We start from the raw sequence: 121,896 nt of genomic DNA, 5'->3' as shown, positions 1-121,896 counted from the left end.
AAAGTGTCATGGTCTTGTTGTATCGCCGAAGTAGAACACCTCCTACGAGTCGCTGCAGTGACTGGTCCTCCAGGCGCGGGGGCGCTGCAGTGACTGGTCCTCCAGGTGCGGGGATGCTGCAGTGACTGGTCCTCCAGACGCGGGGACGCTGCAGTGACTGGTCCTCCAGGTGCGGGGGCGCTGCAGTGACTGGTCCTCCAGGCGCGGGGACGCTGCAGTGACTGGTCCTCCAGACGCGGGGTCGCTGCAGTGACTGGTCCTCCAGACGCGGGGTCGCTGCAGTTGCCACCGAGCTCTGCGCGCGCCCCCGTGCCCGGCGCTCGTCCCCGCTGACAGACGCCCCGCGCGCCCCCGCGGCCGGAATCCTTCCTTCCTTCCGTCCGTCCGTCCGCGCAAGATGGCGGCGGAGGAGGAGGCGGTGCAGGGCGCGGCGGGTCCCGGCGTCCTGGTCGAGATCTTCAGCAGCCCCCTCAACGTCACCCTGCTGCTCCTCTGCCTCTTCCTGCTCTACAAGATCATGCGCGGCGACCGGCCGAGCACCGACGACTCCGCCGGCCAGGAGCCGTCACTGCCCCGCCTCCGGAGGGACTTCACCCCGGCAGAGCTGCGGCCCTTCAACGGGCAGCTCGACCCCCGCATCCTCATCGCCGTCTGCGGCAAGGTCTTCGATGTCACCAGCGGCCGCAAGTTCTACGGAGAAGGTGGGGAACTCCCTCCCAATCTCCGCCCGACCACCCCCCCCCCTCCTCCTTCCCCCCTCTTCCTCCTCGTCCTCCTCCTCCTCCTCCTTCCCCCACCTCCTCCTCCTCCTCCTCCTCCTCCTTCTCCTCCTTCCCCCACCTCCTCCTCCTCCTCCTTCCCCCCCCTCCTCCTCCCCCCCCTCCTCCTCCCCCCCCTCCTCCTCCTCCTCCTCCTCCTCCTCCTTCCCCCACCTCCTCCTCCTCCTCCTTCCCCCCCCTCCTCCTCCCCCCCCCTCCTCCTCCTCCTCCCCTTCCTCCTAACACTCTCCTCCCCTCGATCCACTCCCCGATCCCTGCTCCTCTCCTCAACCCCCCCCCACCCCTGCTCCTCACCCCTTCATCTCATTCCATCCCTCCTCTCCTCACTCCACCCCTCCTCCTCACTCCATCCACCTCCTCACTCCAACCCACTCTTCTCACTCCATCCCCTTCCAATCCCCTCCCTTGTTTTCCCCCAATTCCCTCTCTCCTCCTTGTTTCTCCAAATCTTCCCCACTCCTTGCCGTCAATCCCCCTTCTTCTCCATGTGCACGCATCCCCTTCTTGCCCTCAATCCCCCTTCCTCTTCATGTGCCCTCCAATCTGCCCTCCTTTCCTCGCCCCCATCCCCTCACCTTCCTTGCCCCGCGATCCCCATCTCCTCACCCCCTTCCCCTCCTCCTCCTCCCACCCCTCCTCCTTCCCACCCTCCTCCTACCCCCCTCCTCCCCCCCTCCTCCTCCTCCCTTCCTCCTCCTCCCCTTCCTCCTAACACTCCCCTCCCCTCGATCCACTCCCCGATCCCTGCTCCTCTCCTCACCCACAACCCCACCCCTGCTCCTCACCCCTTCATCTCATTCCATCCCTCCTCTCCTCACTCCACCCCTCCTCCTCACTCCATCCACCTCCTCACTCCAACCCACTCTTCTCACTCCATCCCCTTCCTCTCCTCACTTCATCCCCCTCCTCTCCTCACCCTCAACCCCCCTCCTCGCCTCCCAATCCCCTCCCTTGTTTTCCCCCAATTCTCCCTCTCCTCCTTGTTTCTCCAAATCTACCCCACTCCTTGCCGTCAATCCCCCTTCTTCTCCATGTGCACGCATCCCCTTCTTGCCCTCAATCCCCCTTCCTCTTCATGTGCCCTCCAATCTGCCCTCCTTTCCTCGCCCCACTCCCCTCACCTTCCTTGCCCCGCGATCCCCATCTCCTCACCCCCGATCTTCCGCTTGTCTCCTCGCTACCACGATGCCCCTCTCCTCTTTCCTCCCCCCCCCCCCCCCATACCCTCTCCTTTCCTCAATACCTAATCCTTCCCGCCCCATTGCTCACACTGTGCCCGTGGCTAGTTCACACATGGACAGTGTGTTCCCCTGCATCCAGTGCTCCAAAGTAATTCTGCTCAGGACAATAAGTTTTATTTGTAACATTGCCCTGTGACCTTGAAGTTCTGAAAGATTGGCAGGTTTTTCTCCTGTTTTTTGTTGAGTTCAAAGTGCTACCCTCGGGATGTTAATAAACAGCTGCCGTGACTAAAATGAGTACTGACCTGTTTATTGCATAATACTGCAAAAAAATCATTTTTCCAGGAATCTTCTGTCCTAGAATCTATTTTCCGATATCTTCATGGTAATGAAGCATTTTGAACAATTGGTAACTGAAATATCTTCAAATGGGAATGCTCCTTTGAATCAGTTATGCTGATATAGCAAAACTTGTAAAATATAGAGGAATTAATAGAATTAACTAAGCTGTTTTATCATCCAGTTTAACAAACCACTGTATGGTCATTACCAGACCAAAATGTACTTCAAATGTTTTTGGATTTTAAGGGGATCAATGAGTACAGAGGCTAGTGTAGGTCAGTGGCACTGATGGAGAAGATCAGTCGTCGTCTTAGTGAGTGCTCCCATTCTCCATTATGAGCTTCTCCCATTCCTCTGTCATGCTCTTTACCTGTGCTCCTTATCCTCTGTCTGCAGCAAAATAAGATTACAAAAAACCCCCAAAACTACAGGGCAGGCAGCATTTATTTTTCTGTGCAGATCCAAAAATACTGAAGAACAGTGGTCTTTGGAAGTGGCTGATATAATTCCACCTAGTTGTCAGTCTTATACCTTGGTTGATTTCTCTCAGAAATCCATTTAAACTAGCAAAAGAAAAATAATCAGTGCTGTTTCCAGTTAAAGTGATTATACTGACAGTGTAGGAAGGGTATACTCACTTACTGCTAAGTTATTATTTTTATTCGAATGCATTGTTATTTCATCTGCTGCATTAGTTTTATAGAGAGCAAAATATCCCTTGAAGGAGAAGATTGCACTAACAAATTGCACTTGTTTTGGTTAGGTGCTCCTTACGGCGTGTTTGCTGGAAGAGATGCATCAAGGGGCCTTGCTACATTCTGTCTGGAGAAAGAGGCACTAAGGGATGAATATGATGAATTGTCCGATCTCAATGCCATGCAGCTGGAAAGTCTTCATGAGTGGGAAATGCAGTTCAATCGTAAGTCTTATGGATTGACAAAGGTCTTCCAGTTGTGTATGGTGGCCCAGGAGGTCTGTCAAATGCAATTCAGGGCTATTAGCGGGCATGGGCCACAACACAGAATTAGTTTGTGTTGTGTGGAACAACCCTGCCAATTGTAAGATTCTTCTCCATAATGTTTGTGTTCACACACCATTATATGGAATCTCTGTAAACATCTGCTGAATTCTGATGTTTCATTTAAATGTTGATGTTTCAACGGCAAATGTTGCACTCTGAGATCTTACTAGGTGTGGCTCACTGCCGTTTTGCATAGCTAGCAGATCTTCTTTGTAATGGATAATTTATTGTGAGTTAACATTATGGAGGAGAGAAACATATAAACAAATATAAATCCACGCAGAACAGAAATGTACTTAAAAATAGATGCAGGAGTAAGCCATTCGGCCTTTCGAACCTGCACCGCCATTCAATATGATAATGGCTGATCATCCAAAATCAGTACTACGTTCCTGCTTTCACCCAATATCCCTTGATTCCATCAGCCCCAAGAGCTACATCTAACTCTCTTGACTACATCCAGTGAATTAGCCTCCACTGTCGCCAGTGGCAGAGAATTCCACCGGGGATGTACAGCAGCAACTATACCACTGCGCCATCGTGCCACCCTGTTTTAACAAATAAACTAAAGGTGCGGAGAGCAGGGATTGGATTCTCCCTCTCTTCCCAGGGAGAAAATTGAAGAATTTATAAAACCTTTATGAATTCCAGATTTGTACCAATCCACAAAACTATACTTAAGTGTAAATAAAGATGTAATTGCTATTAGTAATCTTTAACGATACACAACATGGAAATAAAACTGCTTTATTACAAGTTAGGGAACTACGATTATTGTTTGTTTTTTTGTCCCTGCATCCAAAATGCATCCTTTTTGGCACAAGCCATAGGATTGTTAGTTAATTCTACCAAACGCCTCTTTGCAGTCTCAATTTTATGAATGTGTTTCAGAGAGGTACAACTACGTTGGAAAACTCCTGAAGCCCGGAGAAGAACCCACAGAATACACTGATGAAGAAGATACAAAGGAAGCTAAAGAATTGAAGAAGGACTGAAGTTCTGCAGCTGGGAGAGATCTATTTTTGTAGAATCGATCACACAAGAACATTGAATTTTTGAAGTAAATTTCTTGGAGCCTGGGGAGGGCACGATTTTCACAACAGTTAAGAACTCATCACTGCTGTGGATGTTTTATGTCGGGAGTATCGAGTGAAACGTTGGAGAAAAAGCGTTGTATGTAGGAGGTTTGCCATTCCAAATAACATTGAACAAGAAATACTGTAAAACTATAACATTCTTCTTCCCAAGGCAATCCAGTCCATAATTAAGATGTTTAAGAAGGAACTGCAGATGCGGGAAAATCGAAGGTAGTCAAAAATGCTGGAGAAACTCAGCGGGCGAGGTAGCATCTATGGAGTGAAGGAAATAGGCAACGTTTCGGGTCGAAGAAGGGTTTCTATTTCCTTCGCTCCATAGATGCGGCCTCACCCGCTGAGATTCTCCAGCATTTTTGTCTACCCGTAATTAAGATGCTCAGCTCATTCAAGTTAATCTGAAATGTCTGTGAAAATTTTGCCTCGTTTCTTTAATATTAGATAGAGGACTAAAGGCCTTTGCCACAGTTTGTTCATTCAGTTCATGGAAGTTACCACATAGTTCATCCAATTGATGTCAACATTTACCTTTCACAAGAGCATTTTGTATTAATCACATTGCTGAGACTGAGCTTGTGTGTTGCCAGAGAATTGAGCAACACACGGCCATTTTACTGTTGTGTGGAGCTACCCTAAAGTCAGCTGTTAATTTTGTCCAGTGGTGTAATTTTTCTACTGCTTATGCAACATTCTAATCAGGTGTAATGCCTCAGTGGCAGTGTGTGATAACAATCAGATCATTTCTAAGGGTTGATTTTGAAGGAAGTGTCACGGAAAGTCTCAAAACCACATTCTCTTTAAAATAATGAGCTTTTGAACCAAATCATTTTAATATGCACACAAAATTATTCCAGCGGGATGTTAAGTTTGAGTATCTATTTTCTAATTGAGGAATAACATGAACTTTAATCTGTGTTCTTGTCTCATCTTATACATTAGTCATCAAGTGTAGAAGGGTGAAAGGTGATTTCTTTAAAAAACTTTCAAAAAATGATAAGCACCCATGTATCTACTAACAGGATATTATTGAATCTGTTTAAAAAATATACCAGGTAATACTGGTAGCCTGTTTATCTTTTTGTTGAAATAAAAAAATGTCACTACTTGGAATTTAAAAAGTAGCGTGATTTAACTGTGTAAAAATGGGCACAGAGTACATTTACAAAAAGTCCTATCTTTCAGGACTTTGGCACAGTTCGTCAATAATGTTAATATAGTAGGACCCCATGGTTAGAGAGTTCATATTCCACTAAGCAGCTGAAGAAATGAGCTGCAGTAACTTATGCACTATGGATAGTGAATGTCTTTCATACCCACACTAATACTCACTCATCTCTCCATCCATATCACCTTGCAAGCAAAAGCTAAGGATGTTCAAATTGACTTTATTGCTGATTGCAAAACTAGTAATGTCTGCCTAAATGCATGTTTAAGTTTTAGAGATATAGCGTGGAAATAGGCCCTTCATCCCACCGAGTCCACACCGATCAGCAATCACCCATACATACGTTCAATCATACACACTAAGGGCAATTTACAGAAGCCAATTAACCTGCAAACCTGCACGTCTTTGGAACGTGGGAAGAAACCTGAGCACCCGGAGAAAAACCCATATGGTCACAGGGAGAACGTACAGACAGAGCTGTAGTCAGGATCGAACCCAGGTCTCTGGCGCTGTGAGGCAGCAACTCTACCACTGCGCCACGGTGTGTGCTTATATCAGTAAACTTTAATTAGGGAATATGATTTCAATCTTTCATATCCTCAAAATTAATTTAAAATTATATCTGCTAAATATTTTCGGAAGCAAAATATTGCCAGACTTTTAATTCCATGTATTTCAATAGTTGTGATATATGTTGATCACCAACATAAATCAGCACATTTTCATTTCATTTGCAATAATTTAAACATCTAAGTCAAACCTGATATCAATTAATTGTACAATAAGTAATGTGAGAACCGCATTGGTATTGTTGAATACGGTGTATTCATTTTGTTAAAGGCTTCAGTTACTGAACGTTTTCGTATTGTAAGCTTTCATTGCATGCTCTTTGAGCCTCTTCACAATTTCATTCACTGCCATTGTAAGCACCAAGTCCCCACAATTTGCTTACTTGGATGCTGATATAGTGATGTATGGGTGCCTGACGATTAGTGCTCTGTTCACCATGCAAGCGTCATGGAGCATTGACTCTGAATATCACTTTAGTTTTCTTTTGGTCACCATCGGTCAGATATAAAAGCTTGTAACAGTCTTTAACCTCAAGTATGCTTAAAGAGTTTGCCGTGAATAACTTCAATTACAGGTGGTGTTCTGGGATGCTATCTCGCTGTAGGTGAAGTTGCATAAGTGGGTTATTATAGCATTCAATAAAAGATACAGTTGAACATAGTTTAAGCAGCCCTACCAGCTGCACAGTGGCACAGTCTGGAGCTGTTGCCTCACAGCACCAGAGACCGGGGTTTGATCTTGACCTCGGTAACTGTCTGAAATGTGCACGTTCTCTGACCTAGAGGTGTTCCCATTTGATCCCACATCCCAAAGATGTAGAAACATAGAAAAATAGGTGCAGGAGTAGACCATTCGGCCCTTCGAGCCCGCCCCACCAATCAATATGATCATGGCTGATCATCTAAAATCAGTACCCCGTTCCTGCTTTTTTTTCCCCATATCCCTTGATTCCTTTAGCTCTAAGAGTGAAATCTAACTCTTGAAAACATCCAGTGAATTGGACCCCACTGCCTTCTGTGGCAGAGAATTCCACTGATTCACAACTCTGGGTGAATAAGTTTTTCCTCGTTTCAGTCCTAAATGGCCTACCCCTTATTCTTAAACTGTGACCCCTGGTTCTGGACTCCCCCAACATCGGGAACATTTTTCCTGCACCTAGCCTGTCCAATCCTTTAAGAATTTTATATATTTCTTTAAGATCCCCTCTCATCCTTCTAAATTCCAGTGAATACAAGCCCAGTAGACCCATTCTTTCATCATATGTCAGTCCCGCCATCCTGGGAATTAACCTGGTGAACCTACGCTGCACTCCCTCAATAGCAATAATGTTCTTCCTTAAATTAGGAGACCAAAATTGACCACAATACTCCAGGTGCGGTCTCACCAGGGCCCCGTACAACTGCAGTAGGACCTCCATGCTCCTAAACTCAAATCCTCTCGCAATGAAGGCCAACATTAGCTTTCTTCACTGCCTGCTGTACCTGCATGCTTACTTTCAGTGACTAATGTACAAGCAGACCCAGGTCTCGTTGCACCTCCTCTTTTCCTAATCTGACACCATTCAGATAATAATCAGCATGACTGTTCATGCCACCAAAGTGGATAACCTAACATTTATCCACATTATACCGCATCTGCCATGCATTTGCCCACTCACCCAACCTATCCAAGTCACCCTGCAGCCTCATAGCATCCTCATCGTAGCTCACTGCCACCCAGCTTTGTGTCATCCGCAAACTTGGAGATGTCACATTTAATTCCCTTGTCTAAATCGTTAATATATATTGTAAATAACTGGGATCCCAGCACAGAGCCTTATGACACCCCACTAGTCACTGCCTGCCATTCTGAAAAGGACCCGTTAATTCCTACTCTTTGCTTTCTGTCTGCCAGCCAGTTCTCTATCCATGTCAATACCCTATCCCCAATACCATGTGTTCTAATTTTGCACACTAATCTCTTGTGTGGGATCTTGTCAAAGGCTTTTTGAAAGTCCAGATACACCACATCCACTGGCTCTCCCTTATCCATTCTACTTGTTACATCCTCAAAAAATTCCAGAAGATTAGTCAAGCATGATTTCCCTTCATAAATCCATGCTGACTTTGATCGATCCCGTCACTGCTTTCAAAATGCCCTGCTATAACATCTTTAATAATCGACTCAAGCATCTTCCCCACTAACGATGTAAGACTAATTGGTCTATAAGTCCCTGTTTTCTCTCTCCTTCCGTTCTTAAAAAGTGGGGTTACATTGGCTATCCTCCAGTCCACAGGAACTGATCCAGAGTCGACAGAACATTGGAAGATGATCACCAATGCATCCATGATTTCTAGGGCCACCTCCTTGAGTATTCTGGGATGCAGACCATCAGGCCCTGGGGATTTATCTGCCTTCAGTCCCAACTGTTTCCTGAATAATGTTGATTCCCTTCAGTTCTTCCCTCCCAGTAGATCCTCGGTCCCCTACTATTTCTGGTAGTTTGTCTTACTTAGTGAAGATAGAGCCAAAGTATTTGCTTAACTGTTCTGCTATTTCTTTGTTTCCCATTACAAATTCACCTGTCTCTGATTGAAAGGGACCTACATTTATCTTCACTAATATTTTCCTTTTTACACATCTAAAGAAGCTTTTAGAGTCAGTTTATATATTCCCCGCAAACTTTCTTTCCCCTCTTAAGGGCCTGTCCCACTTGGCGAATTTTTTTCCGGCAACTGCCGGCGTCGTATATTTCAAAATCCAGCGGCGACAAAAAAATGTTGCGACACTTGAAAAAACACCGTGCATCATACGTCATCACGCCGCAAATATTTCGGTGACCTGATACGCAGTCAATGATGCCGGCCAGTGGCGGACTGGGTCTAAAAATATTGGTTGCCAGGAGACAAAGGGGGCCCACTTCATCAGTGGCGGCGCCGGGAATGGCTGCGGCTCGCCTGCAGTCCGTTTGTCTTTTACTTTTTTGTGTTATATTTTTTCGTTTTGTCTAGTTACGTTTTTGGTTTTTAGGTCGTGTTTATTTGATTTGATTTGATTTGATTGATTATTCCTTTAATAATCCTTTTCAGGAAATTACAGTGCCACGACAGCTTCAAGACAAACATAACACCACGCTTTCATACATAACAAGTTAAAATACGTTAAAATACAAGTTAAAATACAATTAATTAAAAAAAAAAGTGCAGTTATTTATGCTCATTATAAAGTCTTATGGCAGCTGGTAAACAGGACTTCCTGTATCTCTCCGTTTTGCACATTGGTGCAATCAGCCTCTGACTGAAGATGCTGCTCTTGATCACCTTCAGGGCATGGAGTGGGTGAGTGGGGTTTGTCATTATAGAACCTAGTTTATTTAGAGTTCTGGCCACCTGCTGGACCGTTCGTTGCTCAGCCCCGACCACTGAGCCGGCCTTCCTGATTAGTTTGTCCAGTCTGTTTTTATCCGCTATACGGGCGCCATCTCCCCAACAGGCCACAGCAAAAAACAGAGCACTGGCCACCACTGAATGGTAGACACTGCACAGTAGGGGTTGGCAGATATTAAATGACCTCAGCCTCCTTAAAAAATACAGTCGGCTTTGTCCCTTCCTGTACACCGCCTCCATATGACACTTCCAGTTCAGCTCACTGTCAAGCTGCACCCCAAGGTACCTGTGATTAGCGACCACCTCCACCTCAGTGCCCTTAATGGTGATCGGCGTTGCTTGAGTCCTCCTCCTCCCCCTCCTGAAGTCCACCACTATCTCCTTTGTTTTTTTGGTGTTAAGATGGAGGTTATTGTGTGCGCTCCACTCCACAAAGTTACTTATAATGTCTCTGTATTCCTCCTCATTGCCCCCTTTAATGAGGCCGACAACAGCTGTATCATCCGAAAACTTCTGCAAAAAGCAGCTGTTGGTGTTCCATTGGAGATCCGCTGTGTAGATGGTAAACAGGAACGGAGCCAGCACAGTTCCTTGTGGAGCCCCTGTGCTGCTCAAGATGGTGCCCGAGACACTGTTCTGTAGGCGCACGTACTGTGGTCTGAGGGAAAGGTAATCCAAACACCACAGTACCAGTGATGGATCCACTTTCATCTTCTCCATCTTCTCCCCTAGCAGTCGGGGCTGAATAGTGTTGAAGGCGCTTGAAAAGTCAAAAAAAGTAATCCTTACAGATGCATCAGTAGTGTCCAAATGTGTGTACACCCTCTGCAGCATGTAAATGAGGGCATCATCGACACTGATGTTAGGCTGATATGCAAACTGTAAAGGATCCATGTGATTTGACACACTAGTCCTGATGTAGGAAAGGACAAGTCTCTCAAATGTCTTCATTATGTGTGAAGTGAGCGCTACTGGTCTGTAGTCATTGTAGAGAGTGGGATGGGTCTTCTTTGGAACAGGTACCAGGCAAGATGTTTTCCACAGCCTTGGAACCCTCTGTAGACGCAAGCTCAGGTTGAACAGGTGTGTTAGAATACCACACAGCTCTGAAGAGCAAGTCTTCAGTAGCCTTGGGCTGGTGTCATCAGGCCCCACTGCCTTCCCTGGCTTCAGTCTGTCCAGCATCACCTTGACCTGAGCAGTATGAAGAGTCGTGGGTGGGGCTGCCGGTGGAGTGGGAGGTGGAAAGAGGGGACTCCGTACAGGTGACATCTCAGGAGTGATGGAGAGAGGGATGGGAGGTGGAGAGGAAGCAGCAATGGTCAGCAGACCAGGTGGGGGAGGCTGGGGTGGTGTGGAGCCATCGAATCTGTTGAAGAATCTGTTCAGATCATCAGCCAGACTCTGTTCACCATCAGGCAGTGTACCACCGTTCTGCTTCATGCCCGTGATCTTTCGCATTCCAGCCCATGTGGGGGGGAGGGGGGGGGTGGGGGGTGAAACGGGGCTTGCTGTCTCTCCCTTCGGGGGAATACAACCTTTTTGTCGTATCCCCCTTCTCTGCCTCCGTCTACACTGAGGCCTAATGGCGGAGCTGGCGACCTCGGGACTCTGGAGGCAGCTGACAGGACTCGCCCTGGGCTCGCTCCCGTGAGGGTGGCCCAGCCCGGGGCTGGAACTGCGCTCTCGTGAGAGCGGCCTGGCGAGGGGCTGAGAGACTTTCCCGTGAGGGGCTGTGGCCCGTCGGAGTGGCCCAGCCCGAGGGAGAACGGCACTCCCGTCGGAGTAGCCCAGCCCGAGGGTGGAAAGGCACTCTCGTCGGAGTGGCCCAGCCCGAGGGAGAACGGCACTCCCATCGGAGTGGCCCAGCCCGAGGGAGAAGCGGCACTCCCGTCGGAGTGGCCCAGCCCGAGGGAGAACGGCACTCCCGTCGGAGTGGCCCAGCCCGAGGGAGAACAGCACTCCCGTCGGAGTGGCCCAGCCCGAGGGTGGAACGGCACTCCCGTCGGAGTGGCCCAGCCCGAGGGAGAACGGCACTCCCGTCGGATTGGCCCAGCCCGAGGGAGAAGCGGCACTCCCGTCGGAGTGGCCCAGCCCGAGGGAGAACGGCACTCCCGTCGGAGTGGCCCAGCCCGAGGGAGAACGGCACTCCCGTCGGAGTGGCCCAGCCCGAGGGTGGAACGGCACTCCCGTCGAAGTGGCCCAGCCCGAGGGAGAAGCGGCACTCCCGTCGGAGTGGCCCAGCCCGAGGGAGAACGGCACTCCCGTCGGAGTGGCCCAGCCCGAGGGAGAACGGCACTCCCGTCGGAGGGGCCCAGCCCGAGGGTGGAACGGCACTCCCGTCGAAGTGGCCCAGCCCGAGGGAGAACGGCACTCCCATCGGAGTGGCCCAGCCCGAGGGTGGAACGGCACTCCCGTCGGGGTGGCCCAGCTCGAGGGAGAACGGCACTCCCGCCGGAGTGGCCCAGCCCGAGGGAGAACGGCACTCCTGTCGGAGTGGCCCAGCCCGAGGGAGAACGGCACTCCCGTCGGATTGGCCCAGCCCGAGGGAGAACGGTACTCACGTGAGGGTGATCCGGCTCGGGGCTGGAACGGTGCTCTGGTGGCTGGGACGGCGTTCTGAGGCGGTGACCTGAGTCCTGGGTTGAGCCGCGGGCCAGCGGCTGCGTGTGCTGGACTGGAGGGCGGCAGCTTCGACCACCCCCGGGCCGCGGTGTTTGAACCGGCCCGTTTGCAGGGTTCGGTGAGCCACGGGACTGTTGTGCCATCGCCCGGTGGGGAATCGCCTCAGCGCAGAGGGAGAAGAGGAGGGAAGAGACAGTAACCCTAAGATTTTTGCCTCCACCACAGTGAGGAGGTGCTTGGAGGATACACTGTGGTGGTGTTAATTTGTGTTTATTGTTGTTTATTATTGTATGATTGTATGTATGACTGCAGGCACGAAATTTCGTTCAGACCGTAAGGTCTGAATGACAATAAAGGTATTCAATTCAATTCAATTCAATCAGGGGCCCACTTGATATAGGGGGCCCACTGGCCATCGGGCAAGCTGACACCACTGATGCCGGCAGTCGCCGAAAAACCCCCCAAGTGGGACAGGCTCTTTAATTAACGCCTTTGCCCTCCCAGTCCTCCGATTTGCTGCATCCTCTGGCCAATTTATATGAATTTTCCTTGGATTTAACACTATCCGTGATTTCATTCGTTATCCACGGTTGAGCTGCCTTCCCCGTTTTATTTTTTCGCCAGACGGATGAACCCGCCGGGCAGTCCACAGAGAGTGGTGCAACCTAGCGGGCAGTCCTGTGAGTGGAGTAACCCAGTGGTCAGTCCACAGAGAGTGAAAAGCGATCCAGAGGGAGGGGGGGGAGGGCGCCGAGAGGAAAGAGGGACTCGGCTGGGGGGGCCGTCGGCGGCCATTTGGGGAAGCAGGTCTGGTTCACCGCTGCGAGAAGATAAGACCACTAAGAACTTTTGAAACTTTGCGCTAGAAAGGTGGCAAATCTTTGTGTACTGCCCAAGTGAAGTCTGGTGTATAATTTTACAGTTGTATGCAAAAAAACAAAGAATATCGCTACCTTGGTGCATGTGGCAATAACGTATCGTTACAGTTCAAATCACTGTCATTTAGTTTCAAGTAATCATCAGCTGGGAGTAGCGATTCTGAGCTAAATCTTCAAATTATATTTTCATCTGCTTGTCTCCCTCAGAAATGCGGCAGGTCACATTACAAACATGTTACAGAAACAATTACATTTATTTGACAATCTAAAACTAAACTTTAAATACAAAGATTCAAACAGTGCAGATTAACCATCGAAGACTGAACATTATTTGGAACTTACATTTTTGATATCGCTAAAGGTGACTTCTCTCACAAATTAGATTGTCAAAATAGATTAACAAAAATGTATAATTTTAATCAACAGTTAGAACTGAGCTAGATGACTGGAAAAAAATGAGATGAGCTAAAATAAAGAAGAAAACAGACTGGGGGAACAGTAGTGGTCGTGGCTGCAATTAAAGATAGGTCATTACACCATGTTCATTGAGATTTATGTGGGAGGCAGGAAAATAATGGTGATTTAGGCTCTGATTTCTCTTTCAGCTTGCTGCATCTCTGACATTGTTGCAGAAGGAACAAGATCGCATTTGAGTAGCACTTTGCACTTCTTCACATTGCCATAAAATACGTTGGTCAGTGAATTCGCTTTGAAATGTCACTGAGGTAATTCAGTGAAACATGGCGTGCAACATTTGCACCAACATCAATGAAACAGTGGCCAGGTCTGGATTTCTCCAGTGATACCCATTTGGGAAAGTGACAAGGGAGGAGGCAGTTTACCATTTAATTTTACGGGAACACTTGTGAAATATTTTCTTTTCTCTTCCATTACAATAATCTCTATTAAGCATTCTTGCACTTGTGTGTCGACTCTTTTAAAAGATAGCTTTGTACTCTCAGATCAGTTCACCAGAAAAGTTCATCAGCTGGACAGGTGATACTTTTGCATTTATTCTACCAATATTCATACTTCAGATATGTTTAGTTTGCTACTCTGTTCAAATCAGTTAATTCAAATATTTTGGTTCGGAAAAAAACCCCGACTGCATTTTGTGACAAGATCAGGTGGAAATTTTTATAAAGTTAGGTATTTAGGTAAAAGTCATATTGCTAAAGTGTGGAGGATATAACACTGAGCGATGATCATTCCACTCAGAGATCCGAAATAGTTTGATTCAATGTGATCCACTTTTTTGCTCACTTGTAGTGCAATGTGTTCACACCAACTTTCTACTTGTACATCTTTTGTTCACACACATTATCATCAATAAGGCTGTGGTCACCAGCAAAATGCTTGTGAAAATATGTCTGGGTTCCATTTGCCCCCAATTCAAGCTCAAAATCACTCTCACGAGGCCAATAACCCCCAGGGAAAGCAGGCTCTCTCAGAACTGCTATGGTTATCTACACATTCATCCCACATGTGCTTCCAATGAGCCTGCTGTTGAATCCTGTTAGAATCCAGAGGATTGTGTGTATGTTGATTGCTGTTGGCTTTGGGGATGACTTTGGTCCTTGAGTTCTTTCTTTGCTTTTTGTGCTTTACTTCATGGCTGAAGGCGTCACACAGTTGGTCGGCCAAGAACAACTCTTTGCGAGGAATCTCTCCCGTATCTTCCCCATTCCATAAATCTTTCCTCTGGTGCCCGCGACAAGGCTTGATGGAACTGTCTGATTCTTCTTTGAACTCTCTTTTATTTACTTTCCAGGAATATTTGAGGTCACTCCCACACCCAGCTGGAGAGGGCTTAACGTCATTGTACGTTTCAGACTTTTTATTAGATTTTCGTTTTGAGACATCTTGGTAAATTCCCGGCTTGCAGTGAGACCAATCGGCGTCAACACTGTACTCATGAACGTTGCCTTTGTGCATGCGTTTTATTTTTCTATTCGACCCACTCCGAGCATTCACTGTTTCCTGGCTGGTACAACCAAGTGGAGCCTTGTACTGGGAGTTCAACCAGCTACTGTTGCAGTTACTTGCATTCCTGCACTGATCACTCTCCTGTAGTCTTGGGCGAACCACATCATCCTGAGAGTTTTGAATTGAAATCTTCCAGTTGGTAATGGGTTTCCTCCATGATTCCTTGGACGATATCCTCAGGTCCTTAATTTCTACTCTTGGATTCTCAAGATGACGCGTCAACCTGCCATCTTGGTTCTTGAATGTGCAGCCCGATATAGCACCACCACCTGTGTCTTTCAAGAGCAGTCGGTAGCCACTGGCAAAATCCTCCTCCAAATCCACTCGGCATCCAGAATCCTTCCACTTTACCTGGAACTTTCTGTGGCACTCTCTCACCTGATGCTTGCCGCGACTGCTGAAGTCTCGCCGTGGCTCTCCAGACTCGCTAGCAGCGATTGTCCACGTGTAGTTGCAGCCACCGTCATAATCTGCCCACGTGTTACGCCTTGCACCACTGCTCTTGCTGCAGAGAGGGCTCGACTCGTTCCGCAGGTCTACACGAAGGCCTTTCCCACTGTCCGACACTGACCTACACCAGCCTGGGCCATCTCCAGGATTGGTGGCACCATGGAGGAGATTTGCATGGTTGGAATCCAAAGGGTAAACGAGCTGATGGTAATTGTGCAAACTAGCAAGAAACTCCTCGCACTCGTGCAGGCGATGGCGGCTCAGGTGGTCAACCGAAGTGACTTTCCGTGAAAATCCATTGCACAAACAGTTATCGTAGCTCCTTGCGCCCAAGTGACGTGGGTGTGTGCTGCAGTTTTGCTTCACGGTGATTTGCAACAACTCGGGTTCACAAGGTGTGGAGATGTCTACCTTGGCTGGTTTCAGACTGGACAAACAACGCTCTTGCTTCAACCCAGCTGGAGGTAGTGAGGAGGTGTGTGGGAAGCTGGTGCATTGGGAAGACTTTCTGGACCATGCCCTGTGCACCTTCCCAACAAAGTTCTCATCTGCTCCCTTAACCTGTCGCCATGCACCTGACTTCACCCTTTGTGGGCACTTTCTCCGAGTTGTACCTCCATCCTCTTTCTTCAGTTCGCCAACCCCCGCATCCTCACACCAAACCCTTTTCTGGATGCACTTCACCATGTCTCTCTCGGGAAGATGGCTCCTCTGGACCTTCGTTTCCTTTCGCAAACAAACACAAAGAGTAAATAATTTGTGTGGTTGAAAGATAACAGAGACTAGTCCACCCGCTGCTGAGCTACTTCCCAACCTCAGAATGTAGGCATCTCCAGCACAGCCAGTGCTCTTTGCTGACACCTGACTTCTCTTGAGGAGTGGGGTGGCACGGTGGCACAGTGGTCGAGGTGCTGCCTTACAGCGCCAGAGAACCATGTTCGATCCTAACTAAGGGTGCTTGGCTGTACAGAGTTTACAGACAGCACCTCTGTCGGTAGGTGACAGAGACCCGTGACCTTGGGTTTTCCCCAAATGCACCGATTTCCTCCCACATTCCAAAGACGTACAGGTTTGTAGATTAATTGGCTTGGTAAAAGATTGTAAATTTCCCTAACGTGTAGGATGGTGCTATTGTACAGGGATCACTGGTTGGCACAGACTCAGTGGGCCAAAGGGCCAGTTTCTGCGCTGTCTCCCTAAAAATAAAAATAAATGGCAATTGAGAATTCAAGATCCACTACAGTCTATGTGGTTCCCAGTATTAGACAGGTAGTTGACTGGGGTTTATCCTCATGACCAGGCACCACCCCACCCCCTTCGGTTTGCCAGGACATCCCAGAATATTCAATCTAGATAAATACCGTGCATTCCTCCTCGCTCTGTCTCCGGTAACATGGTTTTAAATGTATTTCAATGTTGTTTACTGTCCCGTTAACATTGGGACACGAGGAACTGCAGATGCTGACCCAAAAAAGACACAATGTGCTGGAGTAACACAGTGGCTCATGCAACAGCTCTGGAGAACATAGACAGGTCATCTCGACCTGACCCGTTGAGTTACTTCAGCGCTTTGAGTCTTTTTCCCATTAATATTGATGGGTATTAATCTTATGTGGACAAACAAAATTAAGCATTGTTTTAGTTTAGAGATACAGTGTGGAAACAGGCCCTTCGGCCCATCGGGAATGTGCTGACCAATGATTCCCCCATACACCAGCACTATTCTGTACACCAAAAACAATTTACAGAAGCCAATTAATCTACAAACATGCACATCTTTGGACCGTGGGAGGAGATCAGAGCACCCGGAGAAAACCCACGCAGTCATGGGGAGAATGTGTGAATTCCGTACAGGCAGCACCCGTGGTCAGGATCGAACCCTGGTCTCTGGCGCTGTAAGACAGCAACTCTACCGCCCTGTGTTGGTGCACACAATAACTAAACATACATGCCACCAGGCTGGAAAATTAAATAATGACGTTCAGGTTTTTAGAGGTGCCGTTCGGCTGCACTGGTGTATAATGTCACAAAAAGAAGCACTGCTCTGAACCCATTTATTAATTCACGCATCTCCATTAAATCTTCTATGTTCAAAAGAAAACAACCCAAACTAGGTATATTTTCCTCATAACTAAAATTGTCCCAATTCAAACAATTTTCATATAATGCTTTTTGCGCCCTCTTTGGTGACATCTTCCTCTACTGGAGTGACCAGAACTGCACACGATACTCCAACTAGAGATAGTCATAAGGTCATACAGCACAGAAATAGGCCCTTCGGCCCAACCCGTCAATGCCTACCAAGATGCCCCATCTATATGGCCCGTGTCCTTCTAAACCTTTCCATACATGCATCTGTCAGAGTAACTTTTTAAATGCTGTTACAGGACCTGCCTCAATTATCTCCTCTGGAAGCTCGTTCTACATCGAGACCACCGTCTGAGGTGATAAAGTTGCCCCTCAGGTTCCCATTAAATCTCTGCTCTCATCTGCAACCTATGTCCTCTGGTTCTTGATTCTCCTACCCTGGATAAATGACTGTGCTCTCACCCTATCTATTCCAAGCACAATCTCCCTGCTTTTATCATCTTGTATTATATTCAATGGCCCGGGTGGTGTCTGCTTTCCTGGGTGATTTCTCAGTGTCACCCATAAGGGAAAGTGTCACAATCCTTTGATGTTGCAGGGCATTAGCGGTGGAGAAATTGGTTATATCATTGAATGTCAAGCTAGCTGCTACGTTGGTTTAGCAGACCATGCCTGAATGTTGAAGGTAGACACAAAATGCTGGAGTAACTCAGCGGAACAGGCTGCATCTCTGGAGAGAAGGAATGGGTGACGTTTCGGGTCGAGACCCTTCTTCAGACTGAATGTTGTCTGGATCTTGCTGCCTGTAGGCATGGACTCTTTCATTTGCTGAGGAGTCGCGGCACGGTGGCGCTGTGGTACAGTTGGTGCCTTATAGCCCCGGGTTCGATCCTAACTATGGGTGCTGTCTGGACGGAGTTTGTACGTTCTCCCTGTGACCGTGGGTTTTCTCCGGGGTCTCCGGTTTTCTCCCACACTCCAAAGACGTACAGGTTTGTAAGTTAATTGGCTTGGTATAAGTGTAAGTTGTCCCTAGTGTGTGTAGGATAGAGTTAATGTGAGGGGATCGCTGGTCAATGCCGACTCGGTGGGCCGAAGGGCCTGTTTCCACGCCGTATCTCTAAACTAAACAGAATTGGTCATTGTTAGGTGGTCTTTTTTCAGAGCATGATGAAGAGCCAATGTATTTCAGCAGATGACTTTGGCAGTTCATCAGACTGGGCTGTTCTCAGTGACGTTCCCTGATGCAGAATGTAAATTAGGAAGCAAGGCTTGGGATTGGGGAGGCTTTATGTGTCCATGTGCACCAGGCTTTCATAACATGGCAACAACTCGAATTCCACAAAGGTGAATCATATGGTATCTGTTCTCATGGTAACTCACGGACAAACATCTCTTGAAGTGGAACCGCATGGTTGCTGAGCAAAGGAAAACAGAAGATTCTTAGAATAGTTCCATTTTTAGATTAGAGATATGGCATGGAAACAGCCCATTCACCCCACCGAGTCCATGCCAACCATCGATAAACTATTGCGCTAGTTCTGTTATCCCACTCCCTACACGCCAGGGGCAATTTTCACAGGCCAATTAATCTCCAAGCCCGCAACTGTTTGGGATGTGGGAGGCACATTCGGAGCACCCACAGGAAACCCATGCGGCCACAGGGAGAACGTACAAACTCCACACAGACAGCACCCGAGGTCAGGATCGAACTTAGGTCTCGACCTGTGAGGCAGCGACTCTCCCAGCTGTGCTATTGTGCTGCTTTCTTTATTCGGTCAATTTTCTTAGAATTTTACTCTGAATCAAGCAAGATACTTATTGCAGACTCTTCACTCTGAATGGTGAGTTACCTTATTTGAAGGTACACACAAAATGCTGGAGAAGCTCAGCGGGACAGGCAGCATCTCTGGAGAGAAGGAATGGGTGACGATTCGGGTCGACACCCTTCTTCAAACCTATCTTTGATCAGGTTCACTCAGGATTTTTGCTATCGCCAAGATATCAACTTCTTCTTCTTGCGTATGGTGTGCACAGCCTAAAGTTGTAGGACAACTTGTTGTATTTATTTGATTGTGCACGCCAGGTTGATTGCATTCGTCGAAACAGGGCGGACCACGTGAAGGTTGCAATCTCCCACCCCAAGATATCAACTACTATGCCTGTAAGGCCAATTTGCACACAAGAGACTGCAGGTGCTGCAATCTGAAGCAAAAGAACAGCCCGCTGGAGGAACTCAGCGAGTCAGGCAGCATCTGTGGAGGCAAAGGGATAGGCAACATGTCTGGTCAAGGCCCTGAATCAGGTGCAACGTCGCGGACCCAGACATCGACCTCCACAGACGCTGCCTGACCTACTGAGCTCCTCCCGAAACGTCACCCATCCTTTCTCTCCGGAGATCATACGATCATAAGTGATAGAAGCAGAATTAGGACATTCCACCCATCAAGTCTACTCCGCCATTCAATCATGGCTGATCTATCTATCCCTCCTAACCCCATTCACCTGCCATCTCCCCAAAACCCCTGACACCCGCACTAATCAGGAATCTATCTATCTCTGCCTTATATCTATCTATGCTGCCTGACCCGCTGAGTCACTCCACCACTTTATGTCTATCTTCGGTATAAACCAGCATGTGTAGTTCCTTTCTCCAGTGGTTTGCTGCTTGTTGCACAAGGCAGTAACAAAGGCCCTGTCAAACTGGACAGGCAGATAAAGGCGTGCTGTTTGTTGCACAAGGCAGTAACAAAGGCCCTGTCACACTGGACAGGCAGATAAAGGCGTGCTGTTTGTTGCACAAGGCAGTAACAAAGGCCCTGTCACACTGGACAGGCAGATAAAGGCGTGCTGTTTGCTTTCAAATGAGGTCAAGCAATAGCCATAACTCTGAGAGAAAATATTGCAAGATATTTCTGGCTCCCTTGTGGGGAACGTGACGGGCAAGGTCAGCTGATGAGTGGACACTTTGATGCTAATTTCAGAGCAGAGGCACAGTGGCAGGAATTCGGCTCCCCTGTCAGTGTGGAGATGTTGCCCGAATGAAGTCACCGACCAGACTCAGGGAGAGAAGCGAAAGTAAACTTTCGAGATATACTGCTGTGAATTGTCCCGAATGTGCAAGGAGTGGATGAGAAAATGGGATAACATAGAAATAGTGATGTGGACTCAGTGGGCCGAAGGGCCTGTTTCTCTGCTATATATTTTAATCAACACCCTACCCCACCCCACCCCACCACCTCATTGTCACCTACATAGGGAAAATGTACAGCTTTTCATTTTTTAGTTTAGTTTATTGTCACGTGTACCGAGGTAAAGTGTATTTGTTGCTCGTTATTGAAAGACTATACATGATTACAATCAAACCGTCCACAGTGTACAGATACAGGATAAAGGGAATAATGTCTAGTGCAAGGTTAAATCCAGTAAAGTCTGATCAAAGATAATCTGAGGGTGTCCAATGAGGTAGATGGTAGATCAGGACTGGACTGTAGTTGGTGAGAGGATGGTTCAGTTGCCTGATAACAGCTGTGAAGAAACTGTCCCTGAATCTGGAGGTGTGCATTTAAATAATAATAATAATGGATGGGATTTATATAGCGCCTTTCTAATACTCAAGGCGCTTTACATCGCCTTATTCATTCACTCCTCAGTCACACTCGGTGGTGGTAAGCTACTTCTGTAGCCACAGCTGCCCTGGGGCAGACTGACGGAAGCGTGGCTGCCATTCTGCGCCTACGGCCCCTCCGACCACCACCAATCACTCACACACATTCACACACAGGCAAAGGTGGGTGAAGTGTCTTGCCCAAGGACACAACGACAGTATGCACTCCAAGCGGGATTCGAACCGGCCACCTTCCGGTCGCCAGCCGAACACTTAGCCCATTGTGCCATCTGTCGTCCCACTGTTTTCACACTTCTGTACCTCTTGCCTGATGGGAGAGGGGAGAGGGGAGAAGAGGGAGTGACCGGGGTGAAACTGGTCCTTGATTATGCTGCTGGCCTTGCCAAGGCAGCCTGAAGTGTAGATGGAGTCAATGGAAGGGAGGTTGGTTTGTGTGATGGTCTGGGCTGTGTCCGCAACTCCCTGCAATTTCTTGTGGTCTTGGATGGAGCTGTTACCAAACCAGGCTGTGATGCATCCCGATAGAATGACAACCAATCTACAAACCCGCATGTCCATGGGATGTGGGAGGAAACTGGAGCACTCAAAGGCACCTTACACGGTCACTGAAGAATGTGTAAACTCCACACAGACAGCATCCAAGGTCTCTGGTGCTGGGAGCGAACATCTATTGGACCATTAAAGGGAGCTATTCAAGGGTCAAGGACTGCAGGAAAGAACATGGAGTCAAGACGGACTACAATGACGGACTACAATGACGGACTACAAAAAACGTCCTGTTCCCATCCCAGACGAGGATCCGGATTTACCGGAAAAACTGAACACTTTTTATGCACGCTTTGACAATGCCACCCCGCCATCCATGCCTCCCCCCCCACCTAACTCAGCACCATTCACCATCCATGAGGAGGTGGTTAGGGCGGCCTTCAAAAATCTTAATAAAAGAAAAGCGGCAGGGCCTGACAACCTCAGCCCCGCTGCTCTCAACCACTGTGCAGCTCAGCTGGCCCCTGTGTTCACCTCCATCTTTAACACCTCCCTCAGCCAATGTAGAGTCCCGCAGTGTTTTAAATCATCCATTATCATCCCTGTGCCCAAGTCCTCCAAGGTGAGCTTCCTGAACGATTATAGACCTGTGGCATTAACATCAGTCGCCATGAAGGCCTTTGAGCACATAGTCCTCACCCATCTGAAAACCCACACTGCCCCCATCATGGACCCTTTCCAATTTGCATATAGGGCCAACCGGTCTGTTGAGGATGCTATCAACTTAGCTCTTCACTATTCCCTTCATCATCTGGAATCACCGAACACCTATGCACGCATCCTGTTTATAGATTTTAGCTCGGCCTTTAATACTATACACCCGATTAAACTCTACAATAAAATGTTGGACATGAGCATCCACCCAGCCATGTGCCATTGGATTCTACACTTTCTAACAAACAGACAGCAAAGAGTCAAGGTGGGTGAAAAACTCTCCAGCCCTTTGACTCTCAACATAGGAGCCCCCCAAGGGTGCGTTCTGTCACCCCAGCTCTTCTCACTTTACACCAACAACCTCACATCCCAATGCAGCTCAGTTAAAATTTTTAAATATGCAGACGACACAACAATAATTGGCCTTATCTCAGACAACAAAGAATCACAATACCATCTAACAGTCGATAGCGCAGTCAAATGGTGTGCAGACAACAACCTCCAGCTTAATACTTCAAAAACCTTAGAAATCATCATAGATTTCAGACGCAATCAAAACCACAAACCCCCGGTCCATGTCAACTCTCACCCCATAACCTCCACGAACTCATTTAAGTTTCTAGGCACCTATATCTCCAATAATCTAAAATGGCACATCAATGCAGACCACGTCATCAAGAAAGGTCAACAACGCCTATATTTCCTCAGACAGCTCAAAAAGTTCAGAGTCGATAAACACCTCCTGGTCCGTTTCTATCAATCAATCATTGAAAGCATCATCACCTCCTCAATCACAGTCTGGTACGGTAACACCGATAGTCACTCACTACACAGAATACAACGCATTGTCTCCAAGGCCTCCAGGATCATCAACTCCCCCCTCCCCACAATCCATTCCAGTTATCTCCAACGTAACTCACAACGGGCAAAAAAGATCATCTCGGACCACTCCCATCCAGCAAATCACCTTTATCAGTCTCTCCCTTCGGGGAGGCGCCTCAGGTCACTTGCTACTAAAACCACCCGCTTTAAAAACAGTTTCTTCCCCTCAGCAATAAGAACTCTCAATTCCGTCCAATAATCAGACAATAATATGACTTTTGATGTATACAGTGTCTTGTCTATGGTCTTTGTTTGTTCTTTTGCACTATGTATTGTTGGTGAGATTTGTGATTTGTGATGTGGTATGGATGCCCTTTATTACGGTGATCTGTGTTATTAGTGGTATGTAACAAAAGCAGTGTACCATCATGTACCGAACCCAAATACCACCAACCCTGGTTGCGTGGCAATTAAAGATTCTATTCTATTCTATTCTATTCTAAAGACCAGCCATGATCCTACTGAATGAGAACAAGCTCTTTTGTTCCTATTTTAGGTGAGATCAAAGGATTTTGAATCACAGCTGAAATGCTCCACCTTGTGGCCAGGTGGGGAACTGTTACAATGCACCGCATTCAGTGGGAAAAACAGACAGACTTGCATTGATGTAGCCACTTTTACAATTTTTTCAGGACCACGCATAGCACTTTACAGGCAATAGGTGTGCGGGGATCGCTGGTCATTGAAACATAGAAAATAGGTGCAGGAGTAGGCCATTCGATCCAGCACCGCCATTCAATATGATCATGGCTAATCATCCCAAATCAGTACCAAGTTCCTGCTTTCTCCCCATATCGAAGATAGACACAAAAAGCTGGAGTAACTCAGCAGGACAGGCACCATCTCTGGAGAGGAGGAATGGCAGATGTTTTGGATCGAGTCCTTTCTTCTTCTCGACCCGAAACGTCACCCATTCCTTCCCTCCTGAGATGCTGCCTGTCCCGCTGAGTTACTCCACCTTTCGGTGTCTATCTTCAGTTTAAACCAGCATCTGCAGTTCCTTCTTACACTTCTCCCCATATCCCTTGATTCTGTTAGCCCTAAGAGCTATATCTAACTCTCTCTTGGATACCTGGTTGGTGTGGATTCGGTGGGCCGAAGGGCCTGTTTTCACTCTGTAAAGGGCCTGTCCCACCAGCATGCGATTGCATGCGTCTAGCGTGACCAAACGTGGTGGCTTGAGGCGTATGGCCTCACGGGGCCGGTCCCACTTCCAACCGTGGAGCCGTCTGGAGTTGTGCGGGGCTGGTCCTGATATCATACTCGCCAATCAGCTGGGCAGGAGGCGGGCCGACTGAATTTGGGCGTCGTATGACGTCGGGCGGTTACGTCATCACGCAACGACACGCCGGGCGGTTATGTCATCACACAATGCCACGAGCTAGGCGTACACCGTCAAGACGCTGCGTACGGCGTTGAAATGCTGCATACGCCCGTCGAGGCGCTGCGTACGGCCTCAATGCGGCTGCGGGCCGACAGGCCGTTGTCGCGCAGAATATTTGGACAGTGTCAGTTTTTCGGAGCCCCGCGCATTGTCGGGACCAGCTCCGCACAACTCCATACGCCTCCGGCGATCGAAGTGGGACCGGCCCCGCGAGGCCGTACGGCTCAAGCGACCACGTTAGTTCGCGCTAGCCGCATGCAGTTGCATGCTGGTGGGACAGGCCCTTAACTCTAAACTAAACAAATAATTTATCCTATTGTTGAGGAGTAAAGTCAGAAACACAGCACCCGATCAGAACACAGGAAGCTCTTGCAAATAGCAAATGTGACATTGAGCAGTCAATGTAATTTAGTAATGCAGGGTAGGAGACACAGTGTAGGTATGGTTCACAACCCTGGCCGTGCCTCCGCTGTCCTTGTTCAGAGAGAATGTCTTTCTTTATATCTCTTTCTGAGGATGTTTAACTCATTTGAAAGATCTTGCAAAAGGACCATCAGTATTTTAAAAAAAAACAAAGTGCTGTAGTAACTTGTTCAAAAGGGAACTGCAGATGCTGGAATATCGAAGGTACACAAAATTGCTGGGGAAACTCAGCGGGTGCAGCAGCATCTATGGAGCGAAGGAAATAGGCAACGTTTCGGGCCGAAACCCTTCTTCAGACTGATGGGGGGTGGGAGAAAGAAGGAAAAGGGGAGGAGGGGGATGAGCCCGAGGGCGGGCGGATGGGAGGGTGGGAGGAGACAGCTAGAGGGTTAAGGAAGGGGAGGAGACAGCAAGGGCTAGCAAAATTGGGAGAATTCAATGTTAATGCCATACGGACGCAAGGTCCCCAGACGGAATATGAGGTGCTGTTCCTCCAATTTCCGCTGTTGCTCACTCTGGCAATGGAGGAGACCCAGGACAGAGAGTTCGGATTGGGAATGGGAGGGGGAGTTGAAGTGCTGAGCCACCGGGAGTTCAGGTAGGTTATTGCGGACTGAGCGGAGGTGTTCGGCGAAACGATCACCCAACCTACGCTTGGTCTCCCCGATGTAAATCAGCTGACATCTAGAGCAGCGGATGCAGTAGATGAGGTTGGAGGAGATACAGGTGAACCTTTGTCGCACCTGGAACGACTGCTTGGGTCCTTGAATGGAGTCGAGGGGGGAGGTGAAGGGACAGGTGTTGCATTTCTTGCGGTTGCAACGGAAAGTGCCCGGGGAGGGGGTGGTGCGGGAGGGAAGGGAAGAATTGACGAGGGAGTTGCGGAGGGAACGGTCTTTGCGGAAGGCAGACATGGGGGGAGATGGGAAGATGTGGCGAGTGGTGGGGTCACGTTGGAGGTGGCGGAAATGGCGGAGGATTATGTGTTGTATTTGGCGGCTAGTGGGGTGAAAGGTGAGGACCAGAGGGACTCTGCCCTTGTTGCGAGTGCGGGGATGGGGAGAGAGAGCAGTGTTACGGGGTATGGATGAGACCCTGGTGTGAGCCTCATCTATGGTGGCGGAGGGAGGTCTCTCTCCCCATCCCCGCACTCGCAACAAGGGCAGAGTCCCTCTGGTCCTCACCTTTCACCCCACTTGCCGCCAAACCCTCCGCCACCTCCAACGTGACCCCACCACTCGCCACATCTTCCCATCTACCCCCATGTCTGCCTTCCGCAAAGACCGCTCCCTCCGCAACTCCCTCGTCAATTCTTCCCTTCCCTCTCGCACCACCCCCTCCCCGGGCACTTTCCGTTGCAACCGCAAGAAATGCAACACCTGTCCCTTCATCTCCCCCCTCGACTCCATTCAAGGACCCAAGCAGTCGTTCCAGGTGCGACAAAGGTTCACCTGTATCTCCTCCAACCTCATCTACTGCATCCGCTGCTCTAGATGTCAGCTGATTTACATTGGGGAGACCAAGCGTAGGTTGGGCGATCGTTTCGCCGAACACCTCCGCTCAGTCCGCAATAACCTACCTGAACTCCCGGTGGCTCAGCACTTCAACTCCCCCTCCCATTCCCAATCCGACCTCTCTGTCCTGGGTCTCCTCCATTGCCAGAGTGAGCAACAGCGGAAATTGGAGGAACAGCACCTCATATTCCGTCTGGGGACCTTGCGTCCGTATGGCATTAACATTGAATTCTCCCAATTTTGCTAGCCCTTGCTGTCTCCTCCCCTTCCTTAACCCTCTAGCTGTCTCCTCCCACCCTCCCATTCGCCCGCCCTCGGGCTCCTCCCCCTCCTCCCCTTTTCCTTCTTTCTCCCACCCCCCACCAGTCTGAAGAAGGGTTTCGGCCCGAAACGTCGCCTATTTCCTTCGCTCCATAGATGCTGCTGCACCCGCTGAGTTTCCCCAGCAATTTTGTGTACCATTGCTGTAGTAACTTAGCGGCTCAGGCAGCATCTCTGGAGGACATGGATAAACAATGTTTCCGATCAGGACCCTTCCTCAATCTGAAGGAGGGGAATCATCTAAAACGTCACCTACCCATGTCGCCCAGAGATGTAGCCTGACCTGCTGAATTACTCCAGCACATTGTTTGTTTTTTGTAAACCAGCATCTACAGTTCTTTGTGTCACCATCAATATTTCACTGTGATGTCAGCAGGGGCGGCACGGTGGTGCAGCGGTCGAGTTGCTGCCTTACTGCGGCAGATACCCGGGTTCGATCCTGACCACGGGCGCTGTCCTGACAGAGTTTGTAAGATCTCCCAGTGACTTGCGTGGGTTTTCTCCAGGTTCTCCGGTTTCCTCCCACAATCCAAAGACGTACAGGTTTGTAGGTTAAATGGCTTTGGTGAAAAAATGTAAATTGTCCCTGGTGCGTTGGATAGTGCTAGTGTACGGGGTTCACACAGACACAGTGGGCCGAAGGGCCTGTTTCCACACTGTATCTCTAAAGTCTGAAGTAAAGTCTAACTATCATCCACTTGAACCGACCCACACACCCCTAATCCTACCTCAACAATGGAACAATACAGTCGATCTCTTGCACTGCCGTGGATTCGTTTTTCTTATTGTGTGTTTATTAATGCCATCTTTCTTCTTTCTGTCTTTTGCTTTATACTGTCTTGCAGAATGTATGTGTGACTTCGGTATAATTGATGTTACTTGTCTGTTGACTGAGCCTATGTGCGTGTGATGTTCCTACAGTGAGGTGCTCATTGTACCCGATCCTCACCATACACATCCATATAGCAATAAACTCCACATGACCTGGCTTGAATGTCTGGGCCCTGACCGCTGTAAGTGGAGGAGCAACTTCCAGAGCAACATTGAGTCCTTGTATCTGGAGAGTGCAGGAGCCCTGGGTGAGTGTCAGTGGGGGAGAGAACCACCTCCCAATCCAGCCGCCCGCTGTCCCGCCAGTCACCTCCTGCCCCATGTGTACAAGACTGTTGTTCCCACATTGGCCTCATCAACCCCCACAGAACTGGAGTGGAAGCGAGTCTCCCTCGATCCGATAGACTGCCGGAGACAAGGTTGTGATTCCCAGTTGTGCATCACAGGGTGTTAACGTTGACATTGCCCCCTCTCCTGACTGCTCGCAGTTTATAGCAACAAGGAACTGCAGATGCTGCTTTACCAAGGAAAGACTCAAAATGCTGGAGTAACTCAGCGCATCAGACAACATCCCTGACGGACATGCCTAAAATAAAAGCTGGCATGGTGGTGCAGCGGTAGAGTTGCTGCCTTACAGCACCAGAGTCGCAGGTTCCATCCTGACTACGGGTGCTGTCTGTATGGCGTTTGTATTTTTTTTCCGCTGTGACCTGTGTGGGTTTTCTCCAGGGGCACCCACAATCCATATGCGTGCAGGTTTGTGGACTAATTGCCTTCTTAAATTGTCCCAAGTGTGTAGGATAGTGTTAGTGCACGATGATCGCTGGTCAACACAGACTCGGTGGGCCGAATGGCCTGCTTCCACTCTGTATCTCTAAAGTCTATAGTAAAGTCTAAAGTCTAAACATGGAGACATGACATTTCAGGACGGGATCCTTTTTCAGTCTGAAGAAAGGTCCCAACCCAGAACGTCACCTATCCGTCTTCTCCAGAAATGCTGCCTGACCCATCGAGTTCCTCCAGCATTTTGTTTCTTTCCTTGCTCTCAACTTATCTTCCTCTCTAAAACAAGCAGGTAAGTCTGGACAGTAGGTACACAAAAGTGCTGGAGAAACTCAGCGGGTGCAGCAGCATCTATGGAGCAAAGGAAATAGGCGACGTTTTGGGATAAAACCCTTCTTCGGGCTGGACAGTAGTTGTGTATCAGAGTCCACACTGTGTACACCAGGAAATGCAGATGCTGGAATGTTGCGTAGAACACAAAAGTGCTGGAGTAACTCAGCGAGTCAGGCAGCATCTCTGGGGATAATGGATAAATGACGATTTGGAATGGGACCCATGTTCAGACTGAAGTGGAGTCTGAGGAAGGGTCGCAGCCCATTATGTCACCTATCCATGTCCTCTAGAGATGCTGCCTGACCAGCGGAGATACTCCATTGTGTGTGGGGAATGGATGGGGACACGTTGTCCACAAGGGGAGTAGAGGACTGGCCAGGGATCAGTACCTTCAGGAGGACAGAAGAACCAAAGGAATGGAGAAGGAGAGAGCATGGTGGTGCAATTCACTGCAAGAAAGACTTACTTTAGCACTCTTTAAGAGAATGGTGATGAGTCTGATGGAATCCAGCCTCCTCTGGGCCAGCACCAGCTTCCTCTCCTCCCACGCACTCGCCTCCCTCTTCTCCTTTTCACTCTCCACTTTTATCCTCCACACTTTATGCAGGTAACGTCTCTCTTCACACTCTTTCTGCCGGTGCTCTCTCCTGCGCAGCTTCTCCTTCCGTCTCCTCTCCCGCTCTTCATCCTTGCGTTTTCTAAAAAGGGTTCAGAAAATTGCTGTGAGCTTACGCCACATCCCGCCCATCTGGGCTCCAGTCTCACTCTCCCCCCGACTCTCAGCCTAAAGAAGGGACTCGACCCAAAACATCACCCATTCCTTTTCTCCAGAGATGCCGCCTGACCCGCTGAGTTACTCCAGAATTTTGTGTCTATCTTTGGTGTAAACCAGCATCTGCAGTTCCTTCCCACACATTTTGTCTCCACTATGTAATCTCCTCAAGGAATGCCTACTTTAAAAAGATTCTCCTCCTCTCTCCAATAAGTTCTTTATATCTCTTCACAGTGAAATGTTAAATCCATTATATTTCTGTAAGCAGTAAAAATATATGTGAATGTTATAGATAACTGTTCCTCAGAACTGTCAATAAGCAGATTGGTGTGGAAGTCAGAGAGGTCCATTTTCTACTGCTATCCATGTTGTATCTAGCCAAATCTTTCAATGTATTGAATATTCGCCCTATCACTGCCCATAGAGTCAAAGCAAGGAAACTGGCCCTTTGGCCCAACTTGCCCACACCAACCAACAAGCCCCATATGCAATAGTCCCACCAGCCTGCATTTGTCCCATGTCCCTTTAAACCTGTCCTCTCCATGGATCTGTCAAAATGATTTTTAAATGTTGTGACAGCACCTGCCTCAACTATCTCCTCTTGCAGTATGTTCCATACATCCACCATCCTTTGTATACAAGTTGTTCCTCAGGTTCCTATTAAATCTTTGCTCACTGACCTTGCGTCCTCTGGCTCTTGATTCCCCTATGCTGGGCGAATGACTGTTTACCCTCGTCTTATACACCTCTAAAAGATCACCCCTCATCCTGCTGCGCTCCAAAGAATAAATCCTAGCCTGCTAAACTTCATCCAACTCAGGTCCTCGAGTCCTGGCAACATCTTCGTTACACTTCTCTGCACCCTTTCCAACTTAACAACATCTTTCTGAAGAAGGGCCCATACCTGAAAAATCACCTATGCATTGTCTCCAGAGATGCTGCCTGACCCACTGAGTTACTCCAATGTTGTGTGTCTATCTTTGATTATAAACCTGCATCTGAAGTTCCTTTTTAAATTACATTTGATAACATTTTTCCTATAACAGGGTGACCAAAACTGAACACAATACTCCAAATGTGGCCTCACCAATGTCTTGCACATGTAATCAATGAATACCATGATAGTAATAATATTATCACTATCTAGAAATGAATACCACAATAGGAATATTATTACTATCTAGAAATAAATACCATGCTAGTAATAATATTATTACCATCTAGAAATGAATACCACAATAGTAATAATATTATTATTATTATCTAGAAAAATGCTTTAAAAATGTATGGGATGATTTGCACAAAGTTGAATTTCCATCAATCAGTTCATCCATATCCAGGGAAACCCATGGATACTGTAGTCAGCTACAGGTGGTGTAATGTTCAAAAATGATTCAGAAATAATCCTCGATATGTCTGTAAAGTGCCAAGCACCAGAAATGTGAATGACATGAATAATTAATAAATACAGATACCATCTGGAGTTTACAGCAATTTGGATTCTGCTTTCTCATTATAATTCAGTATTTAAATCAGTAAAGGACTAAAATCACCATAAGTACGTTGTCATATATTTAAAAAAGGATTCAGTATTACGGTTACCCAGGAGCAGGACTATTAAACTGACGAAGGTCATGAGTGTTAAAGGTACAGAAGTTCACGGCTCTGGCTGCCAACAAGTAGGACATCTGCCCTGGTCACTAACCCAATGCCTTTGACCAGCTCCTTAAAAGAATCGTCCTCTCTCACAACCCAATTTTAACATCCACTTCAATCACCTTCCCTGGGACAGCAAGCTACTCCTACAGATTTCCCTTTGTACTCATTTCCAAACATCTAACCTCGTTTCTCGATTTCATCTAATCTGGATTTGATAAGGGAACTCAAGGTAAAGGAACCACTGGGAGGTAGCGACCACAATATGATATACGTTTTAATCTGCAATTTGAGAGGGAGAAGGTGAAATCGGTATTGCAGCTGAGCAAAGGGGCCGACAGAGGCATGAGGGAGGAGCGGGCCAAAGTTGACTGGAAAGGGACCCCTAGCAGGGATGATGGTGGAACAGCAATGGCAGGAACTTCTGGGACTAATTCGGAAGATGCAGGATCTTTTCATTCCAAAGAGGAAGATAGGTTCTAGGGGGAGAAAGAGGTGACATGGGTGACAAGAAAAGTCAAGGACAGTATAAAACTAAAAGAGAAAGCATAATCATTGCAAAGATTAGTGGGAAGGCAGAGGATTGGGAAGCTTTTAAAGAACTACAGAAGGTAACTAAAAAAACAATACAGGGAGAAAAGATGAAATACAAAGGTAAGCTAGCCAATAATATAAAAGAGGATAGCAAGAGTTTCTTCAGTTCTATAAAGAGTAAGAAAGAGGCAAGAGTGGATGTTGTACCACTAGAGAATGGTGCAGGAGAAGGAATAAAGAAATGGCAGAGTAGTTGAATAACTTTTTTGCATCAGTCTTCACAGTGAAAGACACCAGCAACGTGCCTGAGATTCAAGAGAGTCGGGGTGGAACTTAGTGGAGCGGCTGTTACTAGGGAGAAGGTGTTTGGGAAGCTGAAAGGGCTGAAGGTTGATAAATTACCTGGACCGGATGGACTGCACCCTAGGGTTCTGTAAGAAGTGGCTTTAGAGATTGTGGAGGCATTGATAATGATATTTCAAGAATCACTAGAGTCGGGAGTGGTTCCAGATGATTGAAAAAATGCCAATATTACCCCGCTGCACAAGAAGGGAGCAAAGCAGAATAGTGGGAACTATAGGCCGGTTAGTCTGACTTTGGTGATTTTAGAGTCCATTATAAAGGATGAGGTTACAGAGTACTTTGTAGTTCACGATAAAGTAGGCTGTAGTCAACATGGCTTTGTGAAGGAGAGGTATTGCCTGACAAATTTACTGGAATTCTTTGAAGAAGTAAATAGCAGGACAGACAAAGGAGAGTCAGTAGATGTTGTTTACCTAGATTTTCAAAAAGCCATTAATAAGGTAACACAGGGGAGGCAGCTGAGGAAGATGAGAACCCGCGGTATCAAAGGGGCAGATACTAGCATGGATATCAGGTTGGCTGGATGGCAGAAGGCAAAGAGCGGCAATAAAGGGGGCTATTTCTGGTTGGCTGCCAGTGACTAGCGGCGTTCCGCAAGTCTCGGTACTGGGGCCGCTACTCTTCACGTTGTATATTAATGATTTGGATGAGGGGGATTGAAGTTTGTGGAGTATATGAAAATAGATCAAGGGGCAGGTTGTGTAGAGAAAACATGGACTCTGCAGAAGGACTTTGACAGATTGGGAGAGTGGGCAGAGAAGTGGCAGATGGAATATAGTGTAGCAAAGAGTGGAGTCATGCATTTTGGTAGTAGGAATAAAGGCATAGACTATTTTCTAAATGGGGAGAGAATCCAGAAATCGGAGGTGCAAAAGTACTTGGGAGTGCTGGTGTAGATTTCCCAAAAAGTTAATCTACAAGTCGAATCGGTAGTAAAGAAAGCAAACGCAGTGCTAACATTTATTTCACGAGGGCTTTATTTTAATAAGAGATGATGATGAATTTTGTTAATCAGAGGATGGTGAATCTGTGCCACAGAAGGCTGTGGAGGCCAAGTCAGTGGATATTTTTACAGGAGAGATTGATAGATTCTTGATTAGTACAGGTGTCAGGGGTTATGGGGAGAAGGCAGGAGAATGGGGTTAGGAGGGAGAGATAGATCAGCCATGATTAAATGGTGGAGTTGACTTGATGGGCCGAATGGCCTAATTCTGCTCTTATCACCTCTGATTCAGCAGTTTAATGGCCCAGAATTTCCTGCTGGAAGCAGCAGCCTAAGCTTGCTGTTGGCAAACCCGGTAAGTCCTGACATTACATAAGGATGCATGAAAGTGAAGCAATCCCAAGCCGTTTCCCCTCACTGGCCAGCACGGTGGTGCAGTGGTAGAGTTGCTGCCTTACAGCGCCAGAGACCCGAGTTCAACGGGTGCTGTCTGTACGGAGTTTGTACGTTCTTCCCGTGATCGCGTGGGTTTTCTCCGGGTGCTCCAGTTTCCTCCCACACTACAAAGACGTACTGGTTTGTAGGTTAATTGGTGTAAAAATTGCCACTAGTGTGTAGGATAGAACCAGTATATGGGTGATCGCTAGTTGGCATGGACTGGGAGGGCCAAAGAGCCTGTTTCCACACTGTATCTCTAAACTAAATTAAACTCAACTCAACCCCCCATCAGTCTGAAGAAGGGTTTCGGCCCGAAACGTCGCCCATTTCCTTCGCTCCATAGATGCTGCTGCACCCACTGAGTTTCTCCAGCAATTTTGTGTACCTTCCACACAATAATCATGGCTGGTCTTTTACCTCAGCGCCTGCACTAATCCCATGTCCCTCAAACCTCTGATTTACAACATACAGAAGCCTGAAGTGCCACACCACCAGGTTCAGGAACGGCTACTTTCCTACCACCACCAGCTTCTTGAACTGAACTGCACACTCCTAATTCTATCTCCACACCGTACCACTAATTATGTTATGTGTTTGTGTGTGGTCTGAGTCTGTGTGCCTGTGGTGCTGCTGTAAGCAAGACTCTCCCTGCATCGCACATAGGGTTGCCAACTTTCTCACTCCACACAAGGTCAAAATACGGGACAAATTCCCGACGGCAATTCGTTGCCCGACTTGGCCGTGGCTGGGTGAGTGATGAGTTGGCCCGGGTGCCGGACTGCACACAAAGCCCAGCCGGTGGGCCAGCTGAGGGGGTTTGGCCCGGGCTCCCCATCAAACTCATGAACCGATGATCGGCCATGAGAAGGAGGGGTGGTGGTGTCGGCGGTAAGCGAAGGTCCGAAGGTCGGACAGCCGGCCGGGCTGCCGACCGAGGCGAGGCGCTGTTGCTGCACTCCATGGGCTGCACTACGTTGGTACGGGTGAGGCGGGGCCGGACGCGACGCTCCGACCCGACAGTCCCCTCGACCCGAGTAGCAGCTGTCAAATACGGGACAAGGGGGTCCCGTATGGGACAAACCAATTTAGCCCAATATACGGCTAATACGGGACAGTTGGCAACCCTAATCTCACCATAACAACCACCATTTCACTCTTGAATTTACACATTGGCTGAGCCTCCGTTGCCCCTATAAGGTAAAGAATTTAAGAAATTCAACATGTCTGTGGGTGAATTCTGACTTTGCTGCTGCTCTCCATCTCCTGAATGTTTGACCTCGTACTTTGAGACCGTGATACGCCTGTGGGCCGGATGATTTCGGGTTACGGGCAGCATTAGACCCGGGGGCCGTAGGTTGCCGACCCCCTGATGTAGAGAGATAAAGAACAATGAATGAAAGATATGCAAAAAAGTAACGATGATGAAGGAATCAGGCCATTGTTAGCTGTTTGTTGGGTGAAAACAAGAAGCTAGTGTGACTTGGGTGCAGGAGGGATAGAGAGAGAGAGAGGGAATGCCGGGGCTACCTGAAGTTAGAGAAATTAGTTCGCTCCATTGATTCTGCCTCAGCCACTGAGTTTCTCCAGCATTTTTGTCTACCTTAGAGAAATGAACACCTGCATTGCCATGGCAGCCCTGCTCTCACTGGGCAGGCTCTGATGCCACCACTTGGAGAGTGGGCAGAAAGAGATCACAGTATGATTGATTGGAAGTTACAGCATGGAAACAGGCCTTTCGGCCCACCGAGTCCACGCTGAACGCCGATCACCCGTTGTACTAGTTCTATGTTATACCACTTTCGCTTCCACTCCCTACAGGCTATGGGCACTTTACTGAGATCAATTAACCTGCAAATCTTTGAGATTTGGGAGGAAACCGGAGCACCCAGAGGAAACCCACAAGATCACAGGGAGAACGCACAAACTCCACACGGACAGCACCCGAGGTCAGGATGGAACCCAGGTCTCTGGCTTGGTGAGTCAGCGCCTCTACTAGCTGTGCCTCTGTGCCGCTTGATGAACCTACATGAAATAACCAAAGATTTTTTGACAGCCAGCCAAGCCTTCTCCATTGCAGAAATCTTTCACGTATATGAATAGGTTCAAAACAGGCTGACATTATTTACTTAAATAACCCTTTTCACTGAATCTCAATGCACACGACAATAATCATTGGTATCAATACAGATACCTATTTTGCAGTTATGCAGATCACAAAAATAGCACCTTGCTATAGTTTAGTTTAGTTTAGTGACACATTGCCCTTCGGCCCACGGAGTCTGCGCTAACCAGCGTTCAACCTGTCACTATCACTATCCTACAAACTAGGAACAATTTACAATTTTACCGGAAGCCAATTAATCTACATGGTCCATGCAGACAGTAATTATGCCCCTGTCCCACTTAGGAAACCTGAACGGAAACCTCTGGAGACTTTGCGCCCCACCCAAAGTTTCCGTGCGGTTCCCGGAGGTAGCAGGTGGTTGCCGGAGGTTGCAGGTAGTGGAAGCAGGTAGGGAGACTGACAAAAATCTCCGGGAACCGCACGGAAACCTTGGGTGGGGCGCAAAGTCTCCAGAGTTTTCTGTTCAGGTTTCCTAAGTGGGACAGGGGCATAAGGATCGTACCACAGTCTGTGGCGCTGTGAGGCAGCAACTCTACCGCTGCGCCACTGTGCCACCCTTGTTTACTGACTGATTTTGGTAGAGACGCATTAAGGTACTTGTTTTTCTCAAGTCTATCAGATACACATTAAGTTCAGCCGCTGGTCTTTGAGAAGTGTTCGAGCTGCAGACACACACAATTTCACCGGTGTTGTCAAGCAGTAAATAAAGGGCCTGTCCCACCTTTTACACTTCAACGCACCAAGGCTGAGACACACTGAGGTCAGCCTGACATTGTGCAGCTGCCGAATATATTTCCTTAAAGCACAAACACTACAGTGGGAGATTTATTTATGGCTGTAAGCACCAGTACATTGTTCCAGCACCTTTAGAAAGTTAAAAACTAGATCAAAGCAGCCACCACAAGTGTTTAAGGTGAAGGGGGAAAGATTTAATATGAATCTGAGGGGAAACCGTTTCACAGAAATGGTGGTGGGTGTATGGAACAAGGTAGTTGAGGCAGGTACTATCACAACATTTAAGAAGCAATTAGACAGGTGCATGGATAGGACAGGTTTAGAGGGACATGGGCCAAACGCAGGCAGGTTGGACGAGTGTAAATGGAACATGTTGGTCGATGTGGGCAAGTTGGGCCGGAGGGCCTGTTTCCACGCTGTATATGACTCTATGACTGTTTTATATGTACAGCAACCTTTAGTCTGCAAAGAAGCATTATTGCCTGCAGCGTTTGCATTCTGAGCACCCAATACTGCAGCAAGTAAACACATCACTGTGCACTGGAGTATTAATGTTGGGCTGAATTGCTCTTGTCGAAGAAGTAAACAGATGTTAACTTGAGTCGGGTATATGTTCTTTTTCTCCTCAGTGGTTAATCCTACTGGTTGTGTTTTAAAATTAGTATTTCTATCGCTGACGTATGAAATTTAAAGGGATCCGTGGTGGATCTTCAGTGGCTTCCCGAACCCCAGCCAGGGAACTGGACAAAGAGGGTTCACAGAACATAGGGCGCAGCGGTAGAGTTGCTGCCCTACAGCGCCAGAGACCAGAGTTCAACGGGTGCTGTCTGTGTGGAGTTTGTACGTTCTCCCCGTGATCGCGTGGGTTTTCTCCGGGTACTCCAGTTTCCTCCCACACACCAAAGTTGCTGCCCTACAGCGCCAGAAACTGGGGTTCTATCCTGACTGCAGATGCTGTCTGTACAGAGTTTGTACGCTCTCCCTGTGACCTTGTGGGTTTTCTCCGGGTGCTCCGGTTTCTTCCCCCACACCAAAGACATGCAGGTTTCCAGGTTAATTGGCTTCAGTAAATAATTGCAAATTGTTACTAGTGCTGGTTACAGCGATCACTGGTCGGCACGGACACGGCGGGCTGAAGGGCCTGTTTCCACACTGTATCGCTAAGCTAAATGGTACAGCAAGAACAGGCCCTTTGGTCCGCAATGTCTCTGACAAACATGGTGCCAGGACTGACCCTTATTGTCCTGTGTGAATGTCTCTTAAATGCCACTATTGTATCTGCCTCCTGGGAATACGTTCCAGGCACCCAACACCCCGTGTAAAAAAACGTGCCCCACACTAAAGAGTCATACAGCATGGAAACAGGCCCTTCTGCCCAATATGCCTATACTAACCAAATGCCCCATCTAAACTCGTCCCATCTACACCAGTCCCACCTGCCCACATGTACCTATCCAAATGCCTGGTGACACCTCATTTCATATACTAAAGACCCTCTGTGTGAAGAAGTTGTCCCTCAGGCTCCTATTAAATCTTTCCTCTCTCACTTATGTCCTCTGGTCCTTGATTCCCTACTCTGGATCAAAGATTCAGTACATCTAAGGTTCACTCCTATCTATTCATCTCACGACCTTATACATCTCTATAAGTTCAACCTTTCCTATTAACTCTTTCCTCTCTCACCATCCACCTGATGTATCTCTGGTCTCTGAGAGTGCAGCTCTAGCGGAAAGGTTCTGAGTGTTACCTTTCTGCCTCCTTTGACTGCTCCTCCACCTGGTCCCTGCGCTTCTGCTCCCCCCGCTGCCTCTCCAGCTCCTGCAGCTTCAGCCTCTCCAGGTGCCGCTTCTCAATGGCCGCGTCGCTCAGATGCTTGGTCGTGTCAAAGGTCACCTGGAGGACAAGGAAGGACAGGAGACAACTCGCAAGATCCACTTCACCTTCACAATGTCACACTTTAAGGAGGGTTACAAGCCGAGTTACTCCAGCTTGCTGTGTCTATCTACGGTTTGAACCAGCGACTGCAGTTCCTTCCGACACGTAACCTGATTGAAGATGGACACAAAGTGCTGGAGCAACTCAGCGGGTCAGGCAGCGTCTCTGGAGAAGAGGAATGGGCGACATGTTGGGTCAGCACCCCAATAACATCAGGTACTGAGGCAATGCAGCGTAGGTCTTGCTATTGAGGGAGTGCAGTGTAGGTTCACGAGGTTAATTCCCGGGATGGCGGGACTGTCATATGTAGATAGAATGAAGCGGCCGGGCTTGTATACTCTGGAATTTAGAAGGATGAGAGGAGATCTCATTGAAAGATATAAGATTATTAAGGATTTGGACACGCTAGAGGCAAGGAAACATGTTCCCGATGTTGGGGGAGTCCAGAACCAGGGGACACAGTGTAAGAATAAGGGGTAAGGCATTTAGAATGGAGAGGAGGAAAACCTTTTTCACACAGAGGGTTGTGAATCTGGAATTCTCTGCCCCAGAGGGCGGTGGAGGCCGGTTTTCTGGATACTTTCAAGAGAGAGCTAGATAGGGCTCTTAACGATAGCGGAGTCAGGGGATATGGGGAGAAGGCAGGAACGGGGTACTGGTTGTGGATGATCAGCCATGATCACATTGAATGGCGGTGCTGGTTCAAAGGGCCGAACGGCCTCCTCCTGCACCTATTGTCTATTTATCATTATTAGACTCCAAGACAGCACCCAATTATCCTGGACAAATTGATCATGTCCCTTGATATGCATAAGAAAAAACTAAATAATGTAATCAAACGGAAACTGGCAGGCATTTATAGGGATTACAAATCAGTTTTTACTGATTTTATGTTTTTTTAGGAGTTCCTTTCCTCTGGCTTAATGTTAATCAGCTTTTACTCCGGAGATGATGACAGGAAGATTTTTTTAAAGTCATACCGCATGGACACAGGCCTTTCGGCCTAACATGCCCACACCAACCAAGGTGCCCCATCTACACTAGTCCCACCTGCTCGCATTTAGCCCATATCCCCCTAAAACCTTTCCTTTCCATGTGCTTGTCTCACGTATAATGTTGGAAAAATGGCGGCCAATTTACACAAAATCTGCTCCCCAAACAGCAACATTAACGGGCAAATAATATGTAAATTGTTGATAGAGAGATTGGCGAGGAGATTGAGAAGGTTGCTCTTTTTCAAAGTGGTGCGGTGGAGTGCCTTGCATCTCACTGAGACTGCAGGCATGTCCCACTGAAGTGTCCACTTGAGTTTCTTTTGTCTGGAATGGGAATCGAAACAGCAGTGTTCTGCCTCAGTGTAGCTGGGATAAATTCACGTGGAGTCCAGGGTTTACTTTCCCAACAAACCCTCTTTGTTATAAACTGGCTCACTTGGCAGTCACGAGTCCTGGGGCACGGGGTTTCCAGTCCCCGGGCAGATGCACGCAGATACAAAGCTTCCATCACTTTTTATACTATCCCTTATCTACATTTCACCCAGCTTATACATTTCTTTGGCCCCCATTTCTAAGGAAGGACTCGCTGGCATTGGAGAGGGTCCAGAGGAGGCTTACAAGAATGAACCCAGGAATAATTGGGTTTACATATGATGAGCATTTGACAGCACTGGGCCTGTACTCGCTGGAGTGGGTAAGGATGAGAGGACACCTCATTGAAACTTACCGAATAGTGAAAGGCTTGGATATAGTGGATATGGAGACAATATGACCAGAGGCCATAGCCTCAGAATAAAAGGATGTACCTTCAGGAAGGAGGTAAGGAGGAATTTCTTTAGTCAAACGGTGGTGAATCGAGGAATTTGTTGCTACAGCCAATAGACAATAGGTGCAGGAGTAGGTAATTTGGCCCTTCGAGCCAGCACCGCCATTCACTGCGATCATGGCTGATCATCCACAATCAGTACCCCGTTCCTGCCTTCTCCCCACCACCCTTGACTCTGCTATCTTTAAGAGCTCTATCGAACTCTTTCTTGAAAGCATCCAGAGAATTGACCTCCACTGCCTACTGAGGCAGAGAATTCCACAGATTCACAACTCACTGGGTGAAAACGTTTTTCTTCAATTCCGTTCTAAATGGTTTACCCCTTATTCTTAAACTGCGGCCCCTGGTTCTGGACTGCCCCAACATCAGAACATGTTTCCTGCCTCTAGCATGTCCAATCCCTTAATAATCTTATACGTTCGCCTCTCATCCTTCTAAATTCCAGTGTATACACGCTCAGTCGCTCCATTCTTTCAACATAAGACAGTCCTGCCATCCCGGGAATTAACCTGGTGAACCTACGCTGCACTCCCTCAATAGCAAGAATGTCCTTCCTCAAATTTGGAGACCAAAACTGCACACAATACTCCAGGTATGGTCTCACCCTGTATAACTACAAAAGCACCTCTTTGCTCCTATACTCCTATGGACAGCTGTGGAGGTCGTCATTTGGTATTTTTAAGGTGGAGATTGCCAGATTCTTGATTGGTAAGGGTGTCGGTGCTTATGGGAGAAGGCAGGAGATTGGGGTTGAGAGGCTCCTATGACATGAATTATCTCACATGCTCAGTGAGTGCATAAGGTAAAGCAATTCATGATACCGTGTTGTACTCTAGTGAGCTACGTGCTATAACAGCACTGTTTCACTGTAAAGATGCTCCCCAACTTACGTTAGGGTTATGTCCTGCGGACCCTTGCATTGGTGGGATGTTATAATAGTTGGAAACGGGAGTGCTACAGTGCATGTGTAAATTACTATTCGACGTGGAGACCACGGGACAGGGGGGGGGGGGGGGAGCTCCAACGCGGAGACACAGAGACCACGGGGGGAGCTCCGAGGTGGGGACCACGGGGGAGCTCCGAGGTGGGGACCACGGGGGAGTTCCGAGGTGGGGACCACTGGGGAGCTCCGAGGTGAGGACCACAGGGGAGCTCCGAGGTGGGGACCACGATGACGTCAATGGGCTTAAAGAATTGATTACGCAAGTCGCCTATTGCATACAGTGCATTCAGAAAGTATTCAGACACCTTCACATTTTGTTACGTTACAGCCTATTTTAAAATGGATTCTTTTTTTTTTAATCATCAATCTACACAATACCCCAGAATAAAGAAGCGAAAAACAGGTGTTTAGAAAATTTTGCAAAGTAATTAAATAGAAATCACTGAAATATCACATTTACATAAGTATTCAGACCCTATGCTATGACACTCAAAATTGAGCTTAGGTTCATCCTGTTTCCATTGATTGTCCTTGAGATGTTTCTACAACTTGATTGGAGTCCACCAGTGGTAAATTAAATTGATTGGACATGATATGGAAAGGCACACACCTGTCTATATAAGGTCCCACAGTTGACAGTGCACGTCAGAGCAAAAACCAAGTCATGAAGACGAAGGAATTGTCCGTAGACATCCGAGACAGGATTGTGTCGAGACACAGATCTGGAGAAGGGTATAAAACAATTTTTGCAGCATTGCAGGTCCCGAAGAGCACAGTGGCCTCCGTCATTCTTAAATGGAAGAACTTTGGAACCACCAGGACTCTTTATAGAGCTGGTCACCCAGACAAACTGAACAATTGGGGGAGAAGGGCCTTGGTCAGGGAGGTGACCAAGAACCCGATGGTCACTCTGACAGAGCTCCAGAGTTCCTCTGTGGAGATGGGAGAAACTTCCAGAAGGACAACTATATCAGCAGTACTCCACCCAGGGCCGGCCTTAAGCTGATTGGACCGATTGCTCCTAATTGGGCCCCGCGAGTAAGGGGGCACAGCGCCAGAGTAATCTACTCTTGGCTCGGGTAGATGTACCCCGGGTGGAGGGGGGGGGGGGAGAGAGGGGCGGAGAGAGAGTAGAGGGGTGGAGGGGGAAGAAAGGGGTAGACGGGGAGGGGGGTGTGAGGGGGAATGGAGACGGGGGAGAGGGGAAGGTGGGTAGTTCCCTCGCGGTCCCGGGGCAACGCTCCCGCCCTTCCCGCACACAGCCCCGGCTCCACCCCTCTCTCTCCGACGCGGTGAACAATACAGGGAGGGCCGGGCCGGGGGTTGGAGCAACGTTTACAAACATCGGCCTCAGCTCACACCCGTCCGCCCGGACCCTGGCATCCGCTCCCGCCGACAGACCTCGCCTTCCCTTCTTCCCTCCCTCCCTTCTCTCCTTCCTTCCCTCCCTCCTTCCTCTCTTTTCCCTTCTCTCATTCGCTCCATCCCTTCTTTCTCTCCTTCCCTCCCTCCTTTCCCAACTTCTCTCCCTCCCTCCCTTCTCTCCCTCCCTCCCTTCCCTCTTTCCCTCCCACACACACATCACGCACAGACAACTACCACACACAACTAAGTTGGGATGGGGTAGAAGGCCAAAGGGTAGGATGGGGCTGAAGCCCAAAATTTAATGCCTGGACTGGTTTTTCACCAATAGTTATTGGTTTTCCAGTATCTATTTAATTAAATTACTTTTTTTTTCATTTCAGTCACTAAAACAAGTGGTATTGTAACTATGTACTTTTCAGACGTGATCTACACATTTTGTTTGTTGTAGGCTTACATGTATGCAATTTTATATTAAAATGTAGCTTAGATATGTTTAGTCCATTAACTCGCATGCATGTTTTGCGCACATTTTGATTACATTCCATTCCACCACAGAGATATAAAGTCTATAATAGACTTTAATTATATTTCTATGATTCTACAGACCTTGGCTGGGAACCTGGGGCTCACAAAAATTGTTCCCAATTGGGCCCCGCACCTCCTAAGGCCGGCCCTGACTCCACCAATCAGGCCTTTATGGTAGAGTGGCCAGACGGAAGCCTCTCGTCAGTAAAATGCACACAACAGCCCGCTTGGAGTTTGCCAAAAGGCACCTAAAGGACTCTCAGACCATGAGAAACAAGATTCTCTGGTTTGATGAAACCAAGATTAAATTATTTGACCTGAAGGAAACCAGGCACCGCTCATCACCTGGCCAATACCATACCTATGGTGAAGCATGGTGGTGGCAGCATCATGCTGTGGGGATGTTTTTCAGCGGCAGGAACTGGGAGACTAGTCAGGATCGAGGGAAAGATGAACGGAGCAAAGTATAGAGTGAAGGTACACAAAATTGCTGGAGAAACTCAGCGGGTGCAGCAGCATCTATGGAGCGAAGGAAATAGGCGACGTTTCGGGCCAAAACCCTTCTTCAGACTGATGGGGGGTGGGGGGGGAGAAGGAAGGAAATGGGGAGGAGGAGGAGCCCGAGGGCAGGCGGATGGGAGGGTGGGAGGAGACAGCTAGAGGGTTAAGGAAGGGGAGGAGACAGCAAGGGCTAGCAAAATTGGGAGAATTCAATGTTAATGCCATCCGGACGCAAGGTCCCCAGGCCGAATATGAGGTGCTGTTCCTCCAATTTCCGCTGTTGCTCACTCTGGCAATGGAGGAGACCCAGGACAGAGAGGTCGGATTGGGAATGGGAGGGGGAGTTGAAGTGCTGAGCCACCGGGAGTTCAGGTAGGTTATTGCGGACTGAGCGGAGGTGTTCGGCGAAACGATCGCCCAACCTCCGCTTAGTCTCTCCGGTGTAAATCAGCTGACATCTAGAGCAGCGGATACAGTAGATGAGGTTGGAGGAGATACAAGTGAACCTTTGTCGCACCTGGAACGACTGCTTGGGTCCTTGAATGGAGTCGAGGGGGGAGGTGAAGGGACATGTGTTGCATTTCTTGCGGTTGCAACGGAAAGTGCCCGGGGAGGGGGTGGAGTGGGAGGGAAGGGAAGAATTGACGAGGGAGTTGCGGAGGGAGCGGTCTTTGCGGAAGGCAGACATGGGGGGAGATGGGAAGATGTGGCGAGTGGTGGGGTCACGTTGGAGGTGGCGGAAATGGCGGAGGATTATGTGTTGTATTTGCCGGCTGGTGGGGTGAAAGGTGAGGACCAGAGGGACTCTGCCCTTGTTGCGAGTGCGCGGATGGGGAGAGAGAGCAGTGTTACGGGGTATGGATGAGACCCTGGTGTGAGCTTCATCTATGGTGGCGGAGGGGAATCCCCGTTCCCTGAAGAACGAGGACATTTCCGATGCCCTGGTATGGAATGTCTCATCCTGGGAACAGATGCGGCGTAGGCGGAGGAATTGGGAGTAGGGGATGGAGTCTTTACAGGGGGCAGGGTGGGAAGACGTGTAGTCCAGATAGCCATGTGAGTCAGTGGGTTTGTAATGTATGTCGGTCAGGAGTCTGTCCCCTGCGATGGAGATGGTGAGGTCAAGGAATGGTAGGGAAGTGTTGGAAATGGTCATGGTGTATTGGAGTGCCGGATGGAAGTTGGTGGTGAAGTGGATGAAGTCAGTCAGTTGTGTGCGGATGCAGGAGGTGGCCCCAAAGCAGTCGTCAATGTAACGGAGATAGAGGTCGGGGATGGGGCCCTGGTACGTGTTGAACAATGATTGTTCAACGTACCCGACAAAGAGGCAGGCGTAGCTGGGGCCCATGCGTGTGCCCATAGCTACGCCTTGTGTTTGGAGGAAATGGGAGGAGTCAAATGTAAAGTTGTTGAGGGTGAGGACCAACTCCGCTAAGCGGAGGAGAGTGTCAGTGGCTGGGTATAGGTTGCTCCTCTGGCCGAGGAAGAGCCGGAGGGCTCCGAGGCCATCCTGGTGGGGGATGGAGGTGTAGAGTGACCGGACATCCATGGTGAAGATGAGGGGGTGAGGGCCCAGAGAGTGGAATGCGTGGAGGCGGCGGAGAGTGTCTGAGGTGTCTAGAACATAGGTGGGAAGGGATTTGACCAAGGGGGATAGGATGGAGTCAAGGTATGTGGAGATGAGTTCGGTGGGGCACGAATACGCAGAGACAATGGGTCTGCTGGGAGAGCCGTGTTTGTGGATTTTGGGGAGAAGGTAAAAACGGGCCGTGCGGGGCTGGGGAACGATGAGGTTGGAAGCTTGGTCGGGCAGGGCGTGGGAATTGATGAAGTCGGTGATGGTGCTAGAAATGTTGGCCTGGTGCTCGTCGGTGGGGTCATGGTCCAAGGGTAAGTAGGAGGAGGTGTCCGAGAGTTGGCGCGTGGCCTCAGCTTTGTAGAGATCGACGCGCCAGACTACCACGGCACCTCCCTTGTCGGGATTCCCCTCCGCCACCATAGATGAAGCTCACACCAGGGTCTCATCCATACCCCGTAACACTGCTCTCTCTCCCCATCCCAGCACTCGCAACAAGGGCAGAGTCCCCCTAGTCCTCACCTTTCACCCCACCAGCCGGCAAATACAACACATAATCCTCCGCCATTTCCGCCACCTCCAACGTGACCCCACCACTCGCCACATCTTCCCATCTCCCCCCATGTCTGCCTTTCGCAAAGACTGCTCCCTCCGCAACTCCCTCGTCAATTCTTCCCTTCCCTCCTGCACCACCCCCTCCCCGGGCACTTTCCGTTGCAGCCGCAAGAAATGCAACACCTGTCCCTTCACTTCCCCCCTCGACTCCATTCAAGGACCCAAGCAGTCGTTCCAGGTGCGACAAAGGTTCACCTGTATCTCCTCCAACCTCATCTACTGCATCCGCTGCTCTAGATGTCAGCTGATTTACATCGGGAAGACTAAGCGGAGGTTGGGCGATCGTTTCGCCGAACACCTCCGCTCAGTCCGCAATAACCTACCTGAACTCCCGGTGGCTCAGCACTTCAAATCCCCCTCCCATTCCCAATCCGACCTCTCTGTCCTGGGTCTCCTCCATTGCCAGAGTGAGCAACAGCGGAAATTGGAGGAACAGCACCTCATATTCCGCCTGGGGACCTTGCGTCTGGATGGCATTAACATTGAATTCTCCCAATTTTGCTAGCCCTTGCTGTCTCCTCCCCTTCCTTAACCCTCTAGCTGTCTCCTCCCACCCTCCCATCCGCCCGCCCTCGGGCTCCTCCTCCTCCCCTTTTCCTTCCTTCTCCCCCCCACCCCCCATCAGTCTGAAGAAGGGTTTCGGCCCGAAACGTCGCCTATTTCCTTCGCTCCATAGATGCTGCTGCACCCGCTGAGTTTCTCCAGCAATTTTGTGTACCTTCGATCTTCCAGCATCTGCAGTTCCTTCTTGAACAACAAAGTATAGAGTGATCCTTGATGAAAACCTGCTCCATAGCGTTCTGGACCTCAGATTGGGGCGGAGGTTCACCTTCCAACAGGACAACGACCCTAAGCACACAGCCAAGACAACGCAGGAGTGGCTTTGTGACAAGTTTGTGAATGTCCTTGAGTGGCCCAGCCAGAGCCCGGACTCGAACCCGATCGAACATTTCTGGAGGGACCTGAATCAACGTTCCCCATCCAACCTGACAGAGCTTGAGAGGATCTGTAGAGAAGAATGGGAGAAATTACCCAAATACAGGTGTGCCAAGCTTGTAGCGTCATACCCAAGAAGACTTGAGGCTGTAATCGCTGCCATAGGTGCCTCAACAAAGTACTAAGTAAAGGGTCTGAATACTTATGTAATGAATGAAAACTTTATTGTGATATTTCAGTTGTTTTTTTTAATTACTTTGCAAAAATTTCTAAACACATGTTTTTACTTTTTTATTATAGGGTATTGTGTGTAGATTGTTGATTTAAAAAAAAAAAGAATTTAGTCCATTTTAAAACAAGGCTGTATTGTTACAAAATGTGGACACAAATGAAGGGATCTGAATACTTTCTGAATGCACTGTAAGTCGGGGATTGCCTGTACATGTATAATGATATAGTCAGCTCCCTCTCCCCATCCCCCATGGAGTTGATTGACTGGTTGCTTGGAAGTACTGAGACAAGAGCTCACTTAAGGTCAAACTTTGTTTACAAAGAGTCACTGAGACTGGTAAAATCCAGATTCAACCCGGTTTCTACAAGGCCCCTCACCCAACCTTGAGGATCATCCCCCATATTGAGTTCTGCTCTTCCCTCCCCCTCCCCCAGGCAGAACAATGATAGAGTTCCCAACATTCCGCCCCCCTAAACGTGAACCCACCACCAGTCACATCTTCCCATCCCCACCCTTTTCTGCTTTCTGCAGAGAACGCTCCTTCCACGACTCCATAGTCCACTCAACCCTTCCCACCCAAACCTCCCACTCCCCAGGTAGGGTCCCCCCTGCAGCCGCAGGAGATGTAACACCTGCCCCTAAAACCTCCTCCCTTATATCCATCAGGGAGCTCAGCAGACCACAGGTGAAGCAGAGGTTCGCATGCACCTCCTCTAACCTCATCTACTGCAATTGGTGCTCCCAATGTGGCCTCCTTTTCATTGGCAAGATCAAACGTAGACTCGGCGACCGTTTCACCCACTCGGTCCACCTGGGCCTACACGATCTCCCGGTTGCTAACCATTATAACCCCCCTGCCCATTCCCATACTGACCTTTCTGTCCTGGGCCTCCTCCATTGCCAGAGTGAGGCTACACGCAAACTGGAGGTAGAGCACCTCGTATTCCACTTGGGCAGCTTACAACCCAACAGTATGAACATTCAATTCCCCAATTTTAGCTAACAACCCACACAGCCCCCCCTTTTCCCCCTCCTCTCTTCCTTGTTCCTGTCCTGGATGCGAACCCATTTCCCCCACAATCCTTACCCCTTTCTCCATCCCCTTCCCCATACATCCCTTCCTCTGGTGTTATATGTTACGCCGCTCCTCGCCATACAGCCTTTTATCTTTCAATCTTTGGCCTTTGTCCAACCATATGCCAATTAACCCCCCTCACCTGTATCCACCCATCACTCATTAGATAATAGACAATAGGTGCAGGAGCAGGCCATTCGGCCCTTCGAGCCAGCACCGCCATTCAATGTGATCATGGCTGATCATCCCCAATCAGTACCCCGTTCCTGCCTTCTCCCCATATCCCCTGACTCTGCTATCTTCAAGAGCCCTATCTAGCTCTCTCTTGAAAGTATCCAGAGAAGCGGCCTCCACCGCCCTCCGAGACAGAGCTTTTATCCCACCCCCACCTTTCTGTTCCAGCATTTTCTCCCCTTCCTAGAATCAGTCTGAAGAAAGGTCCTGACCCGAAACGTCGCCTATCCATATTCTCCAGAGATGATGCCTCCGGCACTTTGTGTCTTTCTTTTTTAAATCTTACTTTAGCCTTTAGAGATACAGCGTGGAAACGGGCTCCTCAGCCGACCGAGTCCGCGTCGACCACCGATTACACTAGTACTATCCTACACAATTAGGGTCATTTTACAATTTACAGAAGCCAATTAACCTACGTCTCTGGATTGTGGGAGGAAACCGGAGCACCCGGGGAAAAACCCACCCACAGGGAGAAGGTACAAACTCCACACAGACAGCACCCCAGGTCAGCATTGAACCCTGGTTGATGGCGCTGTAAGGCAGCAACTCTACCTGCGCCACTGTGCTGCCCAGCGGATCAGGCAAATGTTATCTGCCTTTGTCCACTGTCTAACTTGACCCATTGCATCCCTTCACGCTCAGATGCCCTCGCACAATCCGAGGCACCCATGTCCCTACATGTCGAATGTGACCATTTTGGGACCATACCTTTATGTTACACGCCAGAGCCTTCCCGTCCTCCCCTCTGTGCACCAGCTTCATTCCCCGCAAGCGCTCCATCGCCCTCTCAAATCCGGCACGCTCCTGGTACTGGACGTAAGCCTCGAAGGTGGGGAGCCCGCCAGCGCTAAAAATAGTGAACTTCTTCCCAGTCATCTCCTCTCTGTAGGGATCCAACATGGGAATGTCAATGTTTCGGATCCCTCCAAATCGTCCAAACGCCCTCAGTAGGATCTCTTCCACGGGCTTGTCCTTGTTAAGGTGCTTTGGGGAAAACCACTTGCAGGGCAGTCCTTCCATATGGATGGTATCTGCCCTTTCACCGGGCAAAGCCTCATTCATGGACTTGGCGCGGTTGAAAAAGGACTCCCAGTCCGCCGGGCTTGGGAAGTTGACTTGACTCACAGCCGCCAGAACTCTTCCCATCGCATTAATCCCATTCACCCTGATCATTTTGTTATTGAACCTCTCCCACACCGTCCGCACCAGGTTCTTATTCTCCACCTCCGCCTCAAAGCGGATAAACTCCATGGTGTGCCGCGAGACCTTGAGCGACGTGATCTGCTCCGGGTGGGCCATTTTCTTCAGGGTCTCCATCAACTCCCAGTTTGAAATGAGCTTGGGCGAGGCCGTGGACCCGGGGAGCATCACGCTGATCGCCAGCCTTGCAATGGGCTTCAGGAATAGACACTGAGGGGCAAAGAGTTCCACCGCGTCAGAGGTGTCAAACAGCCTGGTGACCGCCATGCCAACCTGACGCTGGTTCTGCAGTGGAAGGAAAACGTTAGAAACAACGTTATAAATCTCTGACATCAATTAGAACTACTAAGATTGCCCAGACCCTGTTGTTCCTTGTGTTGGAAGGATCCACAGATGCTGGTATACAGCAACGATAGACACACAGAGAAGGAATGGGAACTGTAGATGCCAGACAGAAGAACAGTCTGGACCTGAAACATCACTTATTCATTTTCCCCAGTGTGCTGTTCATTGTGCTGTTTAAGTGACAAACTAATTAAGACTTTAGAGATACAATGTGGAAACAGGCCCTTTGACCCACCGAGTAAGGGCTGACTAGCGATCACCCCGTACACTAGCACTATCCTACACACTTACTAGGAACTATTTCCAATTTTGCCATAGCCAAATCAACTACAAACCTGCACGTCTTTGAATTGTGGGAGGAAACCGAAGCACCCGGGGAAAACCCATGAGGTCACGGGGAGAACGTGCAAACTCCGTTGTCAGGATCGGCGCCACAAGGCAGCAACGCTATCTTGAAGAGCCCTGAAACATGAACTATTCCTGGTCCCGTATATGCTGCCTGAACCAATAGACCTAGTGCCTGGGCACAAAATTCTTCTGTAATAGATTCAAACCAGTATTTTGTCTTCTTTCTTGCTTAAAAATGGTCCACCCGGGTGTGTTGGCCTCTCTGCGTTTCAGAAGTTTACAAGAAACATTGTTTCTGAGGTTCCCCCATCCGAAGCAGGCAGTGATGTGTAAAGCATCAAATTGCAAAAGGTTTCCGTCATCCTCGTCCTACAGGAACAATGTCCTACTCGGGACCCCATTTTAATTGGGTCAGCCACAGGGCAGAAGCAAGTCAACCCGTGCATGCCTTCAACATCCAAGAGTGTTACTAGTCTTATGTACTGACAACGGAACAATGAAATTCTTACTTGCAGCAGCACGACTGGCCTGTAAACACAATGCACACAGATGAAATATATTTCAAAAATTCATCAATTTAATAACCATGCTCTTTGATACGAAGATAGGCGGAGGGCCAGGTTGTGTAGAGAAAGCAGGGACTCTGCAAAAGGACTTAGACAGGGTGGGAGGGTGGGCAAAAAGTGTGCGGTCATGCACTTTTGTAGTAGGAATTAAGGAGACTATTTTCTAAATGGAGAGAGGATTCACAAATCAAAGGTGCAAAGGGATTTGGGAGTGCTAATGTAGGATTCACAAACGGTTAATTTGCAGGCTGAATTGGTAGTAGTTCAAGTTCAAGTTCAAGTGAGTTTATTGTCATGTGTCCCTGATAGGACAATGAAATTCTTGCTTTGCTTCAGCACAACAGAACATAGTAGGCATTGACTACAGAACACATGAATAAATAAACTGATAAAGTGCAAATAACAGATAATGGGTTATTAATGTTCAGAGTTTTGTCCGAGCCAGGTTTAATAGCCTGATGACTGTGGGGAAGTAGCTATTCCTGAACCTGGTTGTTGCTGTTGCAGTCTTCAGGCTCCTGTACCTTCTACCTGAAGGTAGCAGGGAGATGAGTGTGTGGCCAGGATGGTGTGGGTCTTTGATGATACTGCCAGCCTCCTTGACAAACCGACTCTCCGTAGTCTTCTCAGGAAGTAGAGGCGCTGATGAGCTTTCTTGATAATTGCATTAGTGTTCTCGGACCAGGAAAGATCTTCAGAGATGTGCACCCCCAGGAATTTGAAGCTCTTGACTCTTTCAACCATCGACCCGTTGATATAAACGGGGCTGTGGGTCCCCATCCTACTCCTTCCAAAGTCCACAATCAGTTCCTTGGTTTTGCTGGTGTTGAGGGCCAGGTTATTGTGCTGGCACCATATGGACAGTTGCTCGAAGGCAAATGCAATTTTAGCATTAATTTCACGAGGACTAGAATATAAAAGCAGAGATGTAATCCTGAGGCTTTACAGGGCACTTGTCAAAGACTGTATTTGGAGTATTGTAAGGGGTTTTGGGCCCCATATCTGAGCAGGGATATGCCGGCGTTGGAGAAGGTCCCAAGGGGGATTACGGGAATGATCCCAGGGATGATTGGGTTAACACATGATGCGTGTTTGACGATGCTGGAGTTTGGAAGGATGAGTGGGGGTGTCATTGAAACTTGATGTGGATGTGGAAAGGATGTTCCCATTAGTGGGAGAGTCTAGGACCACAGGTCATAGCCTCAGAATAAAGACCGAATCTTTATTCGAAAGGAGAGGAGGAATTTCTTTGGCCAGAGGGTGGCGAACCCATGGTGTTCATTGCCACAGACGGCTGTGGAGGCCAAGTGAGTGGGTATTTTTAAGGCAGATTGACAGGTTGATTGGTAAGGGTACCCAATGATATGGGGAGAAGGCGGGAGAATGGGGTTGAGAGGGAAAGATAGATCGCCCATGATTGAATAGCGGTGTAGACCCAATGGGCCAAATGGCCTAATTCTGCTCCGGTGACTTATGAACTTATCTGGATGTCTGCAACAGGACTTGGGATCAGCCTTATTTGGAGTATTGTATGCAGTGTGAGTGCTCCATTACAGCAAAGATGTGGAGGCTTTGGAAAGGAGGTTTTACCAAAACGCTTCCTGGATTAGAGCGTTTCAGCTAGAGGGAGAGGTTGGATAGACTTGAATTGGTTTCTCCAAAACATCAGATGGATGAGGGGAGACTTGAAAGAAATGTATATAATTATGAGAGGAATAGATATGGTAGACCGTCAGAACCTTTTTCCAGGCTGGAAATGTCCAACACACGAGGGCATAGTTATAAGGTGAGAGGGGGATAGTTTAATAGAGATATGTGGAGCAATTTTGGTTTTTTTACCTAGAGAATATTAGGTGCCTGGCATGACACTAACCAAAGGATTCAGTTTGAGAGCAGCTCCTTAGTTTTAGTGGTACACCGTGGAAACAGGCCCTTCGGCCAACTCCGACCAGCGATCACCCTTTATACTAGCTCTATCCTACCCACTCGGGACAATTTGCAGAAGCCAATTAACCTACAAACCCGCACATCTTTGTAGTGTGGGAGGAAACCAGAGCACCTGGAGAAAACCCATGCGGTCACAGGGAGTACGTACATACTCTGTGCAGACATCACTGTAGTCAGGATCGAACGCTGGTCTCTGGCTCTCTAATGCCCCTGTCCCACTTAGGAAACCTGAACGGAAACCTCTGGAGACTTTGCGCCCCACCCAAGGTTTCCGTGTGGTTCCCGGAGTTGCAGGTGGTTGCTGGAGGTTGCAGGTAGTGGAAGCAGATAGGGAGACTGACAAAAACTGGAGTCTTGTGGAACCGCACGGAAACCTTGGGTGGGGCGCAAAGTCTCCAGAGGTTTCCGTTCAGGTTTCCTACGTGGGACAGGGGCATTAGGCAGAAACTCCACTGCCTTGCGACTGTTTACATCACAATCAACATAGAGAACGATTGAAGGAATTTCAAAATAAATACTTGAAACACACAGCTTGTACAGAAGGCTACAGCAGGTTCAAGTTTGGGGTTTGGGTCATTCATCAGAAGGTAACTGGGATTCGCAAAAGCTTTTCACTGTACCTCAGTACAAAGGATAATAACAAACCAATACTGAGACATATGGTGTTCAAGATGGAACTGCAGATGCTGGAAAATCGAAGGTAGACAAAATTGCTGGAGAAACTCAGCGGGTGCGGCAGCATCTATGGAGCGAAGGAAATGGGCAACGTTTCGGGCCAAAGAAGTCTGAAGAAGGGTTTCGACCCGAGACATATGGTCATAGGATACGGTTCAAATCCCGCTTGGAGTGCATACTGTCGTTGTGTCCTTGGGCAAGACACTTCACCCACCTTTGCCTGTGTGTGAATGTGTGTGAGTGATTGGTGGTGGTCGGAGGGGCCGTAGGCGCAGAATGGCAGCCACGCTTCCGTCAGTCTGCCCCAGGGCAGCTGTGGCTACAGAAGTAGCTTACCACCACCGAGTGTGACTGAGGAGTGAATGAATAATGCGATGTAAAGCGCCTTGAGTATTAGAAAGGCGCTATATAAATCCCATCCATTTATAGGAAACAGCTGTCAAGCAAGAATGTGGGGAACTGGGTCAGAATGTACATGTGTGACTGAAGGGGCTTCAAGCACGTACAGTGTCTCCACACTGGGCCAGGTGATCCATGGAAATAGGAACAGCTCGCATTTCAGCTCCGGGGTCCCTTCATCATAACTGGGAAAGGGAAAACAAGTGTGTATGCAGGAAGGAACTGCAGCTGCTGGTTCACACCGAAGATGGACACAAAATGCTGGTGCAACGCAGCGGGTCAGGCAGCATCTCTGGAGAAAAAGAATAGGTGACATTATGGGTCGCGGTCCCCGACAGTCCTTTCAGGTGAGGCAGAGGTTCACTTATCACCTCCTCCAACCTCATCTACTGTGGGTTCCTATACATCGGTGAGATCATGCGTGGATTCGGTGATCGTTTCGCTGGACACTTTTACTGGGTCCGCCCTGGACTATGCGATTTCCCAGTTGCCAAACATTTTAACTCCACCTCCCATTCCCACACTGACCTTTCTGTCCTGGGCCTCCTCCACTGTCAGAGTCAGGCCACACACAAATTGGAGGAACAGCACCTCATATTTAGCTTGGGCAGCTCTCAACCCAGTGGTATGAACATTGATTTATCTCATTTCAAATAATCCCTGCCTCCTCTCCTCCCTCCCTCGCCCTAGTTGGCCTTCCATTGGTGGCATCCTGCTATCCCTCTTGTCATTACACCTTCCCCAGCCAACAATGGACCATTGTGGGCTCCACCCTTCGCGAAGTCATCTGTGGCCGGCCCTGCCTTTTCTCACCTCAAGTAGATTTCCAACTTCTTCTACTTTCCGTCTGAAGAAGAGTTCCGACCCGAAACATCACCTATTCTTTTTCTTTAGAGATGCTGAGTTACTCCAGCAATTTTGTGTCTGTCTGAAGGGAAAACAAGTTAGTTATAGCAAGCAAAGAAGATAGGGATGAGGAGATATCTGTGACAGGGTAAGACCAGGTGACTTAATGTGGCAGGTGAATAGCAGATTACACATGTTGATCTGTGTGATGAGTTGCTGATATTAAGGCTATGGGATGTACTCCACGGGTCCCACCCTTCGCCAAACGGGTCCCACCCGTTACAAATGGCAAAGCGAGTACTCCATTCCCCAATCTCGCATTGTCCAGCCAACCTCAACATTGACCGCTCCTGCAGCTGGTCACCCACGTCAGTATCCCTTTCCCCAAGCAGGGAAGGGTTGGCCTTATTTGCCCAACACCTCCCTCAAGGACCCTGAATGATGCCAGAGTTCAGGAAATACCACCAGACTGGTGCCGAAGATAGGTCCCAAGCCCAAACATCATCCCGACCCGACTCGAAACGTCGTCCATCCATTCACCTCCACAGATGTTGCCTGACTCCTGTAGTTCCTCCAGCACTTTGCTCAAGATTTCAGCATCTGCAGTTCCTTGTGCCTCCTACTTGCATTAAGTGTTTGGCTTATTAGTTATCATCAAACCATTAATCTAAGATCTCAATATTTAATCTTCTTCCAATTTAATCCGCCACGCAGATACAGCTTAATGATTACACATAAATAAATCCATAGTGGAATTGAGGTGGAGTTATGTCTACCAAGGGAGGTAAATTACACTGACACCTTTAGGGGAAATTAGATAACAGAACAATTTGGTGAAGTAATAATGTGATGTGTAATAAGATAATAATGACCCAGCACACTCCAGGTGCTCCCGTTTCCTCCCACACTCCAAAGACATAGAGGTTTGTAGGTTAATTGGCTTTGGTGAAATTGTAAATTGTAAATTGTCCCCAGTGTGTAGATAGCGTTGCTGTGCGGGGATCGCTGGTCGGCACGGACTCGGTGGGCCAAAGGGCCTGTTTCCTCGCTGTAACTATTCTAAAGTACAGGGAAAGTTTATTTTCCCTACTGCTCGTGGCTTGATTGCTACAGTAATCAAAACCACATCACATTGTTTTGTCTCCTTACTGATCTTTTCCGTGAAGCATCAAAAACATTTAGCCTGTTGACATTTTTCTGTGTGAAACATATTTTCCATTTAGATTGTTAGAAGTCTCTGTGCAAAAAGGACATTTACAATTTTGAGCCCAGGTCCCTCATATGAAGAGGACTTCTTGATAGGAAAAATACAGGTTATGCATTAAAGTTCAAGGTACATCGAATTCACCAGGTAGTCAATGCTGTTTTAAAGAGCGCAGAATCTCAAGACAGGAACTACGCATTTCATTTCTTGCGAATGATATATAAAACAAATGGCGCTATGACGCATAGGGCAGCGCAGTGGCGCAGCGGGTTGAGCTAATGCCTCACAGCGCCAGAGACCAGTGTTTGATCCTGACCATGGGTATTATCTGTGTGGAGTTGGCACATTCTTCCTGTGACCATGCGGGTTTCCTCCAGGTGCTCTGGTTTCCTCCCACATCCCAAAGACATGCATGTTTGTAGGACAATTGGTCTCTTTAAAACAATTGCCCCTGGTGTGTACAAAGGAACTGAAGATGCTGGTTTACACCAAAGATAGACACAAAGTGCAGAAATAATTCAGCGCATCAGGCCACATGTCTGGAGGAAAAAGGATGGGGGATGTTTCAGGTCGATCTAAAGTCAGTCTGACCTGAAACGTCGCCCATCCTTTTTCTACAGGGATGCTGCCATTGCCCCTAGTGTGTAGGGAGTGAATGAGAAAATGGGATAACATAGAACTAGTGCGAACGGATGATCGATGGTCGGCATAAACCTGATGGGCCGAAGGGTCTGTTTCCATGCTCCATCTCTAAACTAAACTATAACAGTGTACAAACGAGCAAGATAAAAGAAATATTCTGGGTAACGATTCAGATCAGAATAGGATCAACTCAGAAGTCTGGAACTCCCAGTACCGATATAACAATAAGTTACCAACATTTTATCTTCTATGAGGAAGCAAGTTATCAAAAATCACAGAATGTACAACAGGAAACACAACAGGATGTTGGGCTGCTTTGTAGCACTTTTTAAAATGCTAAGCATTTCAACAATCTGTGCAACAAACCCGACAATGAATCATTTGGCAATATTTGGGGCTAATCCACATGCCATATTGCATAAATATTGCACCCTAAAGGGCCTGTCCCACTGTACGAGGTAATCCAAGAGTTCTCCCGAGTTTTCCCCTGATTCGAACTCGGAGAATGTCCGTAGCGGATCCGTAGGAGTTCGTGGATGTCACGTAGCGGCTCGTACGAGTAAAAAGTAACCATTTTTTTCATCACGAGTATTTTTTTACTCGTGGACATTTTTCTCAGTGTTGAAAAAACGTCACGAGTTTACCGGATTTCCCAAGTACCTACCGTTACTCGTACGAGCCGCTACGTGACATCCATGAACTCCTACGGACCTGCTACGGACATTCTCCGAGTTCGAATCAGGGGAAAACTCGGGAGAACTCTTGAATTACCTCATACAGTGGGACAGGCCCTTAATGTAGGTTGGGGAGTGGATGTACAGACATCTTCCATTGGTAAACTGGGCTGTACCTTATGCTCCCTCCCTTCATTGCAGTTCAATAGTTTCAGCAGTGAATCAATATCCAATTTACAATTTGATAAACCATCAAAGTGGCAATTTGCACTTTGACGGAATCATATGACTTGTCGTTTAAAACACAAAGGTCAGTTTGTTTTTTTTGTGTCTATTTCAGCTTTTAAATGTCAATTTCACGAGAAAAAAAATCCATTGTTTTCCGACACGCCTATTTAATCTGTGTTATTCCAAAGAACCTGAAACATACGAAGTATGTAAGGGCCGGAAGTAGGCCGGGTTCACGGTTGGTGCCGGAGGTCAGTCGAGGATGTGCCACCGGGAACAAAGTGGGACCTGGTGGGGGGGGGCACAAACACAAAGAGGGACCTTGCGAGGGGGGGTGGGCCGCCGAGAACAAAGATGGAAGGATAGAATACTTTATTGTCACATGTGACAAGGCACAGTGAAAGTCTTTGCTTGTATACCCCAAGTAATGGAAATAACAGTCACCTACAGCGCTGACAATGTTACAGAGTACGCCGGCTCCTCCATTGTTCTTCCCCCCCCCCACGGCAGACCATTGGGGACTACATTAAACGCGTGCAACTTTGTCAGCATCCTATACATAGCGACCCTTTGCATACTCTGTGTATGGGATGCAAAACAAAGAAGTTCACTGTGATCATATAGTACAGCAGAGGTGTTCAGGCCACTGAACGTGTACCAGTGTTACTTCTCCAGGTGAACCTATCTCCCGTGTAGTCAAGCACGTTAACCTGTTGCTCTAACTACAATCCTCTCTGGAACAAGAACTTGCAAATTATTGGGAGCCAAACATTGAATAGAAGAGATGTTGGCCGACACAGAGTTAATCCAGCACTTTGTGAATATCATCGATATAAACCAGCATCTGCTGTTCCTTTCAAGACATTTTGTCTACTCCACTGCGAAATCTCCTCAAGGTATGCCTACTTTGAAGAGGTTCTCCTCGCCCTGATGATTCTGTGATTCCTACAGGCTCGACAACCTTGCTGTAACCCGGACTTGCTACCACTGTCAGGTGTGTTTCACCTCTACCCCAGCCAACAATGGGCCATTATGGGCTCCACCCTTCCTTAGTCACCTGTTGCCAGCCCTGTTTTGTTTTGGTTTTTTCAAACCCGACCCAAATTGTCACCCATCTTTTTTCTCCAGAGATGCTGCCTGATCCGCTGAGATACCCCATCACTTTGTGCCTATAATCGGGATTAGACCATTTGGCCTCTCAAGTCTGCGCCCCACCGTTCAATGTAATCAAAGCTGATCCATCCCTATCCTCAACTCCTCTTCTGTGCCAGTTCGCCACTGCCCTCAATATCCTGATCTTACAAAAATCTATCTTATTCCTCTTTAAATGCCTAAAATAGCCCATCCTCAAAACCCCCTCGAGGATTGAGTGGTCCATAGATTCGCCAGCCTCTGTGAGAAGAAATCCCTGAATTGAATTCGGAGTTGAATTCGAGAAAGTAGCCAGTGAATCTGTATAGACATAAATGCTGGAGAAACTCAGCGGGTGAGGCAGCATCTATGGAGCGATGGAAATAGGCAACGTTTCGGGTCAAAACCCTTCTTCAGACCTGATACGTTGCCTATTTCCTTCGCTCCATAGCTGCTGCCTCACCCGCTAAGTTTCTCCAGCATTTTTGTCTACCTTCGATTTTCCAGCATCTGCAGTTCCTTCTTAAACAGTGAATCTGTATAGTTTGTTTAGCATGGAAACAGAGACTTTGGCCCATCAAGTCCCCACCGACCATTGATCACCCTGTACACCAGCACTATCCTACATGCTAGGGACAATTTACAGAAGCAATGTAACTACAAACCTGTATGTTTTTGGAGTGTGGGAGGAAACTGGAGCACCCAGAGAAAACCCACATGGTCATAAGGAGACATATGAGACAGCACCCGTAGTCAGGATCGACCTGGGTCTCTGGCGCTGTGAGGCAGCAACCCTACTGCTGTGCCATTGTGCCACCCTTGTCCTCTTGTAATAAATTCAAACACGTCATTGGCCTTCCTGATCATCTGCGGCACCTACAGTACCTACTTTCTTTTTTACATTCCTGTACAAGATTATCTGGCTATCTCGGTCCTTCACTCATTTGCAATTTCTTTCCATTTAGTTAGAAGTCTGCCTTTCAGACTTCTCTTTCCAAAGTGCCCAACCTCACACTTTCCCACACTGAACCCCATTCGCTAACTTTTAACCCACTCATTCAATGAATCCAGATGATGTTGCAGAGTCCAATGTTTGTCAATGTAACTTCCCCTTCCATCTATTTTACTGCCATCATCTAATGTGGATACCTTCCACTCTGGGCTCTTCTTCAGGTCATTCATGGAAATAGTGAATAAGAATTATGTGATGCCAAACATAATACATGCTTTTTTTAAGCTGTGAAGTAATCTTTTCCTCAGCTACGTTGGTTCACACTCTGAGTAGCCATTTACTCTGCCAGCTACACAGGGTGAGTACAGCCTAACATGAACTTATGAACACAGACTACAAAACAGATGAGACATCTGCACTGTCAATGGGGCACAGTCAGAAAGCACGCAAACAGGCCCAACGTCCATGCTGACCAAGATGCCCCATCTACACTGATCCCACCCGCAGGCATTTTGCCCTTATCTTTTAGACTACACTTTAGAGATCCAGCACGGAACAGTCCCACCGATTGCAACCGCCCAGCGATCACCCCTACACACCGGGGACAATTCACAGTTTACAGAAGCCAATTAACCTGCAAACCTGTGCGTCTTTGAAGCGTGGGAGGAAACCGGAGCTCCCGGAGAAAAACCCACGCGGTCACAGGGAGAACGTGCGAACTCCGTACAGACAGCACCCGTAGTCAGGATCGAAACCGGGTCTCTGGCGCTGTGAGGCAGCAACTCCACTGCTGCACCACTGTGCTGCCCAACCAAACCTTTCCTGTCCATGTACCTGTCCAAAGGTCTTTTAAATGTTGTTATAGTACCTGCCTCAACTACCTCCTCTGGCAGCTTGTTCCATATACCCACCATCCTTTGTGTGGAAAAAAGTTGCCCCTCAAGTTCCTATTAAATCTTTCCTCCCTCACTTGAAAGACAGACACCTTTAGTCACTCTACTAACCCAGCCCAATATTTCCCCATGTCTTCAGTCAGGATCCATGGGGGGCTGAACCTCTGCCCCTTGGTCTGTCCACCTTGTATCTTTGAGTCAGTGCTGTTGCAGGCGAGAGGGATTGAGAGTCGCCCACCTCTCGACACAGTGGCACCACACACACACACTCACCTGAGAGATAGATACTCGGGACGGCAAGTCGGAAGATGCACCTATCTCACCGCTGAGCCAGAGAGACTACTGGCCGGGTGGGATCAGCCACAGTGCCATTTTCTGTCCTGGGGCAATTGTGGTGTCCAGTGCATCCAGCCCCAGCTCACCCGGGCAGACACAGCTTGTTACTGTGCAACTTGTCCCAGCCCCGCAGGCGTGGCGCCGACGCCCAGGATAACAACTGCTGGCTCTGCTCAAAGCCGTTCAGTGTGTCCGGCCCCGGCCCCTACACATGGCCGGGGCGAGGTCAGAGCCGCCGGTTTAAAGGGGGAGAGAGAGAGTCAATGAAAGGTCAGTCGCTGCCTTGCAGACAGAGTCTTGTCAATCTCCAGTGGCAGCGCCGCCCATCCCCGGGACGGCCTCTCTCCACCCCTTCCCTCCCTCCCTCCCTCTATCTATCTCTCTCTCTCTTGCAAATGGCTCCGGTGCCCTCTGGCCAGGTGACAGGCTGGCAGCAGATAGAGCGACAAGAGGAGTGGCAGTGGGGCAGGAAATCGCCAGCCTCCGGCCGTGCCACTGCACACAGTCTGAGCAGGCGCGGCGTTACCTCTTCCTGCTCCATTGGAAAGCTGACGGTGGCCAGACACCTGTCTGTCTGTCTACAACCCCCCCCCCCCCCCCCTCCACTGCCAGACCCCTGTCTGTCTGTCTACACCCCCCCCCCCCCACCACCACCCCTCCACTGCCAGACCCCTGTCTGTCTGTCTACACCCCACCTCTGCCAGACTTCTGTCTGTCTGTCTGTCTACACCCCCACCCCCTCTCCACTGCCAGACCCCTGTCTGTGACTATACCCCCCACTGCCAGAGCCCTGTCTGTCTGTGTCTCCGCCCCCCTCTGCCAGATTTATGTCTGTGTCTACACCCCCCTCTGCCAGACCCCTGTCTGTGTCTACGCCCCCCTCTGCCAGATTTATGTCTGTGTCTACGCCCCCCTCTGCCAGATTTCTGTCTCTGTCTACACCCCCCTCTGCCAGACCCCTGTCTGTCTCTCTGTGTCTACACCCTCTGCCAGACCCCTGTTTGTGTCTACAACCCCTCCCCCCACCACTGCCCGACACTTGTCAGCACAGGGCGAAAGAAAAGTATTTTTAATTGCAACAATTAAGACATGCAAATGTGGCTGTCGATACCATCTGACTGTTTTCTTGTGGTGCAAAGAACATAAGACAGTCCACACAGATAGACACAAAGTGCTGGAGTAACTCAGCGGGTCAGGCAGCATCACTGGAGAAAAAGGAATAGGTGATGTTTCCGGTCAAGACCCTTCTTCATGCTTCACCCGAAACTTCACCAGTTCCTTTTCTCCAGAGATGCTGCCTGACCAGCATGTTGTATCTATCTTCGGTGTAGACCAGCTTCTGCAGTTCCTTTTTACATATAAAACGGGTCCTTCGGCCCACAATGTTTGTGCCGAATATGATGCCGAGTTAAACTGAGCTCATAAGCCCGCGCATGATCCATTTCCCCCTTATTCCCTGCACTTTCATTGCCTACCTCAAAGCCTTTTCATAGATAGACATAGACAAAGAAAATAGGTGCAGGAGTAGGCCATTCAGCCCTTTGAGACAGCACCGTCATTCAATATGATCATGGCTGATCGTACAAAATTGTTCCTGCTTTTTCCCCCGATCCCTTGATTCCATTAGCCCTAAGAGCTAAATCTAACCCTCTCTTGAAAACATCTAGTGAATTGGCCTCCACTACCTTCTGTGGCAGAGAATTCCACAGATTCACAACTCTTTGGGTGACATTTTTTTCCCTCATCTCAGTCCTAAATGGCCTACCCCTTATTCTTAAAATGTGGCCCCTGGTTCTGGACTTCCCCAAAATCAGGAATATTTTTCTTGCATCTAGCCTGTCCAATCCCTTAAGAATTGTATGTGTTTCTATAAGAATCCCTCTCATCCTTCTAAATTCCAGTGAATACAAGCCCAGTCGACCCATTCTTTCATCATATGTCATTCCCCCCATCCCAGGAATTAACCTGATGAACATACGCTGCACTCCCTCAATAGCAAGAATGTCCTTCCTCAAATTAGGAGACCAAAACTGCACACAATATTCCAGGTGTGGTCTCACCAGGGCTCTGTACAACTGTGGTAGGACTTCCTTGCTCCTAAACTCAAATGCTCTCGCAATGAAGGCCAACATGCCGTTAGCTTTCTTCACTTCAACACCACCATAGTACCAGCCTCCACCACCACCGTGGCAATGTGTTCCAGCCCCCACCATTCTGTGAAAAAAACTTGCCCCACACATCTCCATTAAACATTCCCCCTCTCATATAACCATGCCCTCTAGTGTTGGACATGTCCACCCTGGGAGAAAATCGGTTCTGTTATGCCTCTCATGATTTTATATCCACTTTATAATATTTAATATATTTTGTGATCCAGATTAATTTTACTAAATCCATTCAACCACCTCAACAGTCTTTTTATTTGTTAATTGACAGATATTGCATGAAAATAGGCCCTTCGGTCCACCAGGTACATACTAGCCATCGATCACCCAATCACACTAGTTCGAGAGCCAAGAGTGTTTAATACGAACCAAATGGAACAATAAAATTCTCGTTTGCAGATCGTAAACACAATACAATAGGTAACATAATTAAAACAAACAAAATAAATAAAATAGTTATTTTATATTATCTCACTTTCTCATCCACTCCCCACACATGAGGGACAATTTACAGAGGCCAATTGATCTGAAAGTCCACAGGACTTTGAGATGTGGGAGGAAACCAGAGCACCCGGAGGAAACCCATGTGGTTGCTGGGAGTATGCAGACTCCACACAGACAGCACTTGCGGACAATCAGCAATAACAGACAGCACCTACCTTCTCCCAGGTCCATTATTGAGAGGATTTGCTATATTTGATTACAATCAAGCCATCCACAGTGTATAGATACATGATAAAGAATGCAAGGTAGAGTCCAATTAAAGATAGTCCAAAGGTCTACAATGGGGTAGATGGGAGGTTAGGCCAACTCTCCAGTTGGTTATAGGATGGTTCAGTTGCCTGATAACTGCTGCTAGCTGGGAAGAAACTGCCCCTGAATCTGGAGCTATGTATTTTCATACTTCTGTACCTCTTGCCTGATGAGAGAGAGGAAAAGAGGGAGTGACGGGGGTGAGACTGGTCCTTGATTATGCTGGTGTCCTTGCCGAGGCAGCGTGAAGTGTAGATGGATTTGATGAAAGGGAGGTTGGTTTGTATGATGATCTGGACTGTGTCCACAATTCTCTGCAATTCTCTTCTGAACTTGGACGGAGCTGTTCCCAAGCCATGATGTGAGGCATCCTGATAAAATGCTTTCAATGGCGCATCTGTAGAAGTTGGGAAAGGTTGTTAAAAATATGCAAAACCTACCTAAGCCGGTAGATTTGGAGGATTTGGTTGAGCCAGGGTTGTTTCCCCACTGTAGGTTGTCTACATGCCAAAAGCATACTGAAGGACTGGAATTACTGCTGTATGATAAGCCATCATCTTAGAGGCAGATTCAGGTCTTGATTTTATTACGGGCATCCAAAGCTGTGTTGGCACTTTGGAGATGGTGGTAAATTTCATTCTCAAAATCAAGCCCTTGCCCATCCCAATTTTTCGGAATCGGCGACCATTCTGGCACTCGCAATCAAGTCCCCCAGGAAGATCAGATTGTCTCCTTCTGGTACCACAGCCGAGCTTCCACTATGATACCATCCCAGGGACTGCAGGCTTTGGAACTTGTTCACCAATGTTGCTAGCTCGCTGGTTGGGGCAGAAGAGCTGCATTGAGCCTAGCGTTTCTGCCTCACAGTGTCTTCCAAATATGTGCAGGTTGGGAATTTAGTTGGCCACAGTTATTTTGACCATAGAGTGTAGATGAGCGATAGAATCTGCAGGAGTTAATGGCAATGTGGGAGATTAAAATGAGTTAGAATAGGATTAGTGTGAAAATGGGTGGTTGACGGTTGGCGTGGACACGGTGTGCCAAAGGACTTGTTGCTGCCTGTCTTTCTCTGTGAGTTTAGTGAGTCAGACAGTCATGAGATATCACATATCCCACAAGGGAAGTTGCTGAGATGTCAGACTAGCTCATTCTTGATAGCAAGACCCAACACAAGGTGCTCGTCAACTTTACCCTTGGAGCCACGGCCATAGAGCTGCACAGCACAGAAACAGGCCTTTCAGCCCACTTTGACCTTGCTGGCCAAGCTGGTATTTTGGTCCGAGCTAGTCCCATTAGGTCCTCTAAACCCCTCCAATACATGTATCTGAACAAATGTATTTCAAAGGTCACCAGACTAAGTGGGACCCGTTGGGTCCCAGTCACACGGGAGGCCGGGTTCCCCCCCCCCCCCCCCCAACGCAACCCGTTCCCCAATGCAATATTCCACCACTCACCTGTTCCCCCAACGCAACACGTTCTCCCAGGGGGGGTGGGGGAGAGGAGGGGGGTGTGCGGGTGGGTGTGGGGGAGGGGATGTGTGGAGGAGGGGTTGTGAGGGGGTGCTGGAGGGGGTGTGTGGGGGAGGGGGGGGTGGGGTGGGAGGGGGTTGGGGGAGGGGGTGGAGGAAGGGGTGGGGGAGGGGGTGTGTGGGGGAGCGGGGGTGGGGGAGGGGGTGTAGGGGGAGGGGGGTTGTAGGGGAGGGGGGTGGGTGTGGGGGAGGCGGTGTGGGCGGAGTGCATTGTAGGGAAGGGGGTGTGGGAGGGGGGTTGTAGGGGAGGGGTGTGGGGGAGGGGGGTGTGGGAGGGGGTATGGAGGCAGCTGTGTGGGAGGGGGGGGGCTGTAGGGGAGCGGGGAACCTTCAAAACTTTTGTAACTTTTGTACTATTTCACCGATCGGAACAAAACGTATTTGACGCAGCGGAGGAGATGGTGAGTAAGGTGGTGAAAAATCATAGCGCTATGGAGGATCGTTTTTGCGCAAATTTGATTACAACGCAGACAGGAAGTGGTCAAGATGAGTTTTAGTAATATATGTATAGATATATAGATAGAATGAAGATGGATAATAATTGTACCCACTTCCATAATTTCCTCTGGCAGCCCATTTCAACTACAGTGCCTTGTGGATGATATCTTCTCCCTCACAAGCCTATATATACCCTCTAATTTTAGAATCTTCTACCCTGAGGAAAAGACTGTGAGTGTTCACTTTGTCCGTGCCCCTCATGATTTTGGTCACTTAATAAGGTCGCTCCTCAGCCTCCTACTCTCCAAAGACAAAAGTCCCAGCCTATCCAACCTCTCCCTGTAACCCAAACATGGTTATGATCTTTGAGCTGGCTATCTCCTTGCTTGTGTTATTGATTATTGATCTCCTTATTGATGTTATTCTCAGGGAGTCTGTGTCACTGGGCTATGATAGCAGAGTGACATTCATCATGGGAACACAGCAAAAATACACGTACCATAGAGTGTAGATGAGTGCTAGAATCACTTCTCAGGAGCAGATACAAAATCAAAGTTGGCTCCAAATCACAAGTAGAATAATTAGGATATGTGACCAAACCTTTGATCAAACTGGAATGTTTCAAAGAACTTCTTAAAAGAAGAATAATAGACAATAGACAACAGGTGCAGGAGTAGGCCATTCGGCCCTTCGAGCCAGCCCCGCCATTCAATGTGATCATGGCTGATCATCCCCAATCAGTACCCCGTTCCTGCCTTCTCCCCATATCCCCTGACTGCTATTTTTAAGAGCCCTATCTAGCTCTCTTTTGAAAGCATCCAGAGAACCTGCCTCCACCGCCCTCTGAGGCAGTGAATTCCACAGGCTCACCACTCTATGTGAGAAAAAATGTCTCCGTTCTAAATGGCTTACTCCTTATTCTTAAACTGTGGCCCCCGATTCTGGACTCCCACAACATTGGGAACATGTTTCCTGCCTCTAGCGTGTCCAAGCCCTTCACAATCGTATATGTTTCAATGAGATATCCTCTCATCCTTCTAAACTCTAGAGTGTACAAGCCCAGCTGCTACATTCGCTCAGCATATGACAGTCCCGCCATCCCGGGAATTAACCTTGTAATAAGAGGTGGAACGATCTCCAGAGTTTAAAGCTGGCAGTTAAGGCACATGTTTCAAAAGTGGAACAATTAAAATCAGGGGATACTCCAAGAGTATAGAGTCATGGAGTTATACAGCATGGAGACAGGCCCATCAGGCCAACTTCTCTACGCTGACCAAGATGCCCATATACGATAGTTCCATTAGCCCACGTTTGACCCATATCCCTCTCAACCCTTCCTATTACCCCCAGGGTTAACGGGCTGGAGAAAATGTCAGGGGTAGGGAGAGGTGAGAGCAACAAAGAAAGGCCCTGACATGAAACATCATCCGTCCTTTTTCTCCAGAGATGCTGCTTGACCCGCTGAGTTACCCCAGCACTGTGTCTATCTTTTTTTAGATTTGAAAGTATGAATAAATTTTTTTTTAAATACAGGTGTTACTTATCTGGGAAGCAACATAGGTTAGCAACCTCAGAGGTGATGAAAGATAGCATTTGGTAGGTACTGGGACATAAGCTACCATTGTGGGTTTAGAGAACATAGATCAAGGAAGGTCAGCCAGTAGAACACTGAAGTAATGAATTATTTATTAAATTTTTTTTAAAAATTAGAAGCATATACATATAATAGCAAAACACGATTTGTTTGCCAATTACTTACATACAAAGCTTCTATTTTCTATTTAACATTTTTGAAAGATAAAGCTGTAGAGGAAGAAAGAAATAAGAGAAAAAAAAACTATTAACTAATAGAGAGGGAAGGGTAAAAACAAAGGAAATGACCAATAACACGGTTTTGGAGTGAGGTCCGTAGATTATAAGGTCATTATTCATCCAGTCCTGAACTCAAGTTTCAGTCCAGCTTCCGTGTTGAACCTTTTTAGAAAATCAATAAATGGAGACCATATTCTAGCAAATAGTTCTGATTTGTCAATTAAGACAAGTCTAATTTTTTCCAAGTGTAAGGTCTCAGACATTTCCGTAATCCACATTTCAATTGTGGGGGTTGTTGGGTTTTTCAAAATTTTAGTATTCATTTTTTCCCAATTATTATACTATAATCAAGAAAATGTCTGATTTATTGTGAGTTTTATACTTTGTTCCGATATTCCTAATATTATTAGTTTTGGATCAGGATCCAATTGAATGTTTACAACTTCAGAGATAATTAAAAAAATATCCATCCAAATTTTTTTAATTTTTATGCAGTTTACAAAGGTATGAGTTAAGTTAGCTTCTAGGCATTGACATTTATCACAGATAGGAGAGATATTTGGAAAAATTCTGTTTAGTTTTGTTTTGGAGTAGTGTAATCTGTGTAGTACTTTGAATTGTATTAAAGAGTATCTGCCGTTTAACGGACCATGATGTATATGTTGTAAACTTTCATCCCATATATTTTTAGTTATGGGTTGAGCCAATTCATTTTCCCATGCTTGTCTGTGTGATTCCATCAACGGGACCTCAATATCTAAAAGGATATTATAGATGTCCCCTGGTTCTGACCCCTGGTTCTGGTCTCCCCCAACACCGGGAACATTTTTCCTGCATCCACCCTGTCCAATCCTCTTGATATGTTTCCATAATATAGAGACCAAAATTGCACACAATACTCCAGGGTCCTGTACAACTGCAGAAGGACCTCCTTGCTCCTAAACTCAAATCCTTTCACAATGAAGGCCAACATGCCATTGGCTTTCTTCACTGCCTGCTGTACCTGCATGCTTACTTTCAGTGACTGATGTACAAGCACACCCAGGTCTCGCTCTCCTTCTCCTAATCTGACACCATTCAGATAAAAATCTGCCTTCCTGTTCGTGCCATCAAAGTGGATAACCTCACATTTATCCACATTATACTGTATCTGTTATGCATCTGCCCACTCACCTAATCTATCCAAGTCACCCTGCAGCCACATAGCATCCTCATTGCAGCTCACACTGCCACCCAGCTTTATGTGATCCGCAAACTTGGAGATGTCACATTTAATTCCCTCTTCTAAATTGTTAATATATATTGTAAACGACTGTGACCCCAGCACCGAGCCTTGTGGCACCCCACTAATCACTGCCTGCCATTCTGAAAAGGACCCATTAATTCCAACTCTTTGCTTCCTGTCTGCCAACCAGTTCTCTATCCATGTCAATACCCTACCCCCAATACCATGTGCTCTAATTTTGCACACTAATCTCTTGTGTGGGACCTTGTCAAAGGCTTTTTGAAAGTCCAAATACACTACATCCACTGGCTCTCTCTTATCCATTCTACTTGTTACACCCTAAAAAAATTCCAGAAGATTAGTTAAGCATGATTTCCCCTCTATAAATCCATGCTGACGGACCGATCCCATCACAGCTTTCCAAATGCGCTGCTATAACATCTTTAATAATTCCACCTTTAATAATCAACTCATGATACGTCCTTTTATTCTGAGGCTGTCCCTTCTGGACTAGACTTTCCCACTAGTGGAAACATCCTCTGTATCCAGGCCTTTCACTATTCGGTAAGTTTCAATGAGGTCCTCCCTCATTCTTCTAAACTCCAGCGAGTGCAGGCCCAGTGTCATCAAACACTCATCAAATGTTAACCCATTCATTCCTGGGATCATTCTTGTAAACTTCCTCTGGACCCTCTCCAACACCAGCACATCCTTAATCAGATACAGGGTCCAAAACTGCTCACAATACACCAAATGTGGCCTGACCAGTGCCTTATAAAGCCTCAGCATTACTTCCTTGCTTTTATATTGACAATAAAAGTTTTATTCTGGTCCACTCGAATGCTAACACTGCATTTGCCTTCCATACAAGCAACACAACATGCAAATGAACCTTTTGAGAATCCTGCACCAGCACGCCCAAGTTCGTTTGTAACTCCGCAAAGTAAACTAAACCAGACCACCATAAGGGATGTTGACCAAGGAAATTCTCCTGCTCTTTTTGGAATAAAAGTCACTCCCTTCACTGCCTCCTCTCAAACAATGCAGCAGCAAATCATCAGCATAGATTCTGGCACTCCATAGACCTTTGATACTGAGCACTTCACCCTATTCAGAGCTGCAAGTGCTACCAGTTGAACTGTGATTGTATCTTTTAAATGGGGAGGAAATTTTTAACTTCAGTGCGCTGAGAGATGGAAAGGCATGCATTTCTAAGTCACATTACAGTTGTGAATCTCACAGGCATCACATCCTTGCTGGGAGAGTCTAAGACAAGAGGGCACAGCCACAGGATAAAGAATGGAGATGGGAGGAAGGGTGGTGGATCTGTGGAATTCAGTGCCACAGTTGGTGGTGGAGGCCAAGCCATTGGCATTTTTAAAGTGGAAGTTCTTGATTTGTAAGGGTATCCATGGGGAGAAGGCAGAAGAATGGGGTTGAAAATGAAAAATAAATCAGCTATGTTCAAATGGTGGTGGAGACTCAATGGGCCGAATGACCCAATTCTGCTCCTTTATCTTATAGTCTTATGGCATGTGATCATACTATCAGTGATTGTTCACAACAGCTCACTTGTATGTGTTTAGTTTAGTTTAATTTTGTTTGGGGATACACCGTGGAAACAGGCCCTTCAGCCCACTGAGTCTGTGCCGACCAGCAATCACCGTCCTAACACTGTCCTACACACTAGGAACAACATCATCCATCCATCATCTATCTATCTATCTATCTATCTATCTATCTATCTATCTATCTATCTATCTATCTATCTATCTATCTATCTATCTATCTATCTATCTATCTATCTATCTATCTATCTATCTATCTATCTATCTATCTATCTATCTATCTATCTATCCTATTACTAAAACTCTCATCTTGACCACTTCCGGTCTGCGTTGTTTTTAAATTTGCGCAAAAATGGTACCCTATATCGCTCTAGTTTTTTCGCCACCTTACTCACCGTTCTCCTCTGCTCCAAGCCACCAAGTTTTGTTCCAATCGGTGAAATATTAGAAAAGTTATTGGTCTGTTATTCGCCAGGACGGCGATGCCACTTCCGGCACCCGCTATCAATTACTGGCCGCGAGAATAAAGCTATAGGAGCGTAGTGAGCAGCGTGCGAGTGGGGGCTGTGTTCTGTGTTCTGTGAGTGGGGGCTGTGTACTGTGTTCTGCGAGTGGGGGCTGTGTTCTGTGAGTGGGGGCTGTGTTCTGTGTGGGGGCTGTGTTCTGTGAGTGGGGGCTGTGTTCTGTGAGTGGGGGCTGTGTTCTGTGTTCTGCGAGCGGGGGCTGTGTTCTGTGAGTGGGGGCTGTGTTCTGTGAGTGGGGGCTGTGAGTGGGGGCTGTGTTCTGTGTTCTGTGAGTGGGGGCTGTGTTCTGTGAGTGGGGGCTGTGTTCTGTGAGTGGGGGCTGTGTTCTGTGAGTGGGGGCTGTGTTCTGTGAGTGGGGGCTGGGTTCTGTGTTCTGTGAGTGGGTTCTGTGTTCTGTGAGTGGGGGCTGTGTTCTGTGAGTGGGGGCTGTGTTCTGTGAGTGGGGGCTGTGTTCTGTGTTCTGTGAGTGGGGGCTGTGTTCTGTGAGTGGGGGCTGTGTTCTGTGTTCTGTGAGTGGGGTCTGTGTTCTGTGAGTGGGGGCTGTGTTCTGTGAGTGGGGGCTGTGTTCTGTGTTCTGTGAGTGGGGGCTGTGTTCTGTGTTCTGTGAGTGGGGGCTGTGTTCTGTGAGTGGGGGCTGTGTTCTGTGAGTGGGGGCTGTGTTCTGTGAGTGGGGGCTGTGTTCTGTGAGTGGGGGCTGTGTTCTGTGAGTGGGGGCTGTGTTCTGTGTTCTGTGAGTGGGGGCTGTGTTCTGTGTTCTGTGAGTGGGGGCTGTGTTCTGTGAGTGGGGGCTGTGTTCTGTGAGTGGGGGCTGTGTTCTGTGAGTGGGGGCTGTGTTCTGTGAGTGGGGGCTGTGTTCTGTGAGTGGGGGCTGTGTTCTGTGTCCACAGTGTAGAGGTACATGATAAAGGGAATAATGTGAATAACGTTTAGTGCAAGATGAAGTCCAGTAATGTCCATTGAGGTAGATGGTAGCTCAAGACTGCTCTCTAGTTGTTTATACGACGGTTCAGTTGCCTGATAATAGCTGGGAAGAACCTGTCCCTGAATCTGGAGTTTAGTACAACGGAGCAACAGGCTGTTTGACCCACAATATCTGCATTGAACGTAATGCCATGTTTAACTAGTTATTTCTGCCTGCATGTGCTCCATACCCCTCCATTCCCTCCATAGCCACATATCTATCTAAAAGCCTCAAACACCAACCACTGTTTAAACCACCACCCCAGCCAGCAGGTTCCAAACACCTACCTCAACTTGCCCTGCACTTATAGAACACAGAACACTATAGCACAGAACAGGTACTTCAACCCACAATGTCTATGCTAAACATGAAGCCACAATAAACTAATCTCACTGATCACCTTCCTTCCCTCCATTTCCATGTGTTTTCTATGTAAAAGCCTATTAATTACCACTATTATACCTTCCTCCACCGTCACCACCGCCCCATTAAACTTTAAAACCTCTCCCTCGGACCTTAAATCTAGGGCCTATCTCCCTTCTCAAATTGGTGCAAGGAGGTGTTTGGACACAGGACAGGGTGTTGGCACCTGGTGACCATTCTATGCATCCCTCGCGCAACAGTTACCAAAACAAAAACAGGTGATCTGCTGGTTACGACATCGCTGTTTGGCGGATATTGTAGTCGCTGTTACTGTTGTTAAACTGAGTTCTTTTGCCAGTCTAATTCAAGAAAACTTGATTCAAACCATTGCTGCTGTTGAAATCGATTCTTTATTCTGATAGCGCTGGATAATTCTTTAAGCCTTCCAACACAGCTGGAAGCTCTAGGGCAGGTCTAAAGAGCTAGTAATTTTGGTACAAACTTAACGCATTATATAGGTATTAGACAATTATGGTACAGAAGGTGTGGCAAACTATTAGCCAATCATTATGGTTTACCATACATTGGTTTATTTGCATTAACCAATCAACTACAATACAATACAATACAATACAATTTATTGTCATTTGAGCCTCAGTGAGGCTCAAACGAAATTCTGTTTCCACAGCCATACAAACAAAGACAATTTCCTAGACATACACACAATTTAATTCACACAAACATCCATCACAGTGGACCCACTGTGATGGAAGGCAAAGTCTTTTCTCTCCCCTGTTCTCCATGTCTCTCCCGATGTCCAAGCCCCAGGCGGGCGATGATAAGTCCCACGGCCATGAAGCCGCGCCGGGCGATTTACGGCCCCACTCCCGGTCTAAATATCACAAAGTTGGAGCCCCCGGCGGGCGCTGGAATGTCCCACGGCCATGAAGCCGCGCCGGGCGATGTACGACCCCGCTCCAGGTCGTTCCAACCCCGCGACACGGGCTGGAGAAGTCGCGTTGCGGGAGCTCCGGGAAGCGGTCTCTCTCTCCCCCCGGACCCGCGAGCTCCCGATGTCCCTGTCCACCGGACCTGCGGCTGCGGTGCTGGAGCCTCCGAGCCCCAGGAGTCGAGTTGCAGCAGCGAGTCACCACCGCTCCCCACACTCCGAGGCCGGCCAGCCCCACGATGGTGAGTAGTCCGCAGCTCCGCTGTCTCCCGAGCCCCCGGGTCGTTCAGGTTGGAGGCCGCTCCACGGTGCTAGGCCCCAACGACAACGGAGACCCGACAGGGAAAAGGTCGGTTTTCTCCCGGACAGGGAAGAGATTTAAACAGTTCCCCCCCCCCCCCCCCCGCCCCCCACATATACACATTTAAAACTAGTATTAAAAAACACCAACACTACATTTAACTAGACAAAAAATAAAAAAGACAGACAGGCTGTAGGGGCCGCTGCAACGGGTGAGTCGCGCCGCCAACCATAGAACTAATCAACTAAATCCTTTCCAGTGATTGACAACACGTGTAGTCACATGATTTTTCCCTTTCTGGCCTCTTTATAACCCTTGCTTCCTCTGTGGTTTTCTTTACCCTCTTTGCTCAAAATCATTCAACTTTAATGAAGTAAAACCACAGAAATATAAAATCAATTCTCAGAGACCACTTCTCAGAATATAAAATATACATCATACAGCAATCACACAATACATACACACAAAACATATATTTTCACTTTTGGAAAATAAAGTTATTTCTAATACTTACAATCCTAATTAAAACACAATATACTTCACAAATAATTTCCCAACAACTACATAGTTAAAATACAGTCACAAAGATTAAATATGAGTTTTGCCCCATTCTTACAAAGTGATAAAGACTTAAGTTATTTCTAATCACACAATTCCCAACTCCAAGCACACAAAGGCCACATACTTATCGCACTTGATCAATTATAATTGCTTCTTACCAAGCTCGGGTCGAGTTTTATTCTGAATTACAACCTCCCCCTTCTATCTCTGGACGAAAGGAATGTAAGGCCTCTTTATGACCCTCACTAATAACATTCCACACAGCAAATAGAAGATTACTATATGCAGACCCCAAGTTTGGCTTAGATCAAAACAGAGTTACTTTCTCAGTTTTCTATGAACATAAGAAATCACCCTCATACAAAGGTCACACAACCATCACCTATGCCTTATCTCTTATCTCAACATAAGTACATTTAAACAGCACAAACCATATCACAGCCTATTATCTAGCCTTGCTGTCTAAGGCCCATCAGAAACAACCATAAACCCTCTTTATGACACACCCGAGCTCAAAGATGTGTCACAAAGAAAGAACAAATGGTGCCCATGTCCTGGGAAGAGACGCCATTAACACCCTATATTCTAAACACCAAACTAAACCAAATACAACTTCTGACAGCGTTATAGCTGCTACAAAGCAAACAAAGCTATGCCTATTCAGATCAACATTTCCATGTTATGATAAGCCATCTGTTCTGTGTGTGTGTCCTTTGTACTTTATTTCTTTGTGGGGACATGTATTTCTGAAAACTTAAGCTTTTCTTACAACTTAACATAGGGTCTTCACACGAAAGTTGTTATCTGAACAATTCTATTATATAATATTTCCTCACTGTGACAGTGACACTAGTTCAAACCAAAAATCTTAGAGCGGAGCAAGATGGTTCACTCCACGAAAAGGCCGTAGTAGCTGATGGGTAATCTTCAGCGACATTCCCGTAAGCGGCTTCTGTCATGGCGGCGTCATCTACAAGCGGAGCGTACCGCACTGCTATAATCGCAGGGTTCTTCATAAATGCAGCAGCTCCACACTTTAATTCTTTTTTAAAAATGTATAAGCGCTCTAACGATAGTAAGAAAGACTGCGGTAAATAAAACAATCGGAATTACTTTGGTAGCACCTCTGCGATTCATCTCCTGTACATTACACCACCCCCCCTGAACATTTTATCTGGGGTTTTAGACGGAGCTAATCTTGCAGAAGGTTGACGGATTTTCCTTGCTAAAGGATTACCTGCAACCCAAACAAAACCTCAAACCCTCTGTACGCTGGATCAGACATAATTCAGGGCAGTTCTTCGATCTTCACGATTAATGTCAAGGATAGACATGAAAAGCTGGAGTAACTCAGCAGATCAGAAGAAGGCTCTCGACCCGAAACGTCGCCTGTTCCTTTTCTCCAGAGATGCTGTCTGACCCGCTGAGTTGCTCCAGCTTTTTGTGTTTATCTTCGGTTTAAACCAGCATCTGCAGTTCCTTCCTTCACCTTAATGCAAATACGTTTCCGAATTTATTGAGCGCAATGCTATCTATTTCCATTTTTTGGATCAAAGCTTCTCAGCGTGTGATTACCAAATTGCAGACAATTTTGCCAAATTTCAGGCTACCATCGTGTTGTGAACTTATGACTGTACTCTATACCTGTCCGATCCATGTACCTGTCTAAATGTTTCTTAAACATTATGATAGTTACGATAAGCAAAAAAGGTTGCTGACCCCTGGACTAAACCAAACCCTTGATCCTGTCCCACCAGCCTTTGTGTTAATTGATATTTTATTCACAATATTAGGATTTTGTAGAGGGAGAGAGAGAGAGATAGGTTGAATGAATGAATGAAATTCATGAATGAATGATTTGCCTCCGGTTTCCTCCCGTGTTCCAAAGATGTACAGGTTTGTAAATTGTCCCTATTGTGTAGGATAGTGCTGGTGTGCAGGGTGATTGCTGGTCAGAGTGGACTCAGTGGGGCAAAGGGCCTGTTTCCGTACTGTATCTCTAAAGTCTAACATAAAGATTGACAAATACTCTCTTGAAGTAAAGGTGTGTGGTAGAAAAAGTATTATCTGTTGCATCACGGACTGGTTCGGCAATTCCAACACCCAGGAATGAAGATTACAAAAAGTGGTTAACATTGCCCAGTCCATCACGGGTACTCAATTCAAGTCAAGTTTTATAAAGTGCAGAGAAATGAATTTGCCAGCAGCGGAACAATAAAATAAGAACACATATCTATCTATCTATCTATCTATCTATCTATCTATCTATCTATCTATCTATCTATCTATCTATCTATCTATCTATCTATTTATCTATCTATCTATCTATCTATCTATCTATCTATCTATCTATCTATCTATCTATCTATCTATCTATCTATCTATTAATATATAAAACTCTCGCCCAAAATTCCGAAACGGAACTCCGTCCGGCTGCCACATTTCTTCCATTGATTCCCTGCAACTCCGAAACTGGACGCAGAATCGCCGACATCTTTTCCATTTCGGTAGAGATTTCACTTTTCTTTCTAAGTATCCGCTCCTCATTACATTCCGTCGTGTTTAAGTACACGTTTTTAATCAAATCCTTCCCCCCCCCCCCCAATATTTCAAAACTAAACTGGCTTCACACCACAGAACCTTCACCAGCCCCAGCCCCTGCTGAACGTTCCATCGTGTGATGTCACAATGCCCAATCTTCACATATGTCCAATCGGAATGGATCCATTTACATATGCCTATGCAGGAGCCCAAGCCAATGGTGAAGGTTCCATCGTGTGATGTCACAATGCCCAATGCTCAAAGACATCGTTGCCATAGAGAGGGAGTACAGAGAAGGTTCACCAGGCTGATTCCTGTTATGTCAGAACTTTCACCACTTAAAAGTGTAATGCCCCAACGCAAAAGTGTAATGCCTCCTCCCCCCCCCCCCCCCCCCCACAGTTTTTCAAATAAAACTGGCTTCTCACCCATACAAGCAGCCATTTCGGTAGACATTTCACTTTCCCTTCCAGCTGTCCACTCCTCATTACATTTCGTTATGTTTATGTCCATTTTTTCATTAAATCCTTCTCCTCCACCCCCCCCCCCCCCCCTCACTCATTTAAAAACGGCCTTTCGGGAACGGCTCTACTTCGAGGACCACGTCTCCCGTGGGGGCTGCGGGTAGGCAACGGCTGCATTGGGGCATTACACTTTTAAGGCTCTGTGTGTGATAACCGCCCCGCCACCCCCCCCCCCCGCGTTGCCGAGACGGACCCGACTTCGACGACTTCAAGATACGCTATTTTAAGACGGCCGGAACCCGACTTCGACGACCACGTCTCCCCTGGGGGCTACAGGTAGGGAACGGTCTTTATACACTTTTCCAACTCTGTGTGTGGGGGTGGTTAGTGTGTGTGATGCCGCCCCCCCCCCCCCCAGTGGGGGCTACGGGTAGGGTACGGCTGCGTTGGGGGATCAGACCCAACGGGTTTGCCATTGGTCGTCGTGTTTAAGTACACATTTTTAATCAAATCCTTCAACCCCCCCCCCCCAATATTTCAAAAATAAACTGACTTCTCACCCATAGAAGCATCACCAGCCCCAGCCCCTGGTGAACGTTCCATCGTGTGATGTCACAATGCCCGATGCTCACAGATGTCCAATCGGAATGGATCCATTTACATATGCCTTTGCAGGAGCACAAGCACTTGGTGAACGTTCCATTGTGTGATGTCACAATGCCCAATGTTCAAATACATTGTTGCCATAGAGGGAGTACAGAGAAGGTTCACCAGACTGATTCCAGGGATGTCAGGACTTTCATATGACGAAAGACTGGATAGACTCGGCTTGTACATGCTAGAATTTAGAAGATTGAGGGGGTATCTTATAGAAACTTACAAAATTCTTAAGGGGTTGGACAGGCTAGATGCAGGAAGATTGTTCCAGATGTTGGGGAAGTCCACAACAAGGGGTCACAGTTTAAGGATAAGAGGTAAATCTTTTAGGTCCGAGATGAGAAAAACATTTTTCACACAGAGAGTGGCGAATCTCTGGAATTCACTGGCACAGAAGGTAGTTGAGGCCTGTTCATTGGCTGTATTTAAGAGGGAGTTAGATGTGGTCCTTGTGGCTAAAGGGATCAGGGGGTATGGAGAGAAGGCAGGTACAGGATACTGAGTTGGATGATCAGCCACGATCATATTGAATGGTGGTGCAGGCTCGAAGGGCCGAATGGCCTACTCCTGCACTTAATTTCAATGGTTCTATGTTTCCCTCTACGCACCCCTCTCCCACCCATCCCTCTCTCCCCATCCCCCTTCCCTCTCTAACGCCACCCCCTTCCTCCTACCCCTCTGTCCCTCTTCCATCACCTCCCCCTACCCCTCTCCACCTCCCTCCCCACTCTTCCCCCTCTCCCCCTTCCCCCTCCACTCTCCCTCCCCACTCTTTCCCCTCTCTCCCCCACCCCTCTCCCCCTCCTCCCTCCTCCCCTACCTCCCCATCCTCCCCCTCCCCCACATATCTCTTCCCATCCCCCTCTCTCACCCCCTACCCCGCTCTCCTTTCCCTCCCAAATCTGTCCCATTTCCTCCACCTCCTCTCCCCTCCCTCCCCTCTTCACATCCCCCCCCCTCCCCCCACCTGTGTGTTTGGGGGTTGGTTAATATGAGTTTGATGCCGCAGCCCCCCCTCCCCCCCCCTGCAAAACGCCGTTGGGGAAACAGACCCAACGGGTCTGCACTTGGTCTAGTTAATATATAAAACTCTCGCCCCATCCGTCCGGCTGGCGTCCGGTTCCCTTTCTGCCTTTCGATTCGTTCCCACCGTGCGATGTCACAATGCCCGATGCTCGCAGATGTCCAATCCCAATGCCCGACGCTCGCAGACGTCCAATCGGAATGGATCCATTTACATGGACGGCTTCCGGCCGCATTTTTTCCTTTGATTCCCTGCAACTCCGAAACCAGACGCAGAATCGCCGACATCTTTTCCATTTCGGTAGAGATTTCACTTTTCTTTCTAAGTATCCGCTCCTCATTACATTTCGTCGTGTTTAAGTACACGTTTTTAATCAAATCCTTCCCCCCCCCCCCCCCCAATATTTCAAAACTAAACTGGATTCTCACCCAAAGAATCAGCACCAGCCCCAGCCCCTGTTGAACGTTCCATCGTGTGATGTCACAATGCCCAATGTTCACATATGTCCAATCGGAATGGATCCATTTACATATGCCTATGCAGGAGCCCCAGCCAATGGTGAACGTTCCATCGTGTGATGTCACAATGCCCAATGCTCAAAGACATCGTTGCCATAGAGAGGGAGTACAGAGAAGGTTCACCAGACTGATTCCTGGGATGTCAGGATTTTCATATGAAGAAAGACTGGATAGACTCGCCTTGTACTCGCTAGATTTTAGAAGATTAAGGAGATATCTTATAGAAACGTATAAAATTCTTAAGGGGTTGGACGGGCTAGATGCAGAAAGATTGTTCTGGATGTTGGGTAAGACCAGAACAAGGGGTCAAAGTTTAAGGATAAGGGGGGAAGCTGAATCGCCTACATCTTTTGCATTTCGGTAGAGATTTTACTTTTCTTTCTAAGTATCCGCACCTCATTACATTTCGTTGTGTTTAAGTATATGTTTTTAATCAAATCCTTCTCCCCCCCCCCCCCCCCCCCCCCCCCCAATATTTCAAAAATAAACTGGCTTCTCACCCATAGAAGCAGCACCGGCCCCAGCCCCTGGTGAACGTTCCATCGTGTGATGTCACAATGCCCGATGCTCACAGATGTCCAATCGGAATGGAGGCATTTACATATGCCTTTGCAGGAGCACAAGCACTTGGTGAACGTTCCAATTGTGTGATGTCACAATGCCCAATGTTCAAATACATTGTTGCCATAGAGGGAGTACAGAGAAGGTTCACCAGACTGATTCCTGGGATGTCAGGACTTTCATATGACGAAGACTGGATAGACTCAGCTTGTACATGCTAGAATTTAGAAGATTGAGGGGGTATCTTATAGAAACGTACAAAATTCTTAAGGGTTTGGACAGGCTAGATGCAGGAAGATTGTTCCAGATGTTGGGAAAGTCCAGAACAAGGGATCACAGTTTAAGGATAAGGGGTAAATCTTTTAGGACCGAGATGAGAAAAACATTTTTCACACAGAGAGTGTGAATCTCTGGAATTCACTGGCACAGAAGGTAGTTGAGGCCTGTTCATTGGTTGTATTTAAGAGGGAGTTAGATGTGGCCCTTGTGGCTAAAGGGATCAGGGGTATGGAGAGAAGGCAGGTACAGGATACTGAGTTGGATGATCAGCCACGATCATATTGAATGGTGGTGCAGGCTCGAAGGGCCGAATGGCCTACTCCTGCACTTAATTTCAATGGTTCTATGTTTCCCTCTCATCACCCCTCTGCCTCTCCCACCCATCCCTCTCTCGCCCACCCCCCTTCCCTCTCTACGCCACCCCCTTCCCTCTCCCCCCCCCACCCCCCTTCCCCCTATCCCTCTGTCCCTCTTCCATCACTTCCCCTACCCCTCTCCTCCTCCCACCCCACTCTTCCACTTCTCTCCCCCTTCCCCTCCACTCTCTCTCCCCACTCTTTCCCCTCTCTCCCCCACCCCTCTCCCCCTCCCTCCCTCCTCCCCTACCTCCCCATCTTCCCCATCTCCCCTCCCCCACATCTCTCTCCCCATCTCTCACCCCCTACCCCGCTCTCCTTTCCCTCCCAAATCTGTCCCGTTTCCTCCTCCTCCTCCTCTCCCCTCCCTCCCCTCTTCTCACCCCCCCCCCCACAAACGCCATTGGGGAACAGACCCAACGGGTCTGCACTTGGGTCTAGTTATTATATAAAACTCTCGTCCCATCCGACCGGCTGCCGGCCGCACCCTTTCTGCCTTTCGATTCGTTCCCGCCGTGCGATGTCACAATGCCCGATGCTCGCAGATGTCCAATCGCAATGCCCGACGCTCGCAGACGTCCAATCGGAATGGATCCATTTACATGTACGGCTTCCGGCCGCGTTTCTTCCTTTGATTCCCTGCAACTCCGAAACCAGACGCAGAATCGCCGACATCTTTTCCATTTCGGTAGAGATTTCACTTTTCTTTCCAAGTATCCGCACCTCATTACATTTCGTCGTGTTTAAGTACACGTTTTTAATCAAATCCTTCCCCCCCCCCCCCCCCCCCCCCAATATTTCAAAAATGAACTGGCTTCTCACCCATAGAATCAGCACCAGCCCCAGCCCCTGCTGAACGTTCCATCGTGTGATGTCACAATGCCCGATGTTCACATATGTCCAATCGGAATGGATTAATTTACATATGCCTATGCAGGAACCCCAGCCCATGGTGAACGTTCCATCGTGTGATGTCACAATGCCCGATGTTCACATATGTCCAATCGGAATGGAACCATTTACATATGCCTTTGCAGGAGCACCAGCCCATGGTGAACGTTCCATCGTGTGATGTCACAATGCCCAATGCTCAAAGACATCGTTGCCATAGAGGGAGTACAGAGAAGGTTCACCAGACTGATTCCTGGGATGTCAGGACTTTCATATGAAGAAAGACTGGATAGACTCGGCTTGTACTCGCTAGATTTTAGAAGATTAAGGGGGTATCTTATAGAAACGTCTAAAATTCTTAAGGGGTTGGACAGGCTAGATGCAGAAAGATTGTTCCGGATGTTGGGGAAGACCAGATCAAGGGGTCAAAGTTTAAGGATAAGGGGGAAAGCTGAATCGCCGACATCTTTTGCATTTCGGTAGAGATTTAACTTTTCTTTCTAAGTATCCGCACCTCATTACATTTCGTCGTGTTTAAGTATATATTTTTAATCAAATCCTTCTCCCCCCCCCCCCAATATTTCAAAAATAAACTGGCTTCTCACACATAGAAGCAGCACCAGCCCCAGCCCCTGGTGAACGTTCCATCGTGTGATGTCACAATGCCCGATGCTCACAGATGTCCAATCGGAATGGATTCATTTACATATGCCTTTGCAGGAGCACAAGCACTTGGTGAACGTTCCATTGTGTGATGTCACAATGCCCAATGTTCAAATACATTGTTGCCATAGAGGGAGTACAGAGAAGGTTCACCAGACTGATTCCTGGGATGTCAGGACTTTCATATGACGAAAGACTGGATAGACTCAGCTTGTACATGCTAGAATTTAGAAGATTGAGGGGGTATCTTATAGAAACGTACAAAATTCTTAAGGGGTTGGACAGGCTAGATGCAGGAAGATTGTTCCAGATGTTGGGAAAGTCCAGAACAAGGGATCACAGCTAAGGATAAGGGGTAAATCATTTAGGACCGAGATGAGAAAAACATTTTTCACACAGAGAGTGGTGAATCTCTGGAATTCACTGGCACAGAAGGTAGTTGAGGCCTGTTCATTGGTTGTATTTAAGAGGGAGTTAGATGTGGCCCTTGTGGCTAAAGGGATCAGGGGGTATGGAGAGAAGGCAGGTACAGGATACTGAGTTGGATGATCAGCCACGATCATATTGAATGGTGGTGCAGGCTCGAAGGGCCGAATGGCCTACTCCTGCACTTAATTTCAATGGTTCTATGTTTCCCTCTCATCACCCCTCTGCCTCTCCCACCCATCCCTCTCTCGCCCACCCCCCTTCCCTCTCTACGCCACCCCCTTCCCTCTCCCCCCCCCACCCCCTTCCCCCTATCCCTCTGTCCCTCTTCCATCACTCCCCCTACCCCTCTCCTCCTCCCACCCCACTCTTCCACTTCTCTCCCCCTTCCCCTCCACTCTCTCTCCCCACTCTTTCCCCTCTCTCCCCCACCCCTCTCGCCCTCCCTCCCTCCCTCCCTCCTCCCCATCTTCCCCATCCCCCCTCCCCCACATCTCTCTCCCCATCTCTCACCCCCTACCCCACTCTCCTTTCCCTCCCAAATCTGTCCCGTTTCCTCCTCCTCCTCCTCTCCCCTCCCTCCCCTCTTCTCACCCCCCCCCCCCCCCCCACAAACGCCATTGGGGAACAGACCCAACGGGTCTGCACTTGGTCTAGTTATTATATAAAACTCTCGTCCCATCCGACCGGCTGCCGTCCGGCACCCTTTCTGCCTTTCGATTCGTTCCCGCCGTGCGATGTCACAATGCCCGATGCTCGCAGATGTCCAATCACAATGCCCGACGCTCGCAGACGTCCAATCGGAATGGATCCATTTACATGTACGGCTTCCGGCCGCGTTTCTTCCTTTGATTCCCTGCAACTCCGAAACCAGACGCAGAATCGCCGACATCTTTTCCATTTCGGTAGAGATTTCACTTTTCTTTCCAAGTATCCGCACCTCATTACATTTCGTCGTGTTTAAGTACACGTTTTTAATCAAATCCTTCCCCCCCCCCCCCCCCCCAATATTTCAAAAATGAACTGGCTTCTCACCCATAGAATCAGCACCAGCCCCAGCCCCAGCCCCTGCTGAACGTTCCATCGTGTGATGTCACAATGCCCGATGTTCACATATGTCCAATCGGAATGGATTCATTTACATATGCCTATGCTGGAGCCCCAACCCATGGTGAACGTTCCATCGTGTGATGTCACAATGCCCAATGTTCACATATGTCCAATCGGAATGGATCATTTACATATGCCTTTGCAGGAGCACCAGCCCATGGTGAACGTTCCATCGTGTGATGTCACAATGCCCAATGTTCAAATACATTGTTGCCATAGAGGGAGTACAGAGAAGGTTCACCAGACTGATTCCTGGGATGTCAGGACTTTCATATGACGAAAGACTGGATAGACTCAGCTTGTACATGCTAGAATTTAGAAGATTGAGGGGGTATCTTATAGAAACGTACAAAATTCTTAAGGGGTTGGACAGGCTAGATGCAGGAAGATTGTTCCAGATGTTGGGAAAGTCCAGAACAAGGGATCACAGTTTAAGGATAAGGGGTAAATCTTTTAGGACCGAGATGAGAAAAACATTTTTCACACAGAGAGTGGTGAATCTCTGGAATTCACTGGCACAGATGGTAGTTGAGGCCTGTTCATTGGTTGTATTTAAGAGGGAGTTAGATGTGGCCCTTGTGGCTAAAGGGATCAGGGGGTATGGAGAGAAGGCAGGTACAGGATACTGAGTTGGATGATCAGCCACGATCATATTGAATGGTGGTGCAGGCTCGAAGGGCCGAATGGCCTACTCCTGCACCTAATTTCAATGGTTCTATGTTTCCCTCTCATCACCCCTCTGCCTCTCCCACCCATCCCTCTCTCGCCCAACCCCCTTCCCTCTCTACGCCACCCCCTTCCCTCTCCCCCCCCCACCCCCTTCCCCCTATCCCTCTGTCCCTCTTCCATCACTTCCCCTACCCCTCTCCTCCTCCCACCCCACTCTTCCACTTCTCTCCCCCTTCCCCTCCACTCTCTCTCCCCACTCTTTCCCCTCTCCTCCCCCACCCCTCTCCCCCTCCCTCCCTCCCTCCCTCCTCCCCATCTTCCCCATCCCCCCTCCCCCACATCTCTCTCCCCATCTCTCACCCCCTACCCCGCGCTCCGTTCCCTCCCAAATCTGTCCCGTTTCCCTCCTCCTCCTCCTCTCCCCCCCCTCCCCTCTTCTCACCCCCCCCCCCCACAAACGCCATTGGGGAACAGACCCAACGGGTCTGCACTTGGTCTAGTTATTATATAAAACTCTCGACCCATCCGACCGGCTGCCGGCCGGCACCCTTTCTGCCTTTCGATTCGTTCCCGCCGTGCGATGTCACAATGCCCGATGCTCGCAGATGTCCAATCGCAATGCCCGACGCTCGCAGACGTCCAATCGGAATGGATCCATTTACATGTACGGCTTCCGGCCGCGTCTCTTCCTTTGATTCCCTGCAACTCCGAAACCAGACGCAGAATCGCCGACATCTTTTCCATTTCGGTAGAGATTTCACTTTTCTTTCCAAGTATCCGCACCTCATTACATTTCGTCGTGTTTAAGTACACTTTTTTAATCAAATCCTTCCCCCTCCCCAATATTTCAAAAATGAACTGGCTTCTCACCCATAGAATCAGCACCAGCCCCAGCCCCTGCTGAACGTTCCATCGTGTGATGTCACAATGCCCGATGTTCACATATGTCCAATCGGAATGGATTCATTTACATATGCCTATGCAGGAACCCCAGCCCATGGTGAACGTTCCATCGTGTGATGTCACAATGCCCGATGTTCACATATGTCCAATCGGAATGGAACCATTTACATATGCCTTTGCAGGAGCACCAGCCCATGGTGAACGTTCCATCGTGTGATGTCACAATGCCCAATGCTCAAAGACATCGTTGCCATAGAGGGAGTACAGAGAAGGTTCACCAGACTGATTCCTGGGATGTCAGGACTTTCATATGAAGAAAGACTGGATAGACTCGGCTTGTACTCGCTAGATTTTTGAAGATTAAGGGGGTATCTTATAGAAACGTCTAAAATTCTTAAGGGGTTGGACAGGCTAGATGCAGAAAGATTGTTCCGGATGTTGGGGAAGACCAGAACAAGGGGTCAAAGTTTAAGGATAAGGGGGAAAGCTGAATCGCCAACATCTTTTCCATTTCGGTAGAGATTTCACTTTTCTTTCTAAGTATCCGCTCCTCATTACATTTCGTCGTGTTTAAGTACACGTTTTTAATCAAATCCTTCTCCCCCCCCCCCCCCCCAATATTTCAAAAATAAACTGGCTTCTCACCCATAGAAGCAGCACCAGCCCCAGCCCCTGGTGAACGTTCCATCGTGTGATGTCACAATGCCCGATGCTCACAGATGTCCAATCGGAATGGATTCATTTACATATGCCTTTGCAGGAGCACAAGCACTTGGTGAACGTTCCATTGTGTGATGTCACATCGCCCAATGTTCAAATACATTGTTGCCATAGAGGGAGTACAGAGAAGGTTCACCAGACTGATTCCTGGGATGTCAGGACTTTCATATGACGAAAGACTGGATAGACTCGGCTTGTACATGCTAGAATTTAGAAGATTGAGGGGGTATCTTATAGAAACGTATAAAATTCTTAAGGGGTTGGACAGGCTAGATGCAGGAAGATTGTTCCGGATGTTGGGGAAGACCAGAACAAGGGGTCACACTTTAAGGATAAGGGGGAAATCCTTTAGGACAGAGATGAGAAAAACATTTTTCACACAGAGAGTGGTGAATCTCTGGAATTCTCTGCCACAGAAGGTAGTTTGAGGTCAGTTCATTGGCTATATTTAAGAGGGAGTTAGATGTGGCCCTTGTGGCTAAAGGGATCAGGGGGTATGGAGAGAAGGCAGGTACAGGATACTGAGTTGGATGATCAGCCATGATCATATTGAATGGTGGTGCAGGCTAGAAGGGCAGAATGGCCTTCTCCTGCACTTAATTTCTATGTTTCTATGTTTCCCTCTCCTCACCCCTCTCCCTCTCCCACCCATCACTCTCTCCCCCCACCCCCCTTCCCTCTCTACCCCACCCCCTTCCCTCTCTCCCCCCCGCCCCCTTCCCCTACCCCTCTGTCCCTCTTCCACCAGTCCCTCTACCCCTCCCTCCCCACTCTTCCACCTCTCTCCCCTTACCCCACCCCTCTCCCTCCATCACCCTCTCTCTTCCCCTCCCTGTCCCACCTCTTCCCCTACCCCTCTGTCCCTCTTCCACCACTCCCCCGTCCCTCTTCCCCCACTCCCCCTACCCCTCCCTCCCTCCCCACTCTGCCACTTCTCTCCCCCTTCTCCTCCTCCCCCTCTCCCTCTCCTCACCCCTCTTTCCATCCCTCTCTCCCCCACCCCTTCCCTCTCTACCCCAACCCCTTCCCTCTCTCCCCCGCCCCCTTCCCCTCTGTCCCTCTTCCACCACTCCCCCTACCCCTCCCTCTCCCACTTCTCTTCCCTTACCCCACCCCGCTCCCTCCCTCACCCCCCCCTCCCTTCCCCTCTCTCCCCCCCCCTTCCCCTACCCCTCTGTCCCTCTTCCACCACTCCCCCTGTCCCTCTTCCACCACTCCTGCTACCTCTCTCCCCCTCCCTCCTCTCTCTTCCACTTCTCTCTCCCCCCACCCCTCTCCCCCTCCAATTCCACTCTCCCCCTCCCTCCACACTCTTCCCCCTCTCCCTCCTCATTCCCTTACCGTGCACAGTCTCTGTCTTTAAGAAGGAACTACAGATGCTGGAAAATCGAAAGTAGACATAAAAAAAGCTGAATAAACTCAGCGGGTTGGAGCGGGCGTGCATGAGTCGAGAGAAGAGAAAAGGGCAGAGAGAGAGAGAAAGGCACTACTTACTGCAAATCGTGGCTTGGGAGCTTTGGCTTGAAATTGAAAGGCAATACTTACTGCAAATGGTGGCATGAAGTTGAAAGGCACTACTTACTGCAAATGGTGGCTTGGGTGCTTTGGCTTGAAGTTGAAAGGCACTACTTACTGCAAATGGTGGCTTCGGTGCTTTGGCTTGAAGTTGAAATGCACCACACCGCAAATTGTGGCTTGGGTTATTTGGCTTGAAGTTGAAAGGCACTACTTACTGCAAATCGTGGCTTGGGAGCTTTGGCTTGAAGTTGAAAGGCACTACTTACTGCAAATGGTGGCTTGGGTGCTTTGGCTTGAAGTTTAAAGGCACTACTTACTCCAAATGGTGGCTTGGGTGCTTTGGCTTGAAGTTGAAAGGCACTACTTACTGCAAAGGGCGGCATGAAGTTGAAAGGCACTACTTACTGCACATGGTGGCTTGGGTGCTTTGGCTTTGTTGAAAGGCACTACTTACTGCAAATGGTGGCATGGAGTTGAAAGGCACTACTTACTGCAAATGGTGGCTTGGGTGCCTTGGCTTGAAATTGAAAGGCATTACTTACTGAAAATGGTGGCATGACGTTGAAAGGCACTACTTACTGCAAATGATGGCTTGGGAGCTTTGGCTTGAAGTTGAAATGCACTACTTACTCCAAATGGTGGCTTGGGTTCTTTGGCTTGAAGTTGAAAGGCACTACTTACTGCAAATGGTGGCTTCGGTGCTTTGGCTTGAAGTTGAAATGCACCACTTACTGCAAATTGTGGCTTGGGTTCTTTGGCTTGAAGTTGAAAGGCACTACTTACTGCAAATCGTGGATTGGGAGCTTTGGCTTGAAGTTGAAAGGCACTATTTACTGCAAATGGTGGCTTGGGTGCTTTGGCTTGAAGTTGAAAGGCTACTTACTGCAAATGGTGGCTTGGGTTTTTTGGCTTGAAGTTGAAAGGCACTACTTACTACAAATGGTGGCTTGGGTGCTTTGGCTTGAAGTTGAAATGCACCACTTACTGCAAATTGTGGCTTGGGTTCTTTGGCTTGAAGTTGAAAGGCACAACTTACTGCAAATCGTGGCTTGGGAGCTTTGGCTTGAAGTTGAAAGGCACTACTTACTGCAAATGGTTGCATGAAGCTGAAAGGCACTACTTATTGCAAATGGTGGCTTGGGTGCTTTGGTTTGAAGTTGAAAGGCACTACTTACTGCAAATGGTGGCATGAAGTTGAAAGGCACTACTTACTGCAAATGGTGGCTTGGGTGCTTTGGCTTGAAGTTGAAAGACACTACTTACTGCAAATGGTGGCATGAGGTTGAAAGGCACTATTTACTGCAAATGGTGGCTTGGGTGCCTTGGCTTGAAGTTGAAAGGCATTACTTACTGAAAATGGTGGCTTGGGTGCTTTGGCTTGAAGTTTAAAGGCACTACTTACTCCAAATGGTGGCTTGGGTTCTTTGGCTTGAAGTTGAAAGGCACTACTTACTGCAAATGGTGGCTTGGGTGCTTTGGCTTGTAGTTGAAATGCACCACTTACTGCAAATTGAGGCTTGGGTTCTTTGGCTTGAAGTTGAAAGGCACTACTTACTGCAAATCGTGGCTTGGGAGCTTTGGCTTGAAGTTGAAAGGCACTACTTACTGCAAATTGTGGCTTGGGTGCTTTGGCTTGAAGTTTAAAGGCACTACTTACTCCAAATGGTGGCTTGGGTGCTTTGGCTTGAAGTTCAAAGGCACTACTTACTGCAAATGGCGGCATTGAGTTGAAAGGCACTACTTACTGCACATGGTGGCTTGGGTGCTTTGGCTTGAAGTTGAAAGGCACTACTTACTGCAAATGGTGGCATGCAGTTGAACGGCACTACTTACTGCAAATGGTGGCTTGGGTGCCTTGGCTTGAAGTTGAAAGGCATTACTTACTGAAAATGGTGGCTTGGGTGCTTTGGCTTGAAGTTGAAAGACACTACTTACTGGAAATGGTGGCTTGGGTGCTTTGGCTTAAAGTTGAAAGGCACTACTTACTGCAAATGGTCGCTTGGGTGCTTTGGCTTGAAGTTGAAAGGCACTACTTACTGCGAATGGTGGCTTGGGTGATTTGGCTTGTAGTTGAAAGGCACTGCTTACTGCAAATGGTGGCGAGTGCTTTGGCTTGAAGTTGAAAGACACTACACTGCAAATGGTGGCTTGGGTGCTTTGGCTTGAAGTTCAAAGGCACTACTTACTGCAAATGGCGGCATTGAGTTGAAAGGCACTACTTACTGCACATGGTGGCTTGGGTGCTTTGGCTTGAAGTTGAAAGGCACTACTTACTGCAAATGGTGGCATGCAGTTGAACGGCACTACTTACTGCAAATGGTGGCTTGGGTGCCTTGGCTTGAAGTTGAAAGGCATTACTTACTGAAAATGGTGGCTTGGGTGCTTTGGCTTGAAGTTGAAAGACACTACTTACTGGAAATGGTGGCTTGGGTGCTTTGGCTTAAAGTTGAAAGGCACTACTTACTGCAAATGGTCGCTTGGGTGCTTTGGCTTGAAGTTGAAAGGCACTACTTACTGCGAATGGTGGCTTGGGTGATTTGGCTTGTAGTTGAAAGGCACTGCTTACTGCAAATGGTGGCGAGTGCTTTGGCTTGAAGTTGAAAGACACTACACTGCAAATGGTGGCATGTAGTTGAAAGGCACTACTTACTGCAAACGGTGGCTTGGGTGCTTTGGCTTGAAGTTGAAAAGCACTACTTACTGCAAATGGTGGCTTGGGTTATTTGGCTTGAAGTTGAAAGGCACTACTTACTGCAAATCGTGGCTTGGGAGCTTTGGCTTGAAGTTGAAAGGCACTACTTACTGCAAATGGTGGCTTGGGTTCTTTGGCTTGAAGTTGAAAGGCACCACTTACTGCAAATGGTGGCTTCGGTGCTTTGGTTTGAAGTTGAAATGCACCACTTACTGCAAATTGTGGCTTGGGTTCTTTGGCTTGAAGTTGATAGGCACTACACTGCAAATGGTGGCTTGGGTACTGAATAACACAATATATAAGAAGAACCCAATTATATATGGTACAATAAGAATTTGGAAACAAATAAAATTATCTTTAAAATTAAGAAATCTATCACTGTTAATGCCAATAGCGAATAACCCTTTATTTAAACCATCTCTTATTGATAAGACATATAACCAATGGGAAAGTCTCGGAATTAGAAGGATCGGGGATATGTATGAAATGGGAAACTTACTATCATTCCAACAATTACAATTAAAATTTAAATTGAAAAACAACCAATATTTTAAATATCTTCAGATTTGCGATTTCGTGAAAAAATATATACAAGGATATCAAAAAGTAACTCCTGACTTATTGGAAGAGGCAATGAATATTGAAGCTGACTCACAAAAATTAATATCATATTTATATAATAGTATTCTAAATATAGACCTACCATCGACAGAGGTACTTAGAGAAGAGTGGGAACGGGAACTAATGATAAAAATTACGAAGGTTAAATGGGAAAAATACCTGATATATATTCACAAATGTTCAATTAATGTAAGACATAATTTAATTCAATTTAAAATTGTACATAGATTATATTACTCAAAAACAAGATTGAACAAATTTTATCCAAATATATCCGCCACTTGTGATAAATGTCTAGCCCAAAAGGCAACTATAACACACTCCTTAGTCTCCTGCATAAAACTTTATAGATTCTGGAATGATATTTTTGAAATATTTACAAAATTATTCAAGACAAGAATGGAACCTAATACTGAAATGATTATATTTGGCGTAATGGAAGATGGGAATAAATTGAACACATCTCAAAATCTATTCCTTAACTATGGTTTAATAATAGCAAAAAAATTAATTCTTAAATTTTGGAAAGGTACATCAATACCAACGCTTAAAATGTGGATTGCAAGTATGTTGGACACCGCTCATCTTGAGGAAATGCGATTCCTCCTAATGGATAAATCAGACCAATTCATAACGAGTTGGTCTCCATTCGTCGTTTTTTTTGGAATCATATGGTGCAACACAATTGTAAAAAATAACTGTTTCAGGACTGGACGAGGGTTGGTCAAGACTATAAATAATGATCTCCTCTTTTTTTTTTTTTTTTCTTTTTTTCTCTCTATTCTCTCTCTCAACTTTTTTCATTTACTCGTTTTCTTTTTTCACACACTATATATTTCACATCTTTCTATCCTTTACTATCTAACTTCTTTTTCTTATTCTAATCTTTTTTCAGTGTAACAAAAAAAAAAAAAAGAAGTTGTACATAAAATGTATTATGAAAATATATATTAGGCACTTTGGTGCCATATGACTGTACTTACTTCTAATAAAATAAAATATAAAAAAAAAAAAAAAAAAGAAGTTGAAAGGCACTACTTACTGCAAATGGTGCCATGAAGCTGAAAGGCACTACTTACTGCAAATGGTGGCTTGGGTGCCTTGGCTTGAAGTTGAAAGGCATTACTTACTGAAAATGGTGGCTTGGGTGCATTGGCTTGAAGTTGAAAGGCACTACTTACTGCGAATGGTGGTTTGGGTGATTTGGCTTGAAGTTGAAAGGCACTACTTACTGCGAATGGTGGTTTGGGTGATTTGGCTTGAAGTTGAAAGGCACTTCTTACTGCAAATGGTGGCGAGTGCTTTGGCTTGAAGTTGAAAGGCACTACACTGCAAATGGTGGCAAGTAGTTGAAAGGCACTACTTACTGCAAATGGTGGCTTGGATGCTTTGGCTTGAAGTTGAAAAGCACTACTTACTGCAAATGGTGGCTTGGGTGCTTTGGCTTAAAGTTGAAAGGCACTACTTACTGCAAATTGTGGCTTGGGTTCTTTGGCTTGAAGTTGAAAGGCACTACTTACTGCAAATCGTGGCTTGGGAGCTTTGGCTTGAAGTTGAAAGGCACTACTTACTGCAAATGGTGGCTTGGGTTCTTTGGCTTGAAGTTGAAAGGCACTACTTACTGCAAATGGTGCCTTGGGTGCTTTGGCTTGAAGTTGAAATGCACCACTTACTGCAAATTGTGGCTTGGGTTCTTTGGCTTGAAGTTGAAAGGCACTACTTACTGCAAATCGTGACTTGGGAGCTTTGGCTTGAAGTTGAAAGGCACTACTTACTGCAAATGGTAGCTTGGGTGCTTTGGCTTGAAGTTGAAAGGCACTACTTACTGCAAATGGTGGCATGCAGTTGAAAGGCACTACTTACTGCAAATGGTGGCTTGGGTGCTTTGGCTTGAAGTTGAAAGGCACTACTTACTGCAAATGGTGGCATGTAGTTGAAAGGCACTACTTACTGCAAATGGTGGCTTGGGTGCCTTGGCTTGAAGTTGAAAGGCATTACTTACTGCGAATGGTGGCTTGGGTGCTTTGGCTTGAAGTTGAAAGGAACTACACTGCAAATGGTGGCTTGGTGCTTTGGCTTGAAATTGAAAGGCACTACTTACTGCGAATGGTGGCTTGGGTGCTTTGGCTTGAAGTTGAAAGGAACTACACTGCAAATGGTGGCATGTAGTTGAAAGGCACTACTTACTGCAAATGGTGGCTTGGGTGCTTTGGCTTGAAGTTTAAAGGCACTACTTACTCCAAATGGTGGCTTGGGTGCTTTGGCTTGAAGTTGAAAGGCACTACTTACTACAAATGGCGGCATGAAGTTGGAAGGCACTACTTACGGCAAATGGTGGCTTGGGTGCTTTGGCTTGAAGTTGAAAGGAACTATTTACTGCAAATGGTGGCTTGGGTGCTTTGGCTTGAAGTTGAAAGGCACTACTTACTGCAAATGGTGGCTTGGGTGCTTTGGCTTGAAGTTGAAAGGCACTACTTACTGCGAATGGTGGCGTAGGTGATTTGGCTTGAAGTTGAAAGGCACTTCTTACTGCAAATGGTGGCGAGTGCTATGGCTTGAAGTTGAAAGGCACTACACTGCAAATGGTGGCATGTAGTTGAAAGGCACTACTTACTGCAAATGGTGGCTTGGGTGCTTTGGCTTGAAGTTGAAAGGCACTACTTACTGCAAATGGTGACATGTAGTTGAAAGGCACTACTTACTGCAAATGGTGGCTTCGGTGCTTTGGCTTGAAGTTGAAATGCACCACTTACTGCAAATTGTGGCTTGGGTTCTTTGGCTTGAAGTTGAAAGACACTACTTACTGCAAATCGTGGCTTGGGAGCTTTGGCTTGAAATTGAAAGGCAATACTTACTGCAAATGGTGGCAAGAAGTTGAAAGGCACTACTTACTGCAAATGGTGGCTTGGGTGCTTTGGCTTGAAGTTGAAAGGCACTACTTACTGCAAATGGTGGCATGAGGTTGAAAGGCACTACTTACTGCAAATGGTGGCTTCGGTGCTTTGGCTTGAAGTTGAAATGCACCACTAACTGCAAATTGTGGCTTGGGTTCTTTGGCTTGAAGTTGAAAGACACTACTTACTGCAAATCGTGGCTTGGGAGCTTTGGCTTGAAATTGAAAGGCAATACTTACTGCAAATGGTGGCATGAAGTTGAAAGGCACTACTTACTGCAAATGGTGGCTTGGGTGCTTTGGCTTCAAGTTGAAAGGCACTACTTACTGCAAATGGTGGCATGAGGTTGAAAGGCACTACTTACTGCAAATGGTGGCTTGGGTGCTTTGGCTTGAAGTTGAAAGGCACTACTTACTGCAAATGGTGGCATGAGGTTGAAAGGCACTACTTACTGCAAATGGTGGCTTGGGTGCCTTGGCTTGAAGTTGAAAGGCATTACGTACTGAAAATGGTGGCTTCGGTGCTTTGGCTTGAAGTTGAAAGGCACTACTTACTGCAAATGGTGGCTTGGGTGCTTTGGCTTGAAGTTTAAAGGCACTACTTACTCCAAATGGCGGCTTGGGTTATTTGGCTTGAAGTTGAAAGGCACTACTTACTGCAAATGGTGGCTTGGGTGCTTTGGCTTGAAGTTGAGATGCACCACTTACTGCAAATTGTGGCTTGGGTTCTTTGGCTTGAAGTTGAAAGGCACTACTTACTGCAAATCGTGGCTTGGGAGCTTTGGCTTGAAGTTGAAAGGCACTACTTACTGCATATTGTGGCATGGGTGCTTTGGCTTGAAGTTTAAAGGCAATACTTACTCCAAATGGTGGCATGGTGCTTTGGCTTGAAGTTGAAAGGCACTACTTACTGCAAATGGTGGCATGAAGTTGAAAGGCACTACTTACTGCAAATGGTGGCTTGGGTGCTTTGGCTTGAAGTTGAAAGGCACTACTTACTGCAAATGGTGGCTTGGGTGCTTTGGCTTGAAGTTTAAAGGCACTACTTACTCCAAATGGCGGCTTGGGTTATTTGGCTTGAAGTTGAAAGGCACTACTTACTGCAAATGGTGGCTTGGGTGCTTTGGCTTGAAGTTGAAATGCACCACTTACTGCAAATTGTGGCTTGGGAGCTTTGGCTTGAAGTTGAAAGGCACTACTTACTGCATATTGTGGCATGGGTGCTTTGGCTAGAAGTTTAAAGGCAATACTTACTCCAAATGGTGGCTTGGGTGCTTTGGCTTGAAGTTGAAAGGCACTACTTACTGCAAATGGCGGCATGAAGTTGAAAGGCACTACTTACTGCACATGGTGGCTTGGGTGCTTTGGCTTGAAGTTGAAAGGCACTACTTACTGCAAATGGTGGCATGGAGTTGAAAGGCACTACTTACTGCAAATGGTGGCTTGGGTGCCTTGGCTTAATTTTGAAAGGCATTACTTACTGAAAATGGTGGCTTGGGTGCTTTGGCTTGAAGTTGAAAGGCACTACTTACTGCAAATGGTGGCTTGGGTGCTTTGGCTTAAAGTTGAAAGGCACTACTTACTGCAAATTGTGGCTTGGGTTCTTTGGCTTGAAGTTGAAAAGCACTACTTACTGCAAATCGTGGCTTGGGAGCTTTGGCTTGAAATTGAAAGGCACTACTTACTGCAAATGGTGCCATGAAGCTGAAAGGCACTACTTACTGCAAATGGTGGCTTGGGTGCCTTGGCTTGAAGTTGAAAGGCATTACTTACTGAAAATGGTGGCTTGGGTGCATTGGCTTGAAGTTGAAAGGCACTACTTACTGCGAATGGTGGCTTGGGTGATTTGGCTTGAAGTTGAAAGGCACTTCTTACTGCAAATGGTGGCGAGTGCTTTGGCTTGAAGTTGAAAGGCACTACACTGCAAATGGTGGCAAGTAGTTGAAAGGCACTACTTACTGCAAATGGTGGCTTGGATGCTTTGGTTTGAAGTTGAAAAGCACTACTTACTGCAAATGGTGGCTTGGGTGCTTTGGCTTAAAGTTGAAAGGCACTACTTACTGCAAATTGTGGCTTGGGTTCTTTGGCTTGAAGTTGAAAGGCACTACTTACTGCAAATCGTGGCTTGGGAGCTTTGGCTTGAAGTTGAAAGGCACTACTTACTGCAAATGGTGGCTTGGGTTCTTTGGCTTGAAGTTGAAAGGCACTACTTACTGCAATGGTGCCTTGGGTGCTTTGGCTTGAAGTTGAAATGCACCACTTACTGCAAATTGTGGCTTGGGTTCTTTGGCTTGAAGTTGAAAGGCACTACTTACTGCAAATCGTGACTTGGGAGCTTTGGCTTGAAGTTGAAAGGCACTACTTACTGCAAATGGTGCCATGAAGCTGAAAGGCACTACTTACTGCAAATGGTGGCTTGGGTGCCTTGGCTTGAAGTTGAAAGGCATTACTTACTGAAAATGGTGGCTTGGGTGCATTGGCTTGAAGTTGAAAGGCACTACTTACTGCGAATGGTGGTTTGGGTGATTTGGCTTGAAGTTGAAAGGCACTACTTACTGCGAATGGTGGTTTGGGTGATTTGGCTTGAAGTTGAAAGGCACCTCTTACTGCAAATGGTGGCGAGTGCTTTGGCTTGAAGTTGAAAGGCACTACACTGCAAATGGTGGCAAGTAATTGAAAGGCACTACTTACTGCAAATGGTGGCTTGGTTGCTTTGGCTTGAAGTTGAAAAGCACTACTTACTGCAAATGGTGGCTTGGGTGCTTTGGCTTAAAGTTGAAAGGCACTACTTACTGCAAATTGTGGCTTGGGTTCTTTGGCTTGAAGTTGAAAGGCACTACTTACTGCAAATCGTGGCTTGGGAGCTTTGGCTTGAAGTTGAAAGGCACTACTTACTGCAAATGGTGGCTTGGGTTCTTTGGCTTGAAGTTGAAAGGCACTACTTACTGCAAATGGTGCCTTGGGTGCTTTGGCTTGAAGTTGAAATGCACCACTTACTGCAAATTGTGGCTTGGGTTATTTGGCTTGAAGTTGAAAGGCACTACTTACTGCAAATCGTGACTTGGGAGCTTTGGCTTGAAGTTGAAAGGCACTACTTACTGCAAATGGTAGCTTGGGTGCTTTGGCTTGAAGTTGAAAGGCACTACTTACTGCAAATGGTGGCATGCAGTTGAAAGGCACTACTTACTGCAAATGGTGGCTTGGGTGCTTTGGCTTGAAGTTGAAAGGCACTACTTACTGCAAATGGTGGCATGTAGTTGAAAGGCACTACTTACTGCAAATGGTGGCTTGGGTGCCTTGGCTTGAAGTTGAAAGGCATTACTTACTGAAAATGGTGGCTTGGGTGCTTTGGCTTGAAGTTGAAAGGCACTACTTACTGCAAATAGTGGCTTGGGTACTTTGGCTTGAAGTTTAAAGGCACTACTTACTCCAAATGGTGGCTTGGGTTCTTTGGCTTGAAGTTGAAAGGCACTACTTACTGCAAATGGTGGCTTGGGTGCTTTGGCTTGAAGTTGAAATGCACCCCTTACTGCAAATTGTGGCTTGGGTTCTTTGGCTTGAAGTTGAAAGGCACTACTTACTGCAAATCGTGGCTTGGGAGCTTTGGCTTGCAGTTGAAAGCACTACTTACTGCAAATTGTGGCATGGGTGCTTTGGCTTGAAGTTTAAAGGCACTACTTACTCCAAATGTTGGCTTGGGTGCTTTGGCTTGAAGTTGAAAGGCAGTACTTATTGCAAATGGCGGCATGAAGTTGAAAGGCACTACTTACTGCACATGATGGCTTGGGTGCTTTGGCTTGAAGTTGAAAGGCACTACTTACTGCAAATGGTGGCATGGAGTTGAAAGGCACTACTTACTGCAAATGGTGGCTTGGGTGCCTTGGCTTGAAGTTGAAAGGCATTACTTACTGAAAATGGTGGCTTGGGTGCTTTGGCTTGAAGTTGAAAGGCACTACATACTGCAAATGGTGACTTGGGTGCTTTGGCTTAAAGTTGAAAGGCACTACTTACTGCAAATTGTGGCTTGGGTTCTTTGGCTTGAAGTTGAAAGGCACTACTTACTGCAAATCGTGGCTTGGGAGCTTTGGCTTGAAGTTGAAAGGCACTATTTACTGCAAATGGTAGCTTGGGTTCTTTGGCTTGAAGTTGAAAGGCACTACTTACTGCAAATGGTGGCTTGGGTGCTTTGGCTTGAAGTTGAAATGCACCACTTACTGCAAATTGTGGCTTGGGTTCTTTGGCTTGAAGTTGAAAGACACTACTTACTGCAAATCGTGGCTTGGGAGCTTTGGCTTGAAATTGAATGGCAATACTTACTGCAAATGGTGGCATGAAGTTGAAAGGCACTACTTACTGCAAATGGTGGCTTGGGTGCTTTGGCTTGAAGTTGAAAGGCACTACTTACTGCAAATGGTGGCATGAAGTTGAAAGGCACTACTTACTGCAAATGGTGGCTTGGGTGCTTTGGCTTGAAGTTGAAAGGCACTACTTACTGCAAATGGTGACATGAGTTTGAAAGGCACTACTTACTGCAAATGGTGGCTTGGGTGCCTTGGCTTGAAGTTGAAAGGCATTACGTACTGAAAATGGTGGCTTGGGTGCTTTGGCTTGAAGTTGAAAGGCACTACTTACTGCAAATGGTGGCTTGGGTGCTTTGGCTTGAAGTTTAAAGGCACTACTTACTCCAAATGGCGGCTTGGGTTATTTGGCTTGAAGTTGAAAGGCACTACTTACTGCAAATGGTGGCTTGGGTGCTTTGGCTTGAAGTTGAAATGCACCACTTACTGCAAATTGTGGCTTGGGTTCTTTGGCTTGAAGTTGAAAGGCACTACTTACTGCAAATCGTGGCTTGGGAGCTTTGGCTTGAAGTTGAAAGGCACTACTTACTGCATATTGTGGCATGGGTGCTTTGGCTTGAAGTTTAAAGGCAATACTTACTCCAAATGGTGGCTTGGGTGCTTTGGCTTGAAGTTGAAAGGCACTACTTACTGCAAATGGCGGCATGCAGTTGAAAGGCACTACTTACTGCACATGGTGGCTTGGGTGCTTTGGCTTGAAGTTGAAAGGCATTACTTACTGAAAATGGTGGCTTGGGTGCATTGGCTTGAAGTTGAAAGGCACTACTTACTGCGAATGGTGGCTTGGGTGATTTGGCTTGAAGTTGAAAGGCACTTCTTACTGCAAATGGTGGCGAGTGCTTTGGCTTGAAGTTGAAAGGCACTACACTGCAAATGGTGGCTTGGGTTCTTTGGCTTGAAGTTGAAAGGCACTACTTACTGCAAATGGTGGCTTGGGTGCTTTGGCTTGAAGTTGAAATGCACCACTTACTGCAAATTGTGGCTTGGGTTCTTTGGCTTGAAGTTGACAGGCACTACTTACTGCAAATGGTGGCTTGGGTGTTTTGTCTTGAAGTTGAAATGCACCACTTACTGCAATTTGTGGCTTGGGTTCTTTGGCTTGAAGTTGAAAGGCACTACTTACTGCAAATGGTGGCTTGGGTGCTTTGGCTTGAAGTTGAAATGCACCACTTACTGCAAATTGTGGCTTGGGTTCTTTGGCTTGAAGTTGAAAGGCACTACTTACTGCAAATCGTGACTTGGGAGCTTTGGCTTGAAGTTGAAAGGCACTACTTACTGCAAATGGTGGCTTGGGTTCTTTGGCTTGAAGTTGAAAGGCACTACTTACTGCAAATGGTGGCTTGGGTGCTTTGGCTTGAAGTTGAAATACACCACTTACTGCAAATTGTGGCTTGGGTTCTTTGGCTTGAAGTTGAAAGGCACTACTTACTGCAAATCGTGACATGGGAGCTTTGGCTTGAAGTTGAAAGGCACTACTTACTGCAAATGGTGGCTTGGGTGCTTTGGCTTGAAGTTGAAAGGCACTACTTACTGCAAATGGTGGCATGCAGTTGAAAGGCACTACTTACTGCAAATGGTGGCTTGGGTGCTTTGGCTTGAAGTTGAAAGGCACTACTTACTGCAAATGGTGGCATGTAGTTGAAAGGCACTACTTACTGCAAATGGTGGCTTGGGTGCTTTGGCTTGAAGTTGAAAGGCATTACTTACTGAAAATGGTGGCTTGGGTGCTTTGGCTTGAAGTTGAAAGGCACTACTTACTGCAAATAGTGGCTTGGGTACTTTGGCTTGAAGTTTAAAGGCACTACTTACTCCAAATGGTGGCTTGGGTTCTTTGGCTTGAAGTTGAAAGGCACTACTTACTGCAAATGGTGGCTTGGGTGCTTTGGCTTGAAGTTGAAATGCACCCCTTACTGCAAATTGTGGCTTGGGTTCTTTGGCTTGAAGTTGAAAGGCACTACTTACTGCAAATCGTGGCTTGGGAGCTTTGGCTTGAAGTTGAAAGGCACTACTTACTGCAAATTGTGGCATGGGTGCTTTGGCTTGAAGTTTAAAGGCACTACTTACTCCAAATGGTGGCTTGGGTGCTTTGGCTTGAAGTTGAAAGGCACTACTTATTGCAAATGGCGGCATGAAGTTGAAAGGCACTACTTACTGCACATGATGGCTTGGGTGCTTTGGCTTGAAGTTGAAAGGCACTACTTACTGCAAATGGTGGCATGGAGTTGAAAGGCACTACTTACTGCAAATGGTGGCTTGGGTGCCTTGGCTTGAAGTTGAAAGGCATTACTTACTGAAAATGGTGGCTTGGGTGCTTTGGCTTGAAGTTGAAAGGCACTACTTACTGCAAATGGTGGCTTGGGTGCTTTGGCTTGAAGTTGAAAGGCACTACTTACTGCAAATTGTGGCTTGGGTTCTTTGGCTTGAAGTTGAAAGGCACTACTTACTGCAAATCGTGGCTTGGGAGCTTTGGCTTGAAGTTGAAAGGCACTATTTACTGCAAATGGTGGCTTGGGTGCTTTGCCTTGAAGTTGAAAGGCACTACTTACTGCAAATGGTGGCTTGGGTGCTTTGGCTTGAAGTTGAAAAGCTACTTACTGCAAATGGTGGCTTGGGTTCTTTGGCTTGAAGTTGACAGGCACTACTTACTGCAAATGGTGGCTTGGGTTTTTTGTCTTGAAGTTGAAATGCACCACTTACTGCAATTTGTGGCTTGGGTTCTTTGGCTTGAAGTTGAAAGGCACTACTTACTGCAAATCGTGGCTTGGGAGCTTTGGCTTGAAGTTGAAAAGCACTACTTACTGCAAATTGTGGCTTGGGTGCTTTGGCTTAAAGTTGAAAGGCACTACTTACTGCAAATTGTGGCTTGGGTTCTTTGGCTTGAAGTTGAAAGGCACTACTAACTGCAAATCGTGGCTTGTGAGCTTTGGCTTGAAGTTGAAAGGCGCTACTTACTGCAAATGGTGGCTTGGGTTCTTTGGCTTGAAGTTGAAAGGCACTACTTACTGCAAATGGTGGCTTGGGTGCTTTGGCTTGAAGTTGAAATGCACCACTTACTGCAAATTGTGGCTTGGCTTCTTTGGCTTGAAGTTGAAAGACACTACTTACTGCAAATCGTGGCTTGGGAGCTTTGGCTTGAAATTGAAAGGCAATACTTACTGCAAATGTGGCATGAAGTTGAAAGGCACTACTTACTGCAAATGGTGGCTTGGGTGCTTGGCTTGAAGTTGAAAGGCACTACTTACTGCAAATGGTGGCATGGAGTTGAAAGGCACTACTTACTGCAAATGGTGGCTTGGGTGCTTTGGCTTGAAGTTGAAAGGCACTACTTACTGCAAATGGTGGCATGCAGTTGAAAGGCACTACTTATTGCAATGGTGGCTTGTGTGCCTTGGCTTGAAGTTGAAAGGCATTACTTACTGAAAATGGTGGCTTGGGTGCTTTGGCTTGAAGTTGAAAGGCACTACTTACTGCAAATGGTGGCTTGGGAGCTTTGACTTGAAGTTGAAAGGAACTATTTACTGCAAATGGTGGCTTGGGTGCTTTGGCTTGAAGTTGAAAGGCACTACTTACTGCAAATGGTGGCTTGGGTGCTTTGGCTTGCAGTTGAAAGGCACTACTTACTGCGAATGGTGGCTTGGGTGATTTGGCTTGAAGTTGAAAGGCACTTCTTACTGCAATAGGTGGCCTTGGGTGCTTTGGCTTGAAGTTGATAGGCACTACACTGCAAATGGTGGCTTGTGTGCTTTGGCTTGAAGTTGAAAGGCACTACTTACTGCAAGTGGTGGCTTGGGTGCTTTGGCTTGAAGTTGAAAGGCACTACTTACTGCGAATGGTGGCTTGGGTGATTTGGCTTGAGGTTGAAAGGCACTTCTTACTGCAAATGGTGGCGAGTGCTTTGGCTTGAAGTTGAAAGGCACTACACTGCAAATGGTGGCATGTAGTTGAAAGGCACTACTTACTCCAAATGGTGGCTTGGGTTCTTTGGCTTGAAGTTGAAAGGCACTACTTACTGTAAATTGTGGCTTGGGTGCTTTGGCTTGAAGTTGAAATGCACCACTTACTGCAAATTGTGGCTTGGGTTCTTTGGCTTGAAGTTGAAAGGCACTACTTACTGCAAATCATGGGTTGGGAGCTTTGGCTTGAAGTTGAAAGGCACTACTTACTGCAAATGGTGGCTTGGGTGCTTTGGCTTGAAGTTTAAAGGCACTACTTACTCCAAATGGTGGCTTGGGTGCTTTGGCTTGAAGTTGAAAGGCACTACTTACTGCAAATGGCGGCATGAAGTTGAAAGGCACTACTTACTGCAAATGGTGGCTTGGGTGCTTTGGCTTGAAGTTGAAAGGCACTACTTACTGCAAATGGTGGCATGTAGTTGAAAGGCACTACTTACTGCAAATGGTGCCTTGGGTGCCTGCTTGGAGTTGAAAGGCATTACTTACTGAAAATGGTGGCTTGGCTGCTTTGGCTTGAAGTTGAAAGGCACTACTTACTGCAATGGTGGCATGTAGTTGAAAGGCACTACTTACTGCAAATGGTGGCTTGGGTGCCTGCTTGAAGTTGAAATGCATTACTTACTGAAAATGGTGGCTTGGGTGCTTTGGCTTGAAGTTGAAAGGCACTACTTACTGCAAATGGTGGCTTGGGAGCTTTGACTTGAAGTTGAAAGGAACTATTTACTGCAAATGGTGGATTGGGTGCTTTGGCTTGAAGTTGAAAGGAACTACTTACTGCAAATGGTGGCTTGGGTGCTTTGGCTTGAAGTTGAAAGGCACTACTTACTGCGAATGGTGGGTTGGGTGATTTGGCTTGAAGTTGAAGGGCACTTCTTACTGCAAATGGTGGCTTGGGTGCTTTGGCTTGAAGTTGAAAGGCACTACACTGCAAATGGTGGCTTGGGTGCTTTGGCTTGAAGTTGAAAGGCAGTACTTACTGCGAATGGTGGCTTGGGTGCTTTGGCTTGAAGTTGAAAGGCACTACATACTGCGAATGGTGGCTTGGGTGCTTTGGCTTGCAGTTGAAAGGCACTACTTACTGCGAATGGTGGCTTGGGTGATTTGGCTTGAAGTTGAAAGGCACTTCTTACTGCAATAGGTGCCTTGGGTGCTTTGGCTTGAAGTTGATAGGCACTACACTGCAAATGGTGGCTTGTGTGCTTTGGCTTGAAGTTGAAAGGCACTACTTACTGCAAATGGTGGCTTGGGTGCTTTGGCTTGAAGTTGAAAGGCACTACTTACTGCGAATGGTGGCTTGGGTGATTTGGCTTGAGGTTGAAAGGCACTTCTTACTGCAAATGGTGGCGAGTGCTTTGGCTTGAAGTTGAAAGGCACTACACTGCAAATGGTGGCATGTAGTTGAAAGGCACTACTTACTCCAAATGGTGGCTTGGGTTCTTTGGCTTGAAGTTGAAAGGCACTACTTACTGTAAATTGTGGCTTGGGTGCTTTGGCTTGAAGTTGAAATGCACCACTTACTGCAAATTGTGGCTTGGGTTCTTTGGCTTGAAGTTGAAAGGCACTACTTACTGCAAATCATGGCTTGGGAGATTTGGCTTGAAGTTGAAAGGCACTACTTACTGCAAATGGTGGCTTGGGTGCTTTGGCTTGAAGTTGAAAGGAACTACTTACTGCAAATGGTGGCTTGGGTGCTTTGGCTTGAAGTTGAAAGGCACTACTTACTGCGAATGGTGGGTTGGGTGATTTGGCTTGAAGTTGAAGGGCACTTCTTACTGCAAATGGTGGCTTGGGTGCTTTGGCTTGAAGTTGAAAGGCACTACACTGCAAATGGTGGCTTGGGTGCTTTGGCTTGAAGTTGAAAGGCACTACTTACTGCGAATGGTGGCTTGGGTGCTTTGGCTTGAAGTTGAAAGGCACTACATACTGCGAATGGTGGCTTGGGTGCTTTGGCTTGCAGTTGAAAGGCACTACTTACTGCGAATGGTGGCTTGGGTGATTTGGCTTGAAGTTGAAAGGCACTTCTTACTGCAATAGGTGCCTTGGGTGCTTTGGCTTGAAGTTGATAGGCACTACACTGCAAATGGTGGCTTGTGTGCTTTGGCTTGAAGTTGAAAGGCACTACTTACTGCAAATGGTTGCTTGGGTGCTTTGGCTTGAAGTTGAAAGGCACTACTTACTGCGAATGGTGGCTTGGGTGATTTGGCTTGAGGTTGAAAGGCACTTCTTACTGCAAATGGTGGCGAGTGCTTTGGCTTGAAGTTGAAAGGCACTACACTGCAAATGGTGGCATGTAGTTGAAAGGCACTACTTACTCCAAATGGTGGCTTGGGTTCTTTGGCTTGAAGTTGAAAGGCACTACTTACTGTAAATTGTGGCTTGGGTGCTTTGGCTTGAAGTTGAAATGCACCACTTACTGCAAATTGTGGCTTGGGTTCTTTGGCTTGAAGTTGAAAGGCACTACTTACTGCAAATCATGGCTTGGGAGCTTTGGCTTGAAGTTGAAAGGCACTACTTACTGCAAATGGTGGCTTGGGTGCTTTGGCTTGAAGTTTAAAGGCACTACTTACTCCAAATGGTGGCTTGGGTGCTTTGGCTTGAAGTTGAAAGGCACTACTTACTGCAAATGGCGGCATGAAGTTGAAAGGCACTACATACGGCAAATGGTGGCTTGGGTGCTTTGGCTTGAAGTTGAAAGGCACTACTTACTGCAAATGGTAGCATGTAGTTGAAAGGCACTACTTACTGCAAATGGTGCCTTGGGTGCCTGCTTGGAGTTGAAAGGCATTACTTACTGAAAATGGTGGCTTGGCTGCTTTGGCTTGAAGTTGAAAGGCACTACTTACTGCAAATGGTGGCATGTAGTTGAAAGGCACTACTTACTGCAAATGGTGGCTTGGGTGCCTGCTTGAAGTTGAAATGCATTACTTACTGAAAATGGTGGCTTGGGTGCTTTGGCTTGAAGTTGAAAGGCACTACTTACTGCAAATGGTGGCTTGGGAGCTTTGACTTGAAGTTGAAAGGAACTATTTACTGCAAATGGTGGATTGGGTGCTTTGGCTTGAAGTTGAAAGGAACTACTTACTGCAAATGGTGGCTTGGGTGCTTTGGCTTGAAGTTGAAAGGCACTACTTACTGCGAATGGTGGCTTGGGTGATTTGGCTTGAAGTTGAAGGGCACTTCTTACTGCAAATGGTGGCTTGGGTGCTTTGGCTTGAAGTTGAAAGGCACTACACTGCAAATGGTGGCTTGGGTGCTTTGGCTTGAAGTTGAAAGGCACTACTTACTGCGAATGGTGGCTTGGGTGCTTTGGCTTGAAGTTGAAAGGCACTACATACTGCGAATGGTGGCTTGGGTGATTTGGCTTGAAGTTGAAGGGCACTTCTTACTGCAAATGGTGGCTTGGGTGCTTTGGCTTGAAGTTGAAAGGCACTACACTGCAAATGGTGGCTTGGGTGCTTTGGCTTGAAGTTGAAAGGCACTACTTACTGCAAATGGCGGCATGAAGTTGAAAGGCACTACTTACGGTAAATGGTGGCTTGGGTGCTTTGGCTTGAAGTTGAAAGGCACTACTTACTGCAAATGGTAGCATGTAGTTGAAAGGCACTACTTACTGCAAATGGTGCCTTGGGTGCCTGCTTGGAGTTGAAAGGCATTACTTACTGAAAATGGTGGCTTGGCTGCTTTGGCTTGAAGTTGAAAGGCACTACTTACTGCAAATGGTGGCATGTAGTTGAAAGGCACTACTTACTGCAAATGGTGGCTTGGGTGCCTGCTTGAAGTTGAAATGCATTACTTACTGAAAATGGTGGCTTGGGTGCTTTGGCTTGAAGTTGAAAGGCACTACTTACTGCAAATGGTGGCTTGGGAGCTTTGACTTGAAGTTGAAAGGAACTATTTACTGCAAATGGTGGATTGGGTGCTTTGGCTTGAAGTTGAAAGGAACTACTTACTGCAAATGGTGGCTTGGGTGCTTTGGCTTGAAGTTGAAAGGCACTACTTACTGCGAATGGTGGCTTGGGTGATTTGGCTTGAAGTTGAAGGGCACTTCTTACTGCAAATGGTGGCTTGGGTGCTTTGGCTTGAAGTTGAAAGGCACTACACTGCAAATGGTGGCTTGGGTGCTTTGGCTTGAAGTTGAAAGGCACTACTTACTGCGAATGGTGGCTTGGGTGCTTTGGCTTGAAGTTGAAAGGCACTACATACTGCGAATGGTGGCTTGGGTGATTTGGCTTGAAGTTGAAGGGCACTTCTTACTGCAAATGGTGGCTTGGGTGCTTTGGCTTGAAGTTGAAAGGCACTATACTGCAAATGGTGGCTTGGGTGCTTTGGCTTGAAGTTGAAAGACACTACATACTGCGAATGGTGGCTTCGGTGCTTTGGATTGAAGTTGAAATGCACCACTTACTGCAAATTGTGGCTTGGGTTCTTTGGCTTGAAGTTGAAAGACACTACTTACTGCAAATCGTGGCTTGGGAGCTTTGGCTTGAAGTTGAAAGGCAATACTTACTGCAAATGGTGGCATGAAGTTGAAAGGCACTACTTACTGCAAATAGTGGCGGGTGCTTTGGCTTGAAGTTGAAAGGCACTACTTACTGCAAATGGTCGCATGAAGTTGAAAGGCACTACTTACTGCAAATGGTGGCTTGGGTGCTTTGGCTTGAAGTTGAAAGGCACTACTTACTGCAAATGGTGGCTTGAAGTTGAAAGGCACTACTTACTGCAAATGGTGGCTTGGGTGCCTTGGCTTGAAGTTGAAAGGCATTACTTACTGCAAATTGTGGCCTGGGTTCTTTGGCTTGAAGTTGAAAGGCACTACTTACTGCAAATCGTGGTTTGGGAGCGTTGGCTTGAGGTTGAAATGCACTACTTACTGCAAATGGTGGCTTGGGTGCTTTGGCTTGAAGTTTAATGGCACTACTTACACCAAATGGTGGCTTGGGTGCTTTGGCTTAAAGTTGAAAGGCACTACTTACTGCAAATGACGGCATGAAGTTGAAAGGCACTACTTACTGCAAATGGTGGCTTGGGTTCTTTGGCTTGAAGTTGAAAGGCACTACTTACTGCAAATGGTGGCTTGGTGCTTTGGCTTGAAGTTGAAATGCACCACTTACTGCAAATTGTGGCTTGGCTTCTTTGGCTTGAAGTTGAAAGACACCACTTACTGCAAACGTGGCTTGGGAGCTTTGGCTTGAAATTGAAAGGCAATACTTACTGCAAATGGTGGCATGAAGTTGAAAGGCACTACTTACTGTAAATGGTGGCTTGGGTGCTTTGGCTTGAAGTTGAAAGGCACTACTTACTGCAAATGGTGGAATGCAGTTGAAAGGCACTACTTATTGCAAATGGTGGCTTGTGTGCCTTGGCTTGAAGTTGAAAGGCATTACTTACTGAAAATGGTGGCTTGGGTGCTTTGGCTTGAAGTTGAAAGGCACTACTTACTGCAAATGGTGGCTTGGGAGCTTTGACTTGAAGTTGAAAGGAACTATTTACTGCAAATGGTGGCTTGGGTGCTTTGGCTTGAAGTTGAAAGGCACTACTTACTGCGAATGGTGGCTTGGGTGATTTGGCTTGAAGTTGAAAGGCACTTCTTACTGCAATAGGTGGCTTGGGTGCTTTGGCTTGAAGTTGATAGGCACTACACTGCACATGGTGGCTTGGGTGCTTTGGCTTGAAGTTGAAAGGCACTACTTACTGCAAATGGTGGCTTGGGTGCTTTGGCTTGAAGTTGAAAGGCACTACTTACTGCGAATGGTGGCTTGGGTGATTTGGCTTGAAGTTGAAAGGCACTTCTTACTGCAATAGGTGGCTTGGGTGCTTTGGCTTGAAGTTGATAGGCACTACACTGCAAATGGTGGCTTGGGTGCTTTGGCTTGAAGTTGAAAGGCACTTCTTACTGCAAATGGTGGCGAGTGCTTTGGCTTGAAGTTGAAAGGCACTACACTGCAAATGGTGGCATGTAGTTGAAAGGCACTACTTACTCCAAATGGTGGCTTGGGTTCTTTGGCTTGAAGTTGAAAGGCACTACTTACTGCAAATTGTGGCTTGGGTGCTTTGGCTTGAAGTTGAAATGCACCACTTACTGCAAATTGTGGCTTGGGTTCTTTGGCTTGAAGTTGAAAGGCACTACTTACTGCAAATGGTGGCTTGGGTGCTTTGGCTTGAAGTTTAAAGGCACTACTTACTCCAAATGGTGGCTTGGGTGCTTTGGCTTGAAGTTGAAAGGCACTACTTACTGCAAATGGCGGCATGAAGTTGAAAGGCACTTCTTACGACAAATGGTGGCTTGGGTGCTTTGGCTTGAAGTTGAAAGGCACTACTTACTGCAAATGGTGGCATGTAGTTGAAAGGCACTACTTACTGCAAATGGTGCCTTGGGTGCCTGCTTGGAGTTGAAAGGCATTACTTACTGAAAATGGTGGCTTGGGTGCTTTGGCTTGAAGTTGAAAGGCACTAACTGCAAATGGTGGCATGTAGTTGAAAGGCACTACTTACTGCAAATGGTGGCTTGGGTGCCTGCTTGAAGTTGAAATGCATTACTTACTGAAAATGGTGGCTTGGGTGCTTTGGCTTGAAGTTGAAAGGCACTACTTACTGCAAATGGTGGCTTGGGAGCTTTGACTTGAAGTTGAAAGGAACTATTTACTGCAAATGGTGGCTTGGGTGCTTTGGCTTGAAGTTGAAAGGAACTACTTACTGCAAATGGTGGCTTGGGTGCTTTGGCTTGAAGTTGAAAGGCACTACTTACTGCGAATGGTGGCTTGGGTGCTTTGGCTTGAAGTTGAAAGGCACTACTTACTGCGAATGGTGGCTTCGGTGCTTTGGCTTGAAGTTGAAATGCACCACTTACTGCAAATTGTGGATTGGGTTCTTTGGCTTGAAGTTGAAAGACACTACTTACTGCAAATCGTGGCTTGGGAGCTTTGGCTTGAAGTTGAAAGGCAATACTTACTGCAAATGGTGGCATGAAGTTGAAAGGCACTACTTACTGCAAATGGTGGCGGGTGCTTTGGCTTGAAGTTGAAAGGCACTACTTACTGCAAATGGTAGCATGAAGTTGAAAGGCACTACTTACTGCAAATGGTGGCTTGGGTGCTTTGGCTTGAAGTTGAAAGGCACTACTTACTGCAAATGGTGGCTTGAAGTTGAAAGGCACTACTTACTGCAAATGGTGGCTTGGGTGCCTTGGCTTGAAGTTGAAAGGCATTACTTACTGCAAATTGTGGCTTGGGTTCTTTGGCTTGAGGTTGAAAGGCACTACTTACTGCAAATCGTGGTTTGGGAGCTTTGGCTTGAGGTTGAAATGCACTACTTACTGCAAATGGTGGCTTGGGTGCTTTGGCTTGAAGTTTAATGGCACTACTTACACCAAATGGTGGCTTGGGTGCTTTGGCTTAAAGTTGAAAGGCACTACTTACTGCAAATGGCGGCATGAAGTTGAAAGGCACTACTTACTGCAAATGGTGGCTTGGGTTCTTTGGCTTGAAGTTGAAAGGCACTACTTACTGCAAATCGTGGCTTGGGAGCTTTGGCTTGAAATTGAAAGGCAATACTTACTGCAAATGGTGGCATGCAGTTGAAAGGCACTACTTACTGTAAATGGTGGCTTGGGTGCTTTGGCTTGAAGTTGAAAGGCACTACTTACTGCAAATGGTGGCATGCAGTTGAAAGGCACTACTTATTGCAAATGGTGGCTTGTGTGCCTTGGCTTGAAGTTGAAAGGCATTACTTACTGAAAATGGTGGCTTGGGTGCTTTGGCTTGAAGTTGAAAGGCACTACTTACTGCAAATGGTGGCTTGGGAGCTTTGACTTGAAGTTAAAAGGCACTACTTACTGCAAATGGTGGCTTGGGTGCTTTGGCTTGAAGTTGAAAGGCACTACTTACTGCGAATGGTGGCTTGGGTGATTTGGCTTGAAGTTGAAAGGCACGTCTTACTGCAATAGGTGGTTTGGGTGCTTTGGCTTGAAGTTGATAGGCACTACACTGCAAATGGTGGCTTGGGTGCTTTGGCTTGAAGTTGAAAGGCACTACTTACTGCAAATGGTGGCTTGGGTGCTTTGGCTTGAAGTTGAAAGGCACTACTTACTGCGAATGGTGGCTTGGGTGATTTGGCTTGAAGTTGAAAGACACTTCTTACTGCAATAGGTGGCTTGGGTGCTTTGGCTTGAAGTTGATAGGCACTACACTGCAAATGGTGGCTTGGGTGCTTTGGCTTGAAGTTGAAAGGCACTTCTTACTGCAAATGGTGGCGAGTGCTTTGGCTTGAAGTTGAAAGGCACTACACTGCAAATGGTGGCATGTAGTTGAAAGGCACTACTTACTCCAAATGGTGGCTTGGGTTCTTTGGCTTGAAGTTGAAAGGCACTACTTACTGCAAATTGTGGCTTGGGTGCTTTGGCTTGAAGTTGAAATGCACCACTTACCGCAAATTGTGGCTTGGGTTCTTTGGCTTGACGTTGAAAGGCACTACTTACTGCAAATCATGGCTTGGGAGCTTTGGCTTGAAGTTGAAAGGCACTACTTACTGCAAATGGTGGCTTGGGTGCTTTGGCTTGAAGTTTAAAGGCACTACTTCTCCAAATGGTGGCTTGTGTGCTTTGGCTTGAAGTTGAAAGGCACTACTTACTGCAAATGGCGGCATGAAGTTGAAAGGCACTTCTTACGACAAATGGTGGCTTGGGTGCTTTGGATTGAAGTTGAAAGGCACTACTTACTGCAAATGGTGGCATGTAGTTGAAAGGCACTACTTACTGCAAATGGTGCCTTGGGTGCCTGCTTGGAGTTGAAAGGCATTACTTACTGAAAATGGTGGCTTGGGTGCTTTGGCTTGAAGTTGAAAGGCACTACTTACTGCAAATGGTGGCATGTAGTTGAAAGGCACTACTTACTGCAAATGGTGGCTTGGGTGCCTGCTTGAAGTTGAAATGCATTACTTACTGAAAATGGTGGCTTGGGTGCTTTGGCTTGAAGTTGAAAGGCACTACTTACTGCAAATGGTGGCTTGGGAGCTTTGACTTGAAGTTGAAAGGAACTATTTACTGCAAATGGTGGCTTGGGTGCTTTGGCTTGAAGTTGAAAGGAACTACTTACTGCAAATGGTGGCTTGGGTGCTTTGGCTTGAAGTTGAAAGGCACTACTTACTGCGAATGGTGGCTTGGGTGATTTGGCTTGAAGTTGAAGGGCACTTCTTACTGCAAATGGTGGCTTGGGTGCTTTGGCTTGAAGTTGAAAGGCACTACACTGCAAATGGTGGCTTGGGTGCTTTGGCTTGAAGTTGAAAGGCACTACTTACTGCGAATGGTGGCTTGGGTGATTTAGCTTGAAGTTGAAAGGCACTTCTTACTGCAAATGGTGGCGAGTGCTATGGCTTGAAGTTGAAAGGCACTACACTGCAAATGGTGGCATGTAGTTGAAAGGCACTACTTACTGCAAATGGTGGCTTGGGTGCTTTGGCTTGAAGTTGAAAAGCACTACTTACTGCAAATGGTGGCTTGTGTGCTTTGGCTTAAAGTTGAAAGGCACTACTTACTGCAAATTGTGGCGGGTTCTTTGGCTTGAGGTTGAAAGGCACTACTTACTGCAAATCGTGGCTTGGGAGCTTTGGCTTGAAGTTGAAAGGCACTACTTACTGCAAATGGTGGCTTGGGTTCTTTGGCTTGAAGTTGAAAGGCACTACTTAATGCAAATGGTGGCTTCGGTGCTTTGGCTTGAAGTTGAAATGCACCACTTACTGCAAATTGTGGCTTGGGTTCTTTGGCTTGAAGTTGAAAGACACTACTTACTGCAAATCGTGGCTTGGGAGCTTTGGCTTGAAGTTGAAAGGCAATACTTACTGCAAATGGTGGCATGAAGTTGAAAGGCACTACTTACTGCAAATGGTGGCTTGGGTGCTTTGGCTTGAAGTTGAAAGGCACTACTTACTGCAAATGGTGGCATGAGGTTGAAAGGCACTACTTACTGTAATGGTGGCTTGGGTGCTTTGGCTTGAAGTTGAAAGGCACTACTTACTGCAAATGGTGGCTTGAAGTTGAAAGGCACTACTTACTGCAAATGGTGGCTTGGGTGCCTTGGCTTGAACTTGAAAGGCATTACTTACTGCAAATTGTGGCTTGGGTTCTTTGGCTTGAAGTTGAAAGGCACTACTTACTGCAAATCGTGGTTTGGGAGCTTTGGCTTGAGGTTGAAAGGCACTACTTACTGCAAATGGTGGCTTGGGTGCTTTGGCTTGAAGTTTAATGGCACTACTTACACCAAATGGTGGCTTGGGTGCTTTGGCTTAAAGTTGAAAGGCACTACTTACTGCAAATGGCGGCATGAAGTTGAAAGGCACTACTTACTGCAAATGGTGGCTTGGGTTCTTTGGCTTGAAGTTGAAAGGCACTACTTACTGCAAATGGTGGCTTGGGTGCTTTGGCTTGAAGTTGAAAGGCACCACTTACTGCAAATTGTGGCTTGGCTTCTTTGGCTTGAAGTTGAAAGACACTACTTACTGCAAATCGTGGCTTGGGAGCTTTGGCTTGAAATTGAAAGGCAATACTTACTGCAAATGGTGGCATGAAGTTGAAAGGCACTACTTACTGCAAATGGTGGCTTGGGTGCTTTGGCTTGAAGTTGAAAGGCACTACTTACTGCAATGGTGGCATGGAGTTGAAAGGCACTACTTACTGCAAATGGTGGCTTGGGTGCTTTGGCTTGAAGTTGAAAGGCACTACTTACTGCAAATGGTGGCATGCAGTTGAAAGGCACTACTTATTGCAAATGGTGGCTTGTGTGCCTTGGCTTGAAGTTGAAAGGCATTACTTACTGAAAATGGTGGCTTGGGTGCTTTGGCTTGAAGTTGAAAGGCACTACTTACTGCAAATGGTGGCTTGGGAGCTTTGACTTGATGTTGAAAGGAACTATTTACTGCAAATGGTGGCTTGGGTGCTTTGGCTTGAAATTGAAAGGCACTACTTACTGCAAATGGTGGCGGGTGCTTTGGCTTGAAGTTGAAAGGCACTACTTACTGCAAATGGTAGCATGAAGTTGAAAGGCACTACTTACTGCAAATGGTGGCTTGGGTGCTTTGGCTTGAAGTTGAAAGGCACTACTTACTGCAAATGGTGGCTTGAAGTTGAAAGGCACTACTTACTGCAAATGGTGGCTTGGGTGCCTTGGCTTGAAGTTGAAAGGCATTACTTACTGCAAATTGTGGCTTGGGTACTTTGGCTTGAAGTTGAAAGGCACTACTTACTGCAAATCGTGGTTTGGGAGCTTTGGCTTGAGGTTGAAATGCACTACTTACTGAAAATGGTGGCTTGGGTGCTTTGGCTTGACGTTTAATGGCACTACTTACACCAAATGGTGGCTTGGGTGCTTTGGCTTAAAGTTGAAAGGCACTACTTACTGCAAATGGCGGCATGAAGTTGAAAGGCACTACTTACTGCAAATGGTGGCTTGGGTTCTTTGGCTTGAAGTTGAAAGGCACTACTTACTGCAAATGGTGGCTTGGGTGCTTTGGCTTGAAGTTGAAATGCACCACTTACTGCAAATTGTGGCTTGGCTTCTTTGGCTTGAAGTTGAAAGACACTACTTACTGCAAATCGTGGCTTGGGAGCTTTGGCTTGAAATTGAAAGGCAATACTTACTGCAAATGGTGGCATGAAGTTGAAAGGCACTACTTACTGCAAATGGTGGCATGCAGTTGAAAGACACTACTTATTGCAAATGGTGGCTTGTGTGCCTTGGCTTGAAGTTGAAAGGCATTACTTACTGAAAATGGTGGCTTGGGTGCTTTGGCTTGAAGTTGAAAGGCACTACTTACTGCAAATGGTGGCTTGGGAGCTTTGACTTGAAGTTGAAAGGAACTATTTACTGCAAATGGTGGCTTGGGTGCTTTGGCTTGAAGTTGAAAGGCACTACTTACTGCGAATGGTGGCTTGGGTGATTTGGCTTGAAGTTGAAAGGCACTTCTTACTGCAATAGGTGGCTTGGGTGCTTTGGCTTGAAGTTGATAGGCACTACACTGCAAATGGTGGCTTGGGTGCTTTGGCTTGAAGTTGAAAGGCACTACTTACTGCAAATGGTGGCTTGGGTGCTTTGGCTTGAAGTTGAAAGGCACTACTTACTGCGAATGGTGGCTTGGGTGATTTGGCTTGAAGTTGAAAGGCACTTCTTACTGCAATAGGTGGCTTGGGTGCTTTGGCTTGAAGTTGATAGGCACTACACTGCAAATGGTGGCTTGGGTGCTTTGGCTTGAAGTTGAAAGGCACTTCTTACTGCAAATGGTGGCGAGTGCTTTGGCTTGAAGTTGAAAGGCACTACACTGCAAATGGTGGCATGTAGTTGAAAGGCACTACTTACTCCAAATGGTGGCTTGGGTTCTTTGGCTTGAAGTTGAAAGGCACTACTTACTGCAAATTGTGGCTTGGGTGCTTTGGCTTGAAGTTGAAATGCACCACTTACTGCAAATTGTGGCTTGGGTTCTTTGGCTTGAAGTTGAAAGGCACTACTTACTGCAAATCATGGCTTGGGAGCTTTGGCTTGAAGTTGAAAGGCACTACTTACTGCAAATGGTGGCTTGGGTGCTTTGGCTTGAGGTTTAAAGGCACTACTTACTCCAAATGGTGGCTTGGGTGCTTTGGCTTGAAGTTGAAAGGCACTACTTACTGCAAATGGCGGCATGAAGTTGAAAGGCACTACTTACGACAAATGGTGGCTTGGGTGCTTTGGCTTGAAGTTGAAAGGCACTACTTACTGCAAATGGTGGCATGTAGTTGAAAGGCACTACTTACTGCAAATGGTGCCTTGGGTGCCTGCTTGGAGTTGAAAGGCATTACTTACTGAAAATGGTGGCTTGGGTGCTTTGGCTTGAAGTTGAAAGGCACTACTTACTGCAAATGGTGGCATGTAGTTGAAAGGCACTACTTACTGCAAATGGTGGCTTGGGTGCCTGCTTGAAGTTGAAATGCATTACTTACTGAAAATGGTGGCTTGGGTGCTTTGGCTTGAAGTTGAAAGGAACTACTTACTGCAAATGGTGGCTTGGGTGCTTTGGCTTGAAGTTGAAAGGCACTACTTACTGCGAATGGTGGCTTGGGTGCTTTGGCTTGAAGTTGAAAGGCACTACTTACTGCGAATGGTGGCTTCGGTGCTTTGGCTTGAAGTTGAAATGCACCACTTACTGCAAATTGTGGATTGGGTTCTTTGGCTTGAAGTTGAAAGACACTACTTACTGCAAATCGTGGCTTGGGAGCTTTGGCTTGAAGTTGAAAGGCAATACTTACTGCAAATGGCGACATGAAGTTGAAAGGCACTACTTACTGCAAATGGTGGCTTGGGTGCTTTGGCTTGAAGTTGAAAGGCACTACTTACTGCAAATGGTGGCTTGGGTGCTTTGGCTTGAAGTTGAAATGCACCACTTACTGCAAATTGTGGCTTGGCTTCTTTGGCTTGAAGTTGAAAGACACTACTTACTGCAAATCGTGGCTTGGGAGCTTTGGCTTGAAATTGAAAGGCAATACTTACTGCAAATGGTGGCATGAAGTTGAAAGGCACTACTTACTGTAAATGGTGGCTTGGGTGCTTTGGCTTGAAGTCGAATGGCACTACTTACTGCAAATGGTGGCCTGCAGTTGAAAGGCACTACTTATTGCAAATGGTGGCTTGTGTGCCTTGGCTTGAAGTTGAAAGGCATTACTTACTGAAAATGGTGGCTTGGTTGCTTTGGCTTGAAGTTGAAAGGCACTACTTACTGCAAATGGTGGCTTGGGAGCTTTGACTTGAAGTTGAAAGGAACTATTTACTGCAAATGGTGGCTTGGCTGCTTTGGCTTGAAGTTGAAAGGCACTACTTACTGCAAATGGTGGCTTGGGTGCTTTGGCTTGAAGTTGAAAGGCACTACTTACTGCGAATGGTAGCTTGGGTGATTTGGCTTGAAGTTGAAAGGCACTTCTTACTGCAATAGGTGGCTTGGGTGCTTTGGCTTGAAGTTGATAGGCACTACACTGCAAATGGTGGCTTGGGTGCTTTGGCTTGAAGTTGAAAGGCACTACTTACTGCAAATGGTGGCTTGGGTGCTTTGGCTTGAAGTTGAAAGGCACTACTTACTGCGAATGGTGGCTTGGGTGATTTGGCTTGAAGTTGAAAGACACTTCTTACTGCAATAGGTGGCTTGGGTGCTTTGGCTTGAAGTTGATAGGCACTACACTGCAAATGGTGGCTTGGGTGCTTTGGCTTGAAGTTGAAAGGCACTTCTTACTGCAAATGGTGGCGAGTGCTTTGGCTTGAAGTTGAAAGGCACTACACTGCAAATGGTGGCATGTAGTTGAAAGGCACTACTTACTCCAAATGGTGGCTTGGGTTCTTTGGCTTGAAGTTGAAAGGCACTACTTACTGCAAATTGTGGCTTTGGTGCTTTGGCTTGAAGTTGAAATGCACCACTTACTGCAAATTGTGGCTTGGGTTCTTTGGCTTGAAGTTGAAAGGCACTACTTACTGCAAATCATGGCTTGGGAGCTTTGGCTTGAAGTTGAAAGGCACTACTTACTGCAAATGGTGGCTTGGGTGCTTTGGCTTGAAGTTTAAAGGCACTACTTACTCCAAATGGTGGCTTGGGTGCTTTGGCTTGAAGTTGAAAGGCACTACTTACTGCAAATGGCGGCATGAAGTTGAAAGGCACTTCTTACGACAAATGGTGGCTTGGGTGCTTTGGATTGAAGTTGAAAGGCACTACTTACTGCAAATGGTGGCATGTAGTTGAAAGGCACTACTTACTGCAAATGGTGCCTTGGGTGCCTGCTTGGAGTTGAAAGGCATTACTTACTGAAAATGGTGGCTTGGGTGCTTTGGCTTGAAGTTGAAAGGCACTACTTACTGCAAATTGTGGCATGTAGTTGAAATGCACTACTTACTGCAAATGGTGGCTTGGGTGCCTGCTTGAAGTTGAAATGCATTACTTACTGAAAATGGTGGCTTGGGTGCTTTGGCTTGAAGTTGAAAGGCACTACTTACTGCAAATGGTGGCTTGGGAGCTTTGACTTGAAGTTGAAAGGAACTATTTACTGCAAATGGTGGCTTGGGTGCTTTGGCTTGAAGTTGAAAGGAACTACTTACTGCAAATGGTGGCTTGGGTGCTTTGGCTTGAAGTTGAAAGGCACTACTTACTGCGAATGGTGGCTTGGGTGATTTGGCTTGAAGTTGAAGGGCACTTCTTACTGCAAATGGTGGCTTGGGTGCTTTGGCTTGAAGTTGAAAGGCACTACACTGCAAATGGTGGCTTGGGTGCTTTGGCTTGAAGTTGAAAGGCACTACTTACTGCGAATGGTGGCTTGGGTGATTTGGCTTGAAGTTGAAAGGCACTTCTTACTGCAAATGGTGGCGAGTGCTATGGCTTGAAGTTGAAAGGCACTACACTGCAAATGGTGGCATGTAGTTGAAAGGCACTACTTACTGCAAATGGTGGCTTGGGAGCTTTGGCTTGAAGTTGAAAGGCACTACTTACTGCAAATGGTGGCTTGGGTTCTTTGGCTTGAAGTTGAAAGGCACTACTTAATGCAAATGGTGGCTTCGGTGCTTTGGCTTGAAGTTGAAATGCACCACTTACTGCAAATTGTGGCTTGGTTTCTTTGGCTTGAAGTTGAAAGACACTACTTACTGCAAATCGTGGCTTGGGAGCTTTGGCTTGAAGTTGAAAGGCAATACTTACTGCAAATGGTGGCATGAAGTTGAAAGGCACTACTTACTGCAAATGGTGGCTTGGGTGCTTTGGCTTGAAGTTGAAAGGCATTACTTACTGCAAATGGTGGCATGAGGTTGAAAGGCACTACTTACTGCAAATGGTGGCTTGGGTGCTTTGGCATGAAGTTGAAAGGCACTACTTACTGCAAATGGTGGCTTGAAGTTGAAAGGCACTACTTACAGCAAATGGTGGCTTGGGTGCCTTGGCTTGAACTTGAAAGGCATTACTTACTGCAAATTGTGGCTTGGGTTCTTTGGCTTGAAGTTGAAAGGCACTACTTACTGCAAATCGTGGTTTGGGAGCTTTGGCTTGAGGTTGCAAGGCACTACTTACTGCAAATGGTGGCTTGGGTGCTTTGGCTTGAAGTTTAATGGCACTACTTACACCAAATGGTGGCTTGGGTGCTTTGGCTTAAAGTTGAAAGGCACTACTTACTGCAAATGGCGGCATGAAGTTGAAAGGCACTACTTACTGCAAATGGTGGCTTGGGTTCTTTGGCTTGAAGTTGAAAGGCACTACTTACTGCAAATGGTGGCTTGGGTGCTTTGGCTTGAAGTTGAAATGCACCACTTACTGCAAATTGTGGCTTGGCTTCTTTGGCTTGAAGTTGAAAGACACTACTTACTGCAAATCGTGGCTTGGGAGCTTTGGCTTGAAATTGAAAGGCAATACTTACTGCAAATGGTGGCATGAAGTTGAAAGGCACTACTTACTGCAAATGGTGGCTTGGGTGCTTTGGCTTGAAGTTGAAAGGCACTACTTACTGCAAATGGTGGCATGGAGCTGAAAGGCACTACTTACTGCAAATGGTGGCTTGGGTGCTTTGGCTTGAAGTTGAAAGGCACTACTTACTGCAAATGGTGGCATGCAGTTGAAAAGCACTACTTATTGCAAATGGTGGCTTGTGTGCCTTGGCTTGAAGTTGAAAGGCATTACTTACTGAAAATGGTGGCTTGGGTGCTTTGGCTTGAAGTTGAAAGGCACTTCTTACTGCAAATGGTGGCTTGGGAGCTTTGACTTGATGTTGAAAGGAACTATTTACTGCAAATGGTGGCTTGGGTGCTTTGGCTTGAAACTGAAAGGCACTACTTACTGCAAATGGTGGCTTGGGTGCTTTGGCTTGAAGTTGAAAGGCACTACTTACTGCGAATGGTGGCTTGGGTGATTTGGCTTGAAGTTGAAAGGCACTTCTTACTGCAATAGGTGGCTTGGGTGCTTTGGCTTGAAGTTGATAGGCACTACACTGCAAATGGTGGCTTGGGTGCTTTGGCTTGAAGTTGAAAGGCACTACTTACTGCAAATGGTGGCTTGGGTGCTTTGGCTTGAAATTGAAAGGCACTACTTACTGCAAATGGTGTCTTGGGTGCTTTGGCTTGAAGTTGAAAGGCACTACTTACTGCGAATGGTGGCTTGGGTGATTTGGCTTGAAGTTGAAAGGCACTTCTTACTGCAATAGGTGGCTTGGGTGCTTTGGCTTGAAGTTGATAGGCACTACACTGCAAATGGTGGCTTGGGTGCTTTGGCTTGAAGTTGAAAGGCACTACTTACTGCAAATGGTGGCTTGGGTGCTTTGGCTTGAAGTTGAAAGGCACTACTTACTGCGGATGGTGGCTTGGGTGATTTGGCTTGAAGTTGAAAGGCACTTCTTACTGCAAATGGTGGCGAGTGCTTTGGCTTGAAGTTGAAAGGCACTACACTGCAAATGGTGGCATGTAGTTGAAAGGCACTACTTACTCCAAATGGTGGCTTGGGAGCTTTGACTTGAAGTTGAAAGGAACTATTTACTGCAAATGGTGGCGAGTGCTTTGGCTTGAAGTTGAAAGGCACTACACTGCAAATGGTGGCATGTAGTTGAAAGGCACTACTTACTCCAAATGGTGGCTTGGGTTCTTTGGCTTGAAGTTGAAAGGCACTACTTACTGCAAATTGTGGCTTGGGTGCTTTGGCTTGAAGTTGAAATGCACCACTTACTGCAAATTGTGGCTTGGGTTTTTTGGCTTGAAGTTGAAAGGCACTACTTACTGCAAATCATGGCTTGGGAGCTTTGGCTTGAAGTTGAAAGGCACTACTTACTGCAAATGGTGGCATGGGTGCTTTGGCTTGAAGTTTAAAGGCACTACTTACTCCAAATGGTGGCTTGGGTGCTTTGGCTTGAAGTTGAAAGGCACTACTTACTGCAAATGGCGGCATGAAGTTGAAAGGCACTACTTACGACAAATGGTGGCTTGGGTGCTTTGGCTTCAAGTTGAAAGGCACAACTTACTGCAAATGGTGGCATGTAGTTGAAAGACACTACTTACTGCAAATGGTGGCTTGGGTGCCTGCTTGAAGTCGAAATGCATTACTTACTGAAAATGGTGGCTTGGGTGCTTTGGCTTGAAGTTGAAAGGCACTACTTACTGCAAATGGTGGCTTGGGAGCTTTGACTTGAAGTTGAAAGGAACTATTTACTGCAAATGGTGGCTTGGGTGCTTTGGCTTGAAGTTGAAAGGAACTACTTACTGCAAATGGTGGCTTGGGTGCTTTGGCTTGAAGTTGAAAGGCACTACTTACTGCGAATGGTGGCTTGGGTGATTTGGCTTGAAGTTGAAGGGCACTTCTTACTGCAAATGGTGGCTTGGGTGCTTTGGCTTGAAGTTGAAAGGCACTACTTACTGCAAATTGTGGCGGGTTCTTTGGCTTGAGGTTGAAAGGCACTACTTACTGCAAATCGTGGCTTGGGAGCTTTGGCTTGAAGTTGAAAGGCACTACTTACTGCAAATGGTGGCTTGGGTTCTTTGGCTTGAAGTTGAAAGGCACTACTTACTGCAAATGGTGGCTTGGGAGCTTTGGCTTGAAGTTGAAAGGCAATACTTACTGCAAATGGTGGCATGAAGTTGAAAGGCACTACTTACTGCAAATGGTGGCTTGGGTGCTTTGGCTTGAAGTTGAAAGGCACTACTTACTGCAAATGGTGGCATGCAGTTGAAAGGCATTACTTACTGCAAATGGTGGCTTGGGTGCCTGCTTGGAGTTGAAAGGCATTACTTACTGAAAATGGTGGCTTGAGTGCTTTGGCTTGAAGATGAAAGGCACTACTTACTGCAAATGGTGGCATGTAGTTGAAAGGCACTACTTACTGCAAATGGTGGCTTGGGTGCCTGCTTGAAGTTGAAAGGCACTACTTACTGCAAATGGTGGCTTGTGTGCTTTGGCTTAAAGTTGAAAGGCACTACTTACTACAAATTGTGGCGGGTTCTTTGGCTTGAAGTTGAAAGGCACTACTTACTGCAAATCGTGGCTTGGGAGCTTTGGCTTGAAGTTGAAAGGCACTACTTACTGCAAATGGTGGCTTGGGTTCTTTGGCTTGAAGTTGAAAGGCACTACTTACTGCAAATGGTGGCTTCGGTGCTTTGGCTTGAAGTTGAAATGCACCACTTACTGCAAATTGTGGCTTGGGTTCTTTGGCTTGAAGTTGAAAGACACTACTTACTGCAAATCGTGGCTTGGGAGCTTTGGCTTGAAGTTGAAAGGCAATACTTACTGCAAATGGTGGCATGAAGTTGAAAGGCACTACTTACTGCAAATGGTGGCTTGGGTGCTTTGGCTTGAAGTTGAAAGGCACTACTTACTGCAAATGGTGGCATGAAGTTGAAAGGCACTACTTACTGCAAATGGTGGCTTGGGTGCTTTGGCTTGAAGTTGAAAGGCACTACTTACTGCAAATGGTGCCATGCAGTTGAAAGGCACTACTTACTGCAAATGGTGGCTTGGGTGCCTTTGCTTGAAGTTGAAAGGCATTACTTACTGCAAATTGTGGCTTGGGTTTTTTGACTTGAGGTTGAAAGGCACTACTTACTGCAAATCGTGATTTGGGAGCTTTGGCTTGAGGTTGAAAGGCACTACTTATTGCAAATGGTGGCTTGGTGCTTTGGCTTGAAGTTTAAAGGCACTACTTACCCCAAATGGTGGCTTGGGTGCTTTGGCTTGAAGTTGAAAGGCACTACTTACTGCAAATGGCGGCATGAAGTTGAAAGGCACTACTTACTGCAAATGGTGGCTTGGGTGCTTTGGCTTGAAGTTGAAAGGCACTACTTACTGCAAATGGTGGCATGAGGTTGAAAGGCACTACTTACTGCAAATGGTGCCTTGGGTGCCTTGGCTTGAAGTTGAAAGGCATTACTTACTTAAAATGGTGGCTTGGGTGCTTTGGCTTGAAGTTGAAAGGCACTACTTACTGCAAATGGTGGCATGAGGTTGAAAGGCACTACTTACTGCAAATGGTGGCTTGGGTGCCTTGGCTTGAAGTTGAAAGGCATTACTTACTGAAAATGGTGGCTTGGGTGCTTTGGCTTGAAGTTGAAAGGCAGTACTTTCTGCAAATGGTGGCTTGGGAGCTTTGACTAGAAGTTGAAAGGAACAATTCACTGCAAATGGTGTCTTGGGTGCTTTGGCTTGAAGTTGAAAGGCACTACTTACTGCAAATGGTGGCTTGGGTGTTTTGGCTTGAAGTTGAAAGGCACTACTTACAGCGAATGGTGGCTTGGGTGATTTGGCTTCAAGTTGAAAGGCACTTCTTACTGCAAATGGTGGCTTGGGTGTTTTGGCTTGAAGTTGAAAGGCACTACTTACAGCGAATGGTGGCTTGGGTGATTTGGCTTCAAGTTGAAAGGCACTTCTTA

General features: G+C 47.2%; 2 protein-coding genes across 2 annotated transcripts; one reads left to right on the top strand and one right to left on the bottom strand.

The window, feature by feature from the left end:
- Positions 1–338: 338 nt before the first annotated feature.
- On the top strand, positions 339–5,527 carry pgrmc1 (progesterone receptor membrane component 1). Its single transcript, XM_033030240.1, has 3 exons — positions 339–701; positions 3,066–3,221; positions 4,215–5,527. The coding sequence occupies exons 1-3, from the start codon at positions 398–400 to the stop codon at positions 4,316–4,318; spliced, it is 564 nt and encodes a 187-aa protein (XP_032886131.1). The 5' UTR covers positions 339–397; the 3' UTR covers positions 4,319–5,527.
- Positions 5,528–13,255: 7,728 nt separating this feature from the next.
- On the bottom strand, positions 13,256–61,042 carry LOC116978936 (A-kinase anchor protein 17B-like). The gene is made up of 5 exons (XM_033030239.1): positions 60,491–61,042; positions 48,876–49,652; positions 38,157–38,302; positions 29,310–29,541; positions 13,256–16,182 (listed from the first exon to the last, which is right to left on the bottom strand). The coding sequence occupies exons 2-5, from the start codon at positions 49,632–49,634 to the stop codon at positions 14,431–14,433; spliced, it is 2,889 nt and encodes a 962-aa protein (XP_032886130.1). The 5' UTR covers positions 49,635–49,652; positions 60,491–61,042; the 3' UTR covers positions 13,256–14,430.
- Between the last annotated feature and the right edge of the window lie 60,854 nt (positions 61,043–121,896).

This window comes from Amblyraja radiata, chromosome 12 (genome assembly GCF_010909765.2).
Source record: "Amblyraja radiata isolate CabotCenter1 chromosome 12, sAmbRad1.1.pri, whole genome shotgun sequence".
In the NCBI taxonomy this organism is placed as follows: domain Eukaryota; kingdom Metazoa; phylum Chordata; class Chondrichthyes; order Rajiformes; family Rajidae; genus Amblyraja; species Amblyraja radiata.
This window is presented reverse-complemented; position numbering and strand designations above follow the sequence as displayed.

Bases quoted from the DNA above. Each gene is read 5' to 3' on its own strand.
- pgrmc1 (XM_033030240.1), top strand. From the start codon at position 398: ATGGCGGCGGAGGAGGAGGCGGTGCAGGGCGCGGCGGGTCCCGGCGTC. The intron at 702-3,065 runs GTGGGGAACTCC...TGTTTTGGTTAG, and splicing joins CCGCAAGTTCTACGGAGAAG to GTGCTCCTTACGGCGTGTTT. The intron at 3,222-4,214 runs GTAAGTCTTATG...AATGTGTTTCAG, and splicing joins GTGGGAAATGCAGTTCAATC to AGAGGTACAACTACGTTGGA.
- LOC116978936 (XM_033030239.1), bottom strand. From the start codon at position 49,634: ATGGCGGTCACCAGGCTGTTTGACACCTCTGACGCGGTGGAACTCTTT. The intron at 38,303-48,875 runs GTATGGTCCCAA...CTTGTCCTCCAG, and splicing joins CTCTGGCGTGTAACATAAAG to GTGACCTTTGACACGACCAA. The intron at 29,542-38,156 runs GTAACACTCAGA...AACCCTTTTTAG, and splicing joins CAGTCAAAGGAGGCAGAAAG to AAAACGCAAGGATGAAGAGC.